This window comes from Ochotona princeps, chromosome 4 (assembly GCF_030435755.1).
Source record: "Ochotona princeps isolate mOchPri1 chromosome 4, mOchPri1.hap1, whole genome shotgun sequence".
Lineage (NCBI taxonomy): Eukaryota > Metazoa > Chordata > Mammalia > Lagomorpha > Ochotonidae > Ochotona > Ochotona princeps.
Genome location: NC_080835.1, coordinates 38,835,753 through 38,978,159, shown reverse-complemented (window position 1 = coordinate 38,978,159; position 142,407 = coordinate 38,835,753). Strand labels below are relative to the sequence as shown.

At 49.0% G+C, this 142,407-nt stretch overlaps 2 protein-coding genes across 6 annotated transcripts; one reads left to right on the top strand and one right to left on the bottom strand.

Annotated features, from left to right (window-relative positions):
• The first annotated feature begins 46,216 nt into the window (after window positions 1-46,216).
• Window positions 46,217-49,497, top strand: TMEM86A (transmembrane protein 86A). Of its 4 annotated transcripts, none has more exons than XM_058663266.1 (3): window positions 46,217-46,297; window positions 48,278-48,542; window positions 48,863-49,497. In XM_058663266.1, exons 2-3 carry the CDS (start codon window positions 48,302-48,304, stop codon window positions 49,297-49,299), a joined length of 678 nt encoding a protein of 225 aa, XP_058519249.1. In that variant the 5' UTR covers window positions 46,217-46,297; window positions 48,278-48,301; the 3' UTR covers window positions 49,300-49,497. The 4 variants fall into 4 exon arrangements, with proteins under 4 accessions (XP_058519249.1, XP_004593787.1, XP_058519248.1 ...); XM_004593730.2 differs by having other exon boundaries at window positions 46,293-46,428; XM_058663265.1 differs by lacking the exon at window positions 46,217-46,297 and adding an exon at window positions 46,530-46,810.
• Window positions 49,498-67,401: 17,904 nt separating this feature from the next.
• On the bottom strand, window positions 67,402-128,303 carry PTPN5 (protein tyrosine phosphatase non-receptor type 5). Of its 2 annotated transcripts, XM_058663263.1 has the most exons (14): window positions 128,097-128,303; window positions 103,326-103,402; window positions 81,644-81,828; window positions 81,058-81,165; window positions 80,753-80,836; window positions 80,136-80,377; window positions 78,685-78,874; window positions 75,149-75,233; window positions 71,383-71,462; window positions 71,063-71,200; window positions 70,471-70,581; window positions 68,142-68,302; window positions 67,933-68,046; window positions 67,402-67,579 (listed from the first exon to the last, which is right to left on the bottom strand). In XM_058663263.1, the coding sequence occupies exons 2-14, from the start codon at window positions 103,348-103,350 to the stop codon at window positions 67,486-67,488; spliced, it is 1,617 nt and encodes a 538-aa protein (XP_058519246.1). In that variant the 5' UTR covers window positions 103,351-103,402; window positions 128,097-128,303; the 3' UTR covers window positions 67,402-67,485. The 2 variants fall into 2 exon arrangements, with proteins under 2 accessions (XP_058519246.1, XP_004593785.2); XM_004593728.4 differs by lacking the exon at window positions 128,097-128,303 and having other exon boundaries at window positions 103,326-103,502.
• Between the last annotated feature and the right edge of the window lie 14,104 nt (window positions 128,304-142,407).

The following is a 142,407-nucleotide window of genomic DNA, read 5'->3' as shown; positions in this document are numbered from 1 at the left end:
GCTCAAGATGGTTCAAGTACTTGAGCCCCCACCATTCGTGTGGGAGACCTGGACGGGGCCCCAGTTTCCTGGCTTTGGCTTGGTCCAGCTCTAGCTGTTACATCTATTTGGGTAGTAAACCAAGAGGTGGAAGAGTTCCCTCTCTGCTCCTCTACCTTTCAATTACATCTATAAAACAGTTCATTAAAAAGTGAATATATATACTTACATGCTTATAAATGTAAAGGTTGTCTCTAGAAGAATAGAGACAAAATGGTGTAGAAAATAGTTGCCTCCATGGAGGAGGGAATCAGGCCCACTTGGGAGGACAGGCAGGCTCCTAGTAGATCTTGTGGGATGTTTGTTTTCCCTTTGGCAAGGGCAGTCTTTTCTAAGCAGTTTGAGGGAAGGGTTTGAAGCAGAGATTACGACAGTCAATAGTTTTGCTGTACTTTAACTTAAATTAATTTCTTTGAGCCTTTGTTTTCTGGGAAAGCCAAGCTGAGCGTCCCTTGACAGTCTTGAAATGCTCTGTTGGAGATCTTTGTATGGAGTCCTGGCTGCTGGAGCTTTTACCACCATCAGTGAGAGGCAGAGGCATGGCAGGGCAGGCAGGGCAGGGCAGTGCAGGGCAGTGCAGGGCAGTGCAGGGCAGGCCCCCTAAGTTCAGCTGAGTTTCCACAGTAGTTTGCAACCTCATCCGGACCTGAGGCTTTTGTAAGCAGTTTCAGTGACGTGGTATGTGGTCAGGGGGAGAACAGAGGACCAGAGGTCAGCAGAGGGTGAAGAAGAGTGAGTATCAGCTATTAAAAAAAACAAAATGCAGTTCTTTGTGGCCAAATGGGCCAAACTGGAAACCATAATGCTAAGGGAAATGAGCCAATCCCAAAAGGTTAAATACCACATGTTTGCCTTAATTTAAGATGACATGATGTTATGTATAACATGTTATGTATGTTATATGTTGTGTATAAACTAAAATTGAAATGTCAATGAGATGGTCACAGAAGGTAGTTAAGAACTTGCATTTACTTTTACCATATTGGTTACTCATTACTATGTCAATTAATTCCATAATGATGTAAATTTTTGCTGATGGTATGTTGGAGTTTTTAATTGATCGGGATGATACTCTGCTGGCTCTGTCTTCAGACCAGAGAGGGTATACCTAAGAAGCCGTTGAACTTGACTGGACAATAAGATGTTGGACTCTATGTTTGGTATATGCTTGCAATGGGGGAATCTCAACTGAACTTGAACTGTGGTTATGCAACAAGGTGGAGGAATCCACCATGGTGGGAGGGTTTGGGGAGGGGTGGGGAGAATCCAAGTACCTATGAAACTGTGTTACATAATACAATGTAATTAATGAATTAAAAATGATAATAAAAAAAAAGAGTGAGTATGTGATTTCGAAATGGCTGATGAGGAAGGAAAGTTGAGAGATACTCCAAGAGGAGTGGCAGGTGGGAGAGTTGGGAAAAAGGCAAACTCAGAGACGTGAGTGAGTTACATGTAAGTGGTAGTTACTGACTGCCCTAGACTTGGAATTCCCCAGATAAACTCCTCCGGAAAATACTGGTCAAGATTCTTATCTAGTGGGGAAGCAGAAGATTTCTTTATTTTTTAAATTTTATTTGAAAGAGTTACAGAGAGAAAGCGTAAGACAGAGAGATCTTCCACTCATTGATATATTTCCACAGGGCTCAAAGCCAGGCCCAGGAAATTCTTCTGGGTCTTCTAAGGAGGTGCAGGTACAGAAACACTTGAACAATCTTTTGCTTTTCCAGGCGCACTAGCAGAGAGCTGGATCAAAAACAGAGCAGCCAGGACTCCAGCTGACACCCATATAGAATGTCAGTGTCCATAGTGTGGAGCGCACGGATCACTTCTTGAATCCAGTGATTCGAATCTTGTAAGGCCAGCTGTATCACTCCCTTAATTCAGAGAATTATTTTTGATAAAGCACAGGGAAGGACACATAGTATACTAAGAGAGGCAGCTGAGAGGCTGGGTATTGCCTTTACATTATAGGGGTTCTTTTTTTTGTTTGTTTAAAAATTTATTTATTTTTATTGGAAAATCAGATATATAGAGAAGAGGAGAGACAAAGAGGAAGATCTTCTGTCCGATGATTTACTCCCCAAGTGACTGCAATGACTATAGCTCCAAAGCCAGGAACCTCTTCCTCCAAGTCTCCCACGCGGGTGCAGGGCCCCAAGGCTTTGGGCCGTCCTTGACTGCTTTCCCAAGCCACAGGCAGGGAACTGGATGGGAAGTGGGGTTGCCAGAATTAGAACCGGCACCCAAATGGGATCCCGGTGCATTCAAGGCGAATACTTTTAGCTGCTAGGCTACTGCGCTGGGCCCAGGGGTTCAGTTTTTTAAGTAGAGGAAGGGACATTAGGGGTGCACAGAAACAGAAAAGTCCCAGAACACCAACAGGGGAAAGATGGCCAGTTAAAGGCCTCAGAAGAAATCCTCCCTGCCAATGCCCTGTTTGCAGACTGTCAGCCTACAGAACTTGAGACTGTTAGGTCCAAAAGATCCCTGAACCACGGACAGGTAAGTTCCACACGCAACAATGCAGAAGCAGAGAAAGTTTATTGCTAGCTTGAGCTAGAGTCTGGGTCTCATCCAACGCAGTGGAATCTTGACAAGGACCTGCTTGTCTCTTGCGGACCATTTTTATCCCCTCCTAGTCACATACAACATGTCTCCAGCAAGCTGTGCAGTCCTTAACTTGGTCACATATTACTCGAACTGGTGTAGGTCACATTCCAATGCAACCAGTACTAGTGCAGACCACATTCCATATACGGACATATGGATGCCCTTGATTGGCCCATCTCCAAGGTCGTTACCCCTGCCCACTCCATCACTCTGAGGAAAATGAACATTCGAAGTGAAGTGAGACTTAAGCCTACTTCCCAACCTTAGGACTACCATGGCGTCGGTCCTGTTCTTATGCTGCAAAGCCAAGCAATGATTACAGAAGCCAAATATAGTGGTTATGCTAACAGTAAGATACTCCTTTATCACTACTTAGCACTCATGTATTCTTACTACTATTATTTGCCCCTAAACACTACTTTACTATTTATCTTTGCTAACCTTTCACACTACTGTTGCCAAAAATAGGTCCCCGACACTCAGCCTGCATCTCACCCCACACTACAAGACAATTGATTTTTCTTGTGGAAGCCATTCAGTCTGTGGTATACTGCTGTGGCAGCCTGAGTGGACTGTGATAATGTGTAGCTTAGTTCATTAATTTATTTTTTGTTTAAAATGTCCTAGGTTCTTTCCCTGTCTGCATAAACCTAGCCATTGTAGTTCTTATAGCCGTGATATCATTATGTCAGGTACATATTCAGCATGGTTTCACCACACTATTAATGAATTGTGAGACTTTCATAAGATTTTATAGTTATTATTTGACAAGGCAGATTTGCAGAGAGAAAGAGGGAAGAAGAGGAAGATCTATCCATTGATTCATTCCCCAAATTGCCACATTGGCCAGAGCTGAGCTGATTGGAAGTCAGGAGCCAGGAGCTTCTTTTGGGTTTCCTGTGTGGGTAAAGGGTCCCAAGGCTTTGGGCCACCATCTCTTGCTTTCCCAGCCCATAAGCAGAAAGTTGTATGGGAAGTGGAGCAGCCAGGGAATGACCAGGTGCCTATATGGGATCCCAGTGTTTACCAGTGGAGGATTAGCTAATTGAGCCATGGCACCATCCCCAAATTGCAAAGCTTTTTACCAGTTCTTACTATTGTGGACAATGTTGCTGTGAATATGCCCAAACATAGTTTTTGGTGCAAAGGGTCATTGTGTTTCCCTACGATGGATATTTAGGAATGTAGAAATGAGGTTGCTGGGATGCATGCACCTCGAAAGTGTTGATGGTTCCTATCAAATGGCCCTTTAAAAACGGCATAGTAGTTTAGAGTCCTTTTGGTAGCATATTTGAGCACCTTTTCCTCTGTACCTCATCTGATCTGGATTTTTTTTTAAGATTTATTTATTTTATTGGAAAGGCAGATGTACAGAGAGGAGAAGAGAGAGAGAGGAAGATTTTCCATCCGATGATTCACTCCCCAAGTGACTGCAACAGCCAGTGCTGCGCCGATCCGAAGCCAGGAGCCAGGAACTTCTTTCCGGGTCTCCCGTGTGGGTGCAGGGTCCCAAGGCATTGGGCCGTCCTCGACTGCCTTCCCAGGCCACAAGCAGGGAGCTGGATGGGAAGTGGAGCTGCTGGGATTAGAACCGGCTCCCATATGGGATCCCGGGCATATTCAAGGCGAGGACCTTAACCATTACACTATCACACTGGGCCCCGATCTGGATTTTATCAAATTTAATTTTCTGCCAGTTTGAAGGATGAAAAGACCACTTTGTCTTAGTTTTCATATGCTCAACTACCAGTGAACACCTTTTCATATGCTAATTGAAAATTATAGTTCTTTCTTCCTTGTGTAAATTGCTGGCATTTGTGGGAGAGAGCTTGGTTATTTGGTATCCATCCCATGCTTCCCATTGTATTACACAAATTCCATCTGGGTGGGATGGACCCCACTCCAAGTCTAGTGTAGGCTCTCAATCCCATCACCATAATCTAATGCACACAAATCCTCATTTTAGGTGATTCAATACACTAATATATTTAGTTAGCTGTATTTTTGTAGTTATTATGTATGACATATTTATTATTTTTTTAGATTTTTATTTATTTTATTACAAAGTCAGATATACAGAGAGGAGGAGAGACAGAGAGGAAGATCTTCCGTCCGATGATTCACTCCCCAAGTGACCGCAACGGCCAGTGCTGCGCCGATCCGAAGCCGGGAACCTGGAACCTCTTCCTCCAAGTCTCCCACGCGGGTGCAGGGTCCCAAAGCTTTGGGCCGTGCTCGACTGCTTTTCCAGACCACAAGCAGGGAACTGGATGGGAAGTGGAGCTGCTGGGATTAGAACCGGCTCCCATATGGGATCCCGGGGCATTCAAGGCGAGGACTTTAGCCGCTAGGCCACGCCGCTGGGCCCCAGACATATTTATTATTATAAGTATGTTTAAGTAATTAAATGTATTATTTGTTTTTTTTTTTAAGATTTATTTTTATTACAAAGTCATACATACAGAGAGAGGAGGAGAGACAGGAAGATCTTCCGTCCGATGATTCACTCCCCAAATGAGCCACAATGGGCTGGTGCGCCAATCCGATGCTGGGAACCAGGAACCTCTTCCAGGTCTCCCGGCTTCATGGGTGCAGGGTCCCAATGCATTGGGCCGTCCTCGACTGCTTTCCCAGGCCACAGGCAGGGAGCTGGATGGGAAGTGGAGCTGCAGGGATTAGAACCGGCGCCCATATGGAATCCCGGTGCGTTTAAGGCGAGGACTTTAGCCACTAGGCCACGCCGCCGGGCCCAAATGTATTAATATTTGTATTCAAACATTTCTATCCATGCCCGTATCAATCAGGCAAGAACAAGGGATCCCACAGACACAGCAGCCAGGGACCCATGAGGCTCTTAAGAACATGTGAAAAATGCTTTCATTTCTTTTAAAATAAAGAAAAAAATGAACTGTTAATTCAAATGTGTTTTGGAATATAATATTTTTTTTTGAGGGGGGGAGACTGGCATTATGGTTCAATTGGCTAATCCTCCCCTTGCAAGTGCTCGGATCACATTTCAGCACCAGTTTGTGTGCCAGCTGCTCCACTTCCCATCTAGCTGTCTGCCTGTGGCCTGGGAAAGCAGCAGAGGATGGCCCAAGGCCTTGGGACCCTGCACCCTTGTAGAAGACCCAATGGAAGCTCCTGGCTCCTGGCTTCAGATTGGCTTAGCTCTAGCCATTGTGGCCACTTGGGGAGTGAACCAGTGGATGAAAGATCTTTCTCTCTGTCCTTCTCTCTGTAAATCTGATTTGCCTTTCCAATAAAAAGTACTAAATCTTTTTTTTTTAAGATTTATTTATTTTATTACAAAGTCAGATATACAGAGAAGAGGAGAGACAGGAAGATATTCTGTCCGATGATTCACTCCCCAAGTGACCGCAACAGCCGGTGCTGTGCCAATCCGAAGCCGGGAACCAGGAACTTCTTCCTCCAAGTCTCCCACGCAGGTGCAGGGTCCCAAAGCTTTGGGTCATCCTTGACTGCTTTCCCAGACCACAAGCAGAGAGCTGGGTGGGAAGTGGAGCTGCCGGGATTAGAACTAGTGCCCATATGGGATCCCGGCATGTTCAAGGCGAAGACTTTAGCCGCTAGGCCACGCTGCCAGGCCCAAAAAGAACTAAATCTTAAAGAGAAAGAAAGAAAAGCAGATTTACAAAGAGAAGGAGAGACCAAGATAAGATAAAAAGATTTTCTATCCACTGGTTCATTCCCAAGATAGGCACAATGGCTACAGCTGAACTGATTCTGCCAGGAGCTTCTGCCTGGTTTTCCACATGGGTATAGGGCCCCACAGACTTGACCCATTCTCTGCTGCTTTTCTGGACCATCAGTGAGAAGTTGGAGTAGAAGTGGAGCAATCAGGACTCAAACTGGTGCCCCTCAGTACAATAACATTGTACATTATCTTTTCCATCAACGTAGTCACAAAACGTCATTAAAATGTTTTTTGGGGGCCCGGCGGCATGGCCTAGCGGCTAAAGTCTTCGCCTTGAATGCCCCGGGATCCCATATGGGCACTAGTTCTAATCCCGGCAGCTCCACTTCCCATCCAGCTCCCTGCTTGTGGTCTGGGAAAGCAGTCGAGGACGGCCCAAGCTTTGGGACCCTGCACCCGCGTGGGAGACTTGGAGGAAGAGGTTCCAGGTTCCCGGCTTCGGATCGGCGCAGCACTGGCCGTTGCGGTCACTTGGGGAGTGAATCATCGGATGGACGATCTTCATCTCTGTCTCTCCTCTGTATATCTGACTTTGTAATAAAAATAAATAAATCTTTAAAAAAAATGTTTTATGGAAAAGGGGCCCATAAAGGTGAAAGTGTTTGAGTGCCCTTGAAAGTGATATTGTGGCCCAGCAGGCAGGCAGGCCCCAGCATTGCTCTAGTCAGGATCTAAGAATAATGGGGAGGAGAGATGACTGTTCTGAAAAGTGAGTTGTGCTAACACAAGTCTGGAATGGCTGTACCAACTCTGCCGTCACAAGGGAAGCCAACACAGAAGAGGCCAGAACAGACGGGAACACAGCGTGGACCGAGCTACCGCTCAGTGGGCACCTCACAGGGCAGTGTGGGTCTTCCTCCTTTCCAGCTTCCTGCTGTCCTGGGAAGGCAGCAGGTGATGGCCTGGTGCTTAGGTCTCTGATGCCCATGCGGGAGATGTGGAGGGTGTTCTGGGCTCTTGGTTTCAGCCTGGGCCAGACCTGTAAGAGTCGTTAGAGGAACACATGAGCAGATGGAAAATCTCTTCCTCCAATTCCCTCTCTTTTCACCATTCTACCTTACAAATGCATGAAGAGGAACATAGAAAAAACACTGTGCACTTGAGTCGGATGGTGACTGCAGAGGCCGTGGTCGGCTGTGCAGTGCTGGGAAGATCCCTAGCCGCTGCTTCCCATTTATCAGGACCTTTCAACAAACTAACCACAGCAAGGAAACCTCCACAGTAGCTTAAGGAGGGAGATTCAGATCTGAGAGCAACTGTAGGAGGAGAGATTAATGATTCCGCAGCTTGCCTCTCCCTGCATGGAGATAAAATGGAGTGTGGGAATGGAATGTACCTCCTAAATCAATAGCCATAACTTTGTTCTGGGGAGTGGGAGCTGGTAGTGTGGCAAAGCATATTAAGTGGCTGCTTGCAGAGGCAGCATTTCCTATGGTCATTGATTCAATTCCTACTGCTCTGCTGCCATTGCCATTCAGCTGCTGGGAAGCCGGCAGAATTTGGCCCAAGGGCAGGTCCAACTTCCCTGCTACCAACGTTGGAGTCTCAAAAAGGAGCTCTGGGCTCCTGGAGTTGGCCTGGCCTAATCAAAGCTGTTGAAACAATTTGGAGAGTGATTCAGTAGATAGTTCTATTAATCTGATGTTCAAATAAAACACATTTAAAAAAACTAAGCAAGTCTATATTCTTTGATTTCCAGTTTAATAACCACACATAAAATATTTATTTTACTTTTTAAAAAATGAATTATTTTTTGGAAAGATTTTATTTTTATTTGGAAGGCAGAGTTACAGAGAGGAGAGACAGAGTTCTTTCATCCGCTGGTTTATTCCCCAAATGGCTTCAATGGCCAGAGCAAAGTCAATCTGAATCCAGGAGCCAGAAGCTTCTCTGAGTCTCCCATGTGAGTACAGGAGCCCAAGGACTTGAGTCATCCTCTTCTGCTTTCCTAGGCCACAAACAGGAGCAACTAGGACACAAACTGGTGCCAATATGTGATACCAACACCATAGGTAGAGGTTTAGTTTACTATACCACAGCAACAGCCCTATAAGCCTGACCTTTTTTTTTTTTTTTAAGATTTAGTTATTTTTTATTGGGAAGGCAGATTTACAGAGAAAAAGAGAGACAAAGCCCTTCCATCCATTGGCTCACTCCCCAAGTGGCTGCAACGGCCAGAGCTGAGCCTATCTGAAACCAGGAGGCAGGAGCTTCTTCTAGGTCTCCCATGTAGGTGCAGGGTGCCAAGGCCTTGGGCCATCCTCTACTGCTTTCTCAGGCCATTGGCAGGTATCTGTATGGGAAATGGAGTAGCCATGATATGAACTGGCACACATATGGGATCCTGGCACTTGAAGGGGAAGGATTAGCCAATTGAGTCATTGTGCTAGGCCCAAGCCTGACTTTTAAAGCCAGATTCAAGGCATACACCTGTTACTGGAGATAGTTGGAATGGAAGGTCTAATCTTCCCATAGGTGAAAGAGTTTTAGACATGAGGCAGAGTAGCAGATAGTAAGATAACACAGTTTAGTGAGCTCATATACCCAGTAGGATGGGTAGGTACCTCTTCAGCTGGTTCTGAGTGTGCCTGGTCCACATTTAGACTGGGGCTTACACAGGTATGAATTCTACTTCTTCCCACTGTTCTCCTTCTCCTCTCTCTTCTTCTAGGCAAAGGGCTTTCTGGGTGTGAAATTCACAAAATTCCTCCCAAGGTTTCATTGTTAGGTGTTTTCAGACTGAAGACTGTTCTGAGTTGTTTCAAGTGGAAATGGCAGTGAATGGTTGTGGTGAAACCACCCAAAGTACTTTCTTTCTTCTCAGGCACCTTTCACACACAGGCTAATGTCTACCTTTTTTTCCTAGTATACCCAACTTGGCCAAAAAAAAAAAAGGAAAAAAGGTAAAACTCTAACACAAACTCAGACTTGGGAACAGCCAACTTAGGCAAATGATTGGTTACATCTGATTTAAAGCTTATTTATTATTTATTTATTTGAAAGGCAGAAACACTGAGAAAGAGAGAATTTTCTTCCATCTGCTGATTCAATCCGTAAAGCTTCTCAACAGCTGATGCTGAAGTCAGAAGCTGGGAACTCCATCTGGGTGGTAGGAACCCAGGCACTTGGGCCATCAGCTGCTACCTCCCAGGATTGGAAATGTGAGGTAGGTGGGACTCGAATCAAGCATTCTGATGGGGAATGCAGGCCTCCCAAGCAGCAGCCCATCAACCTGCTGTGCCACAAATCCCACTTTTGGTTTTTCAAAGATTCATTTTGAAAATCAGAGTTACACACACACACACACACACACGTGGGAGAGTGGGGAGATTTTCCATCCACTGGTTTACTCCACCAAGCAGAAGGCAGGAACTTCACCTGGGTCTCCTATGAAGAGGGCAGGGGCCCAAACAACTTGAACCATGTTCCAGTTCTTTGCCAGGTAAAGTAGCAGGGAGTTGGATTGGAAGTGTAACAAACAGGTGACCTACCACATGGGATGCTGATATCAGAGGTAGTACCTTATCCACTCTGCTATGTTGCTGGGCCCACACACAGCCCACTTTTATGTCTATTTATTTATTATTATTATGTTTTAAAATTACCATTTTATTATAGTTTCATAGGCTCTGAGACTGTTTGTTATTGCAAAATCTGATATTCAGTGAGGAGGAGAGACAGAGATCTTACGTCTGATGATTCACTCCCCTGGTGTCTGCAATGGCCAGAGCTGAGCCAATCCGATGCCAGGAGCCAGGAGCTTCCTCCAAGTCTCCTACATGGGTGCAGGCCTTGAGCCATCCTTGACTGCTTGCCCAGGCCACAAGCAGGGAACTGAATGGGAAGCAGGGCTGCCAGAACACGAACTGACGCCCATATGAGATCGCAGTGTGTGCAAGGTGAGACTTGAGCTTCCAGGTTACCATGCCAGGCCCAAAGCCCACTTTTAAATTGAGTGTTCTTTTAATCTCACCCCAAGCCCAGAGGCAACCATTCTCAACACTTCTGGATGCTTCCTTGGGTTCAACTTTTATATGTGTGAATACTCTTGTTAGGGTCACTGTGTCGTGGTTTGTCCGTTTTATACACTATGACTATGTCACGGTGCTAGATAAGAACTTATCTCTCCCATTCCACCACTTCCTATTCTTGTAATCTCCCCAAACCAATCACAACACAGGGATTTTATGGGAAAACAATAGTCCGTATTTGCATTATTCTTATCTGACTACTGTGTGCTGTTGAGGCACACCCTAATGAGTAAACGTTCCCTTATTTGTTATTTGTCAGCTTGTCATGGGCTTGTTACTGTTTTCTCCATATCAAACATTTCAGCCACGTGTCTAATAATAACATTGTTGCATACTTAGCAACTGCCTGACCTGCTAGCCTTGTTATCTCTCTTCCAGAGCCTTTTATCTTCCTGATACAAGAGGGGCTGGTGTGCACCCAGCTTGCTGCGTTGTTACCATTTTGCTTTCTCTTTGTTCCCTTGGGTTGGGACCACTGTCTCCTGGATTGTATGACTTCCTCTCTCACATTCTTGTTTTTAAAGTTCATCTTGTATTATAGATTCTTACTATGCATGAAGCAGAAGATGCCGCAACTCCTCGGATCCTTGCACCCCCCTGGGAGACCCAGAAGAAGCTCCTGGCTCCTGGCTTTGTTTGGGGAGGGAACTAGTGCAAGGAAGACTTACTCTCTATTTTTCTCTTTGTCTCTGTAAACTTTGCCTGTTAAATAAATAAATATGTTTTCTCTCATTCTTTCTCTTTCTTTCTCTCTTTCTTTTCCTTCCTTCCTTCCTTCCTTCCTTCCTTCCTTCCTTCCTTCCTTCCTTCCTTCCTTCCTTCCTTCCTCCTTCCTCCTTCCTTTCTTCCTTCCTCTCTCTCTCTCTCTCCCTCCCTCTTTTTTTTTTTTAAGATTTATTTATTTTTGTTGGAAAGGCAGATATACAGAGAGGAGAAAAGACAGAGAGGAAGATCTTCTGTCCGACGATTTACTCCCCAAGTGACCGCAACGGCTGGAGCTGAGTCTATCTGAAGCCAGGGGCCAGGAGCTCTTCCAGGTCTCCCACGTGGGTGCAGGGTCCCAAATCTTTGGGCCGTTCTTGACAGCTTTCCCAGGCCACAAGCAGAGAGCTGGATGGGAAGCCGGACTGCCTGGATTAGAACCGGTGCCCATATGGTATCCTGGTGCGTGCAAGGCAAGGACTTTAGACCACTATGCTATTGTGCCGGGTCCTTTCTTTTTTTCTCTTTCTTTCCCTTTCTCCCTTCCTCCCTCCCTCCCTTCCACCCATCCTTCCTTCTTTCCTCCTTCCCTCCCTTCTTTCCTGCCTTCCTTCCTCTCTCTCTCTTTCCGTCTCTCTCTCTCTTTCTTTCAAAAGATTCAGGAGCCTGGCAGGATGGCTCAGTGGTAAATCCTTACCTTGCATGTACCACCATCCCATATGGGCACCAATTAAAGTCCTGGTGGCTTCACTTCCCATCCAGCTACCTGTTTGTGCACAGGGAAAGCAGTAGAGGACGGCCCAAAGCCTTAGGACCCTGCACCGACATGGGAGACCCAGAAGAAGCTCCTACCTCCTGTTTTTGGATAGGCTCAGCTCTGGCTGCTGTGGACACTTGGGGAGTGAACTAGCAGATCTTTCTCTCTGTATCTCCTTCTCTCTGCAAAATCTTCTTTTCCAATAAAAACAAATCTTAAAAATGGATTCAGGAGAACCTAAATTGTTTTTCGTTTTACATATCTCAAAAATCTCTATGTTTTTTGAAAATCACTTAATTGGTAGTTTGGCTGAATACAGAATTTGAAGTGAAAGAACTTTTCAAACATGTATCTACAATACAATCTAGCCACTTGTAGGCATTTACTAAAGGAAAATTAAAACATGATCTAGGGCCCAGCAGAGTAACCTAGTGGCTAAAGTCCTTGCCTTACATGCACCGGGTTCCCATATGGGTGCTGATTTGTTTCCCAGCAGCACCACTTCCCATTCAGCTCCCTGCATGTGGCCTGAGAAAGCAGTCAAGGACAGCCCAAAGCCTTGGGACCCTGCACCCGTGTGGGAGACCCGGAAGAGGCTCCTGGCTTCAGATCAGCTCAGCTCTGATCCTTGCGGTCACTTGGGGGAGTGAATCATTGGATGGAAGACCTTCTTCTATATATCTCCTCCTCTCTGTGTATCTGACTTTCCAATAAAAATAAATAAATAAATCTTTTTTAAAAAACATAATCTGACAGTGAGTGCTCATGGTATGATGGCCAAAAATCCAGAAAATAACACAACTTTTTTATTCATAAAACAAAGGATAATAGGGTACATAGAGGATTCTCATGAATTTAAAGATGTAATACATACAAACTTCATACAGAACTTAGTGGTTCCTGAAGCATCTAATAAATGCTTGAAATTGTTATTATTTTATTATATCAATGTGGCTTCAACAGGGAAAATAATCGATACCTTCTTTCATGTCCCTCCGTGGTTTTCCACATATATAAACTGCTTCATATTCTTTATTTGCAAATTCATGATAGCTACACTACTGCATGATGTTGCGATCTGAAAACTAGTTTGGGTGTCCTCCAAGAGTCCATGTGTTTTAAGATTTTTATGTTAATGGATGTAAGAGGGTGGAACTTAATCCAATTATGGGGCTTAGAGGCAGGGCCTTTGGGAAGTGGCTAGAGTGGATTAAGTTGTCAGAGTGGAGCCCTTGTTACCACATCATAGTGGCTTTGTAAGAGACAGAGACAAACCTGTACTCCCACTGTGCTACCTAGGGACTCCACCAGCAAGAACGCCCTCATCAGTGGGCTCACCTATTCATGGATCGTGAGTCTCCTGAACCCTGAGCCCAAGTGAACTCCTTTTTAGAAAGTCAGTTTCTCTCAGGCATTGCATTATAGTCATGAAAAGCTGACTAATATGCAAGCTTACTCTCAGAATACATCCAACAAGATAGCTTGGACAGTGGAGGCCTGTGGGAGCCCATTGAGAAGAGATTCCAGGAAAGAGGAGTTGGAGGGCCTCTCACCCAGAGCGCAGTTATGCCCCCAGTGAGTCCTCGGATGTACTTTCGTGCTCTCCTTGATGATAAATGAACATCTGTGCTCTGTTTAGTCCGCTAACCAAGGACAGAGAGTACTTCTTATCTATACCCTATTTCAACAGTGCTTTGATCAAGGCGCCTTGTTAGCTTTCCTTGAGCTCTCTGGTCACAGACATGATCTAATTCTGAGTTATGTTTGAATTATTGTTTTACTAAGTGTATAAGAACTATAACCCTGGAAATAAACTTTGTCAGTTGCCCAAGAGAGTGCTGTCCCTCCATTTTTTTTTTCAGTCGCATCTTCTCCCCAGCAACCTGCAAGGTAGACTTGCATCAAAAATGCACTAGGCAGTTACACAATCATGGTTTTTTTATTGATTACATTGCATTATGTGACACTGTCTCATAGGCTCTGGGATTCCCCCAACCCCTTCCCATGCCCTTTCCCCATGGTGGATTCCCTCCACCTTGTACAATCATGTTTTAAAGTGTATTTATTGGGCTCAGCGGCGTGGCCTAGTGGCTAAAGTCCTCGCCTTGAAAGCCCCGGGATCCCATATGGGCGCCGGTTCTAATCCCGGCAGCTCCACTTCCCATCCAGCTCCCTGCTTGTGGCCTGGGAAAGCAGTCGAGGATGGCCCAATGCATTGGGACACTGCAGCCGCGTGGGAGACCCAGAAGAGGTTCCTGGTTCCCGGCTTCGGATCGGCGCGCATCGGCCCGTTGCGGCTCACTTGGGGAGTGAATCATCGGACGGAAGATCTTCCTCTCTGTCTCTCCTCCTCTGTGTATATCTGGCTGTAATAAAAATGAATAAATCTTTAAAAAAAAAAACCCTGTGTACAGATTTTAAATCTTAACTGCAGTCTATGGAGAGGTAACCATAACTCCAAGCATGGTTTTTATCATTCCTGTAGTGTGAAAGGGGTCCTTTGGATTTGGGTGAGTGCACAATCGCCTCCTGCTTTGACAGCAGTTTCGGTAGCATAGGAGAAGGGAAGTGCAAAGCCCATATGACCAGGGGAGAAGGGCCACGGAGATGAAAGGCTGGAGGCAGCGACCAAAGCCACTACCAGGAGGTATCCAGTAAGGGGAAAGGGTCAGTCTGGTAGTGTGACAGGAAGGTTGCATCTAGGGTTGCGTCCAGACAGTTCTCCGAGGACACATGACAGTGCAAGTACAGGCTGAAGGGGAAGTAGACTAAGTAGAGTGTGTCTGAAGAGGTTAAAAAAAAGAAAAAAGAGCCCTAACAAGGAGTAAACTCCAAGAAGAGAGGTAAATGATACTGGGAGGGCTGGGACCCTGTTTGCTTTGCATAGTATCCCTATCCCATAACCCCAGGTCCCAGGTCAGTCTCACAGAAGGCGCTCAGTAAATACTGGTAAAAGGAACAAATGGATGAAACACAGATGCCCGCTAGCCTTGACGGAGGTGGAGCTGCTTGTCTTCAGAGAAAAGAATAAAGGAAGAGTGAGAGTGAAAACCAAGATGTCTTGAAATGGACCAAGGCCCTTCCAATGGTCCTGAGATGGCTTTCACTTTCTTGGTCAAGTCAACTGCAAGGCCATTTGCTGAAAGAAAGGAGTGAGGAGAATGCATCTGGCAGGGGATGAGCTGAGAGCCTGTCACACCCAGGAATCAGCTGAAGTTCCACAGAGACCAGGAAAGAGCAATTTCTATTTGGAGATGAAACTCACAGAAATAAAGCCATCAGTACACTGTGTGTATGTGTGAGAATATTTATGGCAGACTGATACACATTTGATAACCTGCTCTCAGCAGGAGAATGAATGCTAGGAAAAACACCATGATACATTCCATCCTGGCAATATGGGAACCATCATGTCAGTTAATCTAATCGAGAGAGAAACTGCTTAGCAATTTGAACAGGGAATTATAATATTAAGAATTATTAACTCTAAGGCCCTGCATGGTGGCCTAGCGGCTAAAGTCCTCGCCTTGCACATGCCAGAATCTCAAATGGGCACCAGTTCTAATCCTGGCAGCCCTGTTTCCCACCCAGCTCCCTGCTTGTGGCCTGGGCAAGCAGTCAAGGACACTCCAAAGCCTTGGGACCCTTTGCCCACGTAGGAGACTTGGAGGAAGCTCCTGGCTCCAAACTTCGGATTGAGCTCAGCTCCAGCTGTTGCAGTCACTTGGAGAGTTAATCATGGGATGAAAGATCTTCCTCTCTGTCTCTCCTCCTCTCTGTATATCTGACTTTGCAATAAAAACAAATAAATCTTGAAAGAAGACTTATTAACTGTAATAAGAAATTAGAGTAATGAAGGAATGACTAATTAGCAGTACAGGGAATTTTTTTAAATTTTTTTTAAAGATTTATTCATTTTTATTACAGCCAGATATACACAGAGGAGGAGAGACAGAGAGGAAGATCTTCCGTCCGATGATTCACTCCCCAAGTGAGCCGCAACGGGCCGATGCGCACCGATCCGAAGCCGGGAACCTGGAACCTCTTCCGGGTCTCCCACGCGGCTGCAGTGTCCCAATGCATTGGGCCGTCCTCGACTGCTTTTCCAGGCCACAAGCAGGGAGCTGGATGGGAAGTGGAGCTGCCGGGATTAGAACCGGCGGCCATATGAGATCTCGGGGCTTTCAAGGCGAGGACCTTAGCCGTTAGGCCACACTGCCGGGCCCAGCAGTACAGGGAATTGTAAAGGAAGTAACTAGTACATCTAAAACTGAGATAGAACAGGCAAGAGAGAGTCCTTGGACCCTCCTGCTGAGATGTAGATCATGTTGGAGAGGACATGACTATGGCTCACCAGGTGACAGAGAAATATGGTGGAATTTTCTGGAAACCTATCCTCTGGAGTTAGATACTTGCCTTCTAAGCTACTCCTTCGGGAGCAGGTCATGCTCCTCAAAACCACATGAGGGAGGGGCGGGCACATGGAAGCCAGTTAATGTCCTGGCTGCTCTGCTTCCCACCTGGCTCCCTGCTTATAGCCTGGAAAAGCAGTGGAGGATGGTCCGGTCCTTGGATCCTTGCACCCACATGGGAGGCCTGGATGAGGCTCCTGGCTTCAGATCAGCTTACCTCCAGCTGTTACGGCCATTTGTGGAGTGAACCAACAGATGGAAATTCTTTATTTCTCTGTAAATTCACCTTTCAAATAAAAACAAATACATCTCAAAGAATATCTTTCAAATAAAAAGAAATAAATTGTTTTAAAATATATGAAGAGGAGTGATGGGAGAAAGCTGGGGCTAGGGCTGTGTGGTGGTGAGGTGAGGAAGGTGGTTGATTTAAGCTTCAATGCCCAGTGATGTGTACGAGAGCTGAATGGGATGTGGAACACAATAGACCAGTCTACTGCACATGTTGGCAGGGACAGGAACCAGAACTGAGGGACCCAGTGGGGTTATTGGGTGTCCCTCTGACTGGGCTGCAGCGCCCCCTGGTGTACATGAGGGCTGAGCATGTGGTGGGCAGGGCTGGGCTGCGCCACAGCATTCATTGATTTGCAGAGGCAGGAGTGCAGAACAAATCAATCAACTACCCCAGTGAAACTTGACAGTGAAACTTCTGGGCAAATGGAGACTCTGAGGTGGAATATGTCAGTCAACTGACCTTGGAAGGATTTCCTTATTTTTGAAATAGCGGTATCAACATTATCTCAGAACTATCAAAACCACTTAAGCAGAACCCTCAGAACATGCTCCACAACAGGGACCCTGGGATGACATTGGGTACTGGGGAGCCTGGGAGTGGTCTCTCCCATTGTATCAACCCCTCCCCCAGATACAGAAAGAAGAAAAAGAAAAATGTGTAAACAATGGTCTTGCCCACTTTTCCCTGATCCTTGACCCTTCTCACCTTGATCAACTATTTAAACATCATCAAAAAAACAAAAAACAAAACAACAACAACAAAAAAACCTATATGAAGGAGAGTATTGGGAGAAAACTGGAGCTGTGTGATGGTGCAGTGAGGAGGGTGGTGAGGTCAAGACACCAAACTCCTGTGTTAAAAAGCCTTGGATTCACAGGTCTGGGGTCACCTAAGAAGAAGTTTCCATGGGGATCCCCCCAACTGAACTGCCAGACTCAGAACTCCAACCATGGAGAGAATTGCAGGTTCCATGGTCTGACTGTCAAGTGTATATGTCTTCCTCAGTGGAGAGCATATCCAGGTGCACATGGAGGATATGACAGTCCACTGGAACCTGCAGAGGACACTTGGTATCACAGCAGAGGATGGAGGACAGAACAAGTCAATCAACTACCCCAGCCATGTGTTGGCAGTGAAAAATCTGGGCAAATGGAGACTCTAAGGTGGACTATGTCAAGCAGTGGATTCTGCAGCAATCTCATCGTGCTTAGAATGGCAAGATTGACAGCAATTCATAACCGTTAAATTATCAAAACCACTTGAGTAGGACCCTCGGAGCATGGCCCACATTGGGGACCTGGGATGGGTGGGAGGCTGGGTGGGGCTTCTCCCTTTATCTCCCCCTTTACCCCAGATACAGAAAAAAAGCAATGATGTGAAAACAATAGTCTTGGCCACTTTCCTTGACCCTTTGTGCCCTATCAACTATGTAAAAATTGTCAAAAATAAAGAAAAAAATATTAAAAAACTATAGTGTAAGTGCAGCTATACTTGTATATGCAGAAAATTACCTAGAGCGATGCTGTCTTGCAGAGTGATAATGATAATTGTTTATAATCATAAGGTCATAAGTGTTAATCCCTCTCACTTTGGAGTAACTTGCTTTTCTTTCTCAAAGTTTTTATATGAAAGACAGATCTACAGAGAAAAGGAGAGACAGAGAGGAAGATCTTCCATTGCACTGGTTCACTCCCCAAATGGCCATAATGGTCAGAGCTGAGCTGATCTGAAGGCAGGAGCTTCTTCTGGATCTCCCACGTAGGTTCAGGAGCCAAAGGACTCAGGCCATCCTCTGCTGCTTTCTTATGCCATAAACAGGGAGCTGGATTGCAATTGAAGCATCCAAGACTAGAACTGGTGCCTATATGGCATGCCAGTGCTGCAAGACAGAAGATTAGCCTGTTGAGCCACTGTGCCAGCCCCTGGAACAACTTTCTTTCATATTTTTAAAAGATTTATGCTGTATGTATTTATTTATTGGAAAGGCAGATATACAGAGAGAAAAATCTTTCACCTGCTGGTTTAGTGACCAGCAAGAGACTGCAAGTGTAACGGCTGGAGCTGAGCCGATCTGAAGTCAGAAGCCAGGAACTTCTTCTGGGTCTCCCACATGGGTGCAGTGTCCCAAGGCTTTGGGCCATCCTCTACTGCCTTTCCAGGTCTCCCATGTGGGTGCAGGGTCCCAAGGCTTTGGGCAGTCCTTGACTGCTTTCCCAGGCCACAAGCAGGGAGCTGGATGGGAAGTCGAGCTGCTGGGATTAGAACCAGAGCCCATATGATATCCCGGCGTGTTCAAGGTGAGTACTTTAGCTGCTAGGCCACGCCACCGGGCCCATTTTCTCTTTTCTTTCTTTCTTTTTTTTAAAGATCTATTTATTTTTATTGGAAAGGCGGATATACAGAGAGGAGGAGAGACAGAGAGGAAGATTTTCCGTCCAATGATTCACTCCCCAAGTGGCCACAACAGTTGGAGCTGAGCCAATCTGAAGCCAGGAGCTCTTCTGGGTCTCCCATGTGGGTGCAGTGTCCCAAGGCTTTGGGCCGTCCTTGACTGCCTTTCCAAGCCACAAGCAGGGAACTGGATGGGAAGTAGAGCTGTCGGGATTAGAACCAGCACCCATGTGGGATCCTGGTGCGTGCAAGGCAAGGACTTTAACCACTACACTATTGTGCCGGGCCCCTTGGAGCAACTTTCTGATTGGATTATAACATACAGAAGCAACAACAAATGACAGGTGTGCAGGCTAGTGAATTTTCTACAAGGAAATATCACTTCAGTAGGTGGGTCAAGAAAGGACATTATTGGTACCCTCAGGAACCTTCATCTGAAATCCACTACACTACACCAGCATAGATTATTGTTGCCTATTTCTCAATATTACTTAAATGGAACTCCATACTGCAGACCTGTTTGTGATTTATTTTGCTCAACATTATGTTTGGGATAACCCCTAATATTTCTGTGTATGATTGTAACTTATTCAGTCTCATTGGTGTGTGCTATCTATTGCATGGATATGTCATAATTTGTCTTCTCTGTTGATGAACATTTGGGGTGTTTTTAGTCTAGAGGTATTACGAATTGTGCTGTCAGGAATCTTCTTGACATGTGTTTTGGTGAATATCTCTACATATTTCTTTGGGGTTCATCTTCCTATTTACTTGAGAAGGAGAGAGAAAGAGAGAAAGAGAGAAAGAGAGAAAGAGAGAGAGAGAGAGAGAGAGAGAGAGAAAAGAAAGGAGAGTCCATCCAGTGGTTCGACAGCTAGGGCTGCGAATTTAATGCAGTGTTTTCATGGCAGAAATTTAATTGCTTGAATCATTACCGCTGCCTCCCAGTGCCTATATTCACAGAAGCTAGAATTACAAGTTAAAACAGAATACTCAACCCAAGTAATACTGTCCATTTTTTAAAATAACAGAAACCGATATAAGGAGCTGGGACAGAATATTGAACCTAAGTAGTATTGTCTTTATTTATTTGATAGGCAGAGTTACAGATAGAGGGGGAGAGAGAGAGAAAGAAAGAGAAAGCGAAACAAGAGATTTATCTGCTGGTTCATTTCCCAAATGGCCACAGTGGCTGGGCTTGGCTGCAATCAGGAGCTAATAGTTTCTTCTGGGTCTCCCAGGTGGGTGGCGCATTGGCAGGGAGCTGGATCGGAAGTGGAACAGTCTGGCCTTGAACCAGCAACCACAGGGGATGCTGGTGCTGCAGCTGGCAGTTTTACCCACTACAACACAGCACTGGCACTTGCTTTTATTCTTACTGGGAGTAAACAATTATCGAGTGTTTGCTATGGGTAAGATATGAACAGACGATTTTTAAGAGTGATACATTTCCGTTTATTGAATTCTTGTGATTTATGAGACTGCAGTTACTTCTCTCCATTTTGCAGTTAAGATTGTAGAGAGATTACACAACTAGCTCCAAGTTAGGGAGCTGAAGCGAAAGGGTTTGGATACAAGCAGTGTGACTCCAAAGTGCACATACTTCACACTATGTTTCATTAATCGATGTGAAGGAGTTTTTACGACTAGAATATTGGACAGATACATCTTGCATGTTTTTATCACTAAAATACTGTGTTCATCCCATGTTTGAGTGCCTGAGTTTGAGTCCTAGATCTGCTTCTTATTTCAGCTTCCTGCAGTGGCAATGGCTCAGGTGCTTGGGTCCTTGCCAGCCATGTGGGAGACCAGGACTGAGTGCCTAACTCGGGGTCCAGTTCTGGCTGTTGGGCATTTGGGAGGTGGAAGATCTGTCTCATTCCTTCTGTGTTTCTCTGTTTTAAAAAAGAAGAAGAAAGAAGGAGAAGAAAAGAAAGAAGGATAAGATGAAGAAGACGAAGATGAAGAAGAAGAGGAAGAAGAAGAAAAGAGGGCCCCAGAGCAATGGCTCAGTGGCCAAAATCCTAGCCTTGCAGCACCAGGATCCTATATGGTCAGAGGTTTGTGTCCGGGCTGCTCCACTTCTTATTCTGCTTCCTGCTTGTGGCCTGGGAAAGCAGTGCAAGATGGCTCAAATCCTTGGAACCCTGCACCTGTGTGGGAGACTTGGAGGAGGTTCCTGTCTTCTGGTTTTGGATCAGCTCAGCTCTGGCTGTTTCGGTCACTTGGGGAGTGAACTAGCAGATGGAAGATCTTCCTCTCTGTACCTCCTCTCTGTAGATCTGCCTTTCCAATAAAAATAAATCTTTTTTTAAAGGCTAAACTGTCGTCATCTTACTGTCTATAAGGTTATTATTATTATTATTTTAAGGACTAAAACAACTAAACCAGGAAGGTCTTGTTCTGTTGTCTCCTAGAATCCCTTGGCCTGAACCCACTGATCAACATAAACTGACTTTAGCGGGAAGTCTCTCCAGCGCGCAAAGAAGAGTCTTTGGAATTTTACAGCAAGAATCATAGCTGGTTGGGTTTAAAAAATTCTGGAAAGTCATGGGATATGATCGCTTGGCAGCTGTGCCCCAGCTGCCAGGAATAGAGGTCTGCTGCTCTAGTCAGGGAAGAATCCTTCCTTCTCCGCCTGCTGCTGCCCCTTCTTTGCTCCTACAGCTGTGCTGGTAAGCCAGCGGCTCTGGCCTGCTCGCCCTTCCTTCTCATCCCTCCACTGCTCATCTCGTCCTGGTCTTCTCACTGCCCCAGCCCCAGGGGAGCCAGGAAGAGCCACACAGGAACAGCACAGTTCTGGTCTGCCTTGACTCCCGGCATGGGAGCAGGGCAGTGTTTCTCAAACAAAGTAATCTTTTCAGGAACACTTCATACCTGGACAGGGGGCAAGGATGAGCACAGATTCAAGTCCCCAGAAGAAGCTTCTGGATCCTGGCTTTGGCTTGGTCCAGTCCTGGCCATTGCACACATCTGGGGAGTGGATGGAAGATCTCTCTAACTCTGCCCCCAAAATACATAAAAATAAATCTTACAAAAAGAAGAAATCACTTTGTGCCTTTTGCCATTTCTCCTTATCATCTTTACTGACTTATTTCTCTTTAAGATATGGTTTTCAAGATTCAATATCTAAAAATATTTGTTTTACTTATTTGAAAGGCAGTTATACAGGAAGAGGTGGGAGAGACAGAAAGAGATCTTGCATGTGCTGGTTCACTTCCTAAGTAGCTGCAACGGGCGAGGTGGAAGCCAGGAGCTAGCAGCTTCATCTAGTTCTCCTCTGTGGGTGCAGGGGCTCAAGGACTTGGGCCATCTTCTGCTGATGTTCCCAGGCACATTAGCAGGGAGCTGGATGGGAAGTGGAGTAACTGAGACTCAAACCTGTGCCCATATGGGATGCAGGTGTTGTGGGCAGTGGCTTAAGCTACCACAATGTCAGCCCCCAAATTAAACCTCTTAAGAAATATTGGGGCCCAGTGTAATAGCTCAACTGGCAAATCCTCCAACTCCAAGCATCAGGATCTTATATGGGCACTGATTTGTGCCCTGGTTATTCCACTTCCCATCCAGTTCCCTGCCTGTGATCTGGGAAAGCAGTGAAGGATGGCCCAAAACCTTGGGACTCTATCCATGTGGGAGACCTGGAGGAGGCTCCTGGCATCAGATTGACTTGGCTCTGGCCACTGCGGCCTCTTTGGGAAGAAATAAGTGGATGTAAGATCTTTCTCTTTGTCTCTCCCTTCTGTAAAATCTGCCTTTCTAATAAATCAATAAATGAATCTTTAAAATTTTTTTGAAGTTCAATATCATTTGACACATGCAGTAAAATAAACAACATTTAACTAGAAACAGCTTTAAAAATTCAACACCTTTAGTAAGTGTAGAAATAGTATTAGCAGAAACCAAGTTTTGCTTTTGAATAATTCCACTTTAAAAAGGATTTTTTAAAGATTTATTTTATTTTTATTGAAAACTCAGGTATACAGAGAGGAGGAGAGATGGAGAGAAAGATCTTCCATCCATTAACTCTCTCCTCAAGTGACTGCAATGGCTGGAGCTGAGCCAATCTGAAGCCAGGAGCCAGGAGCTCTTCCGGGTCTCCCACACAGGTGCAGGATCCCAAAGCTTTGGGCCATCCTCGACTGCTTTTCCAGGCCGCAAGCAGGGAGCTGGATGGGAAGCAGGGCCGTCGGTATTAGAACCGGTGCGCATATGGGATCCTGGGCAAATTCAAGGTGAGTACTTTAGCTGCTAGGCCACTGTGCTGGGCCCTTAAAAAGGATTATTATGATGATCTTTTTTTTTCTCTAGTAACATCAACAGTAACAATAGGAACTGACATAAATAACATCTTCGGTGCTCAGTAGATGATAGTTTTAGACACAGGAGTTGGGTGCAGCAGGTTCTGCTGGCATCCCATCTGAGAGTGCTCAGGGTGCCTGCTCCCGTCTTGGGATGCCTGGGATCAAGTCCTGGTTGCTCCACTTCCCATTCAGTTTTCCTCTACTCTGTCTGGAAGGCAGCAGATGATGGCTCATCTGCTTGGGTTGCTGCCATCCATGTGGGTCACCTGGATGAAGTTCTAGACTTCTCATCTGACCTGGCCCAACTCTTTGTTGCAAGGGATCTGGGGAGCGAGCTAGCAGTTAGATCTTTCCTCTCTCTCCTCCCTCTTGTGTAACTCCACACATCTCTTTCTCTTTCTCATCTACATATTTATCCGTGTTGAAAAGGTAAGTTTAAGGTTATAAATAAAACCCAAGGCCAGCACTCATCTAAGACCTGTTTTCGAATGCCACATCCCCATCAGACGGCTCTGTTCTCACTCCCATTTCCCATTAATACACACCCGCGGGAGCAGCAACTGATGGCACAATTACTGGATTCTCTCCTCTCACAGGGGTGACCCAGGCTTTGTTCTTGGCTCCTGTATTGGGTCTGGCCCACCCTCTGGTGTTCTGGGCAATTTTGGAGGTCTTTTCTCTATGTTTCTTTTCTTTCTCTGTTTCTCTGCCCTCCGTACCAAAATAAAATAAGACAAAATAAAAAACAGAAAGAAATCATAACCTAATGAGGGGAAGATGACATTATTTCTATTTTTCCGATGAAGAAACATAAACTAAATGGTTGGAGTCAGGATTCCAACCCAGAGCCAGGGTCATGCTCAGGGATTCATGTCCCGCTCAAAGCCACCACAGTGGAGGCTGCTGGAGTGGCGTGTAATGTGCTTGGATCCACAGAGAACAAAGGAGGTAAGGCAAGGTGTGAGGGTACAGGGGGGCCGGGACTGGAATTCAACCAGAAACCTTGGACTAGAGTTATCAGACCAATCACAGGATACCCATTTTACACAGGAATTTCAGTTCAACAGCCAATTTATTGATTATGTCTCACTCAAAATATTATATGACATTTAAACTTGAACAGATCCCGCATTTTGATTGCTAAGTTCCTCAAACCCTGTTTAGGAATCAAGGGTCTGATTCCAGCAGCAGGGATTTCTCCCCAGAGCAGAGTCGCCGTCAGCTTCAGCGCGGGTCTGTGGTAAACCCAGGCCCTGTCACCAGGCGGCGGTAGAGGGCTGGGCAGAGCTGGGACAGGGGCGGTGGAGGGCGAGAGAAGGGCAGACCGTGCTCTGGGGCTGCCTTACATCCTCTTGCTGCAGCTCAGATCAAATCAGCAACAGACAGCTCCCAGAAGAACAGCTTACGGATGATGAACAAACAGGAAAAGATGCTTGGTCCCACTGATAATTATTTACTGAACCTAACATAAAATGTTACTTTCCCTCAAATTGGCACATATTAAAATATCAGAAAATATTATTAGTAGCCAGTGTGGTGAGAGGGTGATAAAATACTCTGTAAGTGTGTACTGGTGCATTGGATTAGTAATCTTTGGATTTATATCAAAATAAGAAATGCATGTATGGGGCCAGCATTATAGCACTGCAGGTGAAGCCACTGCTTGTGACTTCCTATCCAGCTCTTTGCTAATGCACGCCTCTGCAAGCAGCCATAGACGACTCAAGTGCTTAAGACCCTGCCATCCATAGAGTAAACTGATGGCTTTGGCTTGGTTCAGCCCTGATTATTTTGAACATTTAGGGGAGTGGATGGAAGTTCTCTTCCTCTTTCTCTTCCCCTGTCACTTTGCCTTTCTTTTTTTAAAGATTTGTTTATTTTTATTACAAAGTCAGATATACAGAGAGGAGAAGAGACAGAGAGGAAGATCTTTCATCCATTAATTCTCCCCCCCCAAGTAACCGCAACAGCCGGTGCTGAGCCAATCTGAAGCCAGGAGCCAGGAGCTTCTTCTGGGTCTCCCATGTGGGTGCAGGGTCCCAAAGCATTGGGCCGTCCTCAACTGCTTTCCCAGGCCACAAGCAGGGAGTTGGATGGGAAATGGGGCTGCTGGGATTAGAACCGGTGCCCATAGGGGATCCTGGCGTGTTCAAGGTGAGGATTTCTGCTGCTAGGCAACCGCGCTGGGCCCCACTTTGCCTTTCAAATAAATAAATGAATCTTAGGGGCCAATATTGTGGTGTGGCAGCTTAAGCTGCTGCCTGCAATGCTGCCATCCCATCCATCCCATGTGAATGCTCCCAGCTTTCCATCCCTGCTGTTCCACTTCCAATCCAGCTTCCTGCTAATGTGTCTGGCAAAGCAGTGCAAGATGGCCACCCATGTGGGAGACTTAGAAGGAGTTTAAGGCTCCTGGTTCTAGACTGTCCAGAACTAGCCACTGTGGTCATTTGGGAAGTGGATTTGCAAACGGAAGCTCTCTATCTCTCCCCCTCTCTCTGTAACTCATTCACATTCAATAGTAAAATAAATGAATCTTTAACAAAATGAATGTAGTTTTTTTTTTTTTTACAGTCGTTTAGCTCATAGGGATTCATCAAACAAATTTATTTTCCCTTATATGTCGAGACATATGAAGAAGTTCGTTGTAGCTTGTACATGGCAAAAACAAAACAGCTGTAAGGGGACTGCTTAAATCAATGATAACATCCAAGTAATGGAATGGCATATAGTCATTATTTATTTAAACTCAAGTTGTCCTTAAAAGTTTAAAAAAATTTGAACTTACTTATTTTTAAATTTATTCTATTATCTATCTATCTATCTATCTATCTATCTATCTATCTATCTATCATTTCCCATCTGCTGGCTTACTTCCCAAATATCCACATAAGCTGCTGGCCAGAAAATCAGAATCTGTTTCCCATGTGGCAGACAGGGACCCACTTTATTACTCGATTCATCATCATCTGCTGCTTCCCACTGTGCATATTAGCAGGAAGCTGGATTTGAAGTGGAGCCAGAACATGAATCCATGCACTCTAATTAGGATGCGGGGCTTCCATGTGGTCATCTAACTGTTTTGCCTAACATTCACCTGAAAACTACCTGTGTTTTGATGGCTACTAAAGTACTATTAAGTGAAGAAGTTCTCAGTACTATTAAATAATGAAGCTGTAGGAGGTGGAGCTTGGGAACCTACACCCTGCGTGGGAGACCTGGAAGATCAACTCAGCTATGGCTGTTGCAGCTACTTGTTGAGTGAACCTCCTAGGTGACTCCAATGCTTCCTGCCTCCAGGCAGGATGCCTTTGTGTAGCTTCCTGCCATGAGGTATGGGATTGTTTTACATGATCAACAGCACACAGCAGAAATGAAGGAATGCCATTTTCTATACCCATGATCACACCTTTCATCTTGGTGCCTGCCTTCTACGTCTTTTGTGGAGCCTTCGTTCTGGGAAAGCAAGTTGCCTGGTCGAGATGCAACATGGTCAGGAGTAGATGCCTTCTCCAGCTGTGAAATGAAACTTGCCAGCAGCTTTAGTTCCTGCACTGGAAACCAGTTCCTGTACCCCAGGAGAGCTTTGACACAATGGTAGCTCCAGGCTCTTAGTTGACAGTTTGCAATCCTTGTGAGCAAACCCTGAGCCAGAACTATCTGTGGATCCACCACTTCTGGATTTCTGATCCTCAGAAACAGAGAGATAATAATAAAACGCTTGTCTTTCAAACTGCTGAATTTAGGAGTGATTTGCAATGGCTAAGTACCACTTGTGGAAAGCTTACAATGGACCTTCTCCTTCATTCCAGGTGTCCACATGTGAATTTTACAGCATATTTATAATGCTCCCCTTTAATAGGGACAGAAATCAATGTTTGGTGAAAGTCCTGTTTTGCATGTCAAGCTCTGAAGAGAGCATCTAAAGTGCTAAGTGAAAGTAGTACAAACTGTATCTTTTGATCATAAAATAATTTTTTTAAAGATTTATTTATTTTTATTGCAAAGTCAGATATACAGAGAGAAGGAGAGACAGAGAGGAAGATTTTCTGTCCGATGATTCACACCCCAAGTGACAGCAATGGCCGGGGCTGAGCCGATCCGAAGCCAGGAGCCAGGAACTTCCTCCAGGTCTCCCATGCAGGTGCAGGGTCCCAAGGCTTTGGGCCGTCCTTGACTGCTTTCCCAGGCCACAGGCAGGGAGCTGGATGGAAGTGGAGCTGCCAGGATTAGAACCAGCACCCATATGGGATCCCAGTATGTTCAAGATGAGGACTTTAGTCGCTAGGCCAGCACGCCGGGCCTGATTATAAAATAATTTTAGCAGAACTGTGTTTTGATTTAATTATTAGAAAGCATCATTTACACACCTTCAAAACATATCCTCAGGAATGTACAGAAGTACCTGTAACAGTCATTCACCATAATATTTCCCACTTACATTCTGGAGACTTTCTGCCAAAAATGAGATTTTAAAATTAAGGCATGGGTTGCATGCAGTACAAGGATGGACTCACGGCAAAATTACTGATAATGTCCTGACGGCTGGATGTTGGATTCGCTGACATTGTCCACGCCTACATTGTTGGGAGACACCTCAGTGTCAGCATGATAGACTTGCGACACCCATTGTAAAACTGGAGCGGAGATCAGTCGGGAGGGGAGGGAAGTTGGGGAAGGGGAGGGAAGACCCCAGTGCCTATTAAACTGTGTCGTAAGGCAAAATAATGAAATAATAATGAAAAGACATTTGGGCACGGTTAAGCTGAGGCAGCCCTTCTGATGATGCATTGGCACTTCCTGTGTGTGTTTGTTTTGTTTAAGTTTGTGGGAAGAGAATCGCACCATCAGCAAAGACGGAAAAAAGGAAGAAGAAAGGTCACAAGAGTTTAAAGCGTCTATGGATGTTCTCAACAGTGTTGAGTGGACTTGTCCAGCTGGCCTCTCTGTCCCAGCGTGCGGTCACTCTTATCTATGGCTTGAGGCTTTCCGCTTTTACATTACGAAATCACATCTTGTCTGGTCCCCACGTGGATGCAAGGTGTAGCTGGGTTGCTAACTCTGAAAGGACCTTGGATATCAGCGTTGACTCTGGCAGATGTGCAGTGTCACTTGACCAGTGAGAGGAAAGCGCAGAGACTTTCACGCAAGGAGTGGAATGTTATCTATGCCTTTGCTCCTACTTCTTCCTGGGCTCATCTGTACTGAGAAGCAGCAGTAGAGAAAACGCAGTTTTAGAACCACCCAGACTTGATGTCAAATCCAGGCTCTGCCACTTGCATGTTGTGTGACTTTGTCCTCATGACTTCGGCTCTGGGTACCTTGTTTTCAATCATGCATGTATGCAAAAATACTCCTTGAGAATTTACCAGACACTTGAATTAAAACAATATCCCTTATTGGGCCCGGTGCGGTAGCCCAATGACTAAAGTCCTTGCCTTGCACGTGCCAGGATTCCATATGGGTACCGGTTCATGTCTTGGCATCCCTGCTTCCCGTCCAGCTCCCTGTTTGTGGCCTGGGAAAGCAGTCGAGGATGGCTCAAGGCCTTGGGACCCTGCACCCACGTAGGAAACATGGAAGAAGCTCCTGGCTTCAAACTGGCTTAGCTCCAGCCGTTGCGGCCACCGTCTGGGGAATGAAATCATTAAATGTAAGATCTTCCTCTCTGTCTCTCCTCCTCTCTGTATATCTGACTTCCCAATAAAAATAAAATAAATGTAAAAATAAAAAAAGCAACAATGTCCCTTATCCCCAAGAACTTTCAGGCACGGAGAGTTGTTGGGGAAACAGCTAATAAACAGGAAAACTAAAAATAATGTCATTGGGTAATGCTAGTAGGTGCCATAAAGACGATTAAAGCAGGATAATGTGGAAGAGTAGCCAGGTATGCTGCTAATAGAGAAAAGTAGGTGGCAATCACAGGGTTGACAATGCGTATTAGCACTGTGCCTGTTCAGAGGATTAACTAGGGTAATAATTACTGCTCCCTTGTTATGTTCAAGATACAATCCTAAGTGCCATGCATATATTAAGTTATGTAATGACCCAGTCTTACAAATAATGAAACAGAGGAGAAGGTAGGTTGAGTTTTTGTCCAAAGTCGGGGCTTCCCAGATGATAGAAGCAGAATCTTGTAGCCTTGGAGATCATGTGGTTTAGCTGACTCTATCTCTTGCTCTGCTTTCCATATCTTTATTTATAAAAGATGAAGGACCCTATAGGAGGACATTTTCAATTTTGTTGGAGGTATATAGAGATGGAGAACAAGTGGAACCTATCACAAGTTGTAAAGAAAATGATGGGGTAGGTAACCTGCTGATTACTTCATGACAAACAGTGAAGGACAGTGGAGCTAGAAGGTCATGGTTAAAAGAGGGTGCCTTCTTTGGCTCAAACTGCCACAACAAAAGAACACACAGGATGGCCTAAGCAAAAGATATCATCTTCTTATAACTCTGGAGGCCACAAGCGCCGGATCTTGGTGCCAGCATAACTGAATTCTGGTGAGGGCTTTCTTCCTCATACATTGTGCTTGTGGGGGAGCCTACAAGTTCTCTGCTGTCTCCTCTATGGGCATTGCATGAGAGTGCCACTCTCATGACCTCAGCCAATGCTAATCACACCTAAAGGACTGCTTCTAAATATCACTCACTGAGGGTTAGGGCTTCCACATGCATTTGGAAGGACACCATTCAGTCCACAGCAGAGCGGTTGGACAGGACCTGTGGAATTTACTGCCAGGATCCGGATGCTCAAAGCTTCCCCTGGGAAGGAAGGTGAAACACAACAGGAAGAACGTCTCAGTTCCTGAATTTAGACCAAAAACAACTGCAAAGTTCAAGACAGAAGAAAACATTTTGGAGTTTAATTAGCTGTAACTTTATTCTGAAGTAGTGGGACATTGGGGTCACAAAAAGAGCTACTTCTCTGGTTAGACACAAACACTCCTTTTTTTATTGATTTTTATTGGAAAGGCAGATATACAGAGAGAAGGAGATATAGAGAGAAATATAATCCATTCACTGATTAACTCCCCAAGTGATTGCAATGGCCGGAGCTAAGCTGATCTGAAGTCAGGAGCCAAGAGCTTCTTCTAGGTCTCGCATGCGGGTGCAGGGTCTCAAAGCTTTGGGCCATTTCCCCAGGGCACAGGCAGGAAGCTGGAAGAGAAGTGGAGCATCCGGGACATGAACCAGCACCTACAGGGAACCCTGGCATGTGCAAGGTGAGGACCTTAGCCATTAGGCTACCATGCCAGGCCCAGACACTAACACTCTTATGACAGCATCATATTTGTGTATCCCATATAACACAATTCTAAGATGCCTTTGGAAGCCTGTGTGTACCTGTCTCCCCAAATATTTTCAGGCAGGCTCAGTCGTCTTTTTTTTTTTTTAGTGGGTGGGCTTTACAAAGCATTAGTAATTTTAGTTTTATACTAAATTTAGTTTTATACTAAATTATAATTTTAGTTTAGTTGGTTTTTTTAAGACTATTTATTTGAAAGGCAGAGCTACAGAGAGAGGGAGAACAGAGGCAGCTGGCCTCTGCTGGTTCACTCCCCACATGGCTGCAACGGTTGGGGCTGGGCCCAAAGCCAGGAGCCAGGGCCGGGAGCTGCCTGCAGGTCTCCCGTGTGGATATAGGGGTCCAGGGCCTTGGGCTATCTTCTACTGCTTTTCCAGGCACATGGCAGGGAGCTGGATTGGAAGTACGGCATCCAAGACGCAAACTGGGGCCCATGTGGAATGTGGACATTGCAGGTGGCGGTTTAACCTGTTATGCCACAATACTGGGCTCCAATTTTAATTATTGATTACCTAGCCTGTCAGCGTGCTTTGAAAGCCTTTGAATAGATACGAAGTGTCTAAAGGTCAAGAAAGTGGGCAAAAAAAAAACTTAAGATTGAAAAACTTGAAATTGAGAACAGCATTATGATTATTTTAGATATTAAGGAATGATTGAATTATGGTTTGAGGATCACTGTCTTGCCATATGACATCTCCATTCTTAAAACCCGTAACTGTTTCATCATAAGTTAGCTTCTTCCCTTCTGGTCCCAACATGCAAGCCCTCTAGCTCTATGCACCATATCCTGCTCCCTTTCCTCAATGGAAATCCTGCTGACTATACGGCAGATGCATTCAGGCATTTGTTCATTCATTCACCAAATATTTATTGAGTGTTTACTATGTGGCAGATCCTACATTAAACACTAGTGATGTAATGGTGACCAGAAACAAGCTTAGGAAGCTTCTTAGGAAGCTTATAATCTAGTGTGTATGTGTGTGTGTGTGTGTGTGTGTGTGAGAGAGAGAGAGAGAGAGAGAGAGAGAGAAAATAATACAATCTAATTGAGATCATATATACAAATTGGGATTGCACAATTACAAATTGAGAACATTTGGCATAGGCACCAGGAAAGCAAATACTAAAGGCATTGATTGTGGTGCTGTTATGAAAAACACGTGACATCAACTTTACTAGTTCAGTGACTATGAAGTCAAGGAAATCATAGGAAGTTAATGATTATAAGTTACATTATATTTAATCATAATATATATAGTATAATGACGAGAGAGTCCAACCTCATGACAAATACAGCATAACTGTGAGTCAAAAAAAAGCCAGTTTTCTACAACAAACATTGGAAAAGAATACATTTTCTATGCAAATTTATGTCTTCCCAAGGTTGCTAGCCACAGGTCCTTGAAATCATTAGTTAGCCTGTCATGTGACATAGAAGTCTTTTGCCATTTTAGTAAACAAACTTGGAAACTTCCTAATCAGTTGCCGTAACAAAATGCCCATGGACTGTGTGGCTTAAAGAACTGGCACTTATTTTTTTGTAATGCTGGGACTGAGAAGTCTGTGGTCAGATGCCAGCACGTTGACGTTCTGGGGCTGACGGGGCTGGCGGGGCAGGAGGTGGGGCTGGTGCGGCTCCTTCCTTGTGGTCTCTCACACACAGGGAGAAGCAGCTCCACTCGCCCTTTCCCTGTAAGGCCTCTCTGTCGCTATGGGTATCCAGCTTCATGATCTCACTTCATTTTTCTCTCCCCGAGACACCTTTTCCTAATACTGTCACATTGGAGTCAATACAGAAATTTGGTAAGGGGATGGTCATTCGATCTTACTATTTTTTTTAAAGATTTATTGATCTCTATTGCAAAGTCAGATATACAGAGAGGAGGATAGACAGATAGAAGATCTTCCATCTGATGTTTCACTTCCAAAGATGCTGCAACGGCTGAAGCTGAGCCAATCTGAAACCATAAGCCAGGAACCTCCTCTGGGTCTGCCACACGAGTGCAGGGTCCCAAGGCTTTGGGATGTCCTTGACTGTTTCCCAGGCCGCAAACAGGGAGCTGAATGGGTAGTGGGGCTTCCAGGATTAGAACTGGCACCCATATTGGATCCCAGTGCAAGTAAGGCAAGGACTTTAGCCGCTAGGCTACCGTGCCTGACCCGCCACTCAATCTTATAATGATAAGATACAGAGTAAATATAGACTTGTCATAAATTTAATGGTAACTGATATATAAATGTCATATATTCTTAATATTATGTGTTTGAGATACAATAGCCAGCTGGTACCTGTGTCCAAAGTTTCTTTACAAGCTTAGTCATTAAGTGCAGAACTAAGGTGTAGGCTTTTGGCTTTAAATATAATTTATGGCCAAGGCTGATTAAGTAATTATTGGGCATTTATAATTTTTTGTTTCCTCATATGTGATCTAGGGCAAGTCTCTTTGAACCTCATGTTATTCATGTCCTAAAAGGAAGATGATAATGGTGGCTCTCTCATAAAGGTGTTGTGAGAATGAAAAGAGAGCATTTAAGTAGGGCATCCAGTACAGCGTCTGGCATATAGCAAACAATGAAAAATGTTTGCTATTATTAATGCGGCAAGTGCAAGTATAACACACAGAAAATTAATTGACAGAAATGTGATATTCATGCTTAAGTAAAAGAATTTGCATGGTTACTTGTTGGATAAGCTAATAGTCACCACAGTTGTCATCAAAGTAGAAATTCTCTTCAAAGGATGATTTGGTGATTTATCTGGAAAGCAATTTGTGAATCATATGTATAATAATTTTCTTTAATTAGTCATCACATTTCTAAGAATTTTTCCAAGAATTAAAGGTATATACAAAGTTTTATGCAGAGGAACTGGCATTGTAGTATAGCATATTAAAAATGCCCCTTGCGGGCCTGGTGAGTAGCCTAGTGGTTAAAGTCCTTGCCTCGCACGCCCCGCAATCCCATATGGGCACCGATTCTAATCCTGGCAGATCCTCTTCCCATCCAGCTCCCTGCATGTAGCCTGGGAAAGCAGCTGAGGATGGCCCAAAGTTTTGGGACCCTGCATCCGTGTAGGAGACATACAAGTAGCTCCTGACTCCTGGCTTCAGATCAGCTCAGCTCTGGGCATTGTGGTCACTTAGGGAGTAAATCAGCAGGTGGAGGATCTACCTCTTTGTATATCTGCCTTCCCAACAAAAATAAATATATCTTTAAAATGCCTCCTGTGATCCTTGCATTCCATATTGGTGTGCTGGTTAGCGTCTTGGTTATGCCGCGTTTCTGATCCAGTTTCTTGTTCATGCACCTGGGAAGGCAACAGATGATTTCCTGCCACTCAGGTGGGAGATGGGGATGTTGGTTCCTGGTTTTGAGGGACTGACCCAGTAGATAGAAGATCTCTTTCTCTCTGTGCTTCTGTAATTCTGCCTTTGAAATAAATAAATATTTCTAAAAAGGTTTACATAGAAATCATTCCTTATAGCATTTACAATAGCAAAACAACTCATATAATCTTCAAAACTGGTAAAATGAATTATGACAAATTTATATCTTAAAACCTGAAAGATGTACACAAAATAATTTGAAGGAAATAGGCCAAAAAATCCAACAATGATTAACTGTGGACTGTGGCATTACAGGTAATTCCCATATTATTTATGTTTTTCCATATTTTCTCAAAATGTCACAGTGAATATGTGTTCTATCCACAATCAAGAAGGGTTTGAATGGCCTCATGAGTCAAAAAGCTTTTCTCTTGAGCTTTGATAAGGACCACACTGTGATGATAACATCCTAGTATCAAAAGAAATTGCTTAGAAATTGTTTGGATTCAGCTTCATGCCTCTCATTCACACTCCACTGCCACTACTCCACCTCAGAGCTTCTCTAGCCTCCCTGGGGACTGTTGCAACAGCTTCCTAATTGTTCTCCTTGCCCCAGGGATGTACTGTACCACCCTGATCTCTACACTGGTTGCTGCCAGAACAATCTTTTGGCAGGGAAATATTGCACATCTGATTGCACATCTCTTATCTGAAAATTGTCAGGCTCCCCTGGACTTAACAACATCGAAACTCTTTGGCTGGGCAGGTCCATCCCAACCAGTTCTGAAACCCACATATCTCTTCCTGCTTCATTTCTCACCATTCTCCCTGGAACCCTGAGGCTCCAGACACACCGAGTCTGCACATCCCTGAGTCTTCACACACACCTGCTACCCTTGCTGGCAAACCCTGCAGAGTATGCTGTTAGACGCTCCTGCCCCTACAAAGCCTGCTTGGACATCTCACTCTGCAGATGGTAGTGTTCCCCACTATGCTTTTCTTGGCACCCACTTGATGTATAGGACTGTCTCCCGTGTAAGATGGTCCTCTTTCAAGCATGTTAGTTACACCAAAATGCTAAGAGACAGACTGCATTCCAGCCACGGTGCCAAAGAGTTTCAATGTTGTTCAAGTTGTTTTCTTCTTTGCCAATGGAAGCACCTGGTGTGTGCTGACTGGAATGAATGTCTCTATGAATTATTTCCGTACAAAAGTTCACAGACATCATGTGCATATGAATCACTTTGGGAGCTTGTTAAACTTCAACTGTCAAGGTCCCACCCCAAAGCCCTGGAATCATAATGAACTTTGGTGTGCCAGTGTGCTTAATAAGCTTCCCAAGTGATTGTGACAAACTCCAAAGTGTGGGAATGTTGAGAACCCCTCCAACCTAAAAACACTATTTTCATCACTCCAGGAAGACAAAATGTTACTGAATTTAAATTTCCTCAAAAGAAGAAGAAGAAAATCCAAGGCTAGCATTCTGGCATAGAGGGTTATACTGTTGCCTGTGATGCCAGCATTCCATATTGGAGTGTGGTTTCAGTCCTGGCTTCTCAGCTTCTGATCCAACTTCCTGCTAATGCAACTGGGAAGGCAGTGGAGAATGGCCCAAGTACTAGGGCCCTTGCCACTCACATGGGAGACCTGGGTGGAGCTCTAGGCTCTGGGGTTTATTCTGCCAACAGTCCAACCATGGAGCTATCAGAGAGGTGACCAGCGGATAAAAGATCTCTCCCTATGTTTGTCTGTCTTTAAATAAACAAATCTTAAGAATAACAAAAATTACAATATTTTCTAAACACATGTTCAATGTAAGGTTCACAGTAACTAAACGCCTTATATACTTTTTTTCTTTAATTTTCATAAAAGCTCTTGGAGGGAACTACTTATTTTCTCATTTCAAAAAGTAAAAGGAAATGGAGGATCAGAAAGACTCAGGCATTGCCAGGAGAAGCTGCTGTTGCTGCAAACTTATTCAGGAAGTAACGACCTCTGAAGCTGTTCTTTGACACTAGGCTGCCTCCTCACACCTGTCACAGCCAGTGCCTCTCCTCTGGGCTCTCATTTCTCACTGTCTTTAAACACCCACCTGCAGCCTGGGGTTGGTCCCACATGATGGTTTCACCAGGCCTGGGAGAACTGGGAAAAATGAAAGCAATGCAACTCTGGGGGGAGGTGTTTGATCTTGCGGACTGAGTTTCTGACTCCTAATGTCAGTGTGGCCCAGCTCTGCATATTGTGAGCAATTAGGGAGTGAACCAGAGGATGGGAATTTTGTCTGTCTGCCTCTCAAGTGAAAAAACAAAAACAACAATACACTCACGCAAAGCTACATGAAGATAATCTTATAACTGAGATTCTTTTTATGACATAGTAGTGATGGATCGGTAATTTTCTTCCCTTTAACTATCCTTACTTATAAAATAAAAAATACAGGCAATATTCAAATTATATTTTTTAAGCTTAATTGGTTGTGGAAATCTCAAAATATGGCAACTGCTGGTTTCAAAGCAATCCTATTCCACAGCTTCAGCCTCTTTTCCAGACCAGCATGCCTAGAGGCAGGTAGAGATCACCCATAATACTTTGGGATGTAAAGGAGATTCACATACTTGTTACAGGGGGCAGGTTGGGGTATGAGTGTGTGTGTGTGTGTGTATTAGCTTCTCATTATCACAATGAAACACTTGAGAGAAACTAACTTTATAAAGAGAAAATGTTATTTTGCTCATGGTTTTGGGGGTTCACAGTCCAATACGGTGGGAGCCCTGTGAATTGAAGTTATCTGGTGAGGTCAGAGGATGGCAATGGCCAGGCCTGTGTGGAAGAAGGATCAATAATACGGCAAGCCAGGACGCTGAGACAGCAGCTGGGCCAGCCCAGGCTTTAGAAGCAAGCCTCTTTCAACTTCTACCTTTTGAGAGCACACCCTGGTGACCCTAGGGCCTCTCAATCGGTCCTCCCAAACATCCAAGCTGGATTATATTTCCACCTTCTTAGTATCATCAATTTATGAGTTGGGGTTTAACTATCTGAATGAGTTCATGAAGTTATAGCCTGTTCAAAACACAGCACACACACACTCTCTCTACCCCCTCCCTCTCTCTGTGTGTGTGTGTGATAACTGCTTGAATTTTCAATACTTGGGGAGTTAGAGGGGTGGAGGGCCTGGTGGGAGATACCAGGACTAGGGGTAGGGAGAGGAGCATGGCTATAATCCCAGTCCTTTTTCATTTGTAACTTAAGCCCTGTTACAACACATGTGTATGACACACTCGCCAAGCCCTCTCTTATCCAGATGGGAGGCAGGAAGTTGACCTGAAGTGGGAAAACATTTGGGAGCGGGCCAATGATGCAACTCAAGTAACTTAGGCAACCTCCGCACAGGGTGCCTGACTGAGCCTCACCACTGTTTTCTCTGCTTGCATCCTGGAGGAGGACTCTCCTCAAAGGCCTAGCCTGCTGTTGCTGACTCTGGTCTTTCTGGTCTTGGGAGGAATGAAAAAAGGTAGGCAAGGTGGAAGTGGGAAACGGAGGCGTCTGTTATTTTATTGGCCTCTCTTGCTGGAACATGAGCTCTTTGAAGCAGGGGGAAGTTCTGTTTTACGTCCATGTCCAAGATCCAGCCAGACCCATTTCTATGAATGAACCAGCAGAGGTCTGGGCAGGGGGATTATGTCTGGGAAGACAAGTTTCTGAGAAAAGAAGCTACTTGGTGTGCCAAGGCAGGCTCCCTGATGCTGAGCTGAAGACAGAAGAACTAGTTCAGGGATCTAGGCTGGAGTGCAATCTCCAAGTGTGATTTTTTTTTTCTTGAAGGTCATGATCTTCCCAGCCCCAGACATTTCTCCCTTTTTGCTTGTCCTTGCCCACAGAAGATCTTTCTATCTCTCATTTTCTCTGTAAATGTGCCTTTCCAATAAAAAAAAATTATGTGTGCAGGTGTGGGGAGAGAAGATCGGGAGAGATCGAGAGAGATCGAGAGAGATCGAGAGATCGAGAGATCGAGAGAGAGAGAGAGAGAGAGAGAGAGAGAGAGAGGAGAATCTTCTATTAGCCAGTTCACTTCCAAAATGGCTGTAATAGCTAGTGCTAAGCAAGGCTGGAGCCAGGAGCCAGGAACTCTATCAGGTCTCTCACAAGTGTGGCAGGGGCCCAAGCACCAGGGCCATTATCTGCTGCCTTCCCAGGTGTGTTAGGAAGAAGCTGGAATGGAAGTGGAGCAGGTGTGACTCAAACTGGTGCTTTGATATGGCAGGCTGGCTTCACAAGTGGCGTCTTAACTCACTGCACCATATCGCCAGCCCCTGTCATTTTCTTCAACTTCCCAGGAGCAGACTCTGCAACACTGGCCACAGGCACAGGGCTCAGCCTCATGGCAGAGACATTCTGAAATGAATGTGTTCAGTGGATGGACGATGCGAGTAGGAGCTGGAGTTCCTAGGTGGACTCCTGGAAGCAGAAAGGACAGCAGGGGTCTGTAGGAGTACGCCTGGCTGGGGCGGAGGGTCCGGAGCTGCACAAAGATCCTGGGCTATGGGGGTGCATAATCAACAGTGGAGAATCACAAGCCCCTGTATTCAAAGCTTCCAGTCCACCACGATGGGGAAGAAGGGCCAGTGTCAGTTATCTATTCAAGGAGGGAACAAAATCCTAAAACCCACAGATCATCTGTGTGAGTATATACTACTCTGGGTGTGTCTGGATCTTTCTCAGTGAGTAGCTCAGGTCTGGCTATATCTAGGTGTGCCATATCTACTCATCTGTGTGTCTCACCCCTTGTTGTCCTCCTCAGTGTTTGGTCTCAGCCCTCTCTACTCTCTCAGGACCCTGCTCTGGCTTTCAGTATGGCTGTGATTTCCATGGTCAGAGTCTGGACTTTACTTTTGGGCCTTAGCTCTAGATTTACATCTGACTCCTCTCAGATACCTCGACTCGGCAGACGCACATTCAGGGCACTTTGCACAACTCGTCAACGGCCTCTGACTTCCTCAGGACATCTGAGTTTATCACACATGCCATTGCATTTCTGATTTCATTTTTTAAAAGATTTATTTATTTTTATCAGAAAGTGGGATGTACAGAGAGGAGGAGAGACAGAGAGGAAGATCTTATGTCTGATGATTCACTCTCCAAGTGAGCGCAACGGTCGGAGCTGAGCCGATCCGAAGCCAGGAGCTTTCTTCCGGGTTTCCAAATGGGTGCAGGGTCCCAAGGCTTTGAGCCGTCCTCAAGTGTTTTCCCAGGCCACAAGCAGGGGGCTGGATGGGAAGCAGGACTGCTGGGAGTAGAAATGGCGCCATATGGGATCCCAGTGCATGCAAGGCAAGGACTTCAGCCTCTAGGCTACCATGCCAGGCCCAGTTTTTTTGATTTCTTCTCCAGACATAGAAGTGGTATGACAGGAGAACTGTAAGTGGAAGAACTGTGAGAATTGTTTACAAGTGCTATAGAAGCCTGAACACACATAGAGGAATCACGCAGGATCCAGCACCAGATCAGGAATAAGGTAGATAGTGTAGAATTGGATTACAACCAGGTGGAATGAACAAGTGAGAGAAAATAACCTGGGGAAAGCCACAGGGGCCAGAGTGAAGGAGGTCACCAGGTGAGAAGAAGCAAGGCAAGTCTGGGATGAGGATTGGTCAACATTTCTAAAACACATTGCCCAAGACTTGGTATGTGAGAGCCAGGAATAATCCATTAGAGAAGGGTAGATGACAATTGACCTACTGTCATTTTCTAGGTTAAGTCTAAACTCCTTAGTAGAGCATTCAAGACCTTTCCTGACTCGGTTCATGCTTACTTTCCAGGTCCTTTCCCTCTCTCTAACTTACTCCTGTACTTTAGAAGCCTCTCTCCGTCCATGGCACACACACACAACCCCCTCTGCCAAGGACCTTCAAGTATTCTCAGCGATGACCAACTCATCCTTCTGGATTCAGCCCCAACCTCCTCACCTGCTCCAGGTGCGGTTAGTGATTCTGATGTCTTCTGTCGCAGGCCTTCACACCTGCCTAATTTATTTAAATCTTAAGAACAAGAAATAAAAATAAATAAATGCTAAGTATATGTAAGCTCTGCCCTCATGGAGCTCACAGTTCCCCTCAGGCAGGCATGCAAGCAAGTTAGGCAGGTATGAGGGCATGTGACAGAAGACATCAGAATCATATTGCAAAGTCAGATATACTTCTGGGCCTTAGCTCTAGATTTACATCTGACTCCTCTCAGATACCTCGACTCGGCAGACGCACATTCAGGGCACTTTGCACAACTCGTCAACGCCCTCTGACTTCCTCAGGACATCTGAGTTTATCACACATGCCATCGCATTTCTGACTTCATTTTTTAAAAGATTTATTTATTTTTATCAGAAAGTGGGATGTGTGTGTGTATGTATATATATATATATATATATATATATATATATAGAGAGAGAGAGAGAGAGAGAGAGAGAGAGAGAGAAAGAGAGAGAGAGAGAGAGAGAGGAGGAGAGACAGAGAGGAAGATCTTCCGTCTGATGATTCAATCCCCAAGTGACCATCAAAGCTGGTGCTGCACCAATCCAAAGCCAGGAGCCAGGAACTTCCTCCAGGTCCCCCACGTAGGTGCAGGGTCCCAAGGCCTTGGAGTGTCCTCGACTGGTGTCCCAGGCCATAAGCAGGGGGCTGGATGGGAAGCGGGGCTGACGGGATTAGAACCAGCGCCCATATGGGATCCTGGCGCATTCAAGGCGAGGACTTTAGCTGCTAGGCTACTGTGCTGGGCCCAGCATTTTTTTATTTTTAAAACTTTCATTGTTAAATAGAGGCATTTAAACTTTCACTAGGGTTCACACACAAATGTCTGCAGCATTCAGAACTGGGCTGGGCTGACACTGGAGAGGAAGGACTCACTGCAGTTTGGCATCACAGATGGCACTCCGGGTCTGCATGAGCAGGAAGCTGGAGTCAGGCATTGGAAGCAGGAATTAAACTCAAGGACTCTGATTTGACATGGGCCTCCTAACCAGAATCTTAATTGTTAGGCTAAATGCCTATCCAATATTTTAAACTGCAACATCTAACACAGTGATTAATACATAGTGAGTTTCACAATAAACATTTGTTGGGAGAATGAATGAGTGGATGCATTCACATTTTTACAGAAGAGATAGCAAGACAGCAAGGGACAAAGAAAACACAATTGTGTGAAAGGGACCATAATAACAAGTCATTTTGGGTGCAGAAAGAATGACATTTTCCCACACAGTCTGATCCTACAATGTGCAGCTCAAAATAAAAACAAAACAGTAAATACAAATGTTAAATTTTAAGCAAACAAAAATTTGTACTCATCTGGGTGAAATTAGAATTAGCTCCTTTTTTTTTTTTTTTTTTGAAAGGAGGTGGTGCCTGAATCTGTCACAAGCATTGGCACACTCAGGAATTTAACTGAAGAGAATTCAATGCTGATTCAATGGAATGAACCTTGGGCAGGGCTAGAAAAGCCACGCACGGGTGAAGAGGCACCTAAAAACCAGTGCCAGCAGGCAGCTGCTGGAGATACAGGGAGGGATCCTGGAACTGGAGCCAGAGAGGGGCCCAGCCAGGGTCAGAATCTCAGCCTGGCTTTAACCCATTCTCCCATTTGGCTTTGTTCCCTTTTTTCCCATTTGGCTCTTGTTGGCTGAACTCAAGTTGACGTCAGAACCCTGGTGAGCCAATCCACAGGGTGCAGGCTCCTAGGCAGGGTAGAGAAGCATATCAAGAAGGGATCTGGGGTATGGGCACTGTGACAGTATGCAAAGGTGCCACCTATGGTGCCAGCATTCCATATGGGAGATGATTCAAGTCCCAGCAGCTCAACTTCCAAGGTAGCTTTCTACGAATGCACCTGGAAAACCAGGGAGGATGGCTCAAGTGCTTAGGTTCTTGCACCCAACATTGGGAGAGATGGATAAAGCCTGGCTCCTGGTTGCAGACCAGTCCAGCTCTGGCCATTGTGGTCATTTAGGAAAAGAATCAGTGGATGGAAGGTCTCTTTCCTTCTGCCTTTCTCGATTACTCTGCTTTTCAAACAAACAAGCAAATATTTTAATATTATTATTAAAAATAAAAGATCTGAGTGGTGTGAGAGTAAAGGAACCAGATTGGAGGGGAGATGCTTCTACATTGTGGGTATCCTGTCTAGATAAGGGGTCTTCAAAAGGCTCATAGAGAATATGTACAATGAAAAAAATACGCAAGGATTTCAATTTGATTTTTTATTAATTATATTTTTGATGATAGTTGATTAGAGTGATAAGGGTCAAGGGCTACAGGAAGGTGGGTGAAACCACCATTTCTATATTCTCTTTTTTTTCCTTCCTGTTTCTGGGGAAATGGGAGAGGACAAGCATAGAAGCCACACCCAGCCTCCTAAATGTCTCTGCACCTTGGGATGGAGGACAGCCACCTGACACCACCCCATGGTTCCTGATATGGGGCATGCTCCAAGCATCCTGCTCATGAGGTTTCAATAGTTCAACATTTCCGAATTACTGCCACTCTTGCCACTCCAAGCACAATGAAATCTCTCCAGAATCCACTGGCTGACATAGTCCACCCTGGAGTCTTTGTTTACCCAGATAGTCACTGCCAACACTTGGCTGGGACAGTTGATCAGTTTGTTCTATCCTTCATCCTCTATTCTGGTACCAGGTGTCCTCCATAGACTCCAATGTACAGCCATATCCTCCATGTGCACCTGGATACGCTGTACACTGCTCCAACTAAGCCACTGAGGAGGCCCAGCTCTGACATATACACTTGACAGTCAGAACGTGGAACTTGCAATTCTCTCCAAGGTTGGGGTTTTGAGTCCAGTGATTCACTTGGGGGAATCCCCACAGAAACTTCACCTGAGGTGATCTCAGATCAGATTCTTGGGTGTGCTTGCCAAAACAGGGTCCGGCACAGTCCATTGCCCAAATCAGCTTATGCATATGCTGATGGTTGCAATTGCTGGGTCAGTTCATCCTCTAGCCCTATCTTCTATACAAACCAATTGGTGTTGCATTCCAGCCTGATCCTGCCCACCCCACACTCGGGTCTCATGCAAACCAGTGGGAGCTGCAGCCTAATCAGAGCAACCCACAATAATCCTCACCAGTCCTGCCTCCTGACCTTTGGCCCATGCCTGCCAGTATACATAGCAGACTGGTCCTGGTAAAGGGGCCAGGATGGAAGGGAGATGCTTCTACATTGTGGGTACCCTGTGTGGATGAGGGGTCTTCAAAAAGTCCATGGAGAATATGTACATGAAAAACTAAGCATGGAATTAAATTTGTTTTACAGACAAAAAATTACCTTTTAATTTGCCTTTCTTGGTGAACTTTTTGAGATACCCTAGTATGGTTAGCTTGCCCATTGGTTACTCAGGCACTGATTGGAATTCTGTGAAGGAAAAGTCCAAGACCCACGTTTATATATTTCTGTATCTGCATATGCAAGCTTATTAAAATACATGTCACTGCACTGACAGGTGTAAGTTTTCAGAAAGCTTCCCAACTCAATGGTGACAGGTCCCACTTGTCGAAAGCCACTGATGCAGTCTACATTTTTTATTTCTGTAGGTAGGCAAGACAAGGTCCAGGGAAATTTAAAACATCACGGCATGGCCATTCAGGTGACCTTAGAGGGTGGGACTGGGAAACTGGAATGTCTGCACCTACCTCCCAGACCAGTTCTTACACTTTATTTATGAGAGAACTGAGGTTCTAAAGATGGGGCAATATGCCAAACTCTACAATCTCTAAGCCATGGAGGAGGGGGTTGTACACAGTATAGCATGACTCTCAATTCCGGAAAGAAAGCAAAGCAGACTGACGCCTTTGACCGCTTGGGCTGGAGGGGCTCGGCAAGAATAGAGGAAGGGATAGGGTGGTCCCCTGACCTAATCTGGGCTCTCCCCCAAGCTGCACTGGATTCTGAATCTCTGATTGCTAATCCATTCACTAGAAGAAAGCTGTCCTTTCTATGAACAGGTGTCAGGTCAACAGCATCCGCTTTAGGGGTGCTGAGTTGGACTCAGAAGTAAAAGAGAAAGACCGACAGGAGGAAGGGTTGGGCAGTGCGCCACTGTCCCAGGATGTCCTTGGGGCTGCTAGCTAGGCTGGTCATCACACACCATTCACCCTTTGGGATGTAGTGGGTAACTCCATCCGCAGGAAGCCTGTGAGACCTACATTTCCTGGAAGCAGCTGCCCCTTCCTTTTACCATCCCACACAACATGTCAGGTTTGGGCAGAATCTTAGTGTTTACCACTTACAGGAATCAAGGTCAGAGAGGGTAAATGACTCAACCAACCACTGAGCACGCCTGGCAAGTGTCAAGGCTAAAACCAGATCCCAGTCTAGGTGACTGCTCGCCAGTCCACCTATGTAATTCTAGGTGTTTGTAAACATGCATAAAAGTGCTAGAGCACCTTCAGTCTATATAATATCAACATTAAATCTTCCTGCTTCTCTGGCAGCTCCCGTTTCTTGGGGTCCATAAGGATGCTCTGTTCTAACTGTCCTTCCTTGTTATTCCTACTGCATGTGTGTGTGTGTGTGTGGGTGTGTGTGTGTTGCAGTGGCTTATGAGTTGTGAAAGGTGTGTGCCTTGGCCAATTGACTGCGATTGTTTCTCTGTTGGGTTCTGGGTCTGTGGGCTGCTGCTTGCCTGTACATGTCTCCACTTTCACGTGAACCTGCAGTTGTTGGTTTTTCCGCTGCGCACTTGTGTAGTGCCTAAAGACGGTTATGATTCTCGGCAGGCTTGTTTGTGTATGTTTGCTTCTATACACCTCTTTTTACGTTGAGGATTGTGTGCCTATTCAGTTGCGCATACTCAGTGAGATCTGTGCATAATGCACTTGTGCCTGCGTGAACTGAGTGTGTACAGGCTGAACCGAACCTTTTGTTCCCAGATAAGAGAAAATGTGTGTAACAGTGTGCCGGGGTCCGTGCAGTAGGTGTGGATGGCACGAAGGTGTGAAGAGAACAGCTCCCCTGTTTGGCAGGGCCGGGAGGAGCTTCCAGCTGTTTGGCAGGGCCCGGCGGATTTCTCTCTGACCACCTTGAAGCAGGCTCACCACCTTTTTGCATGGAAACTCAAGCACCCCACTAAGAATTCTGTGATCTATTGAGGCATCGTTTGCCCCTGTGGGATGGCTTTTGCCACCAACGTGAGCTTGAGAGTTAATGTCACTGATAATGTCTTGGTGAGTGGGCCTTTGACAGTTTACACACGGGAGTACAATTAAGCCCATGCCATTTTTAAACACTTTATTGGGTGCTTAACCATTGCCTCAGAATTTGGTCCAGACATGCACCACTCCTTCTGGGAGGGGGCTTGAAAATATCCTAAATATTAATGCGAGTGATGGGAGTGAGAGCTGAAATTGCTGTGGCAATAAATATAGTTATTGTTATCTTATAGGCTAACCTGTTTTTGCAATTTTTTTGGAGCATAGAAAATGTAGCTGTTTTAGCCGCTTTTATAATTTTTAGCTAGAGGAATTAAGGATGCTTTTATTAAAGAAATGTGCTTTTGATTATTGTTTTATTGTTTATGGGGTTGTAGGGTTTATAGTTGTAGGGGGATTTAATATTTGTAATTTTTGTTTTTGGAATTATATTTTTTCCCTTGTAAACTATTTTCCCATTGAATAATGGGCAAGTTGTAGAAATAGAAATGTGGTAGGAATGTACTACTGATTAGCAGGTAATCGCATGTGCCTTGGAGTCCTGGCTGCCGCTCCATGGCTACTGTTAAAGAATGAATAATGGCTTGCTTTGAAGAATATGAATACAGTGTTTTAAAGAATTATCTCTGGGGACACCTGCTTAGCCCTGAAGTGCAGACGGAATGACCGAATGTCTGTACATGCCCCCTTAGTCATGAAGTAAAAAAATAGAACAATTAGTTGCTTGTGCAGAAGCTTTGAGGCTTTCAGTAAATAAAAAGGACAGCTTTTTCTTGGGCTGTTGTGAGAGCGCACCAAGTGTCAGTGTCTGTGTCTTTCTTTATCCCCGACTCCACGCACCCTTCCCGAGCTCCGAACTCTCGGCTGGAGCTGGACTCCGGCAACAGCGTATCCAGGGCAAAAATGGTTTTTCTGTGTGCCAAGCCTTAGGGTCACGGTCACGTTCCATGACGCCTTGGCAAGGCCTCCGGGCGCAGCTGGTCCGCGGGGCCCAGCCCCTGCCCCCCCCCCAGCTCCCGCCCCTGGCCCCCCGGGAGCCCGACGCGTCCGGCCGGCGTCGCCAGCAGGGTCCCGCCTCCCCTCGGGCGCCTGGGCCCGCCTCCGGGCTCCGGGCTCCTCATTGGCCGCGGCGGGGATGACGCCGCGGGGTTCCTAGACAGAACCCCGAGCGCCCGGCGCGCGGGAGGTATTGTCCCTTACCCCGGCTCTCTGGCGTCTTCTTCTGCTCACCTGGCCGCGGGCGCGTGCGGGTCGTGGCAGCTCGGAGCGGGGTCCCCGCCAGCCGCCGCCGCCGCCATGGTGTCCCCGGTCACTGTGGTGAGTGAGCGGCCGAGAGAGCCGCTGTCCCCGGTGGCCAGAGCCTACCGGCCCGGTGACAGCGCCGGGGCGGGCCACGCCTCTGGGGCCGAGACGGGGCAGGGGACCCCGCGGAGGCCGGCGGGGGCCCCAGATGCCAGACCCGCGGCGCCCCGCCCCCGCGCGCCCCCCGCCCGCGGGCAGGCGGAAAACAGAGCGCACGTGACTCGGAAGCGTGACTTTGTTGATATGTGCGCGTCTGGCGGGTGTCGCGGGGTCCCGGCGCTGGCGGGCCCCCGGGGAGATGCGGGAGAGTGCGGGAGGCCAGGAGGGGTGACAGACGGGGTCCTCCTGAGAATCCCGTCCCAACTTTGTTTCTTGCGCTTCCTCAGCCTGCCAACAGGTTTGGGGCTGCGGAGGGGTCGCCCCAAGCCTAAGCAGCGCCGGTAACGCATTGAGAGAAGAGCGTTGGGAGAAGAGTCCTGCTCTGTAGACAGCCCCATCCTTTCCAGCTTTCTCCATCTCGAGCCTTTGTCTTGTCTCTGTATTCCTTTTTCTAGAGCCGAGTTCTCTGTGACTGCCGAGACCTCCGTTGGCTACTTCCTGCCTTTTTTTTTTTTTTTTTTTGCTAGGAAATGGGAGGCTAGGAGGCTGATGGAACGATGGTTAATGCTTGCAAGTGCTGACGGTCAGATGCACAGCGCTGCAGAGCTGGATCTCTGACCTTGCCAACTTTTATGGGATTGGGGAGTTTTCCATGGGAATGGGGAAGTCATCATTTCTCCAGTAGAACAAGGACAATTGTCTACCCTTCCCCCTCCTCCCTGCCCTCCTTCCCCCCGCCAGATTGTGATCTGGGAGTCTGAGTATGTCCTAGCTCTCCTGTGCTGGACAGCTCACCCAGCCAGAGACACAGTCGTTTTAGGGGAGTGTGGGTGGACAGGGGTCCCAGCGCTCCAGTAACTCTCAGGGACTGACAGTCCAAGGGAACAGCTTCAGGGATCACAAATTCAGACTCTCTGCAGCAGGCCCCTCCCCCAGCTTGGACTGTGCTTGCCTGGCCTCAAGTAAAACCTCCCTTTAGCTACCCTCCTCCCCTAATCCGCCAGAGACCATGTCAGCTGCTTTAACTTCCTTCCCCCTCTGAGTTCCCCATGGCCTGGCAGTGTGTCTGCTGACTCCAGGTCAGAAGCTAGACACAGGGCCTTCCCCTTTTCCTGCCTCTCTCTTTGGGACTGACTTCCCCAGACCCCTACACACCCTTCCTCCTACCCCTCGACATCTCTGGTGTTCAAGGAGAGCTTTTTGGCTCGCTATTCATGGCTCCGTTTTTCTTCCCAGCATCTGGAACACCTCAGCTTGCCTTGGTGCTGCCGTTAGGCTGCAGCAGCTGGAGTGGAGGCTGAGAAACACCCTGGCAGGGGGTGAGCCTGTAGGGTGGAGGTGGTTATCACTGCCCTGCCTCCCACATTTCTGGACCTCCCCTAGTGTTGCCAGAGCCCTGAAACCTGTGTCCTGGCCTCCCTCCTGAGGAGCACAAAATGGCCAGTCTCTGGCATCCCACTGACTCCAGTCCAGTTCCAGACAGCTGGAGACAGACCAGCGTATGCTCATTCCAGCTTAGCCCCAGCCCGAGGAGCAGACATGGACAACAAGAGCAGTGGGGCCCTTCTGCTTGCTGATAAATGGAGCCTCGGGGTAGTGATGGATTTGTTCACGCCTTACTGGCTGGTTGGGACAGGCAAGGCCAGGCTCTCTGGTCAGTGCTCTCTCACTGGAGTGTTGTGGAGTGTGTGCAGGGGGAGCCGGGGGTGCTGGCGTAGAGGGGGCCTCTGAGCTCTCAGAGCCGCTCTTGTCTTGTGTCCTGCAGGTGAAGAGTGAGGGACCCAAGCTGATGCCCTTCTTCAAGGCCACCTGCGTGTACTTTGTGCTTTGGCTGCCCTCCTCCAGCCCATCGTGGGTCAGCGCCCTCATCAAGTGCCTGCCCATCTTCTGCCTCTGGCTCTTCCTTCTGGCCCATGGCCTTGGATTCGTGCTGGCCCATCCCAGTGCCACCCGCATCTTTGTGGGCCTCATCTTCTCTGCTCTAGGTGATGCCTTCCTCATCTGGCAGGACCAGGGCTACTTTGTGCACGGTCAGTGGCCACAATAGTTGCCTTGGGGGAGATGGGGGAGTCCTGGGGCTTGGGGAGAGCTGTAGAGGGTCCAAAGATTTGAAAGTCGGAATGTCTGAATCAGAAAGAGTCTCAGGGTTTGTGAGACCAGGGACTGTGGAGGTCTCTGTTGGAGGAAGACCTTGCATGTGATCTGGGAACCATTGTAGAGTTCTTCAGGGGAGTGGGAGGTATGGCCTTCATCTACCCGTTACTGCCACAGTGAAGCTGCTGGGCCAACCCTATCAGCCCCAGCACTTGTTAACAGGCCTGACCTCAGCATCCCTCATCCGTTCTTCCAGGTCTGCTGATGTTTGCTGTGACCCATGTCCTCTACGCCTCAGCTTTTGGCATGCGGCCACTGGCTCTTCGGACGGGTGTGGTGATGGCAGTGCTGTCAGGCCTATGCTATGCTGTCCTCTACCCTGGTCTCTCGGGTGCCTTCACATACCTGGTGGGAGCCTATGTGGCCCTCATCAGCTTTATGGGCTGGCGAGCCATGGCAGGGCTGCGACTGATTGGGGCAGCATGGCGCTGGACTGAGCTGGCGGCTGGCGGTGGTGCACTGCTGTTTATCATCTCTGATCTGACCATCGCCCTCAACAAGTTCTGCTTTCCTGTGCCCTACTCTCGGGCAGTCATCATGTCCACCTACTATGCCGCCCAGATGCTCATTGCGTTGTCAGCTGTCGAGAGCCGGGAGCCGGTAGAAGACTACAGACTGAACAAGGCCAACTGAGGCACCCAGGTCTGCTCATCCTATTCTCCCAGGGGACCCTGGGAACCTGCGGGAGCTGGACCAGGATGGCTGCAATGCCAGCCTGGGACAGCAGGTACCACCTTGAGGAACTTGCAAGTTTGAGGGGTAAGCCAACAAAGGATTTCCCGAGCAAAGCTAGTAGTGCAGGACCATGGTGCAAGCTCAGAGTGAGCCTTATGTCCTCCCCTTGCCTCTATCCCATCAGGACTCTCAATGCCCTGGGAGGGTGCTGGTGCTTCTTAACTCCCTCTGGCCTTAGTGGGTGGAAGAGTCTGACTCCCTTTTATATGCCTAGCACCAATGAAAATGCCAGGATCATCCCTGCCTAGTTTTTCTGGTCTATACAGTGAGAGAAAGATGGGAGAAATCTGTGCTGAGCTGAGTAAGGCCAAGGGCTTGAGCCCCTTTCACAGGTCTCTAAGTGGGAAGAGTGGATGAAGTGGAATCTCCCTATTCCTCATCTATCCAAATTACTTGAACAATCTCTGTCTAAGTGGTTGGAGGAGAAGGGTTGTCCATCCAGGATAGGCAGAAGAGGGAATTTCTTTGGTCTGGGATCTTAGGATACCAAGGATTCAAGTTGATACCATCTTCTGACAGGCCAGGCCAGAGCTCAGGCCCCATACCACCACCTTCAGACTTTAACCCTTGGGCTAGGGTGAACCATGCCAAAGGAAGGGGCTAGCATGGGTGTGTGTGTGCATGTATGCATGCACGTGTGTGTGTGTGTGCGCATGTATGAGTGTGTGTGTTCCGGCCTTCCTGTGTCTTTTTTCTGCCATGTCTGTGTCCTGCTGTCTGTCGCAGTCTCACAGGGAGCTGCTAATGGGGTGCTGAAGGGTGCTGGGCCTGGCTCCGAGAGCTGGCATCCCTTTCCCCATGCATGCACTTCCAGTGCTTCCCTCTCTGTCCCTCCTGCACTGGGAGCAGAAGGAGGGAGTTCCATTGACACTTTGGGTCTTGAGACCAGAGGCACATTCAATGCAAAGGGGAGCAAGGATGGGGCCACTCATCCTCTCCTTCCCATGTGAATAAAAATAAAAATGGAGGGCTCTTGGCTGTCTTGCTTGTCTGCCTGCGTGGCCTGTGCCTGTTCTGGAGGGGGGTGGTGGCAGTGGCCCAGTGTGTCCTCACAGCCTGCCTCACAGTCCTGGCCAGTGTGTCTTGGTACCAGGCTGGCTCCCTGGCCATAGTGGGACTACGCTGACTGGAGTGGGTCTTGCCTCCCTAGTCACATCTATGGGTGAGGATGTGGTTGAGGAGGATGTGAGATATTAGTAGTATTGGTCACAGTCCATGTTTGTCACTGAAGCACTCCCCTGGGCATCGATGCCCAGCATTCTTGGGAACTTGGAGTTATTCAGTATCTTCTGCAGATGCCCAGTTGTCTCCCTTTCCCTCTCTAGACCTGCCACCTGCTCTACAATGGTGAGGGTTCCCCCATGTATCTCCCTGGACTCTGGCCTTATTTGAACAGCTGGGAGGACTGGGATTTGATGAGCCAGTGCATACTTCAGCTATGAAGCCCTGGCAGAAGAATGAGGCATCCCATTCAAGAGGTATTTGTGTTTTCAAAGGTTAAAACCCCAGCTCAGAAACAGTCTTGCGTGGTGGTAAATATGCCATTAGTGTAGTGTCTTAGATTTGTGGAGATGTGATCACAGGAGACTTGGCTGTCATACAGGTGTTGGATGAATAAGCGATTTTCAAGCCAAAATTGCAAAAATCCTTCATGGGGCAAAAGGAGTCTCAAAGACACCTGACTTTGAACTGCAGCTCTTGGTAATGGATGCCACAATTGTATTGTCATCTTTACCTGAAAGAGCAAAGCAAGTCATGTTAGTGTTTATGAAGCTTTAGGGTCTTATGAAAATAGGATCATATTGGTGGTCTGTGAAGACCTCATTGCTTGTCAGTTTTGGAGCCAGTGCTCTGGGCCCATATGTGGTTCCAGTTAGACCTGTCTTCTGGGGATCCTTCGCTGGGGAATGAAAGCCCAATAGTGCCCACAGTGCTGTCCTTGGCCTAGATCTGTTGCATAGTTCAGCAGTCCTTCCAGAAGCATTGTAATCTCAATGCCAGACACCTAGCTGAGCACTTGAGAGACAGCAACAGGACCTGGTCCTTCCCCCAAGGAAAGGCCTCTGTAACTTGATGGGATGGGGGTGGGGAACACATCTGTAACCACGGAGACCAGAGAGGGGCAGAGGATGAGACGGAAGAGGTAGGGGAAGGGAGAACATGTTGGTTGGGCTTTTAAAGATTAGTGGAAAGTGAGGTGGGGAATTTAAGCAACAGGGAGCAAGGCTGGCTAGCTTGGCATTTAAAGAATTTGTGCTGCTAGTTCTGTAGCTCTGAAGGCACTGAACTGTGTAAGAGAAGAAAGTATTTCCTCTGATGTGTACACACATGAGAAGAAATGTGGCCTGCAGGAGCAAGAAGGAGGATTCCCTCTGTCTTCCCCCGTTTGTGCCTCCCATCTGGCTTTATTCTAGACTGGTAGTTCGATCTTGATTACACATCAGGAACACTTGCAGAACTTCCTAAACATTTAGATTCCCTCTGGAAACCTGGCAGAGTCTGGGACTGGCGAGTCTGGTTAAGGACTAATGACAAGTAACTTAGTTAAAGGAGGGTCGAGCTAGGCCCACCAAGGATTGCAAACCACAACTTCACTGGGCATCACAAGCCCCCATGTCTGTAGAGGTCAATGCATAATGAATGACATCAAGTTGATGGGACAGCAGGGTGGCCAGTTAAGGTCTGTACTACTTGGTGGTGGTCACTTGAAATAAAAGATGGTAACCAGCTTATCAAAGAGTGTTGCTTAATGGCCCAAGAGGTCATGGATGTGCAGCTCTACCTTCAGCCTCCTGCACCATGACCTGCCCTGGGTCAGGATGTGGTTCTGGGCCTGGACCTGGTGGAGCTACCACCTTGCTACAGTAGCCTGCACTGCTAGGCCTCAGGCTCAGTCTTGCCTTGGACAGCCCAGAGTCAAGGGTGCCTTTGCCATGGATGATGAGTATGCAGCTGCTGTGGTCCTTTGCTCGCTTATTCACCAGAATGCTATACTTGCTACTCTCCAAGGTGCACACATTAGCTGGGAAATTGCACCAGAATTTGGAGTTGCTGTGATGCTAACATTGCATTTGTAGAGGGCTGCTGTGCAACATGGGTTGCTAAGAATGAAACAAGTCACAGTGCAGTCTTGGGTACCTCCCAGGACACACAGAGGATGCTATGTGGTACAGGTTTTTTGTTTGTTTCTAGTAGAAGAGCTCCTGTGGTCACCTCTAGCATTGCCCAGGCACAAGTGTGTATGACTTCCTTGGTCATAGCATCACCCAGTTATCCCCAGTGCAGTGAGGTCCCAGATAGGAAAGGTTGGAGCTGTTAGGTTGGGCCTGAACCCCTAGCCCTCTTTGTATCCTCACCTGGTGGTAGCATAGCCTGGACCCCCTTGTCACACTCGATGGGTTCACTAGTCCCCACCTCATATACAGCCTGAATTTGTAAGAAGTATTTATTCTGGAGAGGCCTCCTACTGTGCAACAGGTGCCTGAGCTGGAGTCCTGAGATCACTCTTTGCCATCTTATGCCTGCAATTCAGGGATCTAGCCAGAGGGTGGGTCTCCTTCAATGGGATCCCCACCAGGCCAGAGAGATACTGCAGCCGTGGGATCAGGCTTGCAAAGACCCTGCCTGCACCAGGGCTGGAGGTTCTGGGGTAGGATAGACAACCAGTCAATCTCCAAATACATCCCCATTCAACACAAAACCCACATCCTATACTCAATAATCCTGAGCCTTAACATTCTCTTTTCTCTGATTTACGCAGCTATCACTGTCAATTAACAACCTTGAATATTCACTAACCTCCAAATTCAGTTCTACTCACTCGCAGTTTTACCCTGAAAGTCAATACTCTCCAACATACCCCACACATTCAAACCTTATGTATTCAAGATCCTTGCCTTTAAACCAGTCAACACCACCACATCCACTTCTGGGTAGTATCCCTGCCTCTCTTTCTAAACTCAGCATCCTCCCAACCACCTACCCAATACCTCCACTTAGACCTCTGGATACCCCTAATGACCTTACTTAACCAGAACTTGAGTCCATTGGCTGTGCCTGACTCCTAGTCTGTTTGCTAGCTTGCTTTTGTCTGTGAGTCTTTCTTCTGTGAGGCAGCTTTCAGGGAGAGGAGATGATGTGAATACTCTGATCAGGTCTTCCTAGTCAGGACAGACATTCTTTGCTCCAAATGGCTGATTCTATTATGTTTAAATGAGTAGACCCATACACATTAACAAGAGTTGGATAGTATACGGGCTTGTCTGGCTCCTGTTTATCCACAGCTATCACTTGAAATGCATATTATGTGTCCTCCAGATTATCCATAGTTCCCTTGTTACCCATAATGGGAAGCCACAGGGTCATGAGGCCAGGGGTGGTGTCTATGGGATAAGAGACCCTACAGTGAGAAACTGTAAGAGGTCAAAAGAGTTGAGGGAAGGGAGGCTGTTAACAGAGTTGCATTGGGTTCAGTCAGTAGGAACTCCTTGGGTCCCTTCTGGGCATCTGCCCCTAGACCCTTACCCCAGATGGGCTTCTTCTTTTTTGTAATCATATTTTAAAAAATATTTGTTTTATTTTTATTGGAAAAATAATTTACAGAGAAAAGGAGAGACAGAGACAAAGATCTTCAGTCTGTGGTTCAGTCCCTAAGTGGCTGCAACGGCTGGAGCTGAGCTGATCCGAAGCCAGGAGCCTGGAGCGTCTTCTGGTTCTCCCATATGGGAGTATCCTTTACTGCTTTTCCAGGCCACAAGCAGGGAACTGAAAGGGAAGTGGAGCAGCTGGAACGTGAACTGGTGCCCATATGGGATCCCGGCGTGTGCAAGGTGAGGACTTAGCCATTGAGTCATTGTGCCAGGCCCCCGGATGGGGATCTTACTGATCTCCACCCATAGGTTGCTGTGGATCTTTCTTTGCTACACAATGTTAGCAAACACTGGGCTCCTTTCTTCTGATTGTGGTAGTTATGGTTTTATCTCATCAGTCACCTGAGGCAGGGAGGCAAGGCCAGGAGGCTCTGCAGAATAAAGAGAGAGGGCAAAGGTTAGGAGGGGGTCATGTGGACAGTTACCTATCCCTTGCTAACCTCTGCCCTTCCCTTTAAAAATGTTTTAAACCAATGATTCTTAAGTGAGAAGTTAAAAAAAAAAAAAAAAACAGAACAAAATCACCACTAACAGCTAGTGTTCAGGTCCCTTCCCTAGATGTTCTGATTTAATTGGCCTGGGGTAGAGGGCAAGTATTCACATTCTTTAAGGGCCCCAAGAGATTTTCATATGTAGCCAAGTGTGGGAATCACTGACTTAAACCTGTGTGACCCATAGTGCCCCAGAGCTTACTGTACCTACCGTGTTGGCGCACCGAGACAAAGAAATCAGTTGGGAGGTGTGTAGCAAGTAAATAATTAGTGCACATTATTGAAATGCCAGTGTTGTCAAGGGTTTTCTTTGGGTAAACCAGAGTGGTTTCAACGTCCCTAAAGTAACATCATATGATTTCTGGGATGGAAAAGGAAGTGGAGTTAGTTCCCTGGAATGGCGCACATTCTAGGCACATCCATGGACTGTGCTGTTCTTGTGATCTGACAGAAAGAGCTGAGAGTCTCTGCCCGAAGAGATACTGTGTTCTTACTGTGGGACCAGTCTGTCTTACGGGGTAGCTAGTGATGATTCTGTGGGATCCTCAGAGACCAGGGTCTGACCTCTATTTCTACTGAGCACCGGACTCCATCACTGACCTATGGTGTTTCCTGCAAACACCTGTTAAATCTCTAGTGCATTGCTTGTATATTCCAATAGGATACAGAACTGGTGGGCATTTCCTCCTTCTGTCTTGCTGGTGAAGTTGGTGACTCTGCCATCCACCTTGCTTATCTTAATCCTTAGCGTGATTTGGGGACTGAAAATAGCTTTAGAATATGGCTTTGGAGCCACGGGTCGGAACAGCCTCCTGCCACTCATGGGAGGTTTAGCCTGACTGGGGTTTAGATAGATTCTGGCCTTTAGACTTCCTTGCCTTTCCCTGTGCATGTCACCTCTCTTCCAGGTCCCACCTGAAGAACTTGATTCTTATCTCTCTGAGCCTCCTGCCTGCCCAGGGGTGGGTGGCAGGAGAGCTGGGTACTCCCTGCTTTAGCTGACTCTTGTGTTCCCTTCCACAGAGGTTCCCTTCGTTGGAGCTTTTCAGTGGTGTCTGAAAAACAGTGCTGTCTCGTCACACAGTTTATGTTAGGGTTACGTGTATGTTGGGCTGAGGGACTGCTGGGGCTGCTTTATATCTGCACGTGCAGTACTGAGAGCACAGAGGAGGGGCTCAGCCATGCACTCAACTGAGCTGCGATTCAATTCTTCCCACCCCATGGCTCTATGTAAACGCAGGTGGGAAGAGGTGGCTATGGTGTGTGCATTTCTATGTCAACCACAAATTCACTAAGGCCAGTTCGTCTCTCCTTTCCTTATCCTGAAGTTCAGACCATCTCAAGTCCCTTTCCCTTCTATCATTTCATCTTTCTCTCCCATCTTATTTTATCCTCTATCCTGTCTTCCTTCTCCTTCCAATTTCACTTCCAGTCTCACTACCCTCCCAACTGACCTCACCTTTATCCTTAAATCTCACCTGTCTCCTACCTTGCTTCCATCTTGCTCCCAACCATGTCCTCAGCCTCAAGTGAATAATCATATTTATGTTACACAATTGAAGATCTTTCAAATACTTGACTGTATTCTTTGGAGTCAACAGAAATAGATATCAGAAAAAAAAAACCCACCCTATTCTAGGTGGAAAACGGAGGCTTGGTGAGGCTCACCTGGTCAGGAAGTCATAAAGGTGCATAATTTCTCAGGGCGCCATCTCTCAGCTGATCATAAAAGCTGCAGGTGTCTTGACTGCTGCCTTGAGAACTGCTGTTCTAGTTTGAGTTTCCTCCCTGCCTCCCTTCCTACACTAGGAAGACCCGTTATAGTTGTGTAGAGAGATACGTAGATGCACAGCTGTCCAGGTGGAGTTGCTGTGGCATGAAGTACACTGCTCAGGGCCTTTCCCAATGACTCATGATCCATAGTGAGCTGAGTCCGGGCAGAAAACTCGCTGCTGCCACACAGTTTGGCATCCTTAACCTTAAAGGTCTGCGACGCCATCCCCAGACGCTATGATTTCATCCTTCTTGTCACTCTTCAGCACTTTTCCGTTGAACTTTCAGACAACTCTAGGCACTTCCTAGGAGAGAGAAATCTCAGATATGTCTGGCTGGTGCTCTGCTACCTTCAGCGGCTTCCTCTCTTCCAAGTGCTTGAGTGGCTCATCTGCAACCAACAGTAGGAGGGGCAGTCCTTGGGTTGCAGTCCTGGCCCCTCCTGAGGGAGGACATGGTGAAAGGGTGGGAGACTTAGGTGGTACTGGCTGCTTCAGGCCAGCGGTTGGAGGGAAGCATTGTTTCTTTCCACTTGCAAACTCTTCTTCTCTGGAGTCCCCTCCCATGGTAGTCACATGGTTTCTTCCCCAGTTATGGTAAAACAATTTTTAAAAAGTCACTGTTTCAGCCATTTTGTATATATTAACTCACCTAATCCTCACATGGGTAGATTCTATTATTCCTTATTTTACAGATGGGAGGAATTGAGGTAGAAAAATTTGTCCAGCTTGTCCTAAATCACACAGCTTGTAAGTGGCAGAAACTTGGATTTGAACCCTAGCAATCTAGGTTGAGAGTGTGCTTTTTTAAAAGTATAGATTTATTTTTATTTTTGTTAGAAATTAGGAGCCAGGATCCTCTTCCAGGTCTCCCACATGGTGCAGGGTCCCAAGGCTTTGGGCCGTCCTCGACTGCTTTCCCAGGCCACAAGCAGGGAGCTGGATGGGAAGTGGGGCTGCTAAAATTAGAACTGGTGTCCATATGGAATCCTGGCACGTGCAAAGCAAGGACTTAGCCACCAGGCTACTGTGCCAGGCCTGAGAGTGTGCTTTTTAAAAGGGCCTTTTCTTCTGAGATTTTCTTATTTTCATTTGTAATTGAAAGGGAAAGAGAGAGTTTCTGAGATTCCACATGAGGATTCACACCACAAATGCCCCCAGTAGCAAGGCCTGGCAAGGCCAAAGGCGAGAACTTGGAATGCAAGCCAGGATTCCCACATGGTGGCAAGGATTCAAGTACCTGGGCTTTCATCTATTGCCTCCTAGGGTGTACTCTAATAGGAAGCTGTTCAGAAGCAGAGTAGCTGGGCCTGGCATGATGGTTCAATTGGCTAATCATATGGGTGTTGGTTCATGTCCCAGCCGCCCTATTTCCCACCCAAATTCCCTGCTTCTGGGAAAGCATCAGAAGATGGCCCAAATCCTTGGGATCCTGCTCCCATGTGGAAGACTTGGAAGAAGCTCCTGGCTCCTGACCTTAAGTCAGCTCAGCTCCAGCCATTGCGGAGACTTGGGGAGTGAACCAGCAGATGGAAGATCTTTCTATCTCTCCTTCTCTCTGTAAATCTAACTTTTCAGTAGAAATAAATAAACAAAAAGCAGAGTGGCTATGACTTGCACGAGGCGCTCCAAGATGGGAAGTGGGAATTCATGTGGCAACTTAATCACTGCTCAAAGTGATTAAGTGCTCTGAGCCATTATGCTACAGTGCTGCATGGTGCCCATTCGCTCACAGCATCTTCCCTTACATCTATTCCCGCTCCGTGCCCCCCAGTCCTTTTCTCTGTAGCCCCCATTCCTCTCCCCTCCCCTGACATGTTCACCTTGTACCCCCTGATGTCTATACTCACATGGAGGATCGTAAGCTGTGCATTCCATGCTCTTATTGCCCCCATCAGGCTGTAGATACCAGTGCCACCCATGTTTACAATGGTAATAGCCAGCATACACTTGGTGCCCAACTGCTGCAGATTTCACTTGCCCAGGGAATTTTGGACCCTCAGTGACTCAGTATCCTTCCACACGGAAGTATCCTTATCATAGGAAAAGATAAGACAGTTGGGACTGGTACCATGGCATAGCATGTTAATCCACTGCCTGTGACACTGACATCCTATATGGGCACTGGTTCTAGCCCTGGCTTCTTCATTTCTGATCTAGCTCTCTGCTTATTGTCTGAGAAGACAGTGGAGAATGGTTCAAATGCTTAGGCCCTACACCCATGCGGGAGGCCCAGCAGAAGCTCCAACTTTGAGCCAGCCCACCTCTGGCCTTCAGTAACTTTGCCTTTCAAATTGAAAAAATGTTAAAAAAAAAAAAAAAAAAAGGAACCAATGAAGAGATTTAAGAGGAGATTGTAGCCCTCCCTAGTCTCAAGACCAGCCTGAGCTGCATGGTGCACATTCATTACTCTAGTCAAACCTAAGGGCCCCTACAGTCACTGCAGGCTCCTCATATGTTTGGTGGGATACAGCGTCCCTGTCTCCCCAACAAGGCCGATGAGTGAAGTAAAGGCATTCAGTGACTTTCAGGATTACCTAATCCAGCCTTTCAGTTTAAAAAGAGTAGATTGACGCACAGTAGGAGGAAAGTGAATATCTCAGATCCAAAGCAAAGTGGTGGAATAGCTAAGAGCCCAGAGCCAGACCTCTTTGAACCACACCAGAGCACTTCCTCCTAATAGGATGAGAGAGGCCACAACTTGTGGATAATGAGAAGGTCTGAGAATGGAGGAAGTACAGAGAAAGAAATGATATCGCCAGGGTGGACCTAAGTCAGATGTCCCCTTCAACGGTGATACCCATCATTTGACAGCTCCAAGATGTAGTGAAAGGACTGTGATGCCAGTCTTGGTTTCTGTGTCTTCTAGGGGTCAGGATCCGATGGCCTGAGAGGTAGTGAAAGCAAAATGGGCATCTGGAGCCTTCCCAGGCTAAGCCCACAATCCTGGAGGAGGCCCTGCTTGGATGGGCCCCTACCCACTGGTCAGCTGGAAGAACTAGGAGAGGAATAGGATGGAGGATGAGAAGAGACTCCTTAGTTGTGAAACAGCTACTTAGGTATCTGGGCCCATTATATAGATTCTCTGATTCCAGGGAGATCCTTAACATGAGTTGGTTGAATGAATGAATGAATAGCAACATGGAAACAAATGAAAATGGAAAGTCAGATGGACATTTCAGAGATGAGAAAACAAACTTAGAGACAGACCTAAGGCTGCAGTACCTAATAGGGTTGTAGAACTGGGACTGGAAACCAGTTCTGTCTGACCCCAAAGTCTGTGTAAGGATGTTAGTGACCAATGAAGAGAGAAGATGATTTTTTTTGGAGTTCCTTGGCCTGCTGTTCAGTAGGAAGTTTGCCTTGGAATGTGTGTGTGTGAAGGGAAGGGAGACCCTGTACCCAGACACTCAGGCGCTGGATTCTGCCGCCTGCTGGTCACTGAATTCCACTTGGACCTTCTTCATCTTTTCGAGGCCCCTGAAGTCAGTGAAACCATGTTCCATGAGACCTTCTCATAGTCATCCTTGGGCACCGTGTGGCTTGCATCTCCAGCATCTCTTTCTCATCTGTTACCTTCTGCTTCTTCGTGGGAGCAAGGGAGCCCTGGAGGGGACCAACCTTGTCATCAGTGCCTCCTCTGGAAGAGAGAGGGAGCATTTCTCCCTACCTTGCAATGCCCTTGCCCCCTCCATGGGTTCAGGGTCCTCTGCAAGGGCTTTCCAGAGTCTTTCCAGCAGGAAAGGAGGCAGTGTCCCAGGCAGAGGGTTCTTCCAGCCTCACCTCTTCTCTAACATCATTTTGAAATCCATTTTCTCTGTACCTGAGGCCTGAGGGGGGTAAAGGTCAGACAGAGGGTGTCTGGTCCTTGAGCAAAAAGGCCGGAAGGAAGGGGCTGCCTCAGCCCCTGCTACCAGCAAGGTCACAGTGTAGATAGCCTCTGGGAGTTTGCTATTTTCAACGTACTTGAAGTTGTCTGAGTTATTCCAGGTTAGTGGTTGCAGCTGGAGAAGACAGGGCATGGGAGGGGGGCCGAGCAGAGTTGAGTGGGGCTGTATGAGCAGCCTGCATGACTGGGAGACTCCAGCAGTCTGGATGAGCGTCATTTACGTGTGTTTGCTGTCTGACTGCAAGTGTCTGCCTCTCCATCTGAGTGCACCGTTGCTGTGCGCTCTTAGAAGGCAGGGGCCTGCTGATCTGCAGCTCTCACCTGTAGTTTCTGCCACTGGGCTATTTCTTCATGGAACACAACTTACCCCTCCATCCCAGGCGCAGTGCTGAGCCCCATGGGAGACGGTGGTGGGTCCAGTTGCCTTAGTCCTCTGCATATAGCCTTTACAGCCTGTGGGCTCTCAGAAAGTGCCTGCTGAAGCAATGAGCTTGTGTGAGGGGTGGCCACCAGGGGGGACCCTGAGGCTGCTTGTTGCAGGGCTGCGGGTGAGGGTCCAGGGCTGGTAGGTCTTTGGGAGGAGAAGCCGCCAACTTCTGTCTGTTGGACAGTCGTTATCTTTGCCTTTCCCAGTGGGAAGTCAGTGAAGTCAGGCTTGGGTCAGTTACTGCTGCCAGGGCCCAGCTCTCCGGAAGTGACTCAGACGCTGGGTAGATGGTGGCAGTTGACAAGGATTTCCTTCTTCGCCCTACGGACCATCACAGCTGCGACCCGCTACACCTTCGGTTGGGGCGGCGGTGGGGGAAGGGGCCGCCCTGGCTCGGCCCCGCCCCCCGCGCGGTACGACCCGTCGTTTGCATTGGCACCGCCCTCGTCTCGTGGCGGTCCCGCCCCAGCTAGGCCCCGCCTCTCCGACCCTGGCCACGCCCACAGCGTAGGTCTACTACTCTTTGGCCTGCTCCCCTCACCCTGCCGCCCCTTCGTCTGCATTGGCCCCGCCCAGAGTCCGGCTCCGCCCCTCCGGTCCCGGGGGCGACGTAAGCCGGGTCCTCGGGTCGTGGGTGAGGCTCGCTCCCGCACATGGAGACCCGCGCGGCCCCGCACCTTCAGCATGTGCCCCGGTCGATGCTGCCGCGGCTCACCTGCACGGGCTCCTGGATGCGGATGCCGCTGTCCGTCATACAGGTGGCGTCGGGTTTGGCGTTCCCCTGCACGCGTGGTCCGCCGTGGTGAGCGCAGCCTCCAGGCCGGACGCTCGGCCAGCTCCCGGCTCCTCCCCGCCCCGGCCGGCAGGGCCGTTGGTCGGGCCCCTGTCCTCGGCGCGGTGGCCGACTGCGGCTTCTCCTCCGACGCAGTCGCCGCAGAGCCGAGGGGGCGTCAGGCCACCGAGCTGAGGGGCAGGACAAGGCCGGGCAGTGGACGACTGAGTGGACGGTGGAGAGCGGGGAACGTGGGCGTCCGCCGGGGTGAGGCTGGCTGCGGCCTGCGCAGACATCAGGGGACGCCCCTTCTACCGGGGCCTGAGCCCTGGTGCCTTGCTCTTCTAAAAAGGGGCCTTTGCTTTTGGGATTTTAGGTTTTTGTTGACTTCTGGACTCGCTTTCCCGGAAGCCTTGGTTCCGCAGCAGCATTAAGAAGGCCCGGCTTGTCTTTGCTGCGGTTTGTATTTGGTTCATCTGTTCCAGAGTTTCTGCCATTCTGTGGCTCCCTTGCTCATTGCTTTGGGCCAAGGAGTGGCTCCATTCGTGTGTGTGTGTGTGTGTGTGTGTGTGTGTGTCCTGATCTGAAAGAGCGTATACAGTGTGGGAATAATTTTCTAGTTGGAGAGCAGAGATCAGTTTTTGCAACATAGATGAAGAAAATCGTGGCTGGTAAGTTATCAGTGAATGAGAAGTGCCCAGTTCATGGTCTGAAACAGCTAGGCATGCATTGGAGGTCATTTTATTTGCTGCTCACAGCATCCCAGTGAAGTAGGTGCCCTGATTATTGGAGAGGGGAAAAATGTGTTAAGACGACCTCATGGCTGCTTTTCTTTTTTCTTTTTATTGTAGTAGAAGCAGCTTTACAGAGAGGAGAGATGGAAAGCTCTTCCATCCACTGGTTCACTCCTCAAATGGCCTCAAAGCCAGAGCTGAGCCGACCCAAAGCCAGGAGCCAGAAGCTTCTTCCAGGTCTCCCCACATGGGTGCAGGGTCCCGAGGGCTTGGACTTTTCTCTGCTGCTGTGTAAGGACACAAGCAAGAGGTTGAGTGGGAAATGGAGCAGCTGGGACATGAACTTGTGCCCAAATGGGCTGCTGGTGCTTGAAGGTGGAAGATTAGCCTGTTGAGCTGTGGCACTGGCCCCATGGCCTGCTTTTCAATAGGTGGTGTTGGCCTATCTCCAACAGGTAGTGTGCAGCTGCACTTGGCCAGCAGGCATAGTTTACTGATTTCTGTGTATTCTCGTGTATTCTGTGTATTTCTCGTGTATTCTCGAACCTGGGCTCATTCCCGGGCAGTGTTGGGTAGTGGGAGGTGAACAGTGGCTGCCCCTTTTGATGGGCCGTGCCCTTCCTGATCAGCTCTGTCCTTGCCCAGATTTATATTCTCTGCCCAGACCTTCTTGGTTAGTGGTTTTTAGCCAAGATGGTGCATCAGCCTCCATGGAGAGCTTCACAGAAAGCTACTATAGTGCCCATTCCATTCACACATACAGGGTGACATTTGGGTGTCACAGGTTTTCATCCCCGTCCTGCCCCGAGATGCGATGATTCTGCATACAGAGTTGGGCATCACAGCTGCCAGTCACACGAGTGTGCTGCCCCTGTCTAGACCATGGCCTCGAGTTGCAGCTGTTCCACCTGCTCTGCCTCATTGGCCAAGCGTGGTGGGCACAGAAGGGTTGTCCGGCCTAGAAGGAGAACTTGGAGGTACTGTTCCTTTGCCATCTCAAGGGACAGGTGATGACTGGAGATCCCAGAAACATGACTAAAACAGTCTGCGCTGACACCCGTTTCTCAGCTTTTCCTTGGCTCTGCCCTCCCCAGGCCAGGCCCCAGGGGCCGCTAGCCTCACAGCTTAGGTCACTTGTTTGTGTCTGCATCCTGTTTCCATTGGTAACCCAAGTCTCCCATTTCTGAAATGGGAGCGGGGTGTGTGTTACTCAACATGTACCCGAGGTGACTATGTTCCCACCTTCTCATGTCTGAAACTACCATCACAGACATGGCCCATGGCCTGATGACTCTCAGCTCCTAGGTGGTCAAGAGTTTGTCAATCCTAACACCATTCAGTGATGTTGTATTCAATTTAATTCACTTTATCTGTTTTCCTGGAGCTCTGACCTGTGAGTGAACAGCCTGTGGGCTAAAGCTTTATCAGGTTCCAGGGAGGAGGCTGCCGCTGGGACTGGGATCCCTAGGGCCACCAAGGGCTGGTTGTGGAGGAGAAAGGCTGCCCCTTACCAGCTCCCCCACTCCCCCAGCTGTACCTCCCTGGCCTCCCCCGGCTTGACTGCCCGGGAGAAGGTTTGCACATGGGTGGTGCGGCTGCAGAGTTGCAGGGGCACAAGCCTCCTTATCATCTCCTGGTGGTGAAAGGTCTGCACAGGGACAGCAGGTGTGAGACCAGCCAGAGGACAGGCCCAGGATGGACAGCAGGTGGGCACTTACCTGTTGAGACCAGCCAGAGGATGGGCCCAGGACGGACAGCAGGTGGGTACTCACCTGTGAGACCAGCCAGAAGAAGGGCCCAGGACGGACAGCAGGTGGGCACTCACCTGTTGAGACCAGCCAGAGGACAGGCCCAGGACGGATAGCAGGTGGGTACTCACCTGTGAGACCAGCCAGAGGACGGGCCCAGAATGGACAGCAGGTGGGTACTCACCTGTGAGACCAGCCAGAAGAAGGGCCCAGAACAGACAGCAGGTGGGTACTCACCTGTGAGACCAGCCAGAAGATGGGCCCAGGACGGACAGCAGGTGGGCACTAACCTGTGAGACCAGCCAGAAGATGGACCCAGGACAGATGACAGGCGGGCACTCACCTATGAGTCCAGCCAGAGGACAGGCAGGATGGATGAGGGAGGGAGCAGCAGGGAGATGCTGCGATGGTTGTGTGTGCATGCGAGCATGCATGGGAGATCCAATGCACAGGGCAGGTTAAGGAGAGGGCTCAGGCAGCAGGCCTCTGCTCTCGGGCCTTTTTTCCTTTTCTTCCATCTCCATTTTTCCAGTTACAAGAACCAGCAGACCAACCCTCTCTCTGAGCAGCCCCCATCCATTCCAAGTCCTCGCAGGCGCAGCCAATCAGATTTGGCCCATAGGGAGCCCAGGGTATCTGCTGAGGGTAGCGTGGCACAAGGGAGGCAGTGCAGGATCAGGAGGGAATGAAGCCAGACCTCAGAGGGAACTTCCTGACTAAGCTGCCTTGGGAGGAGGCCTGAAAGGGAAGCCATGGGACTTCCTCCCAGACCCCTGGGGACTGTGGCCTCTGTAGGCCATAAAGACACATGACCACATTTTCTACTGCCCTGTCTTCACTTGCGACAATGTAAAAGCACAATTTTGAATGTCTTAGCCTGTGGGCATTTATTATTTTTTTAAAGCTGTTATTCAATCACATGGTTAAAGAGACACATAAAGCGATATAAATGAATGCACAGCCCCGTGCTGGGGCGCCCGCCGGCAAGCAGGAGCACTGCCTCTGTCCTCTGCCTCTGGGGACAGGAGGAGCGTGTTGGACACCCCGTGTCACTCCTTTCTGTGTTCCCTGAGGACGTCTGTGCACACGGAACCTCTTCATTCTTGCAGTACGCAGGCTTCCGCCGACCGGCTGTCCTCTTGCATGTGACCAACACAGCCGCTGCTAAGCTCGCCACCACTACCTGCCCCACAACCCCCTCATCACAATGCGGACACTGCTTGAGACAAGGCTCAGGGTTACTCAGAATGTCCTAGTGCCTTGATTCTCGGCCTTGTAGCCTTCCCCGAAAGCCTTCTGCAGAGCCAGGCGGTTTGAGGCTAACATCCCTTTCCCGCCATCTAGCTCTGTGCAGGTTATGTCTGCCCCGGGATTCTGAAACCCCTCCCATGACCTGATGCCCAGGTCCTGGAGGTACCAGACTGTGCCCTTCTCCAAGCAAAGAAATGCACCTTCCCTTTTACACGGCCCTGTCCTATCCAGAAATGTCAATGCTGTGGTCATGGCCTTGGAGTTCTGATGAGTGCCTGGCTGTAGGGTGGCCAGTCTGCTCCTTGCCTTGCCTTCATAGACCACTGCTCACCTGGGTTCTGTAGCTGCCTCAGCAGGTGGGAGGGAGGAGGGTGTGGGGAGGCAGGGAAGTGAGCTGGACCTGCACACAGGGCTGGAGGAAGTGCTAGGGGCCTCCTGGGAGGGAGGTGAGCGAATACTTGTACATCTCCCTGTGGCAGAAGTCTTGGTTTTCACTGCTGCTGGGCAGGCCTGCTCTGAGCTTAGGCTCATGCCTGTGTGTGTCCAGCATGGATTAGGCCTTTGTTTTCCAGACATTGGGAGGGGTGGTCAGTGGAAGAGGAGGGCCTAGGGAACCTGCCACTTTGCACAAATCCAGGGGTTGCCCCGCATGTCACAGTCCACGTGGAGCCTGCACAGTCGGAGTGGCCTCATGGAGAGGCCCCTCCGCTGCAGACAGCTCCCTCGCCTGGGTGGAGCTCTGTCTCATCCTCCTGAGATGACATCTCTTTGGTTGGAGGGTGGGTTTGGGGGGCTAGTGAGCAGGTCTGCTTCCACTTTCCACTCGGGCCTCAATCCCAGCTGCTGCAGCTGCCGCCTTCCCTTTGCTCATCCTCTGTAGCACAGCCTGCATACCTGGGTCCTTGACCAGGATCTTACACAGAGCTGCTGATTCATCGGCATCCCTGCCCTTGATCCCGGCCTGAGGTGACACCTCGGCATCACTGTGATGAGCACAGGGTAAGGGAACAGATTAGGAGGTCCACGAGGGCTCAGGGTCAGAGGCCACCTGACCTGGTCTCATCAGGAAATTGTTGGGCTGCTGCCAGACCTTGGCTACTGCTAAGAGATGAGTGTGCTGGCTGACAGGGAGGGGCCTGGGTGAGTATCACTTTACCCCCTGCCTTGATCCAGCTGTTGGAGCTGGTGACCTGCCAGCCACTTCACCTGCCCTGGAGGCTCCCCACACCTGTCCTGGTGGCACCTCATGGCTCGGGACACCTGGCTGGGAGGGGCAAGAGGGCAAGGTGCTTGGTTTTGTGCTTGGTTTTGCTCCACATCCACAATCGCCCGTTGAGCACCTGCTGCTAGGAACACCAGAATGTAGACAATCAACACACAGGCCCTGGAGGCAGGCTTTGCTCAAAATGCTCCGTTTATTGCTCTATTCAATGACCACGAGCGAATTATAAAAACACGCTGCCAAATGACTCGGGTCTGCCATGGAATAAATATTTAAGGTCAGCAATAAAAACATGTGACTCCAAGATAACACGCATTGCCAGAGTCATGCACGCCCTGCCGAGGGGCTCTCTGTGGACACAAGGACGCAGGGACACACACATAGTGACATGGAGCGAGACCTCGGGGAAGGCTTTCCCACATGACACCACAAACCTCTCACACATCCAACCCACGGAGCCCCCTACGTCCAGGCCCGAGCCTTGGGGGATCCCCACCCCCACCCGTCCTTTGCCCTCCCGAGGGTCTCTCACACTCACAGGTCACGCTGGGATGCCCATCCCAACCCAGGCACCTCTTAGCTGAGGTTGCTCTGGAACTTCCATGTGCCCAGGTCCGAAGAACTGGGTGGGGTGTGGGGCAAAATGCAGCCTGTCTGCTGGGAGCACTGGGTGTGTGTATATGGGGGCATCCGAGGCAGGCCCCTACCTGGGCTGCCCAGGGGCTGGGGCTCCTCACCCCTGTGCCCTCTCCCGGGCCGGGGAGACACAGTGTTTGGTACAGACAGCAGACGTGGAGACAGACAGACAGAAGGCGCTGCAGTAGCACATGAGGAGCGCGGCACGGGGACGTGGGGGCCCAGGAGCATGGGAACCGTCATTAAAAACCAAGGCCCCGGGGCTGCGCTGTTGGGTCAGGTCCCCAGCCCCAGGCCTGGCCTGGTACCTCCTCCCAACTCCCCAATATGTACAGAGCTATGCTGGGGGGTGGGGGTGGATGGCCCAGGCACAGGGAGGGAAGGAGGGGCAGTGGGTGAGAAGGAAGGAGCTGACTGAAGAGCAGGAAGCAGAAGGGGAAGGGGTCAGGCCCAGGCCAGGTGGCAGCCAGAGGACCACGCAGGTGGAACCTGCTCACTCTGGAGGCTGGTGGGACAGCTGCTTCTCGTAGAGGCTCATGACATGGTGCACAAACTGGTACTGCTCATAAGTCTGGATCATGCCGCCCCTAGCCAGCAGAGGGCACGTTCGTGGGGGTGGGGTCCCTGGGGTGGCCTGCAGGAGGACACCCCTGCCCTTCCCCCACCATGGGCTGTCAGTCACTTGGGAGGCACGTGAGGAGCCTGTCCTTGGGCAGCCTGGAGACGCCGGCCCTTGCCAGCTGTCAGTTCTGCCTCCTCTTGTCTGGGAGTCTGATGTTTTGGGCCACCACGTTTTGCCCACTGGTTCTGTTTCTCTTCCCTCTTCTGTGGACCCCAAATGTGTACTCTACTGTCCTCCCTGCTCCTTGTGTGCCTGAAAGCCCCATGCAGGCATCAGCCCACCCAGCCAGCCCGGAGAGGTCCCCACCCACGGGCTGACCTGTCCTGGCGCAGCTGGCATGTGGTCTTGAGGATGTCCACCACGCCTTCATGCCGCAGCTGCTGGCAGCAGATGCTGGTGGCGATGAAGCAGCCGGTTCTCCCGATCCCTGCACTGGGGGCCAAGTGCACGGGAGCAGGTGAGGGGCAGGGTGGTCTGTGGCGGGGGGTGGCCTTGCCTCAGCCTTGGCAGGCAGCTGGAGGACTCACCTGCAGTGGACAATGATGGGGGTGCAGTGGGGCCTCTCCTCCTGTGCTGCCTCCTCCACCTCACGCACTAGGTGCAGCAGTGGTGGGGCCCGGTCTGGGGTCTTCTGGTCCGGCCAGGATGTGAACCAGTAATGCTTCAGGCCCCGCTCTTCGGTCCCGCTCTGTCCAGGAGACAGAGCCCCCCCAACCCCCGCCACAGATACCTCTGAGCTTGTCCTTACACACCAGCCCAGAACAGAGCATGGCTGGGAGGGAGACAAGCGCAGGACAGATGGGACCCCGGCCCCTCCCAGCTCCACCGCAGCACCCAGAGGCCAGAACTAGACCCTCAGGGCAGCTTGGTGGTGGGGCTTCGCAGTGGCTCCTCACTTCTGCCCCAGAGACCCCAGGAGCCCCTGGGAGAGGCCTGGAGTCCCGTCTCCAGCTCAGTCCTGTCCACAAGTGGCCCAGGTGCCCCTCAGTCACACGACCCACAGCCCCCAAGCCCTCGGTCTCCCCTTGCTGTGTTCTGCTGTCCATTCCCCTCTACGCTCTGGGTGTCCCTAGCTTGGCCTCCACCTTGACCTTTAGCCCCTCTCTGCGGTCTGACATTCTTTCTCTTCCCCTGGCCGTCGTGGACCCACAGCGGTCAGAGGGGCTGAGTCTAACACAGACCCCAGCGTGCTGCTGCTGCTGAGTTCAAACCCCTCTGTTACAGCCTGGATGTGTCTCTTCCAGATCCCCCAGTGTGAGGGTCTGCAGAGGTGGGGCGAGGGCGGGGCTGGAGCCCTCCCAAGAGCCCGGATGACCTTCAGAACTGAGAAATAAACCTGTTACTGATAAGCCACTCAGCCTGTAGTGTTTTGTTCTAGCAGCCTGGACTGAACAAGGCCCCTACCTCTGCATTCCCTGTTCTGGGAATTCCCTGTTCTGGACTCACTCCCCTTAGTCCTCAGCCTGGCAAACAAGAGATTTCATCACACAGATTTACCCTTCCAGAAACATCCTTTGCCTCTGCACACAACCCTCCCTAAAGGGTTGTGGATCAGGTTTCTGCAGGGCTTCGTGTACACGCACACGCACACACGCATGCATACACTCCATCGTCCATGCCTTATTTTTGCTGTTGCAGGCAGTGTTTTCTGCGTCGTCCCAGGTGGATATTTGAGACCCACAATTTGAGATCCCATTCAGCATGGTCACTCCCGGGAAGGGTTTCCTGTCTAGGCCGGTGCCCTTGGGGACCCTTACCTGTCTCTTACCTAAGACACCATCTCAGGGGCGCATCCTGAGTAGAGTCCATGCTTTGCACTGTTCTGCGCTCCCAGAATGCAACCCAGAACCCAGCCCAGGGCAGGTGCTTGAAACTGGCTTATGGATAGGAGGAAATATCCCCTAAGCCTACCTTGCCCTAGTTCTCCCTTACAGACCCATAGAGCTGGGAAGCCTGGAAAGCCCCTCCCCACTCCAGTCTCTCTCTTCTCTTTCTGCCTAGGCAGCCATTCCTCAGGCATTTGTGATAGTCATCACAGCTCCTCCCTACCCAGCCCCTTCCCCGCTCTCAGGGTTGCCTAGGAGTCCCCGGCACCTGTGTGTGTCTGTGGGTGAGCCCATGGGAAAGAGTCTCAGGCTGTGAACTCCTTTTCTGTGGCTGGGCCTGTTAGGCCATCAGCACTGGACTGCATGGGGCTAAAGGTCAGCTACTTTATCTTCAGGATTTTTACAGTGGACTTGGTTTTTGAAAAACAGAACCCACAAATTCCCCTGATTTGAAAGGAACAGTCTCCTCTATTATGCGCTCCTGGAAGAGGCACAACTTCAGGGTGGGAGGATCCCTCCCTCCACTCTTCCGGGCTGTTCCACATTGCTCATCTGTTGTTGCTGCCTGCCCGCCTTTGCCTTGGCCATTTTCTGTAACTCTGGCTTCTGTGCCACATCAAAGCTGTGGGGATTGCCTGCCCTCTGGTGGACAGATTTGGCTTCACAGGCCAGTGGTCCAGCACCCCAGGTCTGGAGAGGACCTGTCAGACCCTCAAGTTCCAGGACAGCGCTGGAGGCTGCTTAAGTTCCCTCATACAGCCACTCCTGGTCTTGACTGCATATAAAGCAGGCTCAGAGAGCATTAAGTGTGATAGTGTGGAAAAAGGAATCCAGCAGCAGTAAGCTTTGGAAAAAAGTCACAGCCTGAGTTCTGCTTGGCCTCCAAATCCATTCACTGTTGCTTCATCTCTACATCCTGGTCAGCTACACAGGCCTTTGTCTCATCTAGAGTGCATTTCTGCCCAGTCATGCATACTTCTTAGCCCCCATCCTCCTAGCCCAGCCCAGCCCAGCCCGGCACAGAGCTCACCTTGAGGGAGATGAGCCGCAGCCGGTAATCCTCCGTGTGGATGACTTTGCGCACGGTGATCTCGACGCCATCGTGTACCACCTGCTCCTCCGGCCAATACTCAGTGCATTTCTGCAGGGGCCCAGATGGGGCTGCCAGTCGCCCTCTGCAACCCCTCCCACGCTCCCCAGTGGCTCCCCCGGGCCAGCAGGCGATTTCCAAGGGTAGGGACACGCTTGTTGGAGCATGTTGGACCCAAGCTGTATGAACTACAGGCTATGGCTTTCCAGGGCCTTGTTTCCACAGCTGGAAACTTGAGGCAGTCCTCATGTTGAAGGACTTTTATGAGGGTCCAGCATACTAGACTGCTATGGGGATGGACAGTATCAGTCTGGCCAGCTGGGAAGAAGCTGAGGTTGTGGGCACTGGAGGTAGAGAGGCCAGCTCCAAGCTCTGCCTCTAACCACATGGTCCCAAGACACCATCCTGATCTTGTTCAGCCTCCATCTCCTTGGGTGGGAACCCCACCAGCCTTCCAGGATCACTGTGACATGGTGATGCGCAGGGCGGGGCACAAAGCATGCAGACGCCTGGTCCTGGCGTGAGTCCCTACCTCGTTCATCTCCTCAATGTTGGTGATCATGACAATAATCGGTGCATGCTCCTGCCACACCATGCGCCAGAAGTCGGCCACTGTGCTGACAATGGGTCCCTGTGTGGCAATGTACACTTTCTCCTCTCCACCGTAGCCCTGCAGCCAGCCAAGTCCAGGGTGTTAGGGTCAGGGTCAGGGCTCCTAGGGCCCAGTTCCCATGCTCAGGCTCTTCCTGGGGTTGGCAGGAGCCAGAACTGAGTTTAGGCACAGGTCTGGGGGACACATCTCTGGGACTCAGGCCTCCCCTTCAGTGAGGTCATCGGGATGGGACTACATACCCGGATGTAGTTGGCATTGATGTACGAACTCAGAGGGTCCTCAGGGTCCGATGAGGTCAGACACACCCTGCTGTGAGGGTCTGGGTAGGGGAGGAAGACAGGTGAGGTCAGGACCTGGGTGCTCTGCTCTTCAGCCAGTCTTCCTTTGGCTCATCCCAGGGTCCCCACCTTTCTTTGGGGCCCTAGCAGTGCTTCTTCCCCCTGACCAATAGGAAGACAGTGACCCTCTGTGACCCATACAGACAGGGTGAAGAGGAGCGGGGTAGGGGTCCTGGGTATGTCTGAAGGATCAGTGCCTGTCCTGGGCCTGTGTACCTTAGGCTGCCCTGGACTCCCTGATCCCTCCACGCTCTGGTGAAAAGAAGGCTCAGGCAAGAAAGGGATGACCTTGGGCTGAGACCCTAGGTGGCAGGTGGCATATAGTGTGTGTGGGGATAACCTGTCACTCACGCATAAGTAAGCATGTCAACCATTCCCTTCCAGATATACACAGGTGTGTGTAGATCCCATCTTGTCACCGAGTGCTGTGTGAGCATGTAAGCCACACCTTGCGACTGAATGTAGCTTGAGTGTGGATACCTCGTAGCCTTGCTAGCCCCACCTTTCCTATTTGGTGACCGAGAGAAAGACCTCTGCCTCCAAAGGCCGTGAGGGCACAGGAGGGAGAACAGAAATGAAGGCACCGTGTTAGCTGCCAGGTGCACTCCGGAGGGCTACCAGGATTTGGTGGAGGGCAGTTCAGGGGAACGTTGGGATGGGAGGGAGGGAGCGGCTTCTGCGGCTAAGCCTAGACAGCAGATGTGTGTGCATGGAGGTTTCTGTCCCCAGTCTACTTGTACGTCGGATCCCATAGTAACAGATTCCCGTAACATCCTGTTCTTCCTGAGCAGAGTGTGTTGTGTTCCAGCCCCACCCTCCCTGTATTGACTAGCTGGCAGCTGGGGAGGCTGGGGCAGCTGGGGAGGCTGGGGCAGTGACAGGGAGGACATGCAGGGCAGCTAGGGACGCTGGTGGGGGCCTGCAGCTCCAGGGGCTGGTCTTGCTTCGGCACAGCATCTGATCCTTTCTTTGAGCCTCAGTCTCTCTTCTGCTAGAGGGAAGGCTGGAGCATCAGCACTCCTGGTGGGTGCAGGGGAGGCTCTTGGAGGTGGCACGGAGTGGAGTGGTCACTCCAGGTGGGTTTGGAGCCCAGCTCTGTGACCTACTAGCAGTGTCCAGGTGCTCCGTTCACAATGATGACCCCACTGACCATGTACAGACTACAAGAATGAGTTAGGCAGGCAGCTTACACCAGCACACGCTCAACACCATACAGCACTTTTCCTACTACAAGCTTTACTACAAGGCACTGGGTAGAAGGGTGTCAAACAGGAGAGGGGACAAGCAATGCCTCCCTGCTGAAGCCCTTCCTACTCCAGCCTCCCCGCCCAAGGGCTTTGGCAGATGGATGAGGGGTGCAGTGGTTCTCCTGGACAGGGACATAGTAGGGTGGTGTGGATAGAAGAGCGAGGGTAAGGCAGAGGGGGACTTCATGTCCAGGGTGACGAGTGGAAGTGGAGAGCAGGCAGCTCTGCATGGGCTATCTCTCTCCCCCTTGCCTGTGCCTGTCCAGATCACAGGCCAGAAGGACCACAGTCGGCGCTGCCCCTTCCTGCCAGCTGCCAGAACCTCTGGAATCAAGGAGTCATTGCACTAAGAGCAGCAGTGTGTTCCACCTAAGAGCCCTGACCACGCTGGTGGCATGCATGTGACCAGTTGCCTGAAGATAAACATGATGTGGTCCTTGCTCCCATGGGACACAGAGTGTTGGGCAGACAGACAGCTTGTGTATGCATGTGAGCCCAGGGGCTGTGGGAGCCTAGGGACTCTGGACCAGGCCAGGCTGCTCAGGCCTCCTGGAGGAGGTGGCTCCTTGGCTCAGTTTGCAGGAGCAGAACTGGAACAGCATGGGTCAGGGTTATGGGCGATTCCACTGCACAGTTCAGGTGAGGTCTGGTGAGAGGTGAGGTCTGGAGAGGAGGCCGAGGCTCCAGCACCTTCTAAGCCTTGCCTAGAGAGCTGGGCCCAGTTCTGAGGATTGCACAGGTGGTAGGAGGTAAGCGGCATCATAGGTTTCTCTGTGGCACCATTCTGGTGGCAGTGGTAGGACAGGAGGCAAGAGGAAAGGCAGGAGACCGGGCAGGAGCTGTCAGCAATGACCAACACAGGAAGTGTCAAGGGTTGGGGGCTGCCCTGTCTGGCAGGACTCCTGTGGGCATTCATATCAAGGTACTCTAGGTAGATAATGTCTCTTGGCATTGGGCAGCCCAGGGAAGCCCTCTTCTTCACCATGTCACTGGCAGTGGAGACAGAGAGGGGATGCTACAGTCCAGAGATCTTCATCCACCCACCCATCTACTCACTCATCCACTTGCTACCTACTGGCCTGTGCATCTGTCTCTCCCTCCATCCATCCACCCCTCTGACTGTCCATGTATCCATTGTCTGTCTGTCCATACATCTAAATATGTGCACAGAACATCCACCATGTACCAGGACCTGTTTCAGTGCTTGCGACACAGTGGTGAAAGACAAAGAAATCTCTGCCCTGCTCTTGTTCTGCAGGCCACCTATAGGGTTACCATCACTCTGACTGTGTCCGTGGAGCAGACTCCCGCACTGCAGTGTCTGAGCCTCATGCATGTCGTACCAGGGGCAGGGCCTTGGGAGTGACACTCATGCATCATGGAGACCACAGCCCTCAGCAGGGTGGCCTGGACCTGGAGGTGGCCTTTGCTCAGCCTGACCTGTCCTCTTTCCCAAATCTGGTTAGTGGGTGCTGGACAGATAAGATGCCTGGTGAGGAGTGGGGGTCCTGGAGGCTTGGGCATGGCAGGAGGTAGCTGAGACTCTTGGCAATCCAGTGGGGACTATGGGGAGACATGGTTGGCGGAGTCCTAGTTTGGGGGTACCCAGGCCCTTCCCTCCAGGTAGGGCTGGGAAGGGGACAGCAGGAGAAAGAGGTGAACAGCCCTGAACAATGGATCCCAGCCTTAAATGGTGCTTTGTTTAACTGGAACTACCTAGAGACGATGTATCCATGGAAACCACAAGCCGATATTTTAAAAGTTAAAAATAAGTCATGACATCTTACATGTTGTTGGAGATGCTGATGGCAATACAGCTTTTTGAAAGCTTGCTACTTCACAAATGAGTGAAGTAGATTTTTGGGGTTTACTTCCAATTTGTCACCCCTAAGCTAGCCCGGGGGCCTGGGCACGGGCGGCAGGCAGACAGGGGCCTGATGAAAGTGACTTGAAAGCCACATTTAGCAACAGACACTGGGTCACCTGGGCTTACCACTCCCAAAGGAAGGAAAACCCCTCTCAGACCACCTAGGGAACACCCAGTCTCTTGAATACTCTGAGTGGCAGGGAGCTCACTCCCCTGTGCCTGTCAGAGGACTCATAATCCAAGCAAACTGAACCTAAGACAGACTAGAGAGCCCAGTACAGAGGTGGCAAGGGCCTGGGCTGGAGACTCAGCCCTGTACTTTGTGGACAAGCTGTGGACTGGCCCTCTCACAGCCTGAACTCACTGCAGTCTGTCCACTCTGGAGACAGGAAGGACATGGACACTGTCAGTCCTCACATACTGCCTAGTCCAGTGCACCTGCCTTCTCCACACCTCCAGTCCTCTGTCCCTTCTCCTCCAGGATCCCATCACCCCTGGAGACCCAGTTCAGGCCTCGTGCTCCCTCCTAAGCCCTGCTGCAGCATGTACTCACTGGGAAGGATGGTTTTGTATCGGTTCTTGCGCACCAGCCCGGGGATGTCGTACTCCTTGGGATCCACAAAGTTCATGGGGATTTCCTGCAGGAGGAGGGCACGGTGGTGTGAGTGGCTGAGGGCTGGGCTTTGGGGACACTCAGACTGGGCTGACAGTCTCCCTTTTGCTGAGTTCAGGGGCTGAGTGGTGCAGGCATGCATTCAACAAACGTTTGCTATCACACAAAGCCTCAGAACAGTGCCTGGTGCAAGCTGTGTGTAATCAGTGTCACTGTGGCTATTCCTTGGGCACCATACTAGCATGTAACAGGCTCAGTAAATAACTGGTGAATGCAAACAATGGCCACCAAGGGGGACCTGGCCAGTCACTGCCTTCTTCCACAGTCTCTGAACTAACTGAGTGACTTTCCTGACCCACATTCCTCCCTGGGCATTCTCATCTCTCAATCTATGGTACCACCCACCCCACCTTCATGTCCCAGTCATCTTATAAAGCCACTTCCTATGGCCACTGTTGTGGTATAGCAATTTGGGTCACTGCCTGTTATGCCAGCATCCCATATGGGTGTTGGTTTGAGGTTGGCTGTTCCACTTCTGATCCAGTTCTCTGCTAATGGCCCGAGAAAAGTTGCAGAGGATGGCCTGGGTACTTGGGCCCCTGCTGGGTGAAGCTCCTGGCTTTGGCTTCAGCCTGGCCGAGCTCTGGCCATTGCAGCCACTCGGGGAATGATGGAAGAGATCTCTCTTTGTTCTCCCTCTCTGTTAACTCTGGCTTTCAAGTAAATAAGTCTTGATGAAAACATATTATTGCAGAGGAATCCACCTCCTCTTAGAAGCCTTCCCTGAGTCTGTGGCAGAATAGGTGCTCTGGTCACACTGTGTGTCAAGCTCCAAGCTCAGTGCGGTTCATTCATTGTACCCAAGATACTCACAATGAGATGTGAACAGGGTAAATGGGGTCAGGGGGCACATATGGGAACTCCTTCTATTATGACATCACAATTTTTGTTTGGTGAATTTAAAACCACTCTGCAATAAAATGTAAAAAATTAAGTAATGAAGGAGCGAGCCCTGGTGTGCACTCTGCCTTTGGAATGTGCGCTGTCTGGCCTCTCTCGTGCGTGCCAGTCTCCTCCCCACTGTTAGTAAGGCATCCTCAGTTCTGCTTTCAGGCGCCGCTTCTGGCCTTCCTCCTGCTGGGAGCACAGGACACATCTGCCTTTCTTTCTAAATGGTTCCCAGCTTTTGAGGTGCACCTCATCCTCCATCACCCTGGTGTTCCCGGGGTACCCACCCTGGGGCTCTGGCACGCCCTACTACTACGCTCACCTAGACCAGCACCTGACTGCACACAGTTTCATAGTGCCTGGTGGTCCTGGACTTCCTCAATACGGGCTCTGTAAAATAACGGCTGTAACACTCCCAAGGATGGTGGTGAAAATGAAAGAAAAATCCCAGGACACTGCTTGGGTGAAAGGGTGTCAGGCCATGTTCCCTATACTCTGGCACAGTCAGTCACAGCAGGCAGGGGAGGGAGGTGATGGTGCTGGGAACTGAGAGGGGGGCAGAGCAAGGCTTCTTAGAGGCACGAGCTGGAAGGCGGTGGGAGGGGAGGCAGGCACCAGACAGGTACAGGTGGCACTGGCTCTGCTGCATATGGACGCCCCCTGAGAGCTAGGTCTGGGGGCATAGGCTGGAGGAGGAGAAGGCTAGCTGTGCCAACTCAGGTAAGGCAGGCCATGTGCTGCTGCAGGCAGTGCCAAGTTCCAGAGAGCTTGGAGCTATAGGTCTGGGCAGGCGGAAGCAGCCCAGAGGGGAGGGCTGTCTGTCTACTGAGAAACAATGTGGTCTGGGGCAAGGGCCATTGGGGCAGCTGAGAGGGGTAAGGGGAGAGGGAGGCTCAGCTTTCCCTGCACCCGTGGCTTACAACGGAAGCGGGCTCCTCAGCCATTCCTACCCACAGCTACAGTGACCTGATGGGTGAGTCTGAGGACCTGGGCCTCCTACCTCTTCTTCCCAGGACCCTCTGGCTGAGAAAGGACTACAAGAGTACCCCTGGGGGGCAAGGCCTGCAGTGTGGGAAGCTAGTTGCCTTCCCTCTGGGCTCTGCACCAGAAGCTCTGTGGCCTGCAACTCCTGCTGCACGTTGCTAAGCCCCACTTCAAATGTGCCCTTGATTGACAATTGTGGCCATCTTTTAGGTGCTAGCAGCTCTTAACTGCACGGGCATTTGGGCAAACAGGGGTGTCCGCAAGATCCAAGAGGAGGCAGCCGGAAGCTGTGGTGTAGAGGCTAGTGGGAAGGTGACTGAGACCTAAGCCAGAGCCTTAGGGGAGATGATCAGAGAAATTTAAAGAATTTGAGCTTGCAGTCTTAGAATCCTATCCATGAACTATACTGAATATGTTACAAACTAATTAAAATAAAGGGGCCAATGTTGTGGTACAGTTTGTTAAGTCTCTGTCTGTAATGCAGCATACCCTGTGGGTGCCTGTTTCAGTCCTGGCTGCTCTGTTCCCCATCCAGCTTCCTGCTAATGTGTCTGGGAAAGGAGTGGGGGATGGCCCACGTGCTTGGGCCCCTGCACCTATGTGGGAGACCTAGATGAAGTTCCTGGCTGCTGGTGTTGGCCTAGCTCCACTCGGGAGCTAGGTTGGAGAGTGAATCAGCAGGTGCAGGTTGCTTCTCATCCTCTCTCTGTGCAACTCTACTTTTCCAATAAAAATACTTTTGCAAAGATTTATTTATTTACTTTAAAGACAGAGTTACACAGAGAGGAAGAAACAAAGACAGAGAGATCTTCTGTCTGCTGGTTCACTCCCCAAATGGTTGTAATGGCCAGAGCTGGGCTAGTCTGAAGCCAGGAGACTCTTCCAGGTCTCAATAAACACAGGGCCCCAAGCACTTGGGCTATCCTTTGCTGCTTTCCCAGGCCAGAGAGCTCCATCAGAAATGGAGCAGTCAGGACTTGAACTGGTGCCATATTGGATGCTGGTGCTGCAGTCAGGGGCTTAGCCTGATATGCAATAGTGCTGGGCACATGAGGTCCTTCCTTCCTTCCTTCCTTCCTTCCTTCCTTCCTTCCTTCCTTCCTTCCTCCCTCCCTCCCTCCTCCTACCTCTTTCTCTTTCTTTCTAAATAAATGGAAATGCTAAAAGAAAACAAAAAGTCTAAGCAATGCTTGGTGATCTCTCTTGGCCTGGAGTCCCTGAGTCAATGAGAAGGCTGCCTGTTGTGGACAGCACAGACTTTGAACTCCACTATGCACTATCTCCTGGCTCGGTGCCACGAACATCTCTTTAGTCCCAACCACAGCTCTGTTATTGTTATCCCCATTTTCCTGATTAGAAAACTGAGGCACAGAGGGGGAGCATTTTGCCCAAGGTGGCTGGAGAGCAGACTTGACTGTGATGTTCACATTTACTGGGTGCTAAGCTCTGGGCACGGAGCTCTATCTCCCAGCCAGTAGCATGACTGGGAGGCACAGGCAGGCCTGCCACAATGAGGGCAGTGGGGCATGGCACAGAGGACTCACAAGGAACTCCGCCTGCAGCAGGAAAGGGTCCAGGGCCTTTTCATGCAGCTCCTCTGCGCGGAGCACACGGGAGGCGCTAAGCAGGTATTCGTGGGCTGACTCCTCACGGGGGGACACGAGGTAGCCAAAGCCCTCCTCGTTGCAGCCTGGAGTGCACATGTCCAGGGTCAGGGAGACATTGGAACCCCTCCTGGAAGCACGAGGAGAAGGGCAGTGAGTGTTGTGCAGAGAGAGGGTGCAGCTGGCCAGGAAACTGAAGGAGGGGTCAGAAGGAGAACAGGTTGGGCTTGAGGAGGAGGAGTGGGGAATGTGCCCAGAATTCCTCATCCCCACCCATCACCAGGAGCAGGAGCCTTGACCCTATTTGGGGGACCTGACTCCTGAGGTCTGTCTCCTGTCACGGAGCAGCTAAGGACCTTTGAGAAGTTGCAGTAGTTTCATCTGCAGCAGCCCCAACCTCGGGCTCCCCTCAGTTGCTGTAGAGTCAGCTCCTCCCTGTGGCCCCCAGGAAGCTCAGAGAGAGGCGAGACACCTGCCTCAGAGCCCAGCGGATGATGGCTGCAGCTGGCCTCGGTGGGGGCTGCCTGGGAGTTAGAGATAGGGACCCTCAGCAAGGAAGGGCAAGGCAGGAGTCCCAGGGACAGCACACTGGTGGGAAAGATGCCTGCCCTGGATACACTTTACTAGGTGCCAGCATGGAGCAGAACAGGCCTTCCCTCTGCAGAGTTGGAGACCTTAGCCCCCTCTGTCCATGCTGAGGGGTCAGGAATAGCCCAGGCGCTTCAGGAAGGTGACAGCAGAGCTGTAACCAAACCTAGGTTTTCTGAATCCTCACCCAGTGTTCACCCCACAACATCGCATGGGTTGCTCAGACTTGAGCTGGCTCTGAGGCTGCCTGTGCCTCCCAGGTGTGCTCTGTGGAGCCCCTGAGATGCTCTGTACAAACAGGGCTCCTTGATGGCACACCTGGAATCGCTGTGCTGAGCAACCAAGTGTGGCGAACGCCAAGGTCCACGGAAAAGAAACACAGCCGGGCTTGGCGGCATAGCCTGGTGGCTAATGTCCTCGCCTTGATCCCATATGGCCGCTGGTTCTAATTCCGGCAGCTCCACTTCCTCTCTATCTCTCCTCCTCTCAGTATATCTGACTTTGTAATAAAAATAAAATAAATCTTTAAAAAAAAAAAAAAAAGAAAAGAAACACAGCCAGGCTTACTGGCACGCAGGTACATGTGCGTGCACACGTGTGTCTGCCTGCATCCACCTGCGTGTGCATGGGTGGGTACAACATCTACACAGAGCCCTGGGTAAGCATGTTCACACTGGCCAAGTCACGCGGCCAGCTCTGTCCTGGGCTCTGGGAGCCACAGCCAGGCTCCTGCCCTTCTCACTGGGAGCAGAGAACCCAGGGCCCCTGGAGACCACCCTCTCCCCCTCCTTTACCCCTCCCACCTCTCCTGCAGACCCATGGACTTGACGGTCAGCGAGGTGGGGTCGGCCTCGGGCTTGATGTCCATTACGCAGTCAAACACAGGGGTCTCAGGCACGGGGTCCAGGTCCAGGAAGTCATCCTCAACCTTTTCTTCCATCCACTCTGAGTAGGTGAAGGAGGGCTGGCGGCTCACTGACTGGCGCCGGTCCTCGGGGGGCAGCGGGGCAGGGGGCTCTGCAGGAGCCCTTAGCAAGTGCCACACCTAGGTGGAGGTGCATGGTGCCATGGGCCTGAGCAACCGGCGGCCGCCCCCTGCTCCAGGTTGCATGTCCTGCCCCTCCGAATGAGCGTCGGGAGCAGCCTTGCTTTCCTGGGGGGCTGTCACCCAGCAGGAAGCTCTCCCTCCACACGCCCACCTCAGTTCCCAATGGGTTCAGGCATCCTTGGTGGGTCCAGGGATTCCCGTGGCAGTCTTTTTCCCTGCCTCAGCCCTTCCCCCAGCCCCAGTTACCATGAACCTCTCACTCCCACGGGTGGAAGGAGACAGACTCATGAACTCAGCCCACTCAGGTTAGATGGGAGATGGAGGGGAAGGGAAGGAGGCAGGGCCCCAGTCTGGGGTCAGGAGGTGCCTTACCAGGGAGGTAACAAGGACCAGGCCCACAGACAGAGCGATCAGCATCAGACTGGGGAGTCCCCAGGTCCCAGCACCCAGCCAGGCCTGGGGAACAGCAAACAGATCAGGTGGCTGAGCTGGGGTTAGAGTTCTTACCTATTTCCAGGGTGGCCAAACTGAGGTTCTGAAAAGCATGTCTCAAGTTTGGGGTGGGCAGCAGGCAGAAGTCTTTTGGGGACTTGGAAGTATCTCCAGAAGTGGAAGAGTGAGATGGGGCTCCCCCTACCCACCTGATCACCCCTCACCCACAGGCAGACCTTACTCACCGTGGCTCCCACCTGTTTCAGCAGTGTGAACAACGAGCAGACGAGGTCTGTGGCGTTCTGTGACCACACATGGCCATAGCCGCTGAACCACAGCACCCCACAGGCAAGCTGGCGGCCAAGGGGAGCCCACTGAGTTCAGAGCCAGGATTCCTCACCCACCCCCAGCCCCATGCACAGCTCTCTAGAGAGGGAGGTGCTGTACCTCTGAGAACTCACAGGGCAGCTAAGGGAGGGGATGCCCATATGGAGGTCTCAGGGAGTCAGGAGAAAGCCTTTCCCTGAAGAAACCCAGAGGGTCATTACATCAAAAGGGAAGTCTCTCAAAAAGGTCTCTGCAGGCAGGGAGCTCTCAGGGAGAACTTTCTAGAACCAGGGGGTTGGGGTAGGGGGTCCTGGGCACCTGACTGTGGTGTGAGGGGCTTGGGGCTCCAGGCTTCCCCTCACACCAGCCTTGAGGGCCCCAGGGTCTCCAAGGGACACCAAGCCCACATCCCTGGACCCTCATTCTCTCCAGGTGGCCATCTTGGGAGGAAGCGTGGCTGTCCCTCAGCCCCACCAGGCCCGTGGGAGACCTGCTTGTCCTTACCAGGAACTGGGAGGCGGCGAACAGTCCCAGGCTGCTCCTGCCAGTGAGGGAGTGGCTGCCGGCACCTTGGGGTGGCGGTCTCTGAGCTGGTTCCGGGGGTGGTGGGGGTGGCGGCATCTCACTGTGCGAATCACCAGGCCCTTCCGCCTTGTCCAGCGCCTCCATCACTACCGGCTGGGGGAGACCTGTGGAAGGGGGGGCCAGGCAGGCCACTGACTCCAGGTCCTGCCCAGGCTTCCTGTGATCCGATCTGGTATCAGTTGGTACGGCTCTACTCCCAGCAGTCACCCTCGATTAGCAAAGCAATATTCCCCTACCTTCGTCAGAAAGAGCTAAGAGTGGGTGGACAAATTATTTCTCTTATTTCTCCAGTAACAGAGTTAAAATGGCAGGAGGTTTTTCATAGTTAATATCGTATTTACACAGCTTCATTCTTTCCTATTTCTTTAGGAAACAGAAAAAACAACCACCTCAAACTAAAAAAAAAAAAAAAAAAAAAGAGGAGGTGAAAAAGACACAGCATAATCGGGCCACGACCCTGAACAAGCCGCCCACAGCTGCACTGCAGATTTCTCCCTCTCTTTTAGGGTCTGTGGCCCCAGCCAGGGGATAGAGTCTTAAGTTCATGGCCACACAATCCTGTTCACCTGCTCTCCCTCCCTGACCCCGACCCTGTGACCCCCCTGCCTCACCGACAGAGAATGAGTAACAGGAGTAGCACCCAACAGTACTGCATGTTCAGGATTTAGTTCTGCGTCTGCCTCTTGTTGGCGTGACCTTGGGATAGTAGCTCCTGAGCTGGGTCTCAGCTTTTCCACCTAGGAGATGGGGGTTGAGCCCAATTCTTGGGCTGCCTGCCTCCCTCCCCAACTTTCTTTCTAAGATGTATTTATTTGTCTAGTTATGTGAAATAGTTATACACAGAGAGCATAAGACAGAGATCTTCCATCCACTGATTCTCTCCCCTGATGGCTGCAATACCCAGTGCTGTGCTAGGTGGAAGCCAGCAGCCAAGTTTCATTCAGATTTCTTATATGAGTCACAGAAGCCCAAACACTTAGGCCATCTTCCTCTGCATTTCCTAGGCCATTAGCCGGGATCTGGATCGGAAGTGGAGCAGCTGGGTCTTGAACTGGCACCCACTGGGATGCCAGCCTCACAGGCAGCAGCTTTACCTGTTCCTTCACAATGCCAGTCCCCAGGCTTGATTTTCTAAGCATATTTTACAGAGTGCTTCCTCAGGGGCACCAGGGGCTGGTACCATGTGTTCCAAGTCCCTGTGTCTCAAGTACGGCTGTCCCCATTCTGTTTTCTGGGTTTCTGTTGAGATTTTCACAGAGACTCACTACTCAGCATTTGGAACCTCTGACTCTAGTGTGGGGATTACAGAGACCGCCACCTCCGGGGGTCCCAAATGTTGGAGGGCCCTCCCACCACAAGGTTTAGTTATGACCAACAAGAGCAGGGCCAACAAAATGGAAGTGGACAGACGGTTGGGAAGGGGCTAAGTACACATCACTGTGGAAATGGGATAATGACTTTCCTTTCTGGCTGGATGACAACTGGACCAGGTAAGGCCAAGATAGCTGTTTGTCCAATGTTTGTACATTCACTTGGAAAATATTTACAGAGCATCTCCCATGCTTAGATGAACAGTGTGTTGCCTGGAGACACCTAAGCTTGCATCACAGGCTCCACTTCCTCAGGCACTGACCTTGGATAGCTACTCAACTGCTATTCCAACCAGACCCCTTGCATGCTGCCCAGGTGAGCCTGCCGCCCCCCAGGCTGTTCCCTTTAACTGAGCCATCCCTCCACCTCCCTTCTCCCTTTCTATGCTTCCTACATTCTTGACCAGGTAGCTCCTATTCACCTTTAAGAGCTCAATCAGATGTCAACTGAAGCAGGTCCTGCCCTATTCCATATAGCTGATCAGCCCATGCCCCTCTTTTGTATGCCAGCACCAACAATACCCCTGTAATGGGCCAGGCCCTGGTTCAAGCACTGCTTGTCTATTTATCTGCTTTTCACAGCACCCCTATTGAGGTTGGCACTACTGCTACCCACATCTTACAGAGGAGTTAGATGAGGCACATGGAGAGGTGAGATCTGCTCAATGGCACCCAGTAGCCAAGGGAAGGTTCAGCTGGGGCAGTCAGATGAGCACCATGCCACTGGTACTCGTCAAGGTTAGTAAAATGATTTGTAGGCATGATCTGACTCACCTGGAAGTTCCCTGAGGGCAGTGTGTTACCAGTGTTGCTCTCTGAGATTGCCCAGCATAAGTCCTGGGCATCAAAGTCTGGAATGAATATTTACTGCACAAGTGAAGATGATGGTCAAGTGACAATCCTACACAACTTTCTGACCTGGTGAAAGGCAATCATCATGGGTACTCTGAAAAGCTGTTATGAAAACTTCCGATACCATAGGAAAAAACACCCAGCACAATGCCTAATAGTAGGTATCCAGTAAGTGGCCTACTCTAATAACATATTATTTTCCCCTTCAAAAGGCTCCAAGTCTCATGGATAAATGTCTATAAAACAATGTACTAGGGCCAGTATTGTGGCACAGCTGCTCAAGCTGTTGACTGCGACACCAACATCCTATGTAGGAGCCCTGGATGCTTTGCTTGCAATCCAGCTCCTTGCTAATGCACCTGGGAAATCAACGGAAGATGGCACTAGTGCTTGGGCCCCCTGTACTCATGGGAGAGGCCCCGAGGGAGTTCCAAGCTGCTGGCTTCAACCTGATGCAAACTTGGCCACTACAGCCTTTTGGGGAACAAACCAGTGACGGAAAACTGACCTCTTTTCTCTCCCCTAGTCACTCTTCTTTCCAAAGATAAAACGTAAAATTTAAAAACAGCAGCTACAACAGCAAATCACAATGCACTGGAGGGGTCCAGTTGCTGCCCCCTGGAGCAGTATGCTCATATCTGGGGCAGCAAGGTGAGAAAGGGAAAGCCACTGTCATGTGGGAAGCCCCAGAGTTTCTCCTGTTGACAGGCACAGGGCTGACTTCTCAGCAGCCGATCTCCACCCCCACACAGCGGATACCAGCTTCGGAGGAGTGGGAAGGGTCACCTGGGTTTGCTGCCCTGGCTCTGCAGTGCACACGCTGTGAATCTGAGGAAACCTCTTCTCCTCCCGGGGTCTCCATCTGCTTCCATAAAAAGCGAGGCTGGAACCACAACCCAGGGCTTTGCAGGTGCTCCTGCTGACCATAGAGGAAAGGGAATGTGGGCCTTCCAGTATGACTGGCTCACAGACATGTGGACTTCTCCACTGTTTCAAAATTCATGGGCATTCAGCAGCCTATTTGTACTTGTTCTGATATTAAAATGTGTTTTTCCTCCCAAATCTTAGAGTCAAATTTATGCTTCAAGTAGATGTGTGACATTTACCTTGTGGCTTTGCCCCCAGGGGTGCATGCACCCCAGTGTGTAAAGCACAGTACTTGCCTGAGATAAAATATCATACAGCCATTGTAAATGACTATGCTGGTGAATATTTAATAACATGGAAAGACATGTTGAAAGAATAAGGTAAGGTTATGAAACAGTATGATCTCACGGGCCTCAAAACCAGGAAAGCAGGGACAGGCACCTGACCTAGTGGTTCGGATGCCCAAGTCTCCTGTCAAAGTGCTTGGGTTCCATTCCTGCCTCTGGATCCTGCCTCTGGCTTCCAGCTGACACAGACCCTGGGGAGGCAGCAGTGATAGCTCAAGTGATTGGGTTCCTGCTACCCACGTGGGAGAATTGCACTGAGTTTCTGGCTCCTGGCTTTGGGCTAGCCCAGCCCCAGTCACTGGGGAGTGAACCAATGGATGGGACTTCTCTTTCTCATTACCTATTATCTCTATTTGCCTCTCAAATAAAATAAGTGAAAAAAAAAAGATGAAGAATTAACTGATGGAAGATTAGGGGTGCATATGAGATTGTGCTTGTAAAGCATAGAACAAAGTGAATGGCTGACATAAAATAGCTCATAAATGTTGCACAGGATAAATGGGAGGAACAAAAGCCAGGTGTTCACAATCGTTCTTTGGATAAGGGTAAAATTGGAGGTGATTCACTTACATGCCCCAGATTTCCTCCCATAAATGTGTAGATACATATACATGCATTTGTAACAAGAAAAAGTATTTTTCAAAATGCTTATTTTCATTTTTTATGGAAGGCCATGCGAGAAAGTCAGAGAGACAGAAAAAGAAGAGAAAGGGAGAGAGAAAGGGGACAGGGAGAAGGAGAGAGAAAATGAGAGAGGATTTTAATTCCCTGGTTCCTTTCCCAAATGCCTGCAATAGTCAGGGCTGAGCCAGGCCAAAGCCAGGGGCCAGGAGCTCAGCTGGGTGGATCTCCCCCATGGGTGCACTTGAGCCGTCATCTGCTACCTGGTAGGATCCATTAGCAGGAAGTTGCATGTGGGTGTCTGCAGCTGTAGCATAACTGGCTGTGCTACAATGCCCAGGCTGAGGAATAATAACAGAAGAAAGAGGTAATAGTTCTGAGTTCAGATTCTCTACAGCCTAGTTAACTTTCCCTGTGCCTAGTTTCCTGTGCCAGACCCTGACTCCCACCTGTTACATCTCAGCGCATATGCTGGCACACAGAGACCGCCAGCATGTGCCCAACTCTGTGGGAGCCACCCAGCAGCAGCACAGCTGCTCCCAGGGCAAGCTTCCGGACACCGAAATCTCACTTCTGCCTTGCACGTTATGGGAGTGGGAGAAAAACTGCAGGCTCATGGGCCTTGTGTGTATATATCTGGGACTTTTTAAATCTCAGAGTACCTGGTAGTCCTGGTAGCCAGGTGAATCCAGCTGATGGGTGTTTACTGGGCACTTGGTAGACATACATCTTCCTGAGCCAAGTTTACTCCATTTTTTCTGGATCAAAATCTGATATCTTTTTTTACCCCAGAGGGTCTGCTTTCCAACACATACTTTGGATGTACATTTCTCATCGGAAGTTCTGCTGAGTCTGGGTTAAGAACTGCTGATCTCTGGGATGGGCAATGTAGGTCTGCGGGAGAAAGCAGTGGAAGTTGCAGAGGTGGAGAACAGGGCAACCAGCCCATCTCTTTTCAACTGTTCTCACTTTGCACGAGGCCAGCACACATCTAGAGAACACCAATTGCATGCCAAGCAGTGGGAACACAAAGATTGAGCACCCTGCCATTCAGAAAGTGTCTACCATGTGCCTACTTTGCCAAGCTCTGGGCCAGGCTCTGGAATTTCAGCATGAATGGAACAGTGGACTCCTAAGAGGGCTCCTGGAGCCCTGGGCTCACTCATCCCTTTGGTCTCTGTCCTAGAAATGATGTCAGTGCCCCTGCTTGGTCTGCCCTGGTTCCAGTGGTGGTCTTGCGTCCCTGGGCTGGCTCAAAGCGTTTCCATCCACACAGCTGCAACTGCTGCTTGGCAGCCCTGTGAGGTAGACACATTAGCATCATGAGCCCCGTTTTGTCGGTGAGAGGCGGATGCTTGTGTCAAGGGCTGGCTTTTCAGCAGTTCACAGCGAGGTAGCTGCTTTGCCACACATGCAACCCTGACTCAGAGGCAGCTTGCTGACAAGCGACTTCACAACAGGCTTCTCTTGGGTTCTGCTCTTGTGTGGGGTGAAGGGATTTTCCAGGATAGCATGTAGATTGGTTAAGTGCTTTGTTCAAGGATGGGCAGACCTGGGATTCGAACCCTTGGCTTTATAACACTCGTCACACTGCATCTCAGGAGAGGGGCACTACAGCAAAAGAAGGCAGGATGCAGAAAGCCAGGGAGGGAGAGAGGTGGCTGGGCAAGGGTGAAAAAGTGCAGTTGCTGGGCCCCCAAAGACTCCATGGTATGGAGGGAAGGTAGAGTACTGCAAGATGGGAGACTAGATGCCAGGCCAAAGCATTGGGGTTCCTGGACAGGGCATGCCCAGACTCTGAACGCCTTCCTGTCACCCAGCTCCCAAAGCCCACTCCAAAACTCTGCAGCTACCCTGTGCCCTGGGGCTGGTGCCACCCAAATTGCAGAATCGCGGCTGCTCCTGCTGGTGACTCATCGTTTGAGTTCCCAAGCTGCCAGCCCCACGGAACTGGGGCTGGAGGCTGGCTCAGTATGTTCCTGTTGACGTGAGAAGAAAGGCTGTGTCCTGCTCTGCTTCCCTTCCCTTCCCAATGTGGCCGGGAGTGACCTCCTAAGCCTTGCCCACATAGTCACGGGGGGCCCTGCCCAAAAGAACATCACACTCAGTTCTGCCCAGCTGCCAGGGCCACTGACTGTCGGAGCCTCCCAGGGCCTGGGTGACAGCTGGGCCAGCCTGCTGATATCTCAGAGGCGCACCTGAGACCCAGAGGGAACAAAGTAGCTTGCCCAAGGAGCACAGCTGACTCCTGGCAGAGCTGGGACATCATCAGCTGTTCCTGTGAACATATATGAATGCTCACCATGTACTGGGTACTGCTCCAACTGCTTTCCACACAGTGGAAAAGCACACAGAATCCACACCACAGTCCTGGAAGTGAGATGCTACTCCTGCTCCCACTATACAGATAAAGAAATGGAGGTACTTGGACCAAGGATCATGAATAAATGGGCAGAAGCTGAGACTGCTTGCCACCACAGCTTACACTGTCAGCTGACACACTAGGTGACACAGGCCACCTCCTTCTCTTGGCCTGGGACAGGGCAGTCTGCTCCCTTCGTCTCATTTGATCTGAGAAGTCTCTAATACCTCTGCTCCTCTATCATCTGTTGTTGGGTTCCATAGGTTGTCACAGTGTGTAACACATCAGCATTAGGCATGGGCTCCATGCCTCCTATCTCATTGTGCGGGTAGGGATGTGTGGTGGGAGTCAGGGGAACCTGGGGCAGTTTTCTCGGTGGTAGGTGGGAGAGGAGTTGTCTGCATCACGTTCCTCTTTGACCACTCTATGCCAGGCCACTGTGAGCCTTTCGGCACTCAGTGCTGATGTTGGTGCTGTGGGCTGTGTCATCACCCTGTCTTACGGGGAGGACCACAGAGGCACAGAAAGGACAAGGGACTCGTCCAGGTCACAGAATCAGGAGGTAGTAGAACTGAGTTTGAATCCAGGATGTTGGGTTGCTATGGTACAGGAGCCTTCTGTTATTCCACAGAAAGGCCTGGAAATCTGCAACGGGAATGGGGTGGGCAGGTTTACTGACCAGGCCTGATTGCTGTTTGTTTTGTTGTTGTTGTTTTGTTTAGATAGGCCCTGAATGTAGAGTTCGGGACAGTGCTGTAGTCCACAGGGAATAAGAAGGTTCCAAGGATGAGAGAATGCAGAGGGAAAAAGCCCAATCAGATAGCTCTGCACCATAAGACCACACCTCAGTATGGCTCTAAGAGGACAGCCTGGCTGGCTGCTGCAGTGGGCGACACTGGGAGAGGCTGCAGTGGTGCCCCTTGGCTACCTTTTACAGGTGTATGTCAGGCAAACTAGCAGTCACAGAGTATGTGGTGGGGGACAGCAGAGTTCTCTGCATCACGTGTTCCTCTGGCAAACATTCACCAAGCGTCTGTCCCATGCCAGTTCTTCACTACAATTAGCTCCTGCCTTCGAGATGTTTTGTGTCTTTGACCCCAACTTTTGCACTGTCTCTCCCATCCCATCAGTCCTTCTGACATGAGTAAGCAACAAGATCGAGAGATCCACAGAAGGAGGCGCATGCTGGCAAGGCCTGGGGCTGTCAGTAAGTGCCTCTCAGAGGGCAGGCAGGATCTGGTGGATGGAGCGGCAGCCTTTGACATTAGAGGACTCTGGACTAGAATGTGGGTGCTCCCCGGTGACCAGCTGCAGGACTCACACAAGTTGGTATACATCTTTCTAACTTAAAAAGTGGTCTTAAATGTGACTTTCACTTTTCCAGCATCCCTCCCTTTAACAGACTGATTCTGTGTCCTGCCCCTCAGCTGATTAACTGCTCTGAAGAGGAGAATGTGGCACAAGTGGCTTTAGGGGACTGGGAGACTGTGTTACCATAATCTATGCAGTCGCTGCTGCTTCTCTTAGGGCCCTTGCTCAGGAAACATGTGGCTGCCAGGTAAGCAGCCTGGCTGCCCTGGGGCTGCTTGGTAGAGAGAGGAGACCTGGGTGTTTGTACAGTGATTGCTTCCAAACATGGACACAACCATCCCCAGAAACAACTCCATGACACAGGTAATGGGATTGTTCTTTCACAGTGAACACAACAGAAGTACCACCTGACCTGCCCAAGGCTCCTGGATGGAAAAGCCAGAATCCTGACCTGGGCATTCTGGCACCTTCTCTGTTTTATTTACTTAATTTGAAGGATTAAGAATGAGAGAGGGAGTGAGAGAAAGAGAGGGAGAGAAGGACAGAAGAAGAGAGAAAACTGTCTGTTGGTTTGCTCCCTAAATGTTTATGATGGTTGGGGCTAGGTCAGGCTGAAGCCTATATCTGGGAACACAGTTCAGGATTCCCACATGCTGCAAGGACCCAATTCCTTGAGCCATCACTGCTGCCTGCCAGGGTGCACATTAGCATGAAGCCAGAGTCAAGAGCTGCAGTTGGGCATTGAACCTGGACATTAGTATGTGGGATGTAAGAATATCAACCTGCCCTAGGCTCCATTCAATCAAGCCACCCTGGGCCTCAGCTGCTCCTTCTACCTCCATGTCAGGGAGGGGCATGCCTAGACAGAAGGGTGAGAGCCTTTCCATAGTGGAGGGGGCTTCTCCCCCCAATCTGGTCAGTCACAACCTGGTGGGAGAAGGCAGCCTCAGGCAGGCAGGAATGTGCCAAAAACTAAAAGAATAGCTGTGGGAGCCAGGGTGTCCAGTGGTGCCAGGTCAGGAACAAGGAAAGGGGGCTGACTGCTGTTTGTAGACAATGGAGGGGCTTTATTGAGGAAGGGGTCATGCTGGGAGGTGCCTTGTCTGTGTACAGTTAGACTGTGTCCCAGTGGTTCATATTTCAAAATTAAATTCCAGCTGTTCAGTGCAGGGCAGCGAAAAGTGGGAGGGAAGGGGGGAGAGTGAGCAATTGGTGTTGCAAGCTAAGACTAGGTCTCTGGGGCCAGCATCCCATATGAGCACTGGATCATGTCCTGGCTGCTCCATTTCCAACCCAGCTCCCTGATTATGGCCTGGGAAAGCAGTGGAAGAGGGCTCAAATCCTTGGGACCCTGCATCTGTATGAGAGATCTGGAAGAAGCTCTTGACCCCTGGCTTTGGATCAGTCCAGCCCTAGCAGCTACAGCCATTTGGGATTGAACCAGTAAATGGAAGATCTCTGTCTTTTCTTCTCTCTCAGTAACTCTGCCTTTCTAATAAAAATGAATCTTTAAAAGAAATCCTAGTTGCTTGGTATAAAGAGGGTAGAAACGGAACCTAGCAATGGTATTTGGGTATTGGGACCTTTAGGAGGTGACTGAGATCAGAGAAGCTTCCATGATTGAATCCTGACAGCTCCCTAAGCCGAGGGAGAGAGATCAGAGACACACATGTGGTATCTAGTTGCATGGACCCCTTGTGGGAAGTGACTGAATCCCGCTGAACTTCAACTTCTCCGTTGGATAAAGGGGGAGGGGGGCTTCAAATTTGCCTCACAGGATTATGAGGATGCCATAGAAAAGTACAACATGCAAAGCTCAGCCTGGGGCCTGGCACACAGTGAACACTCAATAACTAGAGCCAGGATTCAGATAAAGGTGGAATGGGGAGGAGAGGGAGAAGCGGCACCAAGAGTTTCCCTTTTATCTGCCAGGTGAGCCCCCAGGGGTGCAATGGGTGTCCCATCTGGGTGTGGGCAGGAACACTGCGGCTGCTGGCTGGCAAGTGGGGTTGGTGGATGGAGTGGGCATGGACTGGGGGAGGGTGAAGTAGGGCAGCTTTGTCTCTGGCTGTTCATTGAATCTGGAATGTTAACAAGCTTTCAAAGCAAAATACAACTCAAGAACTCCTTGGATGGGCTATAATAAAATGGTTCTGTGTGAAACTGCAAATAGCTTTGTTGCTGCAAACAATGGCTCAGTTCTTTGTGCCTCTCTGGAGTGCATGCCCAGAGACAGCAGGGTGAAAAGGGTCAATGCAACTCACCCACCCAGCTGCCCATGCTGGGAAGCAAGAGGACTTGCAGCAGAGGCCCTGGGCCTTGGGGTGCCTGAGGCACACAGTGTCTGATAATTAAGCACAGATGCTGAAAGGAGGGGGAGGACAGGGTAGACTTGGGAGCCCATATTGTTCCACCTTCACATTTTATGGAAGAAGAGACTAAAACCCAGGCATGGCCAGATAGCAAGTATCAGCATGCAATGGCCAGTGTTCATCTCTCCAGTCTCCACACACACCACCTTTCCTAGTTCCATCGGAACCAACTTCTTCAACTTTCTCTACCCTAACTCAGCTGGAAAAGAGAAACATCTGGAAGTCAAGGGTTCTGCTGCCAGGGGCAAATGCCAAAGAAATGCTCACACAGTGCCTAGCAGGGCATGGAAGCCAAAGTCTCCTCCATCACTATCTGTAGTGGAGTAGGGGCAAGACAATGGAGGCATCTGTATACCCATTGTTCGGGGGAGAGGAAGTCCAGCTATCTGTGGCATACTGGGGAGTACCTGGAAGTCCTAGACGCAGAGGATCAACCTGTGGCATGATGGAGGAGCTCAGAAGCAGTGCTGTGTGGAAACAAAGATCTAGCACAACACTGATGCTCCCAGACAGGTGATGGGGATCTGCACCAAAACACTCAATGTAAGATGCAAATATTTTTCAGTCTAAAATGCTTTGAATACACCTGACCTACCCAGCATCACAGCACACTGGAGAGAATCAGCCATTCACCTTCGTGACCATGACTTGCTGCCCCTCATGGCAAACAGTATCACAGCATGTAATACGAGCCCAGGGAAAGACCAAAAACATAAAGACTGGCTCAACTCTATGCTGATCCGTTTGTAGCACTGTAAAACTGAAAACCAAACCACTGTGAGTCAGGGACTTTGTGACTTATACACAAATAAAAACACAGGTTACAAAACATTGCCACCTCTGTAAAAGCACACAGAATCAGGATATAACACAGACATCGACCACAGAGGACAGAGCAATGGGAGGTAAAAAGGGATCCTTTGAGAACCAGAGAGGGACCTCATGCGGACCATGGAAAGCAGCAGGACTGTGAACTGAGGAGGATGGAAGACAGAGCTCTACAAACTCTGTAACTACCACCTCCTTCCTCCCAGTAAACCCCAAACAAAACCATGCAACTAGAGGTTGGACCAAGTGCTAAAGGGAACAAACAAACAGAAACCAGGAACACTTCTCCTGTCCTGGCGGAGTCCTACAACTGGAGAGCGGGGAGAGAGGCCCAATTGCACAAGGGTCAGCAGCCCCTGAGGGAGATGCCTGGATTTGGTGGCAGTGCAGCTGGCTGTCTCCGAGGCCCCGACTCCCCTCCTCCCCTCCTGGTTTGCCACCACAACTGCTGAGTCACTCCACTGGCTTTCTCCTGGGAGAGGGGAGGCCGGGCCTTGGTGGCCGTCTCCATAGCTTCTCTCTCAGTTAACCAGACCCTGTCAGCATCCAAACCCAAAGGAGGGGACTCAACCCGGAGGGCCCCTTCCCCACTAGCTACCACTCTTGCTCAGCAAGGATTAGTTCATATTTTGGAGTGGTTTTATTCTGATTTTTTAATGATTTTAGGAAACATGGAGAGACGTTCCCCTCAAACACCAAGAATAGCGGAAAACCAAGTTATCCATGATCGCCATACCACTTTCCATGTGATAAGTTTACTGAACTTTTCTTTCTTTGTGGGTAAACTTTTTCCCCACAGAACATTCTTTGGTACTTCCTGGGAATATATCTCTTTGTATGCAAGAATTCAAAAGTTTTATTTATTTATTTAAAAAAAATTTTTGGTGAACATGTGACACCTGTATGAAACACTTCAATATTTCCACATTTGCACAAAGTGTAAATTGGCCCCATTTACACTGGCAATTGGCATCTCTTCCTCCCATCTACTGTCTGTGTTGGAGCCCACTCACTCATCCCCTCCAGTTTTTCAATACAGCATCTAATACATATTGTGATTCCAGGCTGCTGCACTGGGTCATGAAGGTCTAGAACCTTTTGCTTTCCTCTGTGGTTTTTGCTTCCCTCTATCCAACTTTTCCATCCTTTCTCCCCAGCTCGTTAGTCTCTAGGAATCACCATTCCAAGTTCCACATGAGAAAGAACATGCACTTCAATTACCATAATGCAGAGATTCAACTTTTAAGTGACATAGCAAACAGCCTCTAATGCCCCCACCTCCTAGCACTCACAGCCTCGTGCAGGCCCTCCCACATGGTACCAGGCATAGTCTGTGTGGCCAAGTAAAGTCATGTGGCCTCTAAGATGAGTTCATGAGACTGAAGCTTCTACCTCGGGCACTTTCCTGCTCCCTTGCATGTTCTCCCTTGGACCACAGGCTCTGGGGCCAGCAGCCAGGTCACGCGGTCACTCAAACAACTTATGGAAGGGCCTGCATGCTGAGGAACTGAGACCTCTGGCCAACAGGTTCTAAGGAACTGATGACTGTCAATAACCCGTGATGGGGCTTGAAGATGGGTTTTTAGCTCTAGTTGAGGATAGCCTGGGCCAACATCTTGAAATGCTGTGAAAGCCGTAGGCAGAACATGTCGTTAAGCTATTATTCAATTCCCGACTTATAAACTGTGTGAAATAATAAGTGTTGGTTTAATCGCTAATGTTCTGGGTATAATTTGTTATGTAACAGAATGTGACCAAAACAAGCAGTATTGTCTCCTCCTGGACTCCACTGGGGACAGGCAGCCTGAGGGCCTGGGTGTGGTCAAGGGTTGGCTCTGCTGCTGGATCTAGGACTGTCAGGTTGGGCTTTCCAGGCTGGCAGAGTGTGACACTGGGCTGGGTGAAGGGTGGAACAATTTCAAATGGGTTTGTCTGTGATGCAGACATGATGTAAGCTAGGTCATGTTCAACAGGAGTGTGGACCAACAGATCTGAGCATCATGGCCAAAGGCTGAGTGAGGTTAAGAAGAAGAAAGCTTGTACCTGGTTGTCAGAAGGAGGGGGCTGTGTGCCACAATTTGTCTTTGTTCAGGATGTATGCAATTTGGGGTCAGTTTCTCATCTATGTTTGATTTATTATTATTATGTCTTTTGAGAGTGGGAGCAGGGTAGTGCTTCCATCCAGTGGATCATTGCCCAGGTACCTGCGATTGCCATTCCTAGGTCAGACGAAAGCTTGGAGCTGGGAACTCAATTCAGGTCTCCCACATGGGTGACAAAGACCCAACTATTTGAGCCATACCTGCTGCCTCTCGGGCATGCATCAGTAGGAAGCTGGGACTGGGAGTGGAGCTGAATTCAAATTCAGGTACTCTACACGGGATGTGGGAGTTCCAGCTGGCATATTAATCACTGCGCTGGACACCTCCCTCCCTTCTATAATATAAAAGGCAATGCAATGCAACCCTGGCTGACCTCTGGGTACACTTGGTTTTGACAGCTTAGTTCCTTTTTTGCTGATGACTTGCCTTGGTGCCTAGATTCTTCAGGTCTTTATCAGTGAGGATAAACAAACAAACAAACAAACAAACAAACAGCAGCACTGGAGTCCTCCTAAACAGCCTCACCTGTCACGTGGCATTATTTTCATACATGTGCATGTGAAATGCCAAAGTTTAGAGCTATAAAACGATCTGTGCAAGAGCCCAAGCTCAAAAAGAAAAAAAAAAAACCCGCCAAATTCACATCCAGGGTTCTGTATTCAACGACTGGAAGCCACAAAAAGTAGTGTGTGACTGGATCCCCATATTCACATTCATGCAGTCATTGAATTCTCATAACCACCATGAAATGACTGCTTCCCATTTCAAAGTGTGGATGCTGGATGGCAGGGGTATAGCAGGACCTGACTAGTCCAAGACCTGTGTGAAAGGTGGTGCTGATGCCCAACATAAGGGCAGATCCACTCAGCACTGTCCTTTCACCTGGGAAAATGGCTCTTGTCCCAGCCTCAATACTTAAAAGCCCTGTCTCTATATATGCTCCAAGAACTGAAGGGGTGATCCCCTACTAGATGAGGTTTTAAGGATTCCAAACCCTAGAATTCCTTGTCTAAGCCTGACTCAGGGCCTGGTGCCTTCCTAATTAATATACCCTCTTTCTGACTGCTTCACGGGTGCCCACTGACTACCATGTGCATTCCAAGACTCGGCTCTTTGCAGAATGTGTGATTGGAGCTTTGATATGTAGACTGGGTTCTGCTTGCTCATAAATGTGCATGCACTTTTAGTGACGGACTAAGTTGGGTTGGAATGGAGATTGACTTTTCCTAGACCCTGTGTTTGGGTGAAGAACCCCTGAGGAGTTAGCATTTTAAATTTCAAAGTAAGTTTCCAATTCCTCTATGAATATTTGCCCATGGGAAATTGAAGAAAAAAAAAGTCAATTTTGGTGAAAACAAATTGTGACCCACACATGGTTTTTACAAAATACACATCTTTCATGAGCCTTCTGAAGAACCCTTGCTTATGACGAATGTCTCCTGCAACGGCTTCAACATCTACATTTGCAGGGCCAGGGGACTGGGTCAGGTGGATTCTTTCTTTCAATTACAAGGACTTTTTCTATTGTTACCATTCATCTAAGCAACTTCTAGAATATCAGAATTATTTTATCCTGATCAGGAAAATTGAATGCTCACCCTCCCCACTTACTGAGAACTCACTTACCCTGTGTGACTTTGCAAGCAGACTGTGCTCCTGCCTGTGGTGGTGCTGATTCAGCAAGGCCCAGGCCTGGGCTTGATGGCTGAGCACAGGAATGCCAAGAAGTGAAGGACTTTCTGTTCATGTCCCATTTCCTAGAACAATCACCACTATTATTGTTCATTACCATTTGTTGTAATAAACACTTTACATCTATCAGCTGTACATGAATTTACCATATTATCCTCCTTAAAGTGAAGAATCTGGGGCATGAAATAGGTAGTTCTCCTGAGGTCATGCTCAGCTGTGGAGTTTGGGTTTGAACTCACATCTGTCTGCTTTCCTGCATCACCCCAGGGTTAGCTAGATGGGCTCCTGCCTCCACATCTGTCCTGGTGTCTGATAAGTTGTTCCAGGCCTGGTGCAATGGCTCCCTGCTTCAAGTGCCGGGATCCCATATGAGTACCAGTTCATGTTCAGCTTCTTCACTTCCCATCCAGCTCCCTGCTGGTGGTCTCGAAAAGCAGTGGAGGATGGCCCAGAGCCTTGGGACTCTGTACATGCATAGGAGACCTGGAAGAAGTTGCCAGCTCCTGGCTTTGGATCAACTCAACTTTGGCTGGTGTGGCCATTTGGGGAATAAATCAGTGGATGGAAGATCTTTTTCTGTCTTTCCTTTTCTCTTTAACCTTACTTTTCAATAAAAACAAATAAATATTAAAAAAAACCCCGAAGTTGACCTGTCTCAGGGCTGTTCAGTGGGTTCCTGGGTTGGTCCTTCTCAATACAATATGATCATTGCAGAAGGTTACCCAATAAATGTCCTTAGCACATTCAAATGATGCTCTGTTTTCCTTTAATTATCCATTCTGAGGATTTACATCAAAGACAACTCGTGTGTTATTAGCCAAAATGAGATACATTTAAGATCTTGAATAAAAGCAGAACCATCAATTCAACAAAGAAATAATAATAAAAAAAACCAGAACAAATGCTGCTGTATGTTGATAGGCACAAGTGACATCTCAGTGATACCACCATACACTAATCTTGCCAATCTCTGCCATTCTGGGCTTCTGCACCTGCTACCAGGCAGCCTGAACAAGAACCAGGCACCAAACTTTGGGGGATGCTCTTGAAGAACATGGTTTAACAGATGGGGGTGGGAGGACAAGGCCAGTGATGAGAAGGTGAATTTGCTACTTAAGATGCTTGATAGCAGGTTGCTAAAGATGTGAACTGGAATCTTTCCATTCACTTGGCCACTTCCTCTAGGAAGCCTTCCTGGACTCACCATGCTAGGGTGACATTGTTTCTATACCCTTCAATGGTGCCTGAACTCTTTGGTAACAGGGTCCATGCCTGCTTCTCTCTTCACTGCAACATCCCTGCTAAGCCTGAGACATCAAACTGAGCTGATAGCCATCAAACTGAGCTGCCATTCAACAGGCCTTGAGTCAGGCTGTCATTCAACAGGCCTGCTGACTTCTGGTGCAAGACCTGCTCAGTGGAGTGCAAGCAGGGCTGCGAGAGCTGAAACCAGCTCTTCCTGCAGGTAAGAGGGAGTTGCTACAGGGCTAAGAAAATAAAGCTTTCCTTAGTGCAGGCCTCTAGGTCTGAAAAGTGGTAGCCAGGGTGGGCATGGCACTTGCTGAGACCTACGCCTCATCCCTGGCCTCACAGCAGGGGCCACTTGGTAGTCACCTGATACAGAACACTGTGTCTTCTGCTCGCTTCAGCAGCACATATATCAGAACACTGTGCCTGGGGCTGGGCTAGGGGCAACATTTGAGTCACTGGGAACTAAGCTAGAAAGTGGGCCCTTGTGCCACCAGCCTAAGAGGCCAGCTATTCCTACCGAAAGGGCAATGGCCTTCTCAGGCATACACCCACACAATCATGGCACACTTAAATCTTGGAGTGGCTGGGACTGCCACAGCCCCAGTCAGCTGCCAGTCACAGGAGGTTCCCAACAGTAGGGCTGTCGTTGGCCCATGCCCTGTGTTTCCTCTCCTCTGGCCATGTCATTCTCCAAGGGTGAGCAGTCCACGGGCCTCCCTGGAGCCCGTGACCATTTAGCAGCCATGTCCACCTCTCTAATTACTTGGATTCCAAAATCCCTTGCCCAGACTGCCTGAAGTCTACATGGGTCTCTTTCCCAGGTATACCTTTTTGGGTGTAGATACTGGTTTCTGCTTGGGTGTATTTAGGCTTGAAGGGTGGCCGAGGGGCAGCTGTTGGGGGTGAGTTGTGGACCATGCCTGGAACACAGACCAAAGTGTCCACACATATGCAAAGGCCCTTGCAATACTGTGAGGCAGTGGGTGATGCATTGTGAGAGTCCTGCTTTGTACTTCCCTGCCCATTAGCCTGTTTACTGGTGACACAAAAAACACTTGGTAGGTCCAGTGCAGTGGCCTATTGGCTAAAGTCCTCATCTTCAATGTGCTGGAGTCCCATACGGGTGCTGGTTCTAATCTCCACAACCCCATTTCCCATCTAGCTCCCTGCTTGTGACCTGGGAAAGCAGTCGAGGATGGCCCAAAGCCTTGGGACTCTGCACCTGTGTGGGAGCCCCGGAGGAGCTCTTGGCTCCTGGCTTTGGATCAGTACAGCTCCTGCCATTGCAGTCACTTTGGGAGTGAATCATCAGATGGAAGATCTTCATCTCTGTCTCTCCTCCTCTCTATATATCTGACTTTGCAATAAAATAAATAAATAAATCTTTAAAAAAAACCCACTTGATGATGTCACCCTGGGCTTCACTGGTACTCATTGTTGCCTTACCATCTCCTTTCTCTAACTTGTACCTCAAGAAATCTGTTGGGTCCTAGGTTGTCCTGGTGCTGGTTAGGTAAGGTGAGAGGCCTCAGCATTAGCATTGTTGCTTGGCTTACAAGTGTGAGCACTACACATGAGAAAGGGGCAGTGTGAGCCTGAGCATATCAACATGTTTTGGTGAATATTCACAAGTAAAATGAGCAAGGGAAAGTGAAAAAGAAAGCAAAAGTGTGTGTGCAAAAGGGAGAAGACACATACGTGTGTGTGAGTGTGCATGGAGTGAAGAACTGACTGGGTTCTCACCCAGCACCCACAACAGTCCTGAAGACTGTGTGTGTGTGTGTGTGTGTGACTAAGAGACTGGAAAAAGAGAATATGGAGGCAGGGAACATGCCTCCCAATCTGTGTGAGTATACATGAGAATGGGGTGCAGTTGCAGGAGAGAGAGAGGACAGCAAGCTAAGATGGCCAACTCCTGGAAGCATGTGGAAAGCATGGAGCTCAGAGCTTCATGGAAGAGGAAAAAGGCCTGCAGGTGTGTGTCCTTTGGAGGCGTGTGTCTGCCCCCACAGAGCCCTGGGAGGCAGATTCAGGCTGCATGCCTGTGTGTGGGGATGTGCATAAGTGTACAGGAGCATGTTCAGTGACAAGAGAGAACAGACGTGTATGGGAGAATGTGTGAGAGTGACCATAGGCAGGGGGCAAGCCAGCATGCTTGGTCATGGGGTCGTTATGGGCTACCCAGGGATGCTAGCAAAGTCTGAGGATGTTTTTGCTCACCTGAGTGGACTCCATAACCTGCCTGGTGCTGGCTCAGGTCCTGGTGACCGTGCCTGGGAACGTGGGTCATGCTGCTCCGCCCGGAGGTGTGTGGGAATGAATGAATCACCCAAGCATGGCTGGCCCCATGCTGCCTGCATCTTGCCCGGCGGAGAAGAGTGTAGGGAGAGAAGAGGACTCAAGGGCTGTATTTGTACAGCATCATTATGTCCTTGTTTGCAGTGCTCATGGGTGTTCTTGGTCTATGTACCTCTATTGTTTCTTTTTAAAAAAGATTTATTTATTTTTATGGCAAAGACAGATATTCAGAGAGGAGGAGAGACAGAGAGGAAGATCCTCTGTCCGGTGATTCACTCCCCAAGTGGCTGCAATGGCTGGAGTGCACCAATCCAAAGCTGGAGCCCAGAACCTCTTCCAAGTCTCCCATGTGGGTGCAGGGTCCCAAAGCTTTGGGCTGTCCTCATCTGCTTTCCCAGGCCACAAGCAGGGACCTGGATGGGAAGCAGGGCTGCCAGAATTAGAACCAGTGACCATATGGGATCTCGGTGCACGCAAGGCGAGGATTTTAACTGTTAGGCTACTGCACTGGGCCCTGTGTACCTCTATTCTTATGTCCAAGTTGCTGTGACTCTGGTTGACAAACAGCTATGGAAGTTTACCATACCCCTGACTCAGGTTCATATATCTGTCATCCCAAATACCCTTCTTCCAAAGTCTTTCCTACTCCTCCCTTCTTAGAACTTACCACTATTTGCAATACCATATATTTTTATTTGCTTCCTGTTTGCCTAAATAGCCTATGCCCCTTGCTACATTTCAGGCACTCTTCTAAGCTATTAATTCACTGTATCTTCCAGTAACTCTACATGGCAGTGAACTGTGTTCCTCCCATTGTAAATGAGAGCTCCTGAGAGGTGAAGTTGCTTGACCATGACAAGTGGCAGAGCCAAATGCAGGTGCAGAGTCCTTGCTCTTAACCAGCAGGTAACACCGTCCTGTGAAGGCAAGAAGCTTTCTCATCCTGGTCCATGGTTGAATCCCCAGTGCTTATGGCACTGCTTAGCACATGCAGGTGCTCAATGCACAGAGGATGAATGAGGACATAAACAAACAAAAAATCTGGACATGGAGGACTCAAAGAGCTCATGTTCCATGGACAAGTACTGATCATAGTCTCATGTCAGGATGGCAGTGTTGGGGTCTGGAGGGGCAAATGACTGTCCTGGCCTCTGCCTACCTCCTGAGGCACAGATACACTTTTTAACCATTCCTGCATCAGTGCCCATGGTATCAGAAGATGATGGAAGCGAAACGGAGCAGTGATCAGGGCACAGGACCTGCAGGGAGACTACCTGCAGTGATCCTCCGTCTATCAAATACCAGCTACGTGGCCCTGGACAAACTGCCTGGTTGTCACTGGCATGGTCCTCTCACATGGAACATTGGGGGATCAAATGGCACTGACACCAATGAGTGACAAATATCTTTCTGCCATTCCATGCTGTTGGCTGGCTCATGGGAGGAGTGACAGTAAAAGAATGAAACGGGGACCCACAATGGCAGTTCTCTGCAGAGGCTGCTTCTCCTTTTCTAGAAGTAGCTCAAAGTAGAGCTTGTTCATGAGTCTTCATCAGGACAGGGCTTATATCTGCTTCCTTTACCACTGCCTGCCTAGTACTCATCCAGGATCTGAAATGCAGTACTCAGTGTTTGATAAATGAATTAATGATGCATTTTTCCTCTCTTGGGACCTTGTGAGGGTACTCACATTGCTGGTGCTTCCATTTACAGGCGAGGAACTGGAGGTCCAGCAAGGTTGGGTGACTTGCACACAAACACACAACCTATAAGAATAGCCAGAGCCCAGTGCCAAACAAAGCCCATGATCTTCCTTCCCCGCCAACCTACTCTCAGGACTCTTCTAAATCATGTCCTACTTCCCTTGAATATTTTCCAATCAGTGCAGCCATCCCTGATTGTGGAATCATCTCTGAATTCTATGACTCACATCTGAATCACAGAACTATTTAATAGTTGAAAGGGACTTTTGATGTCATCTAGACCTCCCACCCAGTGTGGAAATTTCCCCAGCAATGTCTATCTGGCTAACACTCATTCTCTTCCCCTGGAATTCTCTCAAGTTCCAGGACAGGACTATTTTCAAAGTCACAAAGTTCTGCAGACCATGCTCTAAGATTTCTAAGTGTGTGGCCCAGGACATCCACCTAAGACAGAGTGTAGCTGTGGTCCCCTCTGCGAGAACCCTTCAGATGTTCAGATGGTTCTCACACTCCCTAAGCCAATTCTTTTTTCCATGTCATCTATTTCTGACCACCATATCCATCCTAGACCATGTTACTAGGCCATCCAAGGTGTTTTGAGCAATAACATCCCTTACTGGATATGGGGAGAATTGCACCAAAGGGCTCCCTCATGAGGTTGTGTGAGTTGCTGCTGGTTTCTTAGGAGTGGGGGACTGATACTTGGTGCCAATCAAAGAACTGCTTGTTTTGAAGAGTCATCGCAGTGCTGTCAAATCTCATCATTTTCGATGTTTGTCTTAAACAGTGCCATTCTAAGTGTTCTCACCAATTATGAGGTTCCTGACAAGCTATACTTTGGGGACTTCTAAATTAGAATCCAAAAGGATTTTTTTCTTCTTCTCTAACGGAGTGCTTAGAAGGAGAGACACAAAGTTTGCTATGCTACAAGAATACAGGGAATTTTCTTTTCTTTTTTTCCCCATCTTTTTTTACTTCCTAATGCTTTACAGTGGACATTGTTATAAGAAAAATGATAAAAACTTTCAGAAAAAGTTTTAACAGTACGTCCCCTCAACACCTTTTCTTTATTCTTTTCCAGGTTGTTATCATGTTTTTGGTAGGTGGTCTGCAGTTGGGAATGCCTTGTGTACATCTCTGCAGTGACTGCAATGGCCTAGGGTTTTGTTGCAGACTCCCTGCAAATGTGCTCATCTGAACACAGGCAGCAGTATTGCATACACATCCAGGCTTGTCGAGAGGGCATCAGGCAGTTCCTCATACTGCCTGTCCACCCCTAGTTTGTGCAACCTCCAGTTTTAGCTCTTGAAGTCTCTTGATGGACACTGGTCACGTCCCCATTAGTCCTGAACTCCCCAGCTCTCTACCCATCTCTCTACCCATCTCTCTACCTCCCAGCACATCCTTGGCTGCCATCCTTGTGTGCTAGGATAGCTCTAGGATGATAAAAGGACAGAGAGATCTTAGAGTGCAGAAAGACAAAAGTCCATCTGAATGAAAACTATGGAACAGTTGTGTCATTCCTCTTGAGCAAGTTCATAACTTTTTAGACTCTACTCTTGCTCCAGTGTCGGACTGAGTGTTTTTGCTCTGTACTGGGAGCTCTGGGTGCTGGGAGGACTCACCCGGCAGCCTTTCACTGCAGCACATGTCCAGGGGTCCTCCCTCGGAGTCATTGGCAGTGTGGTTCTCTCTCTCACCCCTACAGCAGGACGAAACAAGGGAGAGGATAGTTGTTGAGCCAGGATCCGACAGGAAGCAAAGAAGCCTTCCTCTCATGCAGTCTGTGTATCTTTGAACAACCTCACTCCATCTGGTGGGCACAAGGAAAGACCACCCCAAGGAGGAGGCAGGAGTCAAACCTTGCAGTGTTTTCCATGTGGAATCGGAAGCACCACAACCACCATGCTCATCTTCACTACTGTATAAGGAGGACTTGCCATGAGCAAAGTACTACTAACTTCACCACCCTGAGACTTCACCATGACCCCAGGGGTTAGGGATCAGTAAATGGGCTCAGAGAGGTGAAATAACTTGCCCAAGGTTACACAGATCACTAGGGTGGAGCTGGGTTTGCCATTATGGTCTAGGATTCCAGGCTCAAGCTCTCATGGATGTGACATTCTGCCTTCCAGTTCCTGTGATTGCAGACCACAGATAAGTAAGAAGTGGGGTCTGGGTAACACATAGTACTGTGCCTAGCTCTCCAAGAGGTGTAAATACGCTGAGCCTCAAACAGTGGAAAGAGGCATGCTGAACTCTTCCCCAGAAATAGCCAGGAAAAGTAGTTTTATGCATGTGTTGTATACTCCGAATATGGTTTTTCTGAAAGCAGAACACCTCATTCTGGGCCATTACAGCATGTTTTAGGTCTGTACTGGGGTTGAGTTTTTCCTTTACCCAGCAAGCTGGAACAAGGTTGCAGGAGATCAACTAGACCTCATGAAGTTTCTCTAGAGTGGGCATATCTTGCAGGCAACTATGCAGTGCAAGGGGGCCCTCTTCTCTTCCAGTGGCCAGAAATGTGGGTGTGAACAGGTGTGGCTCTGTCTGCCCTTTGTATCTCTGACCTTGGCAGTAGCTGAACACACAAAGCAGGTTGAGACAAACAGATCCTTTCCACTGCACATTTGAAATGTGTTCTGGAAGGCCTGGCATCTGTACCAGTGAGTACTCCATCATGGTCACTGTGGCGTCCTGGAGAGTGGGGCTGCCACCACCTGCTACTGAAGGCCTTAGAGCTGCATCATCCCTGCCCACACTGAGTCTGGACTAGGCAGTGTGTCCATCCAGACTTTGACATGCCCCAAGACACTGCCAATACATCCCCACATTTTAGCTAAGGCAGTGTGATCTGGCCTCTGAAAGCAGCCACTGATAGAACCTTTTGTACAGACTCCCTAGCATACTGCTTTCAAGAATTACTGGCAGCCAGATGCCCTCTTTTTCTTTTTGTTAAGATTTATTTATTTAAAAGCCGAGTGATAGGTGCAGCTGGAAGGAGGGAGGTGGGAAGGGAGGGAGAGAGGATTGGGGAGAGAGAGAGAGAGAGAGAGAGAATGTCTTCCATCTTCTGGTTCATTCTCCAAATGACTGGCAACTGCCAAGGCTGGACTAGGTCACTTGTGTGTGGCAGGAATCCAAGCTCTTGGGTCATCATCTGCTGCCTCCTGGGCACATCAGCAGGGAGTTGGAGCAGGAACTATAATGTGGGATGCAGTCATCTCGAGTGCCAGCTCAGGCCTCTATGACAAAACAGCTGTACCCAGGAGGGAGCCCCTCTTCCCATCCTGCCTCCCAGGGCTTACCTGGGGCCTATTTTACGCCCAGCTGCAGATTTTAAAAATGAAGGGCAGAAAGGCTGGGTTCAGGCCGAGCCTTCTCACTCTGCTATTTTCTGCTTTTAACCCTCATTGTACTACTTCATTTTTCCCCTGCTCCAACTGGCAGAGCCTCTGAGAATCCCAAGTCCCAGAGCTCAGCTATCCTGTGGTGAAAGGGCTGATCCTTCACGGCAAATACTTAAATTTAAAGGCTCTCTTTAAATGTTCCTCTTCTCTCTGTCCACTGTTTGGCTCAAGCCACCATCATCTCTTGCTTGATGATATTTTAGTTGATTTCTGGCATGTACTCACTCTGGCCTCCAAAACATTGTTCAGAGGGCTCAACGCAAATGATGTGTGTAGGTTTTGCACAGACAGGGTAGGCTTGAGCGCAAATCATTTCCTAAAAACTCAACATTTATCACATAGTCTCCCTTGAAAAAATACTTGCCTGGATGGCATCTGTTAACAACAAGAGCAGTAAAACCCCTTTGATATGGCTCATTAGCTGTCACGTGCTACAGCCCCTTTAGCCTTTCAACTTTATCTCATGTTCCTCCTGCCCTTGACCTCTGTGCTCCAGCCACAATGAACAGGCCCCTTTTTTTGCACAGTGCCTGTGCACAAACTCTTATCTCTGCCTGGGGGAGCTTCTCCAGTTCTATTTCCCAGTGCTTCTTACACAATAGAACTTGACGCAGTTGGAAGCTTCATTTTAATGTATGCTACTATTTGATTAGCATCAGTCTCAACCATCAGATTGTAGGTGCCATGAGGGAGGGACCCCCATCTATCTTCTCTGCCATTACATCCTCAGAGCCTAGCAAGTATTTGGTAGTTGGGCACTCAGTAAATGAATCCTGTGGAATGAGTTTTGCTCTGACATTTTTCAGAAAAAACATCAGGAACCTCACACACAAGCCATTAACTGAGCCGCTCTGTGGGCAGGACCTTGCTACACTGCTGCCCACTGCAGAAGAGAATCACAGATATATATGGAAGGTACCCATTTTACAGTTGAGGAAACTGAGGCCGAGAAGGGGACTCTGACTTGTCCCAGCCTGTGTATCGATTTGGTGTCCATCTATTGCCAACTTCTCAATCCTGAGTTTTTCTTCCTTTACCCTATACATCATCCCAGCTGGAGGACAGCCCACTGGGAGTAGACCCCTGGTTCGGGGCAGAAAGTCCACCCAGGTGTACTGAAAGGAGACCCATGTGTGACTCATACCTGCTTTCACACCTTCAGTCTTCCAGGCCTCAAGCTGTGTTCAGAATAGCTCAGTGCTGCATGTGTGCAGTGAACTCTATAAATAAGCTTCCTAGAAAATGACTAATTTCATAATCAGAAAAGCAGGGAGAGTAGCACCTCTTGACTGCAGAGGAAAATGGAGCAAGGGCCCAGTGCTTGGCCTTGTTGTCAAAGGGCTCCCGGCAGCCCCTGCGCATACAGGCTGTTGGGGTGGACATGGGGCTTTAATTAGATTTTCAAAGGGAATGGATGGTACACTCAGGCTGGATGCAGAAGCCCACTTTTGGGGTAATGTCCTCCTCCATGCCCAACAAGAGTAGGGAGAGCAGCCTGCCTTGGCTCATTGTGGGCTCCCCTTTGTCTCTCCGTCTCCACTTCCATCAGCTGGGCAACAGGAGCAGAGGACTGGCCAGTGTCAAGAGGCACACTTCTCTAGACTGGTTCCTGTTGCTTTTTTGAACCGAGAACCTGGAGAAGGTGGCACTGGAAAATCACACAACATGTCCCTCTTTCACAGATGGAGAGTGTCTTGGCAGTCAAAGGACTCTACCAAGTCATTGCTTCCTGCATCAGGAAAAGCAACGGTGAACAACCCAGGTCCTCCCTCTAGGGCCCAAATCTTTTCAGGAAGTCAGACATGCAAGGTGTCTGAAGCTGTGCTGTAATTTAGGCCACCGTGTGAGGAACACTGGCTTCACCCACCAGCCTACAGGAAACATGAGGAGGGTCCTCATCGCACAGAGGGAACTGAGGCTGAGAACGGGGCTCCACTGTAACGAAGGTATGCACGTGGAGAGCTCAGCTCAATCTGTGCTGGTGAGGAGGAGGAAGAGGAAGACAGGAGCTAGTTCTTAACGGAGGTTTCTATTTGGATGAGGGGTTGTCTCAGACCAAGAGGCCTGAGAGGTATGGAGTAGCTGGCAAAAATTGGAGAGAGAGAGGTAGATGCAGGCTGGGACACAGACAGAAGGGTGGTGCTCCATGCAGCAGCCAGATTCCTGGACACCTGCCTCCTGGGTGGGGTGGCCCTCCTCCACCTGACAGCAAGGTTGCTCTGCAATGATGTGGGCACCCCCTTTCCTGGCCTGGGCACGGGGAGGTCTGCAACAGGGACAGTGATTTGTTGGATCTGGTTCCAAATTACTGCCTTTTCTTTTTTCCCCTTTATTGCAGTTAAATTCATATAGCATCAAAAGTAAATTCTGGAGACCAGCGATGTAGGAGCAATTGACACTAATGGGAATAAGTGCTACTAAAAGGAAAATGGGAGCGCCATTCTGGGTGGTCGTGTGGCCTAGTGGTGAGGATGCCTATATTACACGCTGGAGTAAGTACCCAGCTCTTATTCCTGACTCTGCCTACCTGCTAATTCAGATCTGAGTGGTAGTTGTGATGGCTCATAGATGGGTTCTTGCCATCACCTTGGGAGACTTAGATTGGGTAACTGGTTCTCAGCTTCAACTTCAGCCCAATCCAGCCCAGGCCAGTGCAGGCATTTAAGGTATAAATCAGAAGATCTTTCTCTCAAATTGAAAAACAACAACTAAAAATAAAAGGTACAAATTTGCTAGCATATAGTACATTTACAATTTTATGCCACCACTGTTACCTAGTTTCAGAATATTTTTACCAACCTAAAAGTAAACCCACACCCAGTAAGCTGCCTCTCCCATCCCTCCCTTCACCTAGGCATGCCCTGGCAACATTTCCTGTCTCCATATGGATTTTCACAGAAGTGGAATCACACAATATGGATTTTTGTGTCTGGTTTCTTCCACTTACTCTAATGTTTCCTAGGTCATCCAAATTGGTCGCGTAGATCAGTGCTTTATTCCTTTTTATGACTGAATAATATGGATAGACCATATTTTATTTACCTATTCATCAGTAAATGGACATTTGGGTTGTTTCCATCTTTTGGTTATGAGAGCAGTATAATCATATGCCAAATTACTCTTAAATACTCTGCTCTCAACAAGTCTGGCTTTCGACAACCCTTTCCTAGCCCTGGGCCTGAGGCTTCATCCATGGTAGTTCTTCAACAAAAAGAAATTGAATTAAATTTATATTGGCGCAAAAAAATTTTTGAAATATCTTAGCATTTTTTTTGCTTAGTCACATTTTCTATGACCCTTCTAAAGAACCCTTGTATATAACAAGATGCTAAGCTTCTTGCAGCTTGCATACCGTTGCCTTCATTTTATTGTGTGTGTATGTGAAGGTGACACATACTGTGTAGTTTCTCTTTCAGTGCTGGGGACTGGCAACCCAGACTGGATCACTCATTCCCACTTCCCACTTCCAGGAGGTCATGGTCAGTGGTAGAGGTACTGGGGACCAGATGTAGTGCTCTAACAGAAGCCTATCCAGGAAGGACTGTGGGTGCTGGCCGTCTGCTGAGGGTGAGATGGGACAGAAACCTGTCCAGGAAGGACTGGAGGTACCATCTGTCTGCTGAGGGTGGGATGGGAGGGGTGTGAGGCAGTACTTACAGTGGATGCCAGCTTTGCCTGGACTTCTACAGAGGGGGGGCTCGCAGGTTTGGTGAAGTAGGCAGAGGAGACTGAGTCTCCTTGCAATGTGTCTGAGGAGTGAGAAGGGGTTAGGTTACAGACCCCAGGGTTGCTGGGCATGATGTTGACGGGCAGATGTGTCCTCCACCTTGGGCTCCACTTGAAATATTCCTGCCTGGACCTGGCGTGATAGCGTAGCGGCTTAAGTCCTCACCTTGCATGCGCCGAGATCCCATATGGGCACCGGTTCTAATCCTGACAACTCCGCTTCCCATCCAGCTCCCTGCTGTGGCCTGGGAAAGCAGTCCAGAATGGCCCAAACCTTTGGGACCCTGCACCCGCATGGGAGACCCAGAGGAAACTCCTGGCTTTGGATTGTCTCAGCTCCAGCCGTTGTGGCCACTTGGGGAGTAAACCAGCAGTTGGAAGATGTTTCTCTCTGTCTCTACTCTCTCTAAATCTGCCTTTCCAATAAAAATAAATAAATCTTAAAAAAAACCACGAAATACTCCTGCCCCTTTAAAGATTCATGGCTGGAGCTGAGCCAATACGAAGCCAGGAGCCAGGAGCTCCCTCCGGGTCTCCCATGAGGGTGCAGGGTCCCAAAGATTTGGGCCATCCTCGAATGTTTTCCCAGGCCAGAAACAGGGAGCCCACAAGATAGGAAGTAGAGCAGCCAGGACACAAACTGGTGCCCATATAGGATCCAGGGACATACAAGGTATGGATTTAGCCACTGAGCCATCGTGCTGGGCCCTATCCCTGTCCCCTTTGCCTAATCTATTTCTTTTATCATGGCCAGACTCAGGCATTACCTCTTCCATGGAGCACTCCCTGATTTCCTACCTAGAATTCATAATCTCTTTTGCCTCTGGGCTCCTCCCTTCCCTAACATACAGCTCACAGTTCTCTTCCTCTTTGACTTCATTCTGCTGCTATAGTTAGCTGTTTGTGCACCTGCCTCCCCCACTGACTTCCGAGTGCTTGGGGAGCATCCTCACCCCCTCTCCCCACCTCTGCATCGCAGGTGTTCAGCACAGGGGCTGAGCTTGGTCATGTGCAAATTAAAGGTCAAACAGAAGGCTGTGGCAGGGTCTCAGGTTGGTGGCTCTGGGAGGGCAAACTGCAGTTTCAGCTGGCAACTTCTCCACCTGGAGAACATAGCAAGACGATGGCCAGGAGGAGGAGGAGGCCCACCCTGCCATCCAGACTTTTCTTAGCATGTTCATATGCAGGGACAGATGACATACTGGTTTCATGGAAAAGAAACCACTGGACTGATCATCTTATGCAGGTGGAGGAGGCTGCCAGGAAACCCCTCTGCCACCTCTACCAGTCTCATGATTCATTCCTAAGGTGTTTGGAAGCAGACAGGTGCCTCTGGGGCCAGGGCAGCAAACTTCTTGGCAAAAATAAAACTCAAATCAAGAGATCGCCGTCAGAATACCTAGTGGCTAGGATACCTACCTCAGGCCCCACAGTTTGTGAGCAGTTTTTGCCTTTCTCCTCCACCTAAGAGCCTTGTCTGTCTCTTGCCACAGGAAGGGCCCTCAAGCCACCACACAATTCCTTATCATTTTGGTCTCATGCCCCAAAAACCTTCTCACAAATGCCTTTCTTGCTTAAGTTATTAAGAGTGAGTTTCTGTTGCTGACAGCCATAGAAGCCAGACTGATGTGTGTGGCAAACTCAGGGAACAGATAGGCTCCGAGCCCAGGACTCCCAATGTTTAGTTCATTGCCATTTCCATCCGGCCCAGCTGTCCACTGTCCAGCCATCTGTCCTCACGTCAGAGCAGACTGCAAACTTGGAGTGTTTTGGATTCCAAATATGGGGTCTGAGTGTTCTTTGCTTGAGTTGTTCGAAGATGAATGACTTCCCTTCCATTTTGGGGTGTGAGTGTGGCAGAGCTACAGTCAGAGGGAAGGTGGTAGGGTCTGGGTGGGCCTGCTGGGGCGCTCAAGACAGTTTGTCAGGGCCATTCATTTGTTCAATACACATACTGCCATGTGCAAACTATGGTGTGGGGTTCTGGGGATACAATGAGCTAGAAGTGTCTAGGATGTGGGAAAGAAAAAGCCAACAGTGACACAGTTGGCCCACATAATGGGAAGTTGCCCAGAGTACCCCGAGAGCTTCACTAAACAGGGACAGGAGCCAGGGAGGGGTTCCCCGGAAGCAGTTTCTTTAATGAGATGTGAAAGAGGAGCAAGATGGGAGAGCAGAGCTGTGTGGTGTTCAGACAGATGCAACTAGGAGAATGGGTGTAGACCTGAGAGAAAGCAGAGAATGTAAGAGGAATAGGAAGACATTCCTTCTTACCAGGCAATATGGCATGGGCCATGGCAGGTTACGAGGTGCATGACCCCACCCCCTTCTCCTTTACCTGTGTCTGGTCCTTCTTTCCGAAGAGCTAAGGCACACAGTCCCTGGTGGCTCCCTGGGGGAGACTGGGTTGCTGGATTAAAAGCTAAGTTTCTGGAAGGGCTATCCTTTCCGGTTCTCTGTTCTGTGGAAGCTGAGGGCATAGAGGGAAGATTCTTGGTTGGAGTCCTGCAGTATAAGGGACAGCAGAGGGGTTTCCAGGCCTAGGAAGGTGACAGAACCAGTCCTTCCATGATTGGTATCTGCTGTGGATGTGTGTGGAGGGGCATGGCAGGACTCTCTGGGGATGACTCTGAGGTGAAGTCAGATCAAAGCATCTGGGGTTTGTGTGACTCACACAGGGCTTGCCTGACCCAGGGCACAGAGGTGACACATGATGAAGGAGCCCTTCAGGCTGTGGTGGGGGTATCTCAGCTATAAACACCAGTGTGGCTTCCTTAAAGCATGCCTGATTGGGCAGTGGCAGCAGGGGTGAGGAGAGACATCCTATTAAGCACTAAAATTGCATTTCCTGCTAGCTAGGGCTGACAACGAGCTCCGAGTCTGGCCTAATTTAAGAAGCCAACAGGATGACATTTCTCCCACATTTGATATGAGGATTAAGAGAACTATCCATGCCAAGAACAGTCTCTTGGCCAGGCAGCTCAGATGAAAGGTGGCTGAGGCAATCTAGGTATCCTGGTCTGGACTGAAGCAAGGAGATGCTCCCTTTGTTGAGCCACCCACTCCTGCCACCCTTGCTTCAGGACCACAACCACCTCTTTACAGCTCTCAGGGCCTTGACACATGCTCTCTTCCTTCAGCCTTGCTTATGCTGGCTCTGCTGCCTGCAAGGCCACCGCCCTTTCCCCCTTCTCCAAACCCAACTTTGACTTCATGCTCTAGTTTCCTCTTCAAATCCCAGGAAGCTTTTTCGGGGGACATGTCTTCACTCTGTGTTCAGCAAGGTGGGTGGTTTTGGACAGTGTCTTCATTGGGACCTTCAGTCTTTAATCTCCTATTTGCCAAGCTGAGCTGACAACATCCGTCATTCAGGCTGAGCAGAGAATGAGAGATACAACAATGACCATGACAGTGCCTGATCCACAGCAGGTGCTGAAGAACTGTGTAAATGACCAATAACCATACAGCAGGGGAAATGAGGGTGGCAGTGAGGGATAACAGGTATATAGACAACACACAGCTCCTAGAAACAGGAACTTCTGGAAAGGGCAGGGGGCTCTGAAGGTTGCCTGGCTGCCTGAGGCGGCCCCAGGGTGAGCAGAACATCAGAGTACTTTGCAGAAACTCCTCCTCAGGGATGGGAGCAAGGTGCTGTCAGGTCTTGTGGTTTGGTCCAAAGGCCCAGTGTGAACTGATTGCACTTGTTGACCTTTGCATAGGAGAGGAGCCCTAGATGGAGTTGTGAAGAACCCTTGCCCAGCAGAAATCTTACACTGGGTGGGGCAGGGATAGCAGACACAGACACACTCTCTCTGCTGGCCTTGGCCATCATGCCAGGCTGGAGGACAGGTACCAGCTGTGCAGATAGCATGGGGAAGAGTCTGCGGCTGGTAACGTAAGCATTTTGGACAGGCTCCATTTTGGGGGTGGAGGGTCAAGAACCTTACTGTGGGGGGGCTCTGTGGATCTTCTAGACTCTTCTTTGGGGGTATACATTTCTATTATGGTCAGGTAAGTGAGGTGAGGAGGGAAGGGGACAGGCGGAGGTGATTAAATGCAGAAGCAAGGAGGGCAGACGGCAGCATCAATCTTCAGTCCTTCCACAGACCTCTGACCACCCGAGACGACAACAGTGACAATGGTGCTAGCAAAAGAAAGGATATCCTCTCTGTTGAACTCTTATCCTGCATGCCAGGCACAGGCACATTACATGGGCTGGCACCTCTAACATGGCAAGGACCCTATCAGCAATGCATTTCATTGCTTGAATTTTCTAGAGGAGCAAACAGAGGTTCAGATCTGGGAGTGACCACCCCTCTCCTCCCATACATGCCTCACTCCCCCTGTCTTCCTGTGTTAGACTTTGACGACTACTAAACAGTGTGTACAGCAAGATAGCAGCCACCATCACATGAACCTGTGGGGTAGTACTGTGAAGTTCCCCATTCTACAGATAAAAAACTATAGCTCAGGGGGAGATCTGACTCCTCCAGGCACACAGACAGGGAGCCAGAGGGAGATCCCTGTACCCAGGATCCCACCCACAGAAACTCAGTGTTTGCTCCGGATGTCCTACTCTGGACCACAAGCACAGGCTTCAGCACTGAAGTAGCAACCACCCCAGGAGCTGACCTTGGTTTGGGTGGGGGTGTCAGAAAGCGGCAGTTGTGTTCCATCTGCGGAATGAGCAAGTGTGCTCACTGGGCAGGACCTATCAACCCTGGCCATCTGGGTTTGATGAGGTGGATGGCGATGTGACACTGAACCAGCAGAGGGTGCTCACAGCAATAGAGGGTAAGGCCAAGGTCCATGAAGCTGGCTAAAGGCTGCCCAATCATCAAATGCCAAGAGTGGATCCCACCAGAGCCAGTAATGGAGGGAAGCTGTGTTCAGCTATGTCGATGCAGTGCTGAGGTGGATCCTGAATGACCATGCTGGAGGTTGAGGTTCACAGGAAGGAAACTTTTGTTCTCCAAGGCTCTGGAGCATTCCATTTTGCTCCTTCTCCACCCCACCCCTCGGGCCCAGGTATGCAGTTTAATTTACAAGGAGCAAACAGACAATCACAAATGTGAAGGTGCGATCACACCTCTTGGGGGGTGTTCTGATATTCCCATACAGCGAACTGTGTGCTCCTGTCTATGCTGTCTGGGAACATACATTCTTCTTCACTGGAAAACTCCACTGCCTTTCTCTGCCTGGAAAACTCTCATTTGCCCTTCAAGGCCACATTCAAACTCCACCTCCTCCAGGGAATTAGAATTGGGGGCTCCTTTGCCTGTTCTCACCTTTCCACACCGTAATTATCTATTGATGCCTGTATCCCTGCTGTGCCTAGGGCCGCCTCTGCACAAACCAGCGGCGTATAAGCACCGCAGCTTTGTTTATTGAAGGCTCACTGTTTGCTGGGCACTGTGCTTCCACTGCATCAGAGTGCAGCCCTGTGGAGGAGACCTAATCACCTCCTTCTTGCACATGCCTGTATATAGCAATGTGGAGATACTGGGTCATTTGCTGAAGGTCACACAGCCGGTAAAAGGCAGACCCAGGCTTTGCATTCACCTTGTCTCAACCTTGGGCCAAGGCTTAAATCACAGGTTTCCAACCTCTAATATGGGTCTGTTTCTCTAACACCTACCTGGCATTGGGCAAATGCTCAAAAAATAGTTCTCAAAATAAAAAACAGGGATGAAAAGTGGGCCAGAGTTTGAACATTTACAAATAGCTCATGGAAAATTTCCCATCCAGCTCCCCGCTAATGGTCTGGGAAAGCAGTAAAGAGTGACTTGCCAGTCCTTAGCTCCTGACACCCATGAGGGAGACCTGGAGGAAGCTCCTGGCTTTGGACTAACTCAGCTCTGGCCATTGCGATCATCCAGGGAGTGAACCAGTAGATGCAAGATCTCTGTCTCTCTCCCCTCCTCGCTCTGTAACTCTAACTTCCAAGTAAAGATAAATAAATCTTAAAAAAAAAAAAACACCCATAATTGTAGTAGTTGGATGCATGGGCTTGGCACTGTGGAATTAAGTCTCCCAGGCTGCCTGCTTTTGGGTGACACATTTATGCCTCAGTTTCTGCATCGTTGGAAGAGGACCACTGTGTCTACATTCCACAAAGCTACTGTGGGGACGGATGAAGTCGGATCTTCACCGGAAGTTTTATTTTACAGGAGATGTACGTGGAATGCTTGAAACAGGGCCCAGTAAGCTCTCAGATATACTAGCTGCTGTCACCTGTGTCAGGCTTGCCTGCTCCCCAGCCAATACAGGCTTTCTCTCCCCACAGATGAGGTCCACGGAGGCTTCAGGACAAACCTAATAAACTGATTCTTACAAAACAAACCATTGATTTTTGGCATTTGCCAATTTCTGTGGTGTCAACTGTTTATGAGGCCAGATTTCAAGCCATGAATGTGCGAGCCTCAGAAGCTTGTCGGTCATCGGGCAAATGTGAGGAGTTTTGCTTAACCTCTCTGGGCCTCAGTTTCCTCATCTGTATGGGTCTATGGATCAGTATGAGCACCAAACTCTGTAAGTGTATAATGGTGCTGTGATGGTAAATCCAAGGCTCTTGGAGCAGCACATGGCACAGAGCACACCACAGAGCACACCACAGTTCTGCGCCAGCACAGAACTGCTGGCCAACTGCTACCAAGAGTTGCTATTTCTCTTTTGCTTGTCTGATTGGCACTGGCCTTCCACACCCTGTGTCCTAGCAGGCTAAGTTCTTTGCTTTCTACAACTGGGGCCTATGAATTCTTGCAGCATTCCCCACCTCCAAGTAGAATTGCTGAACTAGAAGTCTGACCTACCCTGGGCCAGTTATCACTGTCATCCTGGACTTCTTGGTATCAGTCCTTGGCCTGGCCCTACCCAGCCACTACCTGTGCCTTATCTGAATCTTCCATGACAATCTCCCTGGGACGTGCTCTACACTTCATTCCTTCTAATGCTCCTCCTACAGGCTGACAGTGAAATTTGCTGCCACCCACAGTTAGAGAGGTCCCAATTTGCCACATCCTACTGTGGGCCCCAGGTCCCCGTCAGGATCCTGGGGCCCAGCCCCCGACTTCACCCCTCTGTGTTCTGGCCTGGCTTAGGCCATGGCAGCACAGGGTGTGGTATCTGGGAGAGGCAAGGGAAAGACTGGACTTGGAAACATCACATGGCTCTGAGGTGCCTTTGCCAGGGAAGAGTACAGAGTGTGAACTGCAGGGAAAACCCAGATGAAGCCAGGACCAAGGTCAAAAGGGGTATGACCTCCGGAAGCCAAATCAAAAATCTCAGCTGCATACCTTCTATGCACTGTGTGCTTTCAAGACCCCATTTCCTTGGCCCTCTGTGACAAGACCATGAAGACGGCATCAATATTCTAACTTCTAGGTGCTGACAGCCACTTCAAGGGGTTAGGTGGTCACTCTGCTTCTGTTCAGGTGACCAGCACAGAAGACAGGAGCAGGGCTTCATCATAAACCCAGGATGTTTATCTTTTCCTTGCTGCATGTCTCTGGGCAGCCAAAAGCCTGAGGCCTGGGGCAGGCTTCATGGGCTGAGTCCCTGGAAACATGAGTGTTCACGTGGAGAACACACACATTAAGGTAAGCAGGATCCTTGGATAAAGCACAATTCAAGAGGCCAAGAGTCTGGGATAAATACTGCGCTTTGCCTCCTTCCATCCATGCAGCCTTGGGCCAGTGTCTTAATCTCACAACACCTCTGTTTCCTCCCCTGTAACTCACGAGGAGGAGCTGCAGGGCTGCGGAAAAGATTGGGAAGTGACTGGTGTAGACAGCAAGTTCAAGGCTGCCCTGGTGTAGATGTTCTTCCTTCTTCAACTGACCTGGCTCTCAGCTCTACTTCCTGTTGCTTGCCAAGTCACCCAGGATGGAAGAGGGTACTGCTGTTTATCCTGGGCAGTGCTGCCAACTACAAGGGTCTGTTCCCCACTTCCCCGGGCTCGGTTCAGGTTCCTGGACCTAACGAGAGCACAGTGTCGGAAGAAGTGCTGGAGGATAAGAGAGGCTTCCCCAGCAGAAGTGCCACCTCTCCCTCCTGGAGAGCTCCAGGCTATTTCCAGGTCCCCTGAGTCAGATCTAGGGCCCATGGGAAGGCTGGCAAAAGAACTGGAAACCCAACTGCGCCTAAGCACCCACATCCTCCCCCAGCAAATCGCTTGGCTGTCGGCCACGCTCTCTCCTGCCTCTCAGCCTTGGTATCCCCTGCTCCTCTCCTTTAAGTCACAACCTCCTGCCTTTATTTCAGCTCATGTCTCTCTGCCAGGAAGCCTTCCCAGTGAGTCCAGCCTGCTCACTTTTTCTCTATTGGACTTCTTCTCCCCGGTGTTGTGGTGATTTGGACCCTGGCCAGGGCCCACATCCCACCGTGGATCATGCCCTGGTCCTCCAGTCTGTAACTCTGGCATCTGTCCCCTGTCTACACTCCCACCTCCATGACAGGCATCCCTTGCAGAGAAGGGAAGAATAATTGAGTGAGACTCAACACCAGGGCTGGACCCAGGATTCGGCTTACCTTGGAGTACATTTTACAGACTCTTGGTGGATTATATGCAGCTCAAGGCTCAACACAGACTCCTCCATGCAAATCCTTGGAACTGCCTCCTCCAGGTATCCCTCTCTGATTCTGATCTCTTCCCCTCTCCCCTTGGCTCTCTGGCCTTGGTGGCTTGCACTCATTTGCCATCATGCCAGGGGCAAGAGCTGGAAGTCTCCAAACCTTTGGCAGTAAGTTCAGTTTACGCTTAACAGCTGCACCCTCTCTCTTCTGACCATCTTCATCAGCATCAGAGGGTGGTCTGGCACACGTTTAACATAATTATTGCAGACCTGGTTTGTCTCCAGACAACCTCGAGGCACAGCTTGTGACAATTTTATGTCCGTTTCTGTTACATCATGGTTTGTGCTGTGCCTGTGAGGATTCACAGATGACTAGGACCCTGTCCCTATCCTCGTGGCTTCCAGCGCAGGCAGCAGAGTCTGCAATGTGCAGCGGAAATGCCTATGGGAACACCAAGGAGGCCGCAACAAGAGAGGCTGGGGAGCTTCCCACAGACCTGAGAACGCAGGGGTTCACAAAACTGGGGAGTGGGGTGCGGGAGTGCATTCCAGGCATGGAAGCTACAGGAGTAAAGGCAGGGAGAGGCAAAAGGCAAGGTGTGTGGTGCAGGGAGGAGTAAGCCACCTCCGTGTAGCTGTAGGACAGGCAGGAGATGGACCCTTGTCACGGGGCAGAGGGCTTCGGGCCTTGGCCTAAGCCAAGGAGTGCAATTCCTAGGCCATTTTTTCCTAGAGGGGAGTAAGACAGGTATTGCCATCGTCGCAGGCACTTACAAACCTGTGTGAGTGCTGGAGAGGCAACAGCACAGACACGTCTTGGACTACTTAATGACACAGAAGATCATGTACTATGTGATTCCCTTTCTCTGAAGGTCACAGACAGACACAGCAGGCAGGCATTTGGCACAGCAGTTGAGACATTATGTAGGAGATGCCTGCAAGTGCTTGGGTGTAAGTCCTGGCTCAGCTTCCAGTTTGAGTCCCCTGCTAACACACACCCTGATGATGGCATGTATACTTGGGTACCTGCTGCCCGTATGGAAGACCTAGATTGAGTTTTGACCTCCTGACTTCAGCCTGGTTCAGTTCCAGCCGTTGTGAGTGTTGGGTCAGTAGATGGTAGCTCTCTCTCTGCTTTCTTTCTTTTTTTTTTTTTTTAAACTTATTTTATTTTTGGGTCTGGTGCTAAAGTCCTTACTTTGCATGCACCAGGATCCCATATGGGTGCTGGTTCATGTTCCGGCAGCCCCACTTCCTATCCAGCTCCCTGCTTGTGGCCTGGGAAAGCAGTCGAGGATGGCCCAAAGCCTTGGGACCCAGCACCTGTGTGGGAGACTCAGAAGAGGCTCCAGGCTCCTGGTTTCAGCTCAGCTCAGCTCCAGCCTTTGCGTCTGCTTGGGGAGCAAATCAATGGATGGAAGATCATCTTCTCTGTCTCTCTTCTTCTTTGTATATCTGACTTTCTAATTAAGAATAACATAAATCTTTAAAAATAAATAAACATTAAAAAACATTTAATTTTATTTGAAAGGCAGAGTTACAGAAAGAGGAGAGACAGAGTTACAGGGAGAAAAGACAGAGAGAGGTCTTCAATTTGCTGGTTCACTCCCCAAATGGCTGTGAAGGCTGGAACTGGGCTGGTCTAAAACCCAGAGCCTGGAGCTTCTTCTGGGTTTCCCACATGGGTGCAGGGTCCCACAGATGTGGGCCATTTTCTGCTGCTTTCCTAGGTACTTTTGAAGGAATTGGGTTGGAAGCAGAGCAGCCAGGACTTGAATTGGTGCTCATATAGGATAGTGGTGCCACAGGCAGAGTCTTATTATACCATGGTGACAACCTCTTTCTGCTTTTCAAATAAATGAGAATAAACAAAAACTAAGAGTTCACCTACAAGGACAGCAAAAGGAACAGCTGCCGCCTATGCACTTTCAGGGGTGTCATTAATGTTCTGTGTCTTCATCTTAGTGATGGTTAGAGGAACTCATACAGTTGTCAACACTCATGGTCTGCACTTCAGCTCCGCACATGTGACTGCTTGTAAAATGCACCTTAAGATGTGCATGAACATTTTGGTTGTCACAATGACTGAAGGGAGCTGCTGGAAAAATATATAGGGCATGGGCCAGGAAGGCTGTCATAGTGAGAACTTCGCCATCCAAACACAAGGAGGATTCCTATTGATACTCTGCTGTGGTTATCAGGGGCCATGGCAAAAGAAAACAGAGAAAATTTGTTACATTGGTACCTAGGGAATATGGGGCTTTGGCGGTGATGGGACTCCACAAGGACCAGGTGTCTCTAATTAGTAATGTGGCACAGAAGATACATACATGATCTTCATGGCTACTCCTGGGCCTTATATTTGGCCAGCTGTAGCCCACTGGCCTGAGGCTGCCTAGATTAAGGAGAGGCCCGAAGAGATTTCCCAAAGGCATCCTAAACACCAGAAAGGTTGGAAATAGCCCAGCTGAGGAAGTAGCAGAGAGAGAGCGCGAGCAAGTGGTAGAGGGGCAGCAAGTGCCCCATGCCCTGCCTGCCTGCCTGCCTGCCTGTCACTGCAGGGATGCTAACCGTGGTCAGTTTCCTTTGAAATGCAGTCTCATGGAGGTGGGAGTTACTGCAAGAAGAGCTGGATGTTGCTGCTGTTACACAAAATGGCTTTCTGATATCTTGGGCTAAAGAAGAGCACAGCTGACCTACACTCGGCTGCTCACCTGGCCCCTTTCTGCAGCAAGCTTCTTGTGGCCTGCACCCTCTGCAGGTGCCTCTCCTGTGCTACCACAGCCCTCTGCTCTGGAGGCAGAGAGCCGCTGATGCCTAAATCTGAATTCTGGCATTGGCATTCATTTGCTGTTCCTGGCAAGATACTTGGGCTCTCTGTGCTTCACCTGCAAGCTGAGAATGACAAAATCCTTCTTCACTGAGATAATGTTGTAAGCTAGTGGTTTCTCACTAGGAACCTCTCTTTGAATCTGTTGCAAGTCCCTTGTCTGGCATCCACAGCAGGTGTAAGTTCTTTGAGGGCAGGGATGTCTGGGTTGCATACACAGCTGAGGTCCTGTGTCCACCATGATGTCCACAGCAGTGAATACTTGCATGCATGAATGAATTCCGCCCACTAAGATCTCTCTGGAGAGCCCTCTCTTTCCACCCACCATGCCTCTAAATCACAAGAATTCCTCAGGAATAGAGACTGGGTTCATTTGTATTCCATTCTCTCTCCTCTCCTCCCTTTTACCTACAAGGCCATGCAGAACCCACACAAAATTTACTTTTTAAAATTTGTGGTTTCTTCCCGGTCCCTTCACTCCTAAGACTTCACTTGGAGGTCTTTTCCATGTGGGCCTTACAAAAATCCTTCTTAAAAAAGAAAAAAGCATCCCACAGCTTCTCCAAATGATCCAACACAGAATTACCCAATGATTCAGTGATCCCTTGGTAGGTAGATACTCCAGATGCTCTGTGCTCACCCCCTTGTCCAGGATTCCTCTCTCTCCATCCTTTCCTTGGCTATAGTTCTGGTGTTCTCTATCTTCTTCCTGCCACTGAATCCAAGGTCACATCACTTGCTCACATTAAGTCCATGCTCACACTTTCCCTTCTATCTCTCTTTAGCCACCTGGAGTCCTGCCGTTTCCGCTCAGGGATGCTTAAAATAGATGCCTTCAGACTGAGATGGCAAAGCAGTGTGCTCTACACAACTGTGTCCAACGACAGAGACATGGTTCAAATGTGGCGAAGCCACTCAGGGTAAAAAGGCCATATCTGAACACACAGGCTATGAGAAGATGTAAAGTGAAAATGGCAGGCTACATGTGAACTGATTACAACCTCACGAAACATGGAGCTATAGAACAACAGACCAGAATATATAAGATGACTGGGGAATGTGATATCTAGGAAAGAGCATGGTCGTTTCACAACTGTCATTCATGTTTCAAGAACGGACAAACATCCTTAGGCAAGTGGTGGAACAGACATACCCTTAGTCACACACATGTCTTCATGGGTGACTCCCAAGGTTGCACTGAAGTCCTCAAAACTCTGCCTTTCTAAGAGACAGGTGGAGGCAAGAGGGCATTTCATGGACTCTTTAGACTTGGCTTGTTTCTGATGACTGTCATCGGTCATTTCATCACTAAAGGGAAGGGCTAGTTAGACTAATTTGCCATCCTAGTACCCACGAGATTTGGCTATGAGTGGTTGATCCCCCGATATTAGTCTGAAGCTAGGAATTCCTATCAAGATGTCTGCTCCTTTACATGTCTGCAAACTGGACTCTGCATCCAGTTCGAGAGGGTGCCTTCTCAACAGAGCACATCACACTCGAAGTCTGGAGCTGGAGTCATGGTGGCTTTGTGGAGGTCACAGTAAGAAGGTGACTTGTCCTTCAGGTACTGGACAGAGTGAAAGGCTTTTTACAGCTTACAAATCTAGGAATTTCTGAGCTGCGTTAGACATTGGAAGTCAAGGATCTTGCTCCACATCTCACCAGGCAGAGAAAATATGGAGATGATGAAGAATGGGAGCAGAGGGGAAAAAGGGAATCTTATACCATCCATACCCAAGTTTAAGGTCACAAAGGGCTTTCTGGTGATAATAGTGGTTGGAAACTAAACGTGTTTTAATCTATCTACGTGCTAAAGATGGTCTGCATTCCCAGGTTCTGGGGACAACAGACCTGCAGTTCAGATGGCATTTGGACCAGGGGCTGACAAGATGCTATGAATTAAGACCACATGTCAACTTGCCCCTTACAAAGGCCAGCCTGATACCTGGTTCCTTGTGCTGGTGGGGACAACCCATCTCCCCTGGGGAAGGACCACCCACCTGCCTCATATCCCTCAGGTCTTCTGAGTGTTACAGGGAATCACCATCACACTTCCACTGTCTGGCAGGAAGATGAGAATATATCACAGGTCATAGGAGCTCAGTGCTTCAAGTGACTCAGAAACCCAAGTCCTATCTCTTGGGAAGAGGGCAAACTGGGTTCAGGAGACAAGAAGCATCTCACTCCATACCACCAAACCGTGAAAAAGCAGGACACGTCCTGTCAGGTTAGACAGCAGATTTACCTAGAAAGTGCAAGATCTGGGGATGGGAGTGGACCTAGTAGGGAAATTGTGGACACTCTTGATAGGCTGCACCTCCCACTGATGAGCATGAGAATTAGGGCTGAGGGAAGGCCTGGCTGGACAGGCAGTGGCACTCGCTGGCATGAGCATAGGCTGGATGGTGGGGATGGGCAGGCTGAGCTAGGCTCCAAAACACTGATGTGCTTGAGAGCCAAATGGGATGCAGAACAGACTGGACGAGTCTGCTGCACACACCAACATGTGCAGGAACTGGGCTGGGGGTGGGCCTGGTGGGGGTTATTGGGGGTCACTCTGACTAAGCTTCAGTTCCTATTGGTGTGCATGAGGGTCAAGTATGTGGTGGCAGGGATGAGCTGAACTGCAGTATCTATTGCTTTGTGTATGAGATGGGGCTGGGGACAGAACTGACCAGGTGACTATAACCACCAGTGTGTGTGTAGTCTGAGGTGGGTGATGGACTTAATTGGACCCCACACTGGCTGGGACAGACAGGAGTCAGGTCTGGGGACTCCTCCAACTAGATTACTGGACTCAGAACCCCAACCACAGGGAAAATCACAGATCCTGTGGTCTGACTGTGGAGTGCATGTGTCAGAACTGGATTCCATTGGTTGTTGAAGGTGTGGTCAGATGTACATGGGGGACATGACAATCAGTTCATTGAGGCCTGCAGAGGATCTCTAGAACTATGGAGGGGAGAAAATATTGGGCAGCTCTCCTGGGCTGGCTTTGATAGTGAGTATCAATTACTTTATACTCATTCAGGTACATTTCACTAGTTAGAAGCAGTGCTTTCAATATCAAGTCATAGTGAATAAATATGCATATTTGACTTAAATTTTTATATTAGGATGGCAACACATTCAAGTCATCTGAGCTTTATAATTTTGATCATACTTTGCTTGCAAAACTATACTGCCTTTATTTATTGGCTCATCTAAGCCCAAGAAGGTTCAGACATAAATAGACATTTCTAATATCCATTCATTCAACAACTGCTTAGCAGATCCACTGAAGAGGGTAGGCTTGATCTGCGAGGTACAAAGAATACACAGGTGTTTCAAAAAGCTCATGAAAATGGAATTAAAAGGTAAATTTACTTTAGTGCAAAAATTTAAGAGAATTACTTAAAGGCATAGAGACAGAGAATCTGCTATTCACTAGTTTACTCCTAAAATGCCTGCAACAGTCGGGGTTGGGCCAGGTTGAAGCCATGGATCAGGAACTCAGCTCAGGTCTCCTACGAGGTTGGTAGGGAGTGAACATTAGCAGGAAACTCAACTCGGAAGCGGGTTAACACCAGAGCCCAGGCATTTCAATATGGGATGTGGACATCTCGACTGCTTTGTCAAATGCCCGGCCTATTGTGCAAAAAACTTGAAACTCATATATACAAAGATCTTCAAAAAGACCATTAAAGCATTTCTTAAAAAATTATGGATTTGAAAAGGGCTTCACAACAAATTCAATCTTTTTTCTATGCGTGTGTTTGATATAAACAGAATTCAGGGTCTCTCTGGCTCATCAGCACAATGCAATTTGTCATTTCTTAGCCCAAAAGCACCTACATGTTTGGCACTATCCTCTCTTCTACCTTTTCCATCACCATTCTCCCACATTAAAAAAAAGATTTATTTATTTTTATTGGAAAGACAGATCTATAGAGGGAAGGAGGGATAAAAAGATATTCCATCCACTGGCTCACTCCCCAATTGGCCACAACAGCCAGAGCTGAGCTGATCTGAACCAGGAGTCAGGAGCCTCTTCCAGGTGTCCCACATGGTACAGGGTCCTTCTCAGGCCACAAGCAGGGAGCTGAATGGCAAGTAGAGCAGTTGGGACACAAACTGGTGCCTATATGGGATGCTGGCACTTGAAGGAGAACAGTAAACTAATGGATCCATTACACTGGGCCCTCCACTGTCCATCTCTTATAGCTACACTCGTGGTTCCCTGAAAACATCAAGCTATTCCTGCTTAAGGGTGTCTGCATTTGTGGTCTCCTCTTCTTAGCATCTGATTACCTCATCATTTTCTTAGGTCTTTCTTTCAATATCACCTTCTCAAAGACATTAAAGAAAAAATCATTTCCCTTTTGTTTCAAAGAGAATGAGTGATTGTGAGAAAACAAAAGTTTTCTCATTTGCTGGTTCACTCCCTAAATGCCTATACTATCTGGGGTTCAGCCAGGCAGAAGCCAGGAGCCAGGGATTCAATTCAGGTCACCTATGTAGGTGGCAGGGGTCCAAGTACCTGGGTGTCACCTGCTGCTTGCCAGGGTGCACATTGGCACGTACTGGAACTGGAAATGGAGCCAAAACTTGAACCCAGGTACTGTGATATATGATCCAGGTGTTTTAACTGGTGTGCAAAATGTCCACCATGACAATTCTATTTAAAGGCATCTTCCCCTACCTTTCCCTAGTCATGCCCATCCCACTTTATCTTTCTGCAGAACACTGCTCACCACCTGAAATAGATTCTCCTCTCACATCAGAGCTTGGGCTGGAAGGCTGTCTTTCCCAGTAGCATATCGCAGAGCTCAGAGCAGTCCGGCCTGTAAGAGCTCTTCATGTTTATATCATATCTGGAGATGGGATGAATGAATGGGCTCTTGACAGCTTGGGGTGCTTGGTGAACCAGCTTTGCAGGAGCAATCCTGTTAGTTCCCCTGTCAGATCCAGGGCTTCTCTCCAACTCCTCCCTTCTGGCCCCTGTGAGTGGCTTCCTCCACCAGCCATGTCTTTGCCTTTCCTCCTCTGTGGAGCAGATATCACTGACCAGCAGCCAATTTTGATGATGCCCAAGTCTTTTGCATCCACTACCTTTTTTATCCTTTCTTATAAGCACCCCCACTCGAGGCGCTCATAATCTCTCACCTGGATCATTGTGATCATTTTAAACTTGGGCTACCTGCCAGCAGGCTCTCCCCCTCCATCTGTCTCCCAATGGCTGGACTGATTGAACCATCCTCTACTCAGATACTACAGATCAGCTCCCTAGCTTGGTGCTCAACGTTCCCAAGCAGCTCCTCCACCCTCCCAGCCAGCTTCCTTCTCACAACCTCCAGTGGGAATGAACTTCATTGCAGTTTCAGAGCTCCATCCTAAAGGTTCTCCTGCCCATCTGTCTGCCCAAGCCACTTCCACTCCATGAAACACTCCTCCGTTCTTCTAAGGTATGCACCATTCAGACCCAGCTCAAATACCACCTTTCCTCTCCAAGGAAGTGTTCCTGATCTGATCTTCCACCAGAATCAAATCTTCCCTTCTCACTCTTTCCAAGGGATTTTCTGCTTCTCTTTCACAGAGAGTCTCAAGAAAGTACAGGTTACCTGAAGCAGAGAAGGAGCTTAGCCCCTGCAGCCAGATCCTCTAAGGTGGGACCTGCCTCTGTGATTCTGATGCTCTTAAGGAATGCTTCCTTGGACAAGTGGAAGTCTGAATCTCAACCTCCCCATCTGTAAAATGGGACTGATAACACTCTGGACATCACGGGTATGTTTTGTAGAGTTAGTGACAGATTAAAAGAAAAGCTTTGACACCATGTCAAAATTAACTATTAATTCTATCATGCTAAGTTGCAAAACACTAACACAAGTTCTGCTCCCTCTGGGGAGTCTCCTGGGTGTCTCTTCCTGTCTGGAAAGTCCAGGAATAGGTTCCTGGGAAGGGGGCTGTTTTGAGGAAGCAGGACTTTGAGGTCCTGTAATCACATGTTCTGGATGATTTGAAGAAAGGAAGGTGTGGAGGCCACATCCATAAAGCTGTGAGGTCCTAATGGTATTAACAGCCACCGATTCCCAAGTTTTCGCTAGGCCCTGGCCAGGAACTGTGCTAAGCACCCTACATACGTCACTTCCTCGAGTCAGGAAGTACTTTTTCACTGAGAAAGAGAGGAAAAGCAGGCCCAGGACAGTAACATAAATAAGCGTTCCCCTGTACGACAGAAGCCCAACACTCACTATAAAGTCTGTGGGCACGGCACATACTGGAGAATGAGTGTGCAGACACGAACTAGGACGTCAGCGGCGGCTGCTGGGGTTACAACATGTGGTCACCAGCTTCCTGCTCCACACTCTGCTGTTTGCCCCACTTTGGAAGAGGTTCTTAAAACAAGCACCATGGGCCCCCAGACTTGGAACAGGTGGCTGCTTCATCAACTCACCATCCAGCTCTGCTCCAACTACTTCCACACACGTGTTGGGCTAACCTTCTTGCGCCAAGCATCAGCTCAGCTGAGGACACACAGCTGCCCTTGAGGGAGCCCTGGGCTGAGGACATTGCCCAAACCTGGTGTGGTTGTAACTCAAGCTGCCCCAGCGGCTTTGTCAGCAATACTTCACAGACACCCAGGAGAAAGAATTGGCTGGACGTGGGGACAGCCACACCGGGATGTGAAAGGGGTCTGGTTTATTTACAAGGCTTGGTACCTTCAGGATGAGGAGAGAGTGACTAGTCAGGGCAAAATCAGGGAAGAGGATGAATCTTGAATGCAACATTATCTGGTCCATGTTAGGATGCTCCAGCTCACGGGCTCCTGGGAAAATCTTATCTCTGGTCCAGGACTGCCAAGATCTCTCAAACTTAAGTCTCGAACCTGGACTGCTTGCATGTAAGAGAGGTCTCCTCTAAGGCTGAATGAGGCAAATCAAAGGCCATTTAAAAAGAACATTAACAAGCAAACACAAATGAATAGGTAGGAAGAAATCTCAAACGAATGGCACCTGCCACTCCAATTGGGGCAGGGCTGGTACGACAATGTGGTAAATCCTGGGCTTGTGAGGTTTCAATGGGGGATGAGATGTAGTTGTGGAGTGGGGAAATGAGTAGCAAAGCAAAGCCAGGGCCAACAATGCAGGGTTTGTGACTAATTTTCCAGTGACCTTGGTTAAGCCACCTCACCTGGCCTCAGTTTCCCCAGCTGTAAAATAAGTAGACAAAATGAGTTCCCGAGGTTCTTAGGGTCCTGGCTGCCCATGCCACCTGATCCTTAATAACATAAATCCTTCAAGGCCCTGGGCATTCTCCCGGTTTTTCAGGAGCCTGGGCCTTACCAAGGGTGGGGGAAGCGGCATGCTGGGGGAGGGGAACTCGTTGGGCTTTTATTTTGGGAGTGGGGGGGATGTGAGTGGACAAAGCTACAGGGTTGGGGGAGGTAAAGCTACGCGGGTGGGTGGGAGCTGCGGTTTGGAGAGACCAGCAGGCCAGCGGCGATTTCCAGCCTCCCCACGGGGTTCAGACACAGGAGAGGCAATGTAGCCTAGAGCCGCGCACCAGCCTCAGCCGAGGAGGCTCGGACCCAGGACCGTTACCCCAGTGCCTCCCTGGAACCGCGCAAGAGCTTCCTGGGGAGTGGCTGCCGCTCCTCCCCGGCCTCCAGGCGCTGGACCACCCACCTCCCCGGCGGGTGAAGGGGAGGGACCCTTCCCCCAGTCCGGGGGCGACCGGAGCCCCATGGGGGCGTGGCGGGGGCGGATGCCGTTTCCCCGGACCTGAGAGCATCTCCACTCAACGACGGCCCAGGAGGACCCTGCGGCCCCAGCCTTGGGGCGCCCCCCACAAAGGCGCCCACGGAAGCGCAGCACTTACCGGCCAGAGCGGGCTCCGGGCGCCGGCGAGCTGGCGGGCAGGCGGGAGGATGTGCGCGCGTGTCTGCGTGTGTCTGTGTGTCTGCGTGAGTGTGTGTGTGTGTGACAAGAGCCGAGCTCTGTGCGTCTGCGTGTGCGGGGGCGTCCGTCAGTCTGTCCGTCCTTCCCGCGCTCCGTGCGCGCTCCCTCGCCGAACCGCCCCACCAAATGCGCCTCAGCAGTGGAGTCGCTGGCGCAGCCGCGGGGTCGGTTCCGCACCCCCCAGCCCGGCTCCGCCCCGCCCCCGGGCGGGCTTGCGCCGCTCCCCAGGAATTGCGCAGGGCCGGCGGGGCTGGGGGGTGGGGAGCTCCCGCAGCGCGCCGGGAGCCAGGGGGACCGGATCACAGACCCCTTAGCCCCCTGATCTGGTCTCGGCCCCACCTCCACCCCCGCAACTCTGCGCGGAGTCCCCGCAGGCGCCGCCCCCATGCCAAGGTTGTCTGGACCGGGAGGGCGGGGGCGTGGGAGCACCGCATCCATTTCATTCATGATTTTCTTCTCCCAGGATCCCTGGGTCGACAGCGTCCGCCAGAGAGATCCCTGCCTGGCCGTGCGCACCCAACCCAGACAGAAACAGGGAGGCACACTGAATTAGGGGCTAGTGAGACAAAGGGTCAGAGCTGTGTTGTGGTGGGGGGCGGTGTGTGGAGAGGGTGCTGTGGCACTCTCAGCACGATGCCCACAGCTGTGCGCACGGTGCCAGTGCCCATGACCCGTTCCAGGCGGGTTTCCCCGTTTCTCCTTGTCCAGTCACTGGGGCGACTGCGGGTGGGGTCCGGTGGGTGCATCTCTTTCCCTTCAGGGACTCTCACCCTCCTGAAATGCGTCACGGGTTGGGGAGGGGGGCTGCCTGTCTTGGCTTTCTTCTGGGCACCAGGGGCTGGGACGCGCAGGGAGCTGCCTGCGCACCCTACAATCCCACATTCCTTTGGTTGGCACCTCGCCAGACTGAGGTTCCCAAGATTCCGTCCTCGTGGGGGCTCTTTGAGGTTTTGGGCAGCAGGCAGGGATGGAATCATAAATTCCATTTTTACACTGGGATTCAGAGGGGAGCCCCACTCCACCCCCAACATGCCTGCCACCTAGTTCCAGGGACCATCCTCCTTTGCCAGGATTTCCCCCAGTAGCCCCTTTACTGGTCTCCCAGTTTCACTGTCAGCAACCCTCTCCCCCAGTCGAATGCTTACACAGCAGGCAGAATGATCCTTTAAAGCTAGTCTGATGGTGGTGTTGCTTCACTGAAAATCCTGCAATGGCTTTCCTTGTCCAAGGGAAAGCTAAAGCCACCCCCCACCCCCCACCCACCCACCCCCGCTGCCCTGTGCCATGACCCGCAAGACTGCATGAGGTGGCTTCCTGATAGCTCTCAAAGCTCACTTCCTTTCTTGTAACTTCGTGAGCCCTGGGTACCCCAGCATTTTTCATGTATCAGCAGCACCAACATGGCGCTATCCCGTGGTCTCAGGACCATTGCACTGTTAGTTTTTGCCTTAAAACTCTTTGCCCAGGAAGTTTCAAAGCTGACTTCTCTCTCCACCTTTTCAAAATGGGTCCCTCAAAGAGGCTTTCTGTGGCTAGCCAGCTTCTATTTGAAATTGCTGGTCCTGTGGGTTGGTGTTTGGTACGATGGGAAAGGCTGTTTATGAAGCCTGCCTCCCATATCAGAGCACCTGCATTCAAGTCCTTTCTCAGTTTCTGATTCAGCTATAGGCCAAAGCCAGCAGCCTGACACTCAGTCCAGGTCTCCTGCGTGGGTGGCCGGGACCCATATACTTCAGCCTCCTAGGGTTTGCAGGAAGCTGGATCAGAAGGGGAGGAGCTGAGACTCTAGCCATGGGCTGTGGGCATCCCAAGTGGTGACTTAGCCACTGTGCCAAACACCTACCCTGGCTTGTCTAATTTTTAAGGTCCAGTATATATGTATATATTTCACCTCCTTTCCCATTTGAGATCAAATAGAAATGTTCTCACTAAATCAACCTGATCTGACACATATCCATCTCCTGAAACCAACAGGAGCAAGGAACCTTCAGACCCTAACAGCAAAAGACCTTGCACTATCTGTTAGTGATATCTTCCACCTTTGCGCATGCCCAGAAAAGCCCTGGACAAACCACAGTGACCTTCCCAGGGAGACGTTAGTGAGCAACACCACCCACCGTTTTGAGTTGGCTGTGTGCAGAAAAAGCAACTGGGCATGGCCCAGAACACACCAAGTGTTGTGTGCGCACAGAACATGAGTCAGAGACAGAGGGTACAACCACGCCTCCCAACCAGATAAAAGCCCTCATTCAGCTCTCCTCTAGGAGCCAGTTGGAGAAACCTCTTCCCTTCCTTCATTCTGTCTCCCATGTGTTTCTGCAGAGGCCTCCAACAAACCTTATATGGGTTGCATGTTGGCCTTTTGGCATTCCATTGCAAGAAGCTGGGGAAAGGGTTAGTAGCACATGGAACCTCCTCTGGCTACTCCCAGGATATCCAGACCTGGGAACTTCCATTGGCTGTATCCCCCTCCTGCCCTGTGCACGCCCTTCTCAACAGGTTTACTATGAACTCTTGTGAGAAGGGGTCTAGCCTCCTAGGCTCCCTGATTCCCAGCCCAGAAGGGCTTGTTTGTGGATCAACAGCACCCAGTTGGCTTTATATCTTTATCTGGGGAGGGGCCTAGCTAATCTTGTCTTGTTCACAGAATTTCCTGCAGAGTGCAGTTGGAGAACAGAGAGAAATCTATTGTGAGATGACCAGGCCATACTGCTTGGCTATATGAAGCGTGGGTAGCCATTGTCAGCCTGCAATGCAGGACTCACTCTCTGTCACTGGTTGAGCTTCCCCAGCTGGCTTTGGTGCAGCTGTGGCAGCTATAGAATCCTTCAGTGTGTATCATTTGGTTTTCCATGTGTTACTCAATTCCTTGTTCATGGCAACTTCAGGAAATAGGTATTGTCATGTTTGTATTCAGAAGAATAACCAGAAAGAATAGTGATTTGCTCAATGTCACAGAAAGGGTGAGTTTTTCCAAATTCTAGGTAATTCCAGAGCCCCAGCTCGCAGCACAATAAAGGCATTGAGGGTTGATGGAGGTGAGAGGAGGAAGAAGGTATCAGGAAACCCTCAGCAGGGTCAGCCTGGCCTAGAATCTTCTACCTGGTTCGGAGTCATAGAGCCTTGTGACAGGAACCTACCTTGCAGGTTTCTGCCTGCATGGCCTGCGCCATCATATGGGAATGTTAGTTGTAGCCTTTCCTACAAGCATCTTCAAATGGCCCAGCTGTGTGCTCAGGGTTCACAGGCCAGCCCTGTCTGTTGGAGGTGGGCAATGATGCCATGTCCCATGACTCAGGCAAGAGAGAACTGTGTTGATGCGTCTAGATGATGTAGGAGCTCAAAAGAGGAGTTTTCTTCTTTGCTTCTTTGTAGTGGGTTCCCATCAGGTAGGGTGACACTTAAAACTAGACTTCCAACCCTGTTTCTACACTGTGCACCCTGTTTTTATTTATTTTTTATTTTTTTTTAAAGATTTATTTATTTTATTACAAAGTCAGATATACAGAGAGGAGGAGAGACAGAGAGGAAGATCTTCCGTCCGATGATTCACTCCCCAAGTGAGCCGCAACGGCCGGTGCGCGCCGATCCGAAGCCGGGAACCAGGAATTTCCTCCAGGTCTCCCATGCGGGTGCAGGGTCCCAATGCATCGGGCCGTCCTCCACTGCTTTCCCAGGCCACAAGCAGGGAGCTGGATGGGAAGTGGAACTGCCGGGATTAGAACCGGCGTCCATATGGGATCCCGGGGTGTTCAAGGCGAGGACTTTAGCTGCTAGGCCACGCCGCTGGGCCCGTGCACCCTGTTTTTAAAGGGTTCTATTTATGTATTTGAAAATGAGAGTTATAGAAAGAGGGAGAGATAGAGAGGTGCTCCATCTGCTGGCTCAATCTCCAGCTGGTTGCAACAGATTGGGCTAGGCCAGGAGCCAGGAACTTCATCAGGGTCTCCTACATGATTTTAGGGTCTCAGATACTTGGACCATCCCCTGCTGCTTTTCCTAGGGGCTGTTAGCAGGGAGATAGATTGGAAGTATAGCAGCCAGGACTTGAACTAGTGCCCATACAGGATGCTCACGCTACAAGTAGCAACTTAAGCCACTGCACTACAGCCCTGGCCTCATTGTCCACCTTCTTACTGAAGAACTTCATCTTCCCGTAACCTATGGAGTGTTACCCTGGGGTGCAGTTATGGAAAGAAAGTGTAGCGTTTGTTAAGAGCTTTGAAAACCATCCGTATGATTCCCTTGCTTTCTCTGCTTGCATTTGCACAGCCACCTCAGGAAGGCAGTACTGTGATTAGCTGAAGCACAACCTTAGAGCTCACTGTTCACTGGCGTGACGGAGTTCTAGCCTGTGTCTGCCTCTGTTCACACAGAGCACCTGCTCCCTAACTCCATTGTTGGGGAAAGATAATAATACTATCTTCCTCTTGTCTGTTGGTGGAGACGGGGATGTCTGTGGGGCCCACGATGATGAAGTAGCAAGGCTGGGATGATGAGGAGGCTTATTGAGTCATTCCTGTGACTCATTTGCCCTGCTCTGATGGAAGAAGGAAGCCGGGTTTGGGAAAGAGGAGGAAGGAGAGAGAAAGATGGTCTGAGAAGCCATCGAGTGTCTGGCTGGTGGTTTTTGATGGACTGTTAGAGTCAATATTTCTTGCTTTTGGTCTTACTTGTCATTCCCTGTGTTGGTAATAAAATGCTCTGGTTCAGTGAAAATGCTGCCCCCCATCCAGATTTTTGTTTATTTACTTATGTATTTATAACTCAGTCCAATCCACGAAGGATTTGAGGTACCTTGCCACAGGAACAGAAACCATAAAACAATGTTAAAATATCAATAAGGATAAAGGAAGGCAAAGGAAAATGTAAATAAACTTAGAGAGATGAGACCACAGCTCAATAATTAAGGTGATTTCTAGCTAGTTCTTCCTGTGTACAGCAGAGTTGGTGAACATTATTTCATTTAATCCTTAAAAGAGAGCTGTGAGGTAGGTCCTATTATTATCTTCATTTTGAAGCATGGTGAAGAACTGAGACTCAGCGAAATGAAATCAGGTGCCCAAAGTCATGTAACTGGGAAGCATGAGAGCCAAGAATTGGGTCCAGTTTCATATTGGAACTCTTGACTCTGACCACTGTCCTGTCCTGTCTCTGCAATGGACAGAAGGTCACAAATTTATAGACTGCAGGAACCTCTGGAACACTGTGTGTGAGCCTCAGATTTGGTTAGAATCATCTTGGGTGCCAAAAAAGAACAGCCAGTCAGTGACTTTAATTGGTACTCTCACATCCTTTAAGTTTTTACCTAAGTTTGGTTTCTCAGTGAGGTCTAACTTGATCACTCTACATAACACAGCTTATTTCATTCTGCTATCACTTTCCAGGTACCCTTTGTCCTTCATTTTATGATGACACATTATTGTCATTTATTTATAAATTATATGGTAATATTATACATTTAATGTATTATATTTTTGTCGTAGACATAGCCTGCATTCTATTTTAATAAATTCATGACCGTTTAATATACTTATTTAATTATATTACAGCATTTCCTTCTGAAATACAAGATCCACATGGGTGGGTATTTTTGCGTCCTTGATCTAAGACATCTTGGACAGTGCATCGTGTATAATTTGTACTCAATAAATTGTTGTTGAAGCCTGAAATGCCTTTTTCAGAGGGAAAAAAACCAGGCCAATGCATCGGAAGTGGTGAAGTAGGTCACTTGTTTTTGTTAGCTCATGCTTTTTCTTCTTTCTCTTCCCCTTCCTTCCACCCACTTCTATCAGGATTTGGAGATAGTTCCAGCACCGAGGCTTAAGAGCAAGTCTCCAGGCAGGTTTTTGACCAGTAGCTTCAGTGTTAAAGTGAATGAGTAAATGAAATTCATGTACTTAGCTTTGGTGAGCTGCCTCAACAAAAGCTGAGTGTTATGCACCCACCCTGAAAGCAGCCAAGGCCAGCCTGCTAGGGGCCTAGGAAGAGTGCTCAAGTGCATGTCCCAAGGAGTTGAGATTGGAGAGGATGCTATGGAAATGGAGCCTGGAAATATTAAAAAACAGAGCTTGCATGTGAAAGGATTGATTGGAGGGAAAGGGTATCCTCATGCTGCTAGAGCTAATCCCAGAAGTTGTAGTTGCTGGCTGTAAGCCCCAAGAGTGAAAAGCCAAGGATGAGAGTAAGGTTTCTCAGAGGAGAATTTTAGCTGAGAGTAAGCAGCAGGTTAAATACAATGCATACATGTGTGTGGTCTAATATTCCCACCATGGCTGCCAGGCCATGCCTCTGAGAACCACAGACACCTACCCACCAGCTCAAGGTGAAGGGCAAGGTCGCCTGGCTGCTGCTGATTCCAGGAAGGAACCGCAGCTCAAGGTGAAAATCAGAGCTTAGTCTCTGTTGTGATTATTTTCTGGGCTCCTGTAAAAACATAAAAACATGTTAATTAAACAAAACCTTTTAAAAGGGTGTACTCTGAGTTCTTTTCTGCTCCAGAAGCTAGGCCCAGTCCATGTTGGAGAACAAGTCATTTTTCCTGCTACCTTGACACTTACATTCTAGTGGGGAAGCCCTGACAGTGAACTAGCTTAAAATACTAAATCACAGGGTAAGTCAGACAATGGTAAATGCAATGAAATAAAAAAAGAAAGAAAGAAAGAAGAGAATCAAGATAGCAGAATAGGATGAGGACACATTTAAACAGATGAAGAAACATTAGGGTGAAGCACAGAGAGCACATTCCAGGAAATAGGAGAGGACAGAGTACAGAGGGGCACCTGGAGCCTAACAGACAAGGGAAAGCAGTGGAGACAACAGTGTTGTGTTGCAGTGACCAGATACCCCAGTGGTATTTAGCGAGCAGTGATCCAAACTGCACCGGCAGCCAGAACTCTACCAGCAACCAGATGGGAATGGGAGCTCCCTGGGAACTCAGGAGGTGAACCCAGTCCAAAGAACTGCTGGTTCTGCTTGTTTATTTGATTTGACCAGAAGCAGAGACAGAGCAGCAGATCCCAAACAGGCGGTGTGGGAACAGGGTGGATTCCATAGCCTGGTCTACCTCCTAGAACCCCCCAGAGCCAAATCGGGCTCCATTTTGTGTAGGAAGGCAAAGGCTATTGGACAGGACTGCACATGGCTCAATGAATTGTACCAACGTGGCATCCTACAGGTGCCACCCAAAATAGGTCTGAGTAGTCCCCAGACCTATTGGCCAGCAGATCAAGAACTCCACAAGTGGCACATCAGGCACCAATTTGTACAGTGTGGTAAAGGCTTTGAAACTGGAGGGACAAAAGTGAGCTGCAAATGCACTTGAGCTGGAAATGAACTCACTGAGCTCAGTGCATTGCATGGGTCATACATTGAAAATAATACCAACTTTGGCATCTTACAACTTAAAATAGGTCTGTGTACGCCTCAGACCTAATGGCCAGCAAGTTCTGGCAAGACCAGCACTACCAGCAACCTATTTATTCAGGACACCTGATGTCTCCATAATCCTGGGAACTACTCTAACCAGAAATGGGAGAAAGGTTGTACAGACAGTAGTCCAACAACAGCACAAGATCACAGGAGGCATAGTGCTGAGCCAGGAGCTGGGGCTACAGAGACCATAGTGGAAGTCTAACATAAGAGCCCAGACCTGAAACTCATTGGAAAAATGGCACAAGTGACTGCAAATGAAGAACCGGGTGCCAACCATAGTAAGTAAAATTGAACTGTACACCTGTGGGTATCACAGCTTGAAAACCTGCTCTAAGGAGAAGTATCTGCTAACCAGAAGTATAATGAGTAAGAGCCAAAGAAGAGACAAAGGCACAATTAATATTACTGAAAACTCCCCTGAAAAGGAGTAAAAGCCTTTGACAACCTCAGATTAAACTGAGGAAGATATCAAGAAAATGGGGGATAAAGAATTCAAAACACTTGTTATAAAGCTTCTTATCAGCAATGAGAAGCACATATAAGAGTTCAAGGAATATGTCATGCAGGAAATAGCAACACTGAAACAAAATCAAGCAGAATTATTGGAAATTAAGGACACAGTGCAGCAAATTAAAAATTCAGTGGAATATCTCAATAATGCAATGATCAAGGCAGAAGAAAAAATCTCAGAATTGGGAGCTGTTTCTTGACGTAATGGGGAGACAATCAAAAAGTTGGAAGCAGAGCTGGGTCAAGCTAAAAAAAGTATTCAAGATGTAAGAAGCACTATTAAAAGACCGAATATAACAGTTATGGGAGTTCCAGAAGGTGCAGAAAGAGAAGCTGGGTTTACAAATGTATTTAATGAAATAATAAGAGAAAATTTCTCTAATCTAGAGAAAGAATTGGGAAACAACATCCAGGAGGGCCACAGAACTCCCATTAGGCTTGACCAAAAGTGATCTTCATCACATGATAATCAAGCTCTCTTCAATTGTACATAAGGAAAAGATCCTTAAATTTGCACGTGAAAAAAAATCAGTTGATACATAGAGGAATGGCAATTAAACTCGCAGCTGATCTCTCACAGGTAACTCTATAGGCAAGAAGAGAATAGAGCGACATATCCCAGATTCTAAAAGAAAAAAATTGTTGGTCTAGGATAACATACCCAACTAAGCTTTCCTTTTTGAAAATGAAATAAAATTCTTCCACAGTCAAGAAAAGTTAAAAGAATACGCCTCTTCCAAACCTGTCCTACAAATGATACTTCAAGATGTTCTCTTGACAGAGAAAACCTAAGGCACCAAAAAACTAACCACCAAAAACCTAACCCACCAAAACCAAAGCAAATATGAAGAACATCCCAGTAAAATAACAACAGAAGACTAAATCAAAGAAGGACTGACCAATTATTAAATGACAGGACCAAATTACCACCTGTTCAAATTAATCCTGAATGTAAATGGCTTAAAATCATCAATCAAATGTCATAGATTAGTAGACTGGATTAAAAAAAACAAAATCCATCTATCTGTTGCCTACAAGAGACATATCTCACCAACAAAGATCAGTGGAAACTGTATCTCATGGATTTTGATGTTTTTATTTTTAGTTTCATTTCTTCAGAACACTTTTTTTTCTCGTTAATTTCTTCAGTGACTCCTAGATCATACAGTAGCATCATTTTCTTCAAGACAGTTCTTGATTTCGTTTTACATTTCTTCAGTGACACATTAGGCATTCAGTAGCATGTCATTTAACTTTATGGCATTGTAAAATTTTTAAAACTTTCTTCCTGTTGTTGATTTTGTTTTGTGGCTTTTCATTTGAGGGGATGTATAGTAACTGTGTAATGGAGACCATCATATTTAGCAGCATGTTTTTTTTAACTTAATGGCATTGAAAATTTCTGTTTTCCTTCCTGTTGTTGATTTTTTGTGGCTTTTCACTTGAGGGGATTTATAGTGATTGTGTAGTGGAGACTGACATGTCCAGATGTGAGGATATGGTGCAGTGTGCATCTCTACTTCTGGATTGAGGATGGACTCCCAGGGAAACTGTTGGATGTATCTTGACAATGGGATGCTGAATTCTCTGTCATTGTCCAAGCCTGCAATGATGGACATGTGACTGTTTATGAGGAACTATGCTGTTGTGATGATATGGGAGAATTCAGAGTGTGTGTGCGGGGATTTATGGAGGGGGTAAGGGAAATCCCAGGGCCTATGGAACTGTATCATGAAATGATAACAATAAAAAAGTGAAAAATCACAATAAAATAGTAAAATAGAAAAAAAAGAAAAAAAACAAAAGAGAAAGAAGGAAAAAAAAAAAAAGGAAATGACATTGGAGTGACGGAGACCGAAGGAAGAGAACAGGCGCCCTCCATGGGTTGTTCTGAGCAGGTCTCTCAGGGAAGAGGGTGTTTGAACAGAGACTTGAGTTGCAAGCAGGACCCATGGAATTGGGGCAGGGGAGGAGTTTCCAGGCAGAGGTTCCCCCTCTAAGTACAGTAAGGTAAGAGAGAGGTGAGAGAGAGAGAGAGAGAGAGAGAGAGAGAGAAAGAGAGAGAGAGAGAGAGGGAGAGAGAGAGAGAAAGTAACGAAGGAGAGGCGCACAAGAACAAGACTGCAGGAATTATGGCTTTATCCTAATGTCCTGGACGCTTAAATGTTTCCAGGTGATGAGAACTAGACATGAACTGTGGATGTGAAAGTGTAGTGGCAGCATAAATGCACTGAGAGCCCTGGGCCCCCTGCTTGCGGAGGACCCTGAAAGGTCACTGAGCCCTGTGCTTCGGCTGGCTGTGTCTCAGATGCTCTGGTTGGGGGCACTGTTAGAAACTCTGGGTTCAGAGCCTCCCACTCCTGGCCAGTCTCATTCCAGTGGGTGGGCAAAACTCAACATTAGGGAACTTTCCCAGTCCCGTGATCTGCTGATTGGTGAGAGTTGGGGACACCCAACCTGATGTGGCTTATGCTTTTGGTAGAGGAGGAGAAATGCCTTGTTTGAGGGCACACAGGGGTTAATGGCTCCAATTTCTAGACCATGGAGGCATATATGGTCAGAAATACCTGCCACAAGCCTCAGAAATACTCATTGATTAATACAGACAAAACAGAAGCTCATGGCATCATGGCGTGGTAGGTTAAGCCACCTGCTGTGATGCCAGCATCCCACATTGATGCTGGTTCAAGTTTTGGCTGCTCCACTTATGATACAGCTCCCTGTTTATGGCCTGAGGATGCAGCAGGGTATGGCTGAAGTCCTGTGGCTGAAGTCATGTGGCAGACTTGGAAGAAGCTCCTGGCTCTGGCTTTGGATCAGCTCAGCTCTGACTGTTGTGACCATTTGGGGAGTGAACCAGCAAATGGAAGATCTCTTCATCACTGTCTCTCCTTTTCTCTCTGTAACTCTGCCTTTCAAATAAAAGTAAAATAAGTCTTTAAAGAAAACACAAAGGGAAACTCACAGATGGAAGGTGAAGCTAAAGAACCAGGCTAGGGAGGGTGGCAGTTGGGAAGCTCCACAGTGTGCAGGATTAGGAACGTCTTCACCATCTTGGACAGGCACCTTTTCAGGATGCCTGAGCACCTGATAACCTATCCTTTCTTTCTTTTATGGCTTTCTTTTTCTTTCTTTCTTTCTTTCTTTCTTTCTTTCTTTCTTTCTTTCTTTCTTTCTTTCTTTCTTTCTTTCTCTCTCTCTCTCTCTCTCTCTCTCTCTCTCTCTCTCTCTTCTCCTTCCTTCCTTCCTTCTTCCTTCCTCCTTCTTTTTTTCTCAGATTTATTTGTTTTTTACTGGGAAGGCAGATTTACAGAGAAGGAGAAACACAGAGAAAGATCTTCTGTCTGCTGAGTCACTCCCCATGTGGCCACAACTGCCAGAGCTGAGCTGCCCTGAAACCAGGATCTGGGAGCTACTTCTGCATCTCCCACAAGAAAGTAGAGTCCCAAGGCCTTGGGTCATCCTCTACTGTTTTCCCAGGCCTCAACAAGGGAGCTGGATGGGAAGCAGAGCAGCCAGGACAAGAACTGGCACCCATATGGGATCCCAGCAAGTGCAAGGCAAGGACTTAGACTTCTGTTATTTTTTCCTTCCTGTCACTCCAGATTTGAAGTCAAGGAGAGCTGAGTACTGGCTGTGGGCCAGGGTGGAGCTGACAGTCCCACCAGAACTTCACTCCAGGCTTTAGCTAGAGGAAACCTGGGGGCTGTCACCAAGGGAGCAGCCAAAGATGAGCAAATTTCCAGGTCACCTGATACCTCAGAGGGTGGTAAAAAGCAGTCATCAATGTTGTCATTGCCATGGTCACAAAAAACATGGTGGTTTAATAAATTCTTCCAAAGTTTCAGGTATTACCTAAAGCATGTTACAAGTATGTGTACTTCATTGCTCCTCTAAGCCCACGAGACAAGTTCTGAGGTGGGTCCTAGGCCAGCAGTTGAAGGACAGAAAAGACACGTAGCAACTAATGTCTGCATTCTGCTTTTGTAGGTTCCCAAGCTCATCCACGGCCCTTGGTCATGAGGATGAGATTTCAAGATTTAAGATTTCAAGCTGGGAGCTTGTGTGTGTGTGTGTGTGTGTGTGTGAGAGAGAGAGAGAGAGAGAGAGAGACAGACAGACAGACAGACAGAGACAGAGAGACAGACAGAGAGAGAGAGAGGGAGAGTGATATCTGCCTGTTCATCCCTCAAATGGCTGCAATGGCTAGGGCTGAGGCAAGCCGGAACCAGGAGCCAGGAACCTTGTCTGAGTCTCCCTCATGGATTCATGGGCCCATGCACTGGGACATCTTCTGCTGCTTTCCCAGGTGTTTTAACAGGTAGCTGGATTGTAAGGGAAGCATCTGGGACTTGAGCTACTGCCCGTATAGGATACTGGCATTGCAGGTAGCAGCTTTACCCACTGCACCACAGTAGTGGCTCCTGGGAATTTGGTCTTACAGAGGCAGTTGTGATTATAGGGGCTAGGGCCACGATTTTGCAGAAAGTCACAATTGCCTGGCTCAGGTTTGGGGTCTTGGAGAGGGAAGGAAGTGAACTGAGTTGAGATAAGAAATGGAATTGGAAGGATTTCCTGACGGGATGAAGCTAGATAGGGAGGGAGAGTTTGGGATGAGAACAAATGTATGAGCTGGGCAGCTGGGTAAGGAGTGACGCCACCTGCTGAGGGAAGCCTGACAGAAGTTAATTGGGGTGGGGAGCGGAGATGCCAAATGGACTCTTAGACATGTGAAGTTTGAAGTTCTGGCGTGACAGGGACATGCAGGGACACAGGGCTTGGCGGCACCTTTCCCTCTGCAGCCCGTGATCTTCCCCCAAGCCTTGCTGATTGAACAGCTCCACCTGCCTCAAACCCAGATACTGCTAGAAAATAACCCTGTAGGCTCCCTGCTTCACCCCTTTCCCATCCCAGATGAGCAAGCAGAGGTCAAAGGGAAGGGGTTTTTGGGAGGTCTCAAGGGCAATCTGGGGCTGAGCTGAAATCAGGGGCCTGGGCTCCCCAGAGGACTCTACCCCGGTCTCATGGGGTCCTAGGCCAGAGGGCACTACGCAGGCACAGGAAGGAACAGAGGCTGCATCTAGGCCTCAAAAGAGTTTTGTTTGGTGTGTAACTTATTCAAACTGGGCACCACCGTTAAAAAAAAATCTGGGTATCCCAAGTACAAATCCATATTAAAAACAAAACAGAACAAAGCAAAACAAAACCAAAACAAGCCCACACAGGGGCTGGAGCTTTGGTTCTAGTGACTGATCCTCCACCTCCAAATGCTGGCACCTCATTTGGGTGCAGGCTCGTGTCCTGGTTGATCCACTTCCCATCCAGCTCCCCGCTTATAGCCTGAGGAGGCAGCAGAGGATGGCTCAATGTCTTGGGAGCCTGCAACCGTGTGTGTAAGACCTGGAAGAAACTCCTGGCTCCTGGCTTTAGATTTGCTCAGCTCTGATCATTGTGGCTGCTTGGGCAGTGAACCAGCGGACATAACTTTTTCTCTGTTTCTCATTTTCTCTATAAATGTGCCTCCCCCCCCCCCAAATCTTTAAACCCCTTTTCCTCCTAACAAAATACCACACAAAATTTGGCAACTTGAGGTTCAGGTTCACATCCCCAGATGACAGTGCAGGATGAAGCAGGATAGCATTTGTTCCTGGAGACAGGGCTCGTCCGTTTGCCACAGGCCCCTCTCAGTCGCATCCCAGGGAGCAGGTGTTGTGTTGTTTCTTTTAGAGGAAAAGTCACTGTTTCCTGTAACATAGCTAATCTCTCACACGACCCCAGCTTGTTGTTTTGGTGCATGTACACGTTGTAACTCCGTCCCTTCCCTTCCCCTCCAAGCCACACACTTCTCGTGTGCTAAGCAAAGTTTTTGAAGAAGGGCATTCCAAGGTTCTGGTTCCGACTTCAAGGTCCGTCATGTGTGCATCAGAAATGATCTGTGCCATGGCAGTGCTGGATTGCTCGGCACTGGGTTTGGAGGGATTGCTTATCCTTGACTGTTTAGTCCTTGAATTATGATTTATCTTTTTAAAAAATTTATCCATTAATTACATTGTATTATGTGACAGTTTCATAGGTACTGGGATTCTCCCTACCGAATTATGATTTATCTTAGCCATGGGAAGGAAACACCTTTTGTTTTGGGAGTTCATCCTTCATTTTTGTCTCTGAATGAAATGAGTTCTTCAAACACCGTAGCTTAGCTTTAGTTGCTAAGAACACAGAGCAGCAGGAGAGGCTGCCTAGAGACCAGGCCATCAGAAGTGCCTTCCTCCTCCCTCCCTCCCTTC

Excerpts from the sequence above, each read along its gene's own strand:
- TMEM86A (XM_058663264.1), top strand. The coding sequence starts at position 48,052 with ATGGACAACAAGAGCAGTGGGGCCCTTCTGCTTGCTGATAAATGGAGC. Across the intron at positions 48,106-48,277 it reads CTGATAAATGGAGCCTCGGG|GTGAAGAGTGAGGGACCCAA; the intron begins GTAGTGATGGAT and ends TGTGTCCTGCAG. Across the intron at positions 48,543-48,862 it reads CCAGGGCTACTTTGTGCACG|GTCTGCTGATGTTTGCTGTG; the intron begins GTCAGTGGCCAC and ends CCGTTCTTCCAG.
- PTPN5 (XM_004593728.4), bottom strand. The coding sequence starts at position 103,479 with ATGAGAGGAAGGCTTCTTTGCTTCCTGTCGGATCCTGGCTCAACAACT. Across the intron at positions 81,166-81,643 it reads TCGCCGCCTCCCAGTTCCTG|CTTGCCTGTGGGGTGCTGTG; the intron begins GTAAGGACAAGC and ends CTTGGCCGCCAG. Across the intron at positions 70,582-71,062 it reads ACATTGAGGAGATGAACGAG|AAATGCACTGAGTATTGGCC; the intron begins GTAGGGACTCAC and ends GGGCCCCTGCAG.